This window comes from Ictidomys tridecemlineatus, chromosome 7 (genome assembly GCF_052094955.1).
Source record: "Ictidomys tridecemlineatus isolate mIctTri1 chromosome 7, mIctTri1.hap1, whole genome shotgun sequence".
NCBI lineage: Eukaryota > Metazoa > Chordata > Mammalia > Rodentia > Sciuridae > Ictidomys > Ictidomys tridecemlineatus.
In genome coordinates, this window is record NC_135483.1 from 155,933,664 (window position 1) to 156,077,842 (window position 144,179).

Below are 144,179 nucleotides of genomic sequence, written 5' to 3' on the forward strand. Positions count from 1 at the left end.
GGCATAGAGGCAACTGAGAGACCAGGGAGGATGCTGGAAAAATGTATAGAGAAAAAAAGGAAAAAAAAACTTATAGGAAAAAAAACAGCCTACAGCTGGTTCTGTATCAAGACTCTTAGATGTCTTGGGCTACAGAAAGTGTTAAAGAATCAGTAAACCATTTCTGCTTCTTAAATTTTGAAGTTTTACACCCTAAAACTCTAGTCTAGAGTCTGACACAAAAATGTGTCTGTTGCCTACTCAGAGAAGATATCTGGGTCTCTTAGCCAAATCTAAATAAAATCTTAGCACATGTAACATAAGTTCACTATTTTAAAGAAACCATTGTAGCCAAAATACATTTTTTTAAAAAACACACATAAAACCTGTATCAGTGAGAAACGTAGAAGTAGCCTTGTTTTTCAATAACCACTAAGTTTTCCCCTTAACCACTATTATATGAGAAAAGAGATCGTAGAATCTCAAAATGTGTTTTCTCATAGATCATCCTTAATTCTATCAGGGTTTATATCCCAAAATGGTATGTTTTCTGTCTCTGCAATAAATTTTGTGAGCATTTAAGTTTTCTTCTACCTGCCCAGTTGACTTTGGCCTCTTTTTCATAACCTGAGATGTTTTCTGGTAGGAGGGGGGGGCAGTAACAGTCATCTATTCTTTATAAATCTTTTCTGTGATTTTCATATCTCTCATGAACAAACATATATGTTCTAATCTCCAAGTGATGAGAGCTATTCCATCTACCTAACCTGTCCTCATCTCTTCACTTCATTATCAGAAAACAAATTGTGACATTTGACTCTCTGATAGGTAGTAAAAGCACCATGATGGAGGGGTGAGCCCAGAGTGCAGATCTCTCCTGATAGGGACAGGGTCACATCATTTCACTATTTAGAGTTCTTTTAGTGAGGAGGTTTTTTGCTTCCCCCTGAGGAACAAGCTCTGATTGGTCTTCCTGAAGCAAAAAATGGAAATTAAAGGTGCTCTTGTCTAAGTAGGGATGAGAATGGAAGCAGTCTGCCGCATACCTCTCTGTGATCCATCTGTCTCTGAAGTACAAATGGAAGTTTTATGGGACTTGGGGGTGAAATTGGAGTTCTTTAAGGGAAAAGTGTATGGGGATCCCTTGATTTGATTCTATTAATTGAAGGCTACTACTTGGCATGCAGTCCAAATCCAGCTCAAAACTTCTTCCTTATTGACAACATATTCAAATATCAGTATTTTGATACTTAAAATTTTTATTTTCCATGGCCTTCTCCCCAAAAGAAAACCCACAAGAAATTTGTTATTCTCCAAGAACTGTCATCTTAACCACACTGATATCAGGCCCTATCTGTGGCCCTTCCTCTTCTCATGTTTTAAAAGGTACTCTCTTTCAAACTTGTACAGTTTCTGTCACCACCAGTTTGAGGAGCTCTGAGTTCTCACCTCCTCTACTCTTGTTCAAGCCAGGCTGAGAGGAAGGTAGGAGGGCAGGAATGCTAGGCCCTGACTTCCAGTTCCAGACTGGGGTAGCTGTGAGGAAAGCCAATCTTTCCAAATCCCAGCAGCAGGTGGGCACCACATTCTCCCTAAGCACTCCCCTCTGGGGATTACCATGGCACCATCTTCACCAGAAGCACAGCCTGCAGTCCTGAGGAGAGAGACCAAGGCTCTCCCCACCCCCTACTCCCACCCACTACTCAGAATTGGGATTCTGAGCCAGTCTTCATGGGTGATAGTGGGAGGTCCTGCAGAGAGGAAGAGGATCTGAAGAAGGGGTGTCATGTACCTAGGGTCCTTTTCTGGACCAGAGACTGATTCTTCACCCACTTTTTCCTTCTACCCTGACAACTGGGAAGCAAAAATTACAAATTACTGTTTATCTTCTTGTCTAGAGCACATCAAGGACTGACACCCATCTCTCAATGTGGAAGCCAGAGGTTGTCTAAGGATGATTTCAGCACTAGGTTGACAGAGTCTTAAAACTAGGGAAGGGAGAAGGCAAGCAAATGACATCAGTGAAGAATTAGGCAAGGTGGAACCTTGCATTTGATCATAATTATCTAGCATGTGTGCCTGAAACTTGTAGAACTAAATATTTTATCTAAGTATAATCAATTTGTATATATTAAAAATTGATACTTATCAGATGCATCAATATAAGTGTATTGATGCTCTATGATTGCTAGAATGTAGTAATTTCAATTCTGTTAGTCATTTAGCATAATGAAAATTACATTTCTGTAATATATAAGTAACCTTAACTAATTTAGGCATAGTAAAAAAATAAGAATGCTTGGGCTGTGGATGTGGCTCAAACGGTAACGTGCTTACCTGGCATGCACAGGGTGCTGGGTTCCATCCTCAGCACCACATAAAAATAAAAAAAATAACGATGTTGTGTCCACCGAAAACTAAAAAATAAATATTAAAAAAACTCTCTCTCTCCCTTTTAAAAAAAATAAGAATGTTTGATTCATTCACAGTCTCAAAGAAGCCAGTCACAGTGGCGTATGCCTGTAATCTCAGTGACTGAGGAGGCTGAGGCAGAAGAATCAAGTGTCCAAGGCCAGCATTAGCAACTTAGTGAGCCTCTCAAAATAAAAAATAAAAAGGGCAGGAGATGTAGCTCAGTGGTAAAGCATCCCTGGGTTCAATAACTAGAGACCCCTCTCCTCTACAAAAAAGTCTCAAAGATTCTAAACAAGGTTTTCTCTATGTTTCTCAGTTCCTTTGCTAAGTTTACTCTTTATATGTTGTAGTTTCAAAGAGTTAAATCTCATGTAAGTTTTCAGACTGCAGACTTTAAGCTCCAGTCTTTTCCCACTTTCTGGGTCTCAGCATCCTCATCTGTAATGTGAAGTAGTCAAGTGAAATGATCACTAAGGTCCCTTCAGGCATGAATTTTGCATTGACTAATTCATTGTAGAACACGATGAAAATAATGGTTCTTTTGTAGTTCTCTTGGGGCTGTTATTATTGCTGGGAATCATGCTGGACAGATGCAGGCATCACATGGAATGTGCAGAGAAGTGTAACTGAATAGTGGCCGTGTTTTGAGGTAGTGGCGGTTCAGTTCTTCAGAGTGAGAAAATGGCTTTTCGAGACATTTTATTAAGGAGAAACACGCCTGAAAAATGCAAAACGGATGCATCCTGTAAATTTTTAAGTACGTGTGCTCTGCATACTTACAGTGCAAACTAGCTAGGAAGGGCAGTCCTGGCCTAGGCCTATTGTGGGCCTGGGGTCAAAGCAGGTTTGGCTTGTAGCCTGAACCAGGGAGCCAGAATCTTTGGCTTAGAAAGGAAGGCTGCAGCGAGGCTGCTGAGCTCACCTGAACAGCGCCATGGCCGAGCACCTACCTGTTCGCCCCAAGGGCCCCCTGACTTCGAAGGGGCCTTGGGAACAGCGACTGTTCTAAACCAGTGCAGAGAGTAAGTGAAATCATAGCTCAGGTGGCTCCAAAAAGGGAACAGGGTAGTGAAGTGACTTGCTCTCTCAGCTTTCATCATTTCTTGGGCGGTCTAGCTCCTGCTGGGGAAGTGGCAGCAGTACAGATAGTGTGTTGAGGGTGGGTGTGAGCGCGGTGGCTGGGACCCACTGTCCCGCGTGCTCTGACCTAGTGCGTGCGGACTTCACCACGGCACCCCGCCGCCTCCCGGAACTCGCGTGCCGCCCGCAGAGGGCGTACGGGGGAGCGCGCGCCCCTCGGCTGCCACCTGCGGGGCCGGCCGGGAGCGGGGCGCGAACTGGTGACGAGCGCGCGGCGGGTGCGGCGGCGGCGGCGGCAGTAGCAGGAGGAGGGGCCGGGAGCGCGACCGAAGGACGCCCCGTCCTCCAAACGCTGCCACTTGACTGAGCCCGGCGTTTGTGGGAAGGCGGCGCCACTGCCCGGCCACAGACTGCACTTTGCCCCTGCTCGGCCTCAGCGTCCGCTCGCCCTGACGCCAGCAAGCCCCCTCCCAAGAGCTGCGCCCGCTCGGGAGCTCGGGCACCGACTCCGGCATGCAGCCCTCCGAGCGCCGGATGCCTCCAGGGCCCCCAGGGCGGTGCACACCTGCGATGGCCGCGCAGCTGCCCTGGTGATGTGTGGTGTAAGTGAACATCTGGGAGGTGGGTCCCCGGGGCGCGCGCCTGTCTGTCGGTCTGTGCTCGTCAGCTGTACCCTATTGCTTTATCAATGGCAGAAACCCATGAGTTACAGGAGGCTTTAATTAAATCAGATATTTCTCGGCCAACTGTGTTGGATTGAGCCTCACATCTCAGTTCCCGAACTGCGGAGAGTTAGCCCCCACCCCTTCCATCTTGTTCTAAGCCCCCAATTAGAGGGATTTCTTTATGAGCTACAGTTTCACCTTCCTTCCCAACTGAAGAGTGAAGATTTTCGGGTAAAAGGTTTTTGTCCGTCAACATTTTATTCGTATGTCAAGCTGTCAGGCTTGTGCTCTGAGTGGCATATGATAAACAAAGTCTTAGCTCTTGTGCTCTTAGGAGCTGTGGGAGGCTGACTCTAGAGAAGAAATAATGCCAATGAGAAAGCAAGCCGGTAAACTGGTTAGATCTTCAGCCATGAGCAAAGGAACTGAGGAGCAAAGCAGAGCAATGGGAGTCGTTTCCCTTGTCTCTGTTCCGACACCCTTCTCCCCATTCTTTATGGAAGTATCTTAACATAAAATTGTAAACTAGTAATACTCATATCAAACAGACTCCATCTTTGGGGGATTTGATGTATATAATATTTCTCTTAGGGAGATTGTTAAATAAGAATTCATAGGAATACGGAATCTATTTTGTTATGACAAAGTATAAATCAAACCAAGATGAACAGTTGGATAATCCTTTTTTTCCTTTGGGTGAAATTGCTTTCTATTACCTGATATAGCTATCATATATAAATGGGAAATTACATTGTTTAGGTATGGCAGAATGGTCTGGAAAAATAGTAACTTGAGTTTTTAACTTTGCCATCAAGCAAAATTACTTAGGCCCACAATCTTACAGCAAAAGAATACTTTAAAATCATACACTATCCTCCAATCCATTTTAATCTCCCTTTTGCAGCATTCCTGACAGACCAGCCACACTCCACTTCAGTGCCAGGGAGTTAAATAAAATTTGAGGTATCTCTCCTGAAGGTTAGTATTAGCAAGGCCTTGTTCACACCCAACAACTGCTTACTTGGACTTGTTTTTCATTAGTCTGACTTTTGCCAATAATCTTCCAACTTTTGAAATTATCTGAAGGCCTTTTTTTTTTTTTTTTGCAAAGATCTAAAATTTTCACCTAGCGTCCGAAAAGGGTCCACAACCAAAAATAGTTAAGAAATAAAAGGTCTAAAGTAAGATTTTTGTCTATTTGACAGCCTTTCAAATCTCTGGGTCTTGGATCTCTTATCTGCTAAATGGGAATGGTAATATACTCCATCTGCTCAGAGGGTGGTTGTGAAGATGAAATTAAAGATCTTCATAAAGTATGTAGATTAGGTGCCAAGAAGTCAGAAAATGTTATCTTTAATAGATGATCATTGTTTCCTTCCTTACCTAAGACCCTTCTTGTGCTAAAGATCCTTAGACCACAATGAAGTAAATAAGTCATTTTTCAGAGTATAATGAATTCCCATCTTCAAACAAATACTCCAAAGTTGACTAAAAATCGAACCCCCACACTTGGCTGTTAAGGTAGGCTTTGTTAATTTTTAAACTGTGCAATTGAACATTTCTCAAATCTGAAATTTTTGTTCTGTCGACTTATATTACTTTGAAACTCTCTCCAATCTCCACTCTGTTAGATATTTTTTAGCCATGGTTGTGACATTCATCATTAATTTTGGACATTCAGTGAGTTTATTCAGCAGACATTCAAGTCACTGATAACATATTGTTATGAAGGTGGCTCATCTAGAAGCCTACAGCATAGTAGAAATGGCCCTGGATTTTTGGAACCTGGTTTTGGAGTTTGTTCCTGAAATCTACTAGATTGATATACATGAGAAGTTTCTTTTCCATATCAGTAAAACGAAGTTAGTAACATATTGCCTTTCAGAGTGGTTGTGAAAATTCAGCATACTGAAAATGCCAAATATAGTACTGATTGGAGATATAGTTGCTTTTAAGTAGATATTGTTGAAATTAATGAATCATCTGAACTCAGCATTTTGACTTATTTTAATAAGTCAGTCAGTTATAGTTCATAAACTGTTCTAGTCCACAGACTGGTCTTGTCCATAAAGATATCATGAGAAAAATTTGAATCAAACGTCTTGCTAACAATAAAGACCTTGGGTATTCCCTAATCTATAACAAAAACTTAATGATGTTAGTTTTAAAATGATTCTTAGTGAACTGCTAATTCTTGGATATCTCTAATCTCCATCCCCCCCCCAAAAAAGTATTGCCTATTTATCATTAAGTCTTGGAGTTTGCCAGAGATTGATGTCAGACTACTGGCATATAATGCTTAGGAATTCTCTTTTCTTCAATTCTGAGTATTACAAAATAAAAACACTTGGGATGAGAGGTTGTGTGTGTGACTCCAGCCTCTGGAGACCTTCTTCCTTCTCCAGGTTAGCTTTATCCTTGTGCTCACACCTGCAGGTTCTCTTGCAACCTTGGAAATGAGTCACTAGAAGTCACCTGTTGTCTTTAAAGTGGCTGCTTCTGCTTGAACCTTAGTTCTCACTTAATGAGGTTTCTATCTTTTTCAGTTTGAAGCTCATTTGCTTTTAAGGCAGCAAAACAGCTGCTAAACAGTTCTGTTTTCTTTCTCTAATTAACTAATATACCATCTGCCTTTGGATTTGAGAATTCTTTAATGGGGGCCTGTTTTCCATAGCAAGAGTACAATGAACAATATGGACCAAATTGGTGGTAGAGAAAACCACTCAGGGTCTTATGATGTTTAAAGTTTTGATAGTAGTAAATAACTCTAATCATCTAATACGGGAAGAGCCTTGTATTTTAAGAATTAATTTATTCCTTAGGAGTGTTTCACAAGGGGCTGAAGGTAACAAATTAGTGAAGCTGGATTGGTAATGTGCACAAGGGTGCAACAGAGGCCTGTGACTAGAGAGTGAAATGCCCAGCTCAGAGGAATCCTAATTCAGAGCACTTTAAACATTGCACTAGCCACACAAAACACTGGTCCAAGCATTATTGCAAGTTTATGGCTTTTCCATGTGAGCGCTCTGGGAAAGGTAGAGCTGTGTGAAGTCGAGTGTTTTATTCCCACTGCATGCTCATGGATATTTGATAAATGGCCAAACAGTAATAAGTATTCATTAAGTGCCTTAATGTAGAGAACTGTTCTGTGCAAAATAAGAAAAAGCAACTCCTACTTGTGAGGAATATTTAATCTCATTTGGGAAGACAATATTTATAAAGTAATTGGTCTAGACATCAGTTCAAGAAGAGGATTCTAAGAAAGGCTACTAGAATTCTAGGAAGTTTGCATGGAGGAGATGGGGGTGTCCATATCTTTGAAGCTTGCTACTTTGGTTTAAGTAGGGAAGAAGGGAAAGGTGCTGGGTGGAGATAAGGGGGAGGTGGTGTTTCAGCTTAAGAAAAGGCTAGAAGGAGGAAATGAGCCTGAGTGTGGCAGGATTAGGGTGATTCGAGAGGACATTTCCTTGGATTAATGAGAAATCCAGTGGTAAAAGAATTTTTAAACATGTTTAAATTAACTGAAACTTTCCTCCCCTGAAATACCGAACCATCAGCCATGGGCATAAAAACTGTAATACTCCCTAGGAAAAAAGTATAGTATTATATGCATCATAAAGAAATTATTAAATTTTAAATAGCAAAATTTTCTGAATTCTTGGTTCTTTGACCAAGTGTCTTTGAATACTATGCTCTCGCATGTCTCCACATCAGAGTGGGTTCTTCTTGGTGTTCAAAATTAAACACACTGCTGTCTGAAATTTAATTTAGTACATAGCACTTAATACTCTTCTATTATTTATGCCTCCTACTGTTCTGAAGTATTTGAATTGGTTTCACTACATAACATAAAGACTACAATTTAATTTAAAGTGGAGGGAAAAAAAACCTCTTCTACTCTGCTTGGTTGAGTGACTCAGGCCTATGAATCAAACTGATAAAAGCTGGAGAGTATGATTAAAACACAGATTTAATTATGTATGTATGCACAGGAGTTCACAAAAGAAATATGACTCAAGAAGATAGTAAGAATATGGGGCTTATGCACCATCTTAACCATCTTAATGGACAAAATGTGTGCAAAGGTACTAGATCAGATTTCCTTTTCTCTTTTCGTAACTGAATTCAGAGCCACATCCCCAGTCCTTTTTATTTTTTTATTTTGAGACAGGGCCTCTCTAAATTGCTAAGGCTGGCTTTGAACTTGTGATCCTCCTGCCTTAGGCTCCAGAGCCACTGGGATTACAGGCATGAGCCACTGTGCCTGGCTTAGATCAGATTTTCCTAACAAGTTGGTCAGGAGCTACTTTTCATTTTCCTGTGAGGATTAATATTACAATACTGTGGGAACTGCTACAGTTTAAGTTCAATATTTGTCATCATAAATAGGAGTGGTCAGGTAAGGCCATATGGTATGCAGTGGTCAGGTAAAGCCCAGAGAGTCTGAGAGAAATGCCAACTTGGTTCTTTTCTCCACCTGGAGAACCTGCTAAGTGAGACGAAGTATTCACCCCTGGTTTAGGACATGTATCACCTGATTCTAATCTCAGAATGACTGTTGGCATTCTTAGATTATATTTCCTTCCTTAATTATAATCTTAAAATATAAACAAAGCACTATAATTTGATGTTAGTAGATTTAGGGGACAATCTTGAGAGACAAGGAAGGCAAACAACATGGAAAACCTTCTCTGTTCCTAGGGAGTTCTAGATACTGTACACATTGGATCTCAATTTTTATGACCATCTGAGGTGGAGCCCAGCTTAAAACATATAAAACCATACACCCAACCTCCACTTAGGTTTATCAGAATCTCAAACATTGTCCTTTCACTTAACCATGTTATTTTTTCTGCCCCTCCACTTGGGTTCTTTAGCCCAAGTGTGACACATGAAGAGCTCTCTCACAGAGACTGCCTGTGGGTGAGCAGCTGCACACAGCATGTGCCCAATAAGCCAGAGGAGGAAACCAGCTACTTGATTTCCAAAGACTTTCCTGTGATGTTCTTTTGGTGACCTCCAAATTGATTGAAATCATATGCATATTTTCTAGCTTTTGCATTTTTTGGTGAAAAAGAACATTAAATTTAAATTGAGTCCATATCTATTTGACCATGTTGTGAATTTATAGTCCCCAAGCCAGTGATTCTCAATATCCCCAGTACAGAGTCCTCCATTTAATGTCCAATTTTCATGAACCCCTTCAAGAAAGAAAATATACTCTTAGTACCCATTATTAGAGAATAATGACAAACATGCTGTTTGAAACTCAGTTCTGTTTCTTAAGGAACCAAGGTATGTTTTTATTGAATTTAAACAACTGCCTCAGTCACAAGCTAATGGAATTGCTTGTCATAGAAACAAACATATTTGCCTATTTCATCTATTAGTTAGAGATGGCAAACATAAATTAGTACACTAAAGTGGTGAAAAACTGAAGAACAGTAGTCTTCTATCCTTTTTGCATTATAGCAAAACTAGCTGAAGGTTGACAATGCATTTTACTATGTAGGTACTATGCCTTATAAACAATCCAGAAATGTGATCCAACTAAAGAATATAGTAATAGGTCAAATCTTACGGACCTTACTAATCTAGTTCTTTGTATGAGATTCTATATTCCTCTTCCCACTCCACCCCACCCCATGCCCACACTCTTTAGCTGCAAGTTCAGGAACAGCACTGTTTAGGATAAAGGACTTTCAAATCCGATTTTCAAATTGGTTTCTCTTTTATTGCCATCATTCTAAACCAAAGCAATAATGTTCCCAAAGGAAGTGAAAAAATCCTTACACTGGTAACTGGAGGTAAGAGTAGACTCCTACCAGAATATCACTGCTGAGTTTTGGGATGGATTTAGGCCAGTGGGAAGGAAACAACAGGCCTTGTCTTAGAGGCATATGGCACCATGAGTTGGTCTGTGCTCTGGATTCTGCCCCATCACTTTAAGAACTGGAACTTCAGACAGATTTTAACACTTGGTATGACCAATTCAGGCAAACAGTCTTTTTGAGGTATAAATATATATCAATCCCCTGGATTTGGTTATCCCAGAATGTTCTCAAAAATTGATCCTACATTTTATTAAAATAAAAATTACAACGAAATAACAGATGTCAAGGGTATTATCATTTGGTAAGTTTTAACAAATGTATACACCCATGTAATCAGTTGCCCAATCAAAATATAGAACATTTCTATCACCCAGAAAGTTCTTTTCATTCCCCCTTTCAGGTAGCCCCTACTACCTCTCACCCAAAGGAAACCACTGCTGTCATTTCTCTTCAAGCAGTTAGTGTCGTCCAATCTTGCAATACGTAGAAATATAATCAGTCTTCTGTACCAGCTTGATGTGTTTCTGAGACATCCATGTTGTGGCATATGTCAATAATTCATTCTCTAGTAACTGTCAAGTAGCATTCCATTTTAAGGATAGCCCCAATTTGTTCATCCATCTACCTACTGAGGCAAATCTGGATCATTTCCAGCTTTGACTATTTGTGTATAAAGATGCCATGAATACTGGTATACAGACATATTCCATTTATCTTAGACAAATACCTAGAAATGAAATGGCTGGTTCACGGGTTAAAGAGCATGGATAATTTTGTTAAGAAACAGCCAAATAGTTATTAAAAGTAGATATAAAATTTTACACCCACCAGCAATAAATGCATTCCATGTTCACCAACATGAAGCACTCCGGTTTTTCAATTTTAGCAATCTTAGTGTGAATACTATTGTGGTTTTGGAAAATACCTTTTAAAATGTATATACAGTAAAAGTAACTTTGGTGAACAAATCTAAGAGTTTTAGTACATGTGTAGATTTGTTATAACCACCATCACAGTTGGGAAAAAGAGCAGTTCCTTTACCCCTCAAAAGCTCCTTCCTGCTGCCTCTATAGTTGCAATCTACCCTAGCCCCTGCTGGGCCCAGATCTGATGTCTGTCCCTAGAGGTGTGTCTTCCCCAGAATGTCCTACACATAGAATCATACAGTAAGTAACCTACCAAGACTGGCCTCTCCAGTTAGCATGACTTTAAGACTTATATTGATGTGTGTCACTGTCTTTATTGCTTCCACCTTTTGGCAATAAAGCCGTGACAGACATTTGTACAAAAGTTTTATACAAACACTGATTTTTATCTCTCTAGGATGAATATCTACAAGTGAGATTGCTGGGCCATATGGTAAATGGTTGTTTGAACTTTATAATATGAAACTGGCAAACTGTTTTCAAGAGTTTCAAATGTTTCAAAATGGCCATGCCATTTTGCATTCCTACCAGCAATGTGTGAGTTCCAGTTGTACTGGTACTCAGTATGCTTGGTATTATACATGTTTTACTTTACCTATTCTATTAGGTGGCATTTTATCGTGGCTTTAATTTGCATTTCCCTTATGGCTTAACTATTTGATTATTAGAATCCTGATATTAAGCATCTTTCATGCTACTTGCCATCTGTAGTTGGTCTTGGGTGAAATGTTCATCTACATCTTTTTTTTTTTTTCATCTACATCTTTTGTTCATTTTAAAAACCTGGTTGTTTTCTTGCTGTTGAGTTTCAGTGTTTATATAGTCTAGATTCAAGTCATTTTTGGAATAGATTTGCAAACTTTTTAAATATTTGCTGGCCTTTTCATTTTCTAAACTGCATTTGTCTTCAGAGCAAAAGTTTTCAGTTTTTTAAAACATATATATATTTTAGTTGTCAATGGACCTTTATTTTATTTATTTATATATGGTGCTGAGGATCAAACCCAGTGCCTCACACATGCTAGGGAAGTGCTCTACCACTGAGCTACAACCCCAGCCAAAAGTTTTCAGTTTTGACGTAGTCCTGTTTATCAATATTTTCTTTGATGGTTCATACTTTTAGTGTTCTGTCTAGAAACTGTCTAACCCAAGATCACATTTTTTTTCTCTTAAATCTTACAGTTTTACATTTTACACTTAATTTAATGATCCCTACATTTATTTATTTATTTATTTAGGTACCAGAGATTGAACTCAGGTGCTTATCCACTGAGCCATATCCCCAGCCCTTTTTTTATTTTTCAGTGAGTCAGTATCTTGCTAAGTTTCTTAGGGCCTTGCTAAGTTGCCGAGGCTTGGGATCCTCCTGCCTCAGCCTCTTGATCCACTGGGATCACAGGTGTGTGCCACCACTCCCAGTCCTACAGTTAGCCCTACAGTTTCTAGACGGAGCACCAAAAGTATGAACCATGAAAGAAAACATTGATAAACAGGACTACATCAAAACTGAAAATTTTGGGGCTGGAGTTGTGGCTTAGACTATATAGTCTGAACTATATAGTCAGTACTCTGTATTTGCAAGTGTCATGCCCATAGATTTTCAGATATTTGCAAGAAAATTTGCATCTGTGATGAACAAATGCAAGTTTTTTCTTATCATTATTCCCCAAACAATACAGTATTTACATAGCACTTACATTTGTATTAAGTACTACAAGTAACCTAGTGATGATTTAGAGTATGAGAGGATGTATGTAATAAATATTATCATTTTTATATAAGGGGCTTGAGGATTTTGGTATACTCAGGGGGTCCTGGAGCCAATATCCTATAGATGCAATGGATGACTGTACAATGGATGAGGTAGACTTTTTTTTTTGGCAGGGGTTGGGGATATACAAATGTCTAATTATTTCATTTGTTGTAAAGATTATCTTTTGTATTAATTTTACACAATTGTCAAAAATCAATTGACTGTATTTGTGTAGGTCTGTTTATTTTTGGGGGGTGGGGAGTACAGGGAATTGAACTCATGGCACTTGACCTCTGAGTTAGATCCCCAGCCCGATTCTGAATTTTATTTAGAGACAGGGTCTCACTGAGTTGCTTAGCGCTTCACTTTTGCTGAGACTGGCTTTGAACTCATGATCCTCCTGCCTCAGCCTCCCAACCTGCTGGGATTAGAGGCATGTGCCACTGTGTCCGGCCTATTTCTTGACTCTGTTCTATTCCACAGATTTGTGTCTAGCCTTTTATTCGTGTAACATTGTCTTGATTTCTGAAGCTTTATAGTCATTCTTAAAAGTAGATAATATGGCTCCTCTAACTTCTTTCTCAAAATTGTCTCAGCTTTTATACTTTTCTTTGTATTTACATATACAGTTTAGCATTAGTATGTCTATATGTAGAGCAAATTTTGCAGGAATTTTGATAGAAATTTGAGAATCAGTCTGTCAATATCCACAAAAAGGTGTGCTGGAATTGCACTGAATATATACATCAATTTGGGGGGAAAACTGACATCTTAACAATATTAAGTTTTCCAGATCACAAACAGTATTTACCTGTTTACATTCTTTATTTTTCCTTGGTAAAAAATAATATATTTTTCATATCCAATATACACAATGTGCAGTATAGTTTTCTTCATATGCTTTGTTAAATTTATGCCTGTGATCATATTTTTAGACTATTGCAATGGCATTAATTTTATCTTTCAAATACTAAGCAGACAGAAATATAGCTAATTTTTTAATATAAATTTTACATCTTCAGACCTTGATGAAATTACCCATTAATCTTAGTAATTTAAGGGGAATTAATCTGTAAGATATTTTATATATACAATCATGTCCTCTGCAGTTATTTCTTTTCTCCCTCCTTCCTTCTTATATAGGACTTCTTTCTCATAGGACTGCTAGTAGAATTTTAAGTAGAAATGAGAATGAACAGTATTACCTTTTTATGATTGGGAAAAGCATTCAGTCATTCCTTTTGTTTGATGTTAGTTTGAAGACACCCCTCCTATTGCTACTTAGCTGAGAATTTTTATCATGAAATGGTTATTTTTGGAGATGTGCTCTGCTTCTGTTGAGAATCTGATCTTTTGTTAATATGGTGAAAAGTTTGACTTTTCAACATTAGACTGCATTTCTTGACTTGCTGGTATAAATCTCATATTTCATAACCATTTCATATATACTAGATTTAATCTGTCACTTAAAACACCTGGTTCTGTGTTAATGGGAAATATTGGTTCATAAAGTTGAGTTTTCTTGTACTATCTTTGGTTTTGGGTACAGTCATCTTGGCCTTATATAGAATGAATTTGGGTAAGATTGATATTAGTTCTTCCTGAATATTTGATAGAATATATATTCTATATATTCTAGTATAGCCATTTGAGAAGGTCTTTTGAGGAAAGATTTAAATTACAAATGCAATTTCTTTAACTGATATTGGGCTATGGAATTTTCTTTTCTTGTGCTAGTTTTGGCAATTTGGTACTAGCATGAAATTGTTCATATTATTTCTTATACTTCTAATGTACACAGGATCTGTAGCAATGTCTTTTTCACTACACAATCTTAGAAAACAACTTCTCTTATTTTTGTTGAACAGTTTATGAATAGAGATTTGTGTATTTTACTGATATTTTTAAATAAATACTATTGATTCCATTGCTTCACTGACTTCTTCTGCTCTTGTTATTGGGCTATTAGATTTTCTATTATTTTTCTCACCCCAATTCTTTCCTTTCTTATGCTTACTTTGAGTTTAATTTACTTTTTTTTTTTTAGCTGAAGGTAAAAGCGTAGATAACTGGTTTAAACCTTTTCTATTTCAAGCATTTAAGTCTATACATTTTCATCTGAGTTTTAATGATGCATTTCAAAACTTCATTGTATTGTGGCTATGATATAGTTGAAATGATTTTAATTTTCCTTGTGATTTCTTATTTACCCCATTAATTATTTTAAAATGTTTAATTTTTAAATATTTGGGGCCTTTCTGACTATTTTACTATCATTTATTTTTAATTTAATTCTAGGGTGGTTGGGAAATATACTCTTAAAATTTCAAATCTTTGAAATCTGTTGAGACCATTATATACTCAGTCTGTCTTGATGAATGCTCCATAAGCACTTGATAGGGATATGTATTAGTTGTTGAGATACTGTTAATATAACTGTTAAGTTAATGTCAGTTAACTCACATTGGATCACAATGTTCAAACCTTTATTCTTTGGATACTCTGTATCATTTGCTGACTGAGCAATGTTTAAATCCAATTATGCTGGGGTTTCTACATTAATTCTATCAGTTTTTAGTTCTTCATGTATTTTGAAGCTATTAGTTCTGTACATATTTATATTTAAAGTACACCTCTTATAGAGAGCACATGGTTTGTTTTTAAAGTTGACTTAAAAAAATTTTTTTTGGTAGTTGTAGATAAACAGCATGTCTTTATTTTATTTATTTTTATGTGGTGCTGAGGATTGAACCATGTGCCTCACACATGCTAGGCAAGTGCTCTATCACTGAGCCCTAGCCCCCAGAAGCTGATTTTTTTTTTTTAAGAGCAGTTTTAGGCCCTCGGAGAAACTGAACTTTATGTATCCGCCAAGTGCACACCATTAGCATCCCACATCAGAGCGGTACATTTAATTGATGAACCTACATTGACACATCACATTCACCCTAAGTCATACTTTATTAAGGTTCACTTTTGGTTTTGCAGAGTATGAACTCTTTGTATTTTGACAAACATATAACAGCATGTATCCATCATTATAGTATCATGTAGAATAGTTTCTCTGCCCCAGAAATCATCTACACTGAATCTATCCATTCCACCCTCCTCATAACCCCTGGTCTCTTTACTGTCTGTAGTTTTGCCTTATTTCTCATATAGTTGGAATCATTATGTAGTTCTTTCAGTGTGGCCTTTTAAACCTTGTAATATGTATTTACGGTTCCTTCTTTTCATGACTTAATTATTTATCCCTTTTTAAAGCTGAATATTTTTCATTATCTAAATACACCACAGTTTATTCATTCACCAACTGAAGGATGTCTTGGTTGCTCTTAAGTTTTGGAAATTTGAATAAAGAAATCTGCATGTAGATGGAGGACACAAGTTTTCATCTCCTTTGGTAAATACCAAGAAGAGCAATTGCTAGATCATGTAGTAAGAGTATGTTTAATTATGTGAGAAACTGATGAACTATCTTCCAAAGTGACTGTACCATTTTTGCCTTCTTACCAGCAATGAATGTGAGCTCTGTTGTTCCACATCATCACTAGCATTTGGTGTGTTGGATTTTCTTCATTCTAACAGGTTGTAGTAGTGTATCACTCTGTTTTAATTCGAAATTCCCTAGTGGCATATGATGTTGAATGTTTTTTTTCTTGTTTACTTTTCATGTCTTCCTCAGATCTTTTGCCCAATTTAAATTAGGTTGTTCATATTCTTGTTGGGTTATTCTGTATAACAGTTCTTTATCAAATATAATTTTACAATGTTTTCTCTGTCTGTGGCTTGTCTTCATATTTTCTTGACAATGTATTATGAAGAGCAGAGGTCATATTCTAGCAAAGTCAAACTTATTATATAACCCAAGGTTATATATAGGTTTCCCCCTATGTTGTTTTCTAGGAGTGTTACAGTTTACATTTTGTATTTTGGTCTAGGAAACATTTTGAGTTAATTTTTGTGAAGGCTATAATATCTTAATATTTTATTTTTTAATGTGATGCTCAGTTCTCACATTATTTGATCAGAAGACTATGCTTTCTTCAATGTATGGCCTTGGATCTGTTGACCATATCTGAATGGTCTGGATCCTGTTTAACGTGATCACATCTGCTTTTTAATTGGAATTTTTAGTCTATTCTCCTTTCAAACAGTATATTTTTTGTGGAAGTTAGTCACCTTGTTTTTTAATTGCTCCATTTTCTTCTAATGTTCCCCCCTTTCCTGTCTTCTTCTGGGTTAAACATACTCATTCTCCACTGCTTTAAGGTCATACTTGCATTATCTTTTTAGTGCGTTATCTTTTTTGCTCGGTTCAGTTTTAAAATCCACACCCCCAGTTTTCAGATTGTCTATATATGTGTGTATACACATTTATATGTCACTAATCTCTTGCAACATCCAATAGCCCATACAATGAATTTTTCACTTCAGATATTGTATATTTTAGGTTTTGAGTTTCTACTTTCTTTCCTTCATGTCCTTGAATACTTATATATTTAAGTTTCTAGTAAGTTCTATGAAGCTCTATTAATTATAAAATTCTGGGCCATTTGGGGGGTCTGTTTCTAACAGCTTTTTTTTTATTGTGGGTTACATTTTCCTGCTTTTTTGCATTTAATTATTTACATCGCAAATAATACTTTGTCAGAGTCTGGATTATGTCATCTTTCTATAAATATTTTTATTCTTTGTTAGAGTGAGACTATTTCTGTTGAATTTACTCTGACATGGCCTATGGTTAGCTATTTTTGCAAATGAAGTTTTATCGCATACCCATTTATATATTTCTGTGGCTGCTTTTGTGCAGTAGTAGAGATGAGTCCTTGTGATATACATTGTCTTGATCTGTTCATGCTGCTATAACAAAATACCATAGACTGGGTGGTTAGAAACAACAAACTTTTTTTCTCATAGTTCTGGAGACTGGGAAGTATACTCAGATTTTGTCTGTTGAAGGCTGGCTTCCTGGTTCACAGATGGTGCCTTTTTTCTTCACAGTGAAGGCAAGGAAGCTCCTGGGGCCTCTTTTATAAGGGCACTGATGCCCTAATATTAATTCCCAGAGACACCACTTCCAAATACCATCACTTTGAGGATTAGGTTTCAGCATATAAATGGGGGAGGATATTCAGATGATAGCAATATAGCTCACAAGCCCGTCATATACTATCTATCTCTTTACAAAAACCTTTGCCAACCCCTGTTCCTAGGGTATACCCCTGATTCCTAAGGCATCACATTTCCTGGGCAGTAATTAAAGCCTCAAATGTTCCATGGGGTCTCTGCACTTTGGGTGCTCTGCAACTCCAAGGATTCCCAGTACTGTAGAACTTCTGGTATCAATGTTCAACTCTGAAGACCCAGAGCAGGCAATCTCTTAATAGGCCCTGCAGATCATTATCCTGCATATGCACATCCCAGCCCTTATCCTTGATGAGTCCTTTAGCAAATTTCTGCCTTTCCTAGGGTTCTTATAAACTCTGTCTTATAAATTTGATGCTTCAGTAACCCAAACCTCTGCTTCCTCAGCTCAGTAGAATTAACACTGTCTGTCTTTGGGCTCAACTTCTCTGTGATAATTCTAAGGAAGATACTCCCAAGTAAAACCCTAGGATATTCAATTATGGGATTAAATGTCTTGTGTCCTCCTTCCTCAAAGAATCACAGTACTGAGCGGCTTTTCCTTCATTGTCTGAAAATACCTGCTCACGTATTTTGTCCAGGTGAGAGGGCAAATCTGGTACTAGTTACTGTGTATTGGTAAGAAAAAGCTGCTTATACAAAACCAAAGATCCTAGAATATACAGGATAATCTGATGATTCTACGCACAGCCTTTTATTTATGACACCCATTGAGTTTTCTAAGTAATCTTTTTCATGTTAACCATGTCTGGGTCCCTGAACTGTTCCTCAAAGTACAAAATAGATACATGCTGGAGATGAAGAACCAAGACAGTTCTCTTCAAGCAGTTCAGTCCAGTAAACAAAGCAGATATCACACATGTTCTTTCTTCCCCATTGAAATACATCTCTGAAATTGAGCAGGAAGAAGGGTATAATATAGAACTAAAGGTAATTAAAATCAGAAGGACCCTTTACCAGTATATCATCCTTATCAGGAACAGATATAATGAGAAAATTGGGTAGAATTCATAGAAAGCCAAAAAAGTATATAGCAATAAACATGGTAAAGGTTATTTTTTATACACTTAGTTAGAAAAGCAAATTAGGCATATGCTAGCTTTTGCCTTTTAGGGATCACTGGTATCAGAAACACTCAACTGAACTGTCTTTGAGTCCTAAAATTAAAAAGAACTGGGAACAGTTAACCTCATCCATAGAGACTTTCTTGTGCTCTCACGTGTCTGGTTCTCTCTGCAGTGAAGCTGTTCAGTGTTGTTTTAGTTTTCATGAAGTTCTAGCTTAAGAGAAGTTATCCAGTGACAGCACCTACTTGGGGAGCACAGAAGCATTGTTGCCTACTTACTGTCCAAACATCAGGTAAGGGTAGGATACTTAGGAGAAACCTTTACACCTATTTTAAATAAATATAAGCTTTACATATAATCTCATAGAGACATTTAATTCATTTTTTTAAAAAATTGGCTTTGCTGTGTCTAACCTGTGTTGTTTGATTGGCCCTAGTATAAGGACCACTGAGTTGTGAATATCTGACCAGGGAACAAAGCCTGACTAATAGTGGTCCAAGATATGGAGTTGTAAGTTCACAACAAAATCAGACTCTGATATGTTTATTTCCCTTGACAAAGAAAGATCAGAGGTTGGCACACACTTTCTGTAAAGGGCTAGGTAATAAATATTTTAGGCTTTGCAGGCCACACTCTGTCACAAGTATTCAATCCTGCCATCGTAGCATGAAATCAAGCAGCAATAATACATAAAACAAATGAGCAGGGCTGCATTCTGATAATAGGTGTCTAGAATTTGATCCAGGAGCTATATTGCTCTTATAAAACCAAAAGTATTTAAACTCATTTATAAAATTTTCAAAAGCTTGAAAAAACGTTTTCCTGTTTTATAAATTGCCATTTTTGTTGATTTCTTTTCCCTTCAGTTGATAAGATAAAGCTATTTGTTGTTATTTCACATTTCCTCCAAGGGACCAAATTGGTGAAAAGAATTTTTACAGGGTACCAATACATCAATGAATCTTACATTATTTTGCATTCTATGAATTAAAAATGAAAACTCCCTTCTCTTGGGGCTGGGGCTCAGTGGTAGAGCACTTGCCTAGCATGTGTGAGGCACTGGGTTCAATCCTCAGCACTACTATAAATAAATAAATTAAAATCCATCAACAACTGAAAACTCCCTTCTCTTGACAGATAAACACTACGAGTGAAGAGTGGTGAAAGGGAGCACCAAGTGGCCTGGCGAGAGAAAGCACTAGTCCACATCTTGTGGTGGAGAGACCTTCACTGTCTTCCCAAAATGCTTCTGAAGTAGTCTTGCTGATGCTCTCCTTCACTCAGTCATAACACCTCTACAACATGGGCTGCATGAAATCAAAGCAAACTTTTCCATTTCCTACCACATTTGCACCAGAGAAGCAAGATGAGAATGAAGAAACCTTTATGCCAGAACAGGAATTTCTACCTAGGATGCCTTCTCCAGTTCATGTCAATGAGGAAGTGAAGAAACCCCCAGTGCCCAACATTGTGGTGCTTGAATATGCACACCGTCTATCCCAGGAAATTTTGCATGATGCCCTGCAGCAGTGGGCACGCAATAACATCAAGTACTATGACATCCCATACATTGAGAGTGACAGCGAGGGCCTTGATGCTGTAGGATGACAACTTTGTTGACCTGTGGATATAGTTGGTGCTAGTTTAAATACATGAAACAGAAGCAAACGCTGGTGTGCATATAAGTACAAATAACTCCATCTGGATGTAGAAACTTGTCTACGATAATGTCACTGGTGTAGGAAAACCTAAGATGAAATGTGTTTTAAGCAGTTCTGTGTTAACAGTAATTTCTACCTGCTGGTTTTTGGAGTTTGGTTATGGAAGGGCCAAACGAGGTCCTGTGGCACCCAGTAATCATCTGGAGGTCACACCACTTTCTTCCTGAGGCATAATGGCACCACCAAAGAAAATGCTAAAAGTATCCCAGGTTCTAAATGGTTAAAGTCACTTCTTTAAAATAACCATGTTAATTTATACCAAAAAAAAAAAAAAAAAAAAAAGCCCAGATGTGAAATGGTTTTTCCCCATAATGCCTTGGCAAGGGAGTGGCACTCAGATCATAGTGATTCATTGTGGATCGTTTGCCAAAACCATTTGTCAAGGATCCCCACTTCTCAACACCTATGACCTAAGATTAGAATAATACCTGTGTAGAAAAGTTCCATCTTGAACCCTGTTCTTAATATATTTTTGTAGATGAAAAGCATAACTACCACCTTGAACCTCAGGGCCCTAACTATAACTGTTATTGAATGAGTCAGACTATGTGTAAAGCCATCTTTAAAGATATAATTTATAGAAGCCATGACATTAATGTTTATTGCATTGTATTAAGAAGTCCTAGGTTCCTTTTACAAACAACAATCCAGTAAATCTTTAAAATAACAGAAGCCAAGTCAGTAAGGTAGAAAGCAAAACCTGGTATTAATTGTGTGTTAACCTTTGTTTCAGAGATGCAGATGTGGGTACAGGTGGCACTTATTCCCAGACTTTTACTGACCAGTAGAGCAATTCCATTCAGTTTACATGGGACCAAATAATGCATGAGGATTTACAGTTGTGTTACAGAACAAAGTAACACATTCCTCTAAGAAGCAGTACTTGTTTTTTAGTAGTAATATGTGCCCATTGGGCATTTTTAGCCATACAGTATGCGATTTTCATAAATTAGGCTTTTTTTCTTTTTACTGTTATCACGTACACACTTTAGAGAAAAAAAATTACATAACTGAAGATCAATGGTAACATGATTTGGGAGAGGGGAGGAAGATACTGAGAAGACAAAACTTTTAGGAAAAAATGGGACTGAGTCTGTAGAATTATCTCTATTAATATTTGCTACATAGTTTAATTAAATTAGAAAGAAAATCCTTTTATTAAGATACGCCAATGTTACTGAAATCTAAAGGAGGTAGAAGAAGGCTTGTGACTTCAAGATCAATATATATTTGGCTTTGTATGCAGGCAGAAAACTACACCTCTAACTTAAAGCAATACTTTGAAACCAACAATCGAATCAGTGAATTCTCCAAGTTACATGAGCACAGGAAGGGATATGAAGTGATGTCCCAAATTTCAGTGGTTTGGGGATGCCTGATTAATCAACTTGTAATCTTGCAATTTGTATAATAGAAAAGCAACCAATACTCCTCATAGAAAGACCTGAAGTCGTAGTCCAACAGAAAGTTTTTAAGTACAAAGTACATTTGTAGCTCATGAAAATTTTGAGGTTTTTCGATTTTATACTAATGACACAGACAAAAACCTTGATGAGGATGTTTTCTGTTTTATATATTACTAAGGATGCTTTTGCTGCAAGGTCATTTGCTATTGGAAAGATATAAATTAAATCTATACTATAATACTGTGGTAAGAACACAAAGCCATACAAAGCATATGTCACTAAATTTTTCAGTATACATAGGGGACATAGACTAGTGGGGTTTGGGTCTAACTAAATATTTTAACTTCAGGTTCCTTCTTTGCCCTCTGCCCCTGTTTCCCAGAGTGTAATAGGAATCTCTGAAAGATTCATATCTAGCTAGAAGTCTGATTTCTGTTGTCACCCTCTCTCAGCACTATGGTGGTAAAATTTTATCATTGAGCACCACCTCTGCCCTGAATTTTATTTCCATAGAGTATGATGTAAATATCATCAAAGAGTTATCTAAAAGCTGCTATATTATATGTCAACCTATGAACAAGGAGCCACAGGCTTACATAATCAGTGAGTTAGTGGATAAACCAGATGGGAAGATAGCTAGCTAAGTAAACAATTTATAGTGCATGTGACAATTACTAAGAGTTTGGCCTTGATGACAAGAACAGTTTTGGTAAAATTTTGCCTTCTTCATACATTCATATTGAAACATGGGCTTTACTTCATTTTTTCATAAAAAATAGGGCAACTGAGAAAGAAGGAGATCTATAAAATAGAATACTGAAGAGAATTATTAGCTACTGAAAAAGGACATATTTGGAGCATTAGTGGTGTAAGGGCCCATGCATACTTACCAGCACAACAAAGACCCTCCAGGTGGCAACTGTGGAGGCTGATCATTAGAAAACAAGCACACCAATCCCTTATTTACAGAGTCACACAACCCCACAATGTGCCCCACTGCTGCTTTCCCAATTGTCTCTCTTACATACCATTAACTTTCATGCCTTTGGACCTAGAATTTTCCACTTTGAGTTGCTTCATCAGTTTGTTGCAAACTGCCTGTGGTTATCAGCACTTAAGGCATATTGAAGGCGACAAAAATGATTATCATGCCGACAAAAATGATTATCATCTTAATCCCAAAGGAATAATTTATATCAAACCGCCTTAATACTATAGTATGATAACAGTAGCATGGTACTCATACATCCTACTCAAAAATCATTGGTATTCTGAGATGGTGTGGAAATGTACATTTGCAATACACATTATAGAAATCAAAAGTTACAGATGCATTTAAGTAATGTCAAGAAACAGTAAAAATAAATAAATTTTGCTGGCTGTGGTGTTACACACCTATAATTCCAGTCACATGGAATACGGAGGCAGGAAGACCTCAAGTTTGAAGCTAGTCTGGGAACCTAGTGAGATTCTGTCTTAAAAGAAAATAAAATGGCTGGGAATGTAGCTCAGTGGTTGAGCAACATGACTCGAATGCACAAGCCCCTGAGTTCAACCCTCAGCACCTCCCCAAACAAAGAAAAGTTCTAACAAATACCTGGTTTAATCATAATGCCCTCATCCTGTCTTTACATGAACAAATAAGCCATGCCTTCCTTGGAGCCAGGAGCACTGGTTCAGGAGTACTACCTGCACTTTAATTTACAAAACCCAAGTTTTGTTAACAAATTCTCTTCCCTGTAAGAATTAGTTATAAAGTGGTATATTTTTTTCCAAATACTTTTGTGAAAATTTTTTTTTTGGTAACTATACAATAAAAGTTCAGTTGCAATTATATAGCTATAAGTTCTTATTTAATTGAAGGAAAATCTTTTCAATGCTGTATACTTTGACATTTTTTAACATAAAAGACAACATTTTCTGTATTGCTAACAAGTGTAAAGTGAATAAAAATCCACTTATACAAAATTTCTTGAATCATTTGGGTTCAATTTAGAAGCTTTAAAGATATGAATATAAATATCCAATATCATGACATTTTTATTTCAGATCTGTTCCTGAATTTTTTGGAAGAGATTAAGAATTGAGCAATACCTTCTGGGCTTCAATCTCATCCATAAGAAGGGTATAATCCATAATCTTTGATGTCTTTCTATGTTTTTGTTCTTACACACCTGAAATTTTTTTAGTTTCTGATGGATGTGGAATTAAGGAAAAACTAGAACAAGTTACCAAATAAATGATAAACTGACCTTTAATTTAAAAATTATTCTTAACTAGAACTTTAAAGCCTTACATACCTTAAAAACACTTATTTTGTCAATAGTACCAATTATTGAAGATACTTATATTTTAAACTACTTTTAACTATTATCACACAAAAGTTTAAATAATAAAAAGTAGAGCACCTCTGTCTTAGAGACTGGGGGTCCTTATTCTGCCAAATTAGAAAATATCGTAAGTAAAAAATAATGCCCTCACTTTCACCCATGGGAAGATATTCTAATTATTTTAGGGAAGATCAAAGCTGAGTTAACATACTGGAGAGAGAACCTCATGAGAACTTTTTCTTTTTGACCAAGATTTCTAATATATACAAAAGGAACTCTTATGCTATAGTAACCCAGTTACTGCAAAATACACTCATAAAAAAGGAAATTCTATGATGCATTACCACAGAATCCTCAAAAAAATATCAGGGTCTTTATAATCCACACCTAAGTTTGTTTAGCCAAATCATAAATCACTACTTACTGAAAGCCAAATTTCCCATTTCAAATAGATATAATAACTTGAGAATCTCAAGAGATCTTTGAATTGTCCCATCCTCAGAAAAACGGATCAGAGAGTGAATAGTTTAGGCTTTGCAAGCCATACAATCTCTGCTGCAACTACTCACATCAAAGCAGCCATGGATGATACATGCAGATGAACACAGTGATATTCCAATCAAACTTTATTTGTAGACACTCATGAACTTCATGTAATTTTCAGAAGTCATGAAATAGTAATTTTTTATTTCCTTTTCCAACCCTTCAAAAATTAAGATACCACTTCTAGTTTGTAGACTACATAAAATGAGGCAGCAGGCCAGACTGGGCTTCTGTGTTTAGTTGTCAACCTCTGCTACAAAATAAATTTTAAAAGTAACAGTCACCTCAAAATTTCAAATCATTGCTTCCCAGAGATTTAAAATAATTGTCCAAATCTTCATCAGTAACTTCTTTTAGATTAGCTGGTTTCCATTTTGGACTCTGGTCTTTATCAACTAAAACTGGCAAAAGAAGACATAGATATTAGGATATTTCTATTTAATTACTTATAGAAGCTGTTTTGTAGTAGGCATATTTTGCTATAGTACATTGTTTCCTTTCAGTATATATTTTTGTACATTTTTCTTCTAAATTAAACCCTCAGAGAATATGGAAGGACAGCAATATACCTTTGATGACTGGTGTGGGTATATTCTCACCTACTAAACTTCATGTCTGCAGATTTAATAAAGCCACCTGAACTAATTCAGTGATTCAAACATTCATTTTCCTCTTTCAAGAAAATAATTATAAGATAAAACTAGTGTTGGTATGGTTGAAAGGGAAGAAAAGGGAGAGCAAATGACTCAGATCTGCCACCTCACCTCCAACCACACTTAGTTTTGGGAGGAAAATTACTTAAGGTTGAGAGAAAAGAACTTTATGCATAATTAAATGTGGACATTGCTATTCTGCCAAATCCTCTAGCTCAGATAGCCCTGAATTAAAAAAAAAAAATCAGACTATCATGAAGCCTTGTTCTTCTCTTGTTTCAGTGTGGTCATCACTTAGTGTAGCCACATAATATCCCCACAGGACTGTAAGGATGAGGCAATCTATAACCTCTTCTTAAAAAATAAGAAGAGCCATGCTTACTTCCTGGTTGTGACAACACATTACAGTTACACATGTTTTCGTTTTGGAAACTGGGTAGAGGGTATACAGGATCTCTACATTATTTCTTACAACTAGATGTGAATCTACAAAAAAAAATTTTTTTTTTAAATGTTATGGTTGGGGTAGTAAATTTCAACTATGCTTAAAATGTTCATATTTAGGGTTGGGGCTGGGGTTCAGTAGTAGGGCGCTCAACTGGCACGCATGAGGCACTGGGTTCGATCCTTAGTACCACATAAAAATAAATATACTGTGCCCATCTACAATTAAAGAAAAAGTATTTCAAAAAATGTTCATAATTCTGGTGAATAATAGAAATATTTAAATATACAAACTGTACAAAGACTGGAAAAAACTAATTTTTTAAGCTAATGAAAGAAGCAGTCTGGGAACCAAGGAAGAAGCTTCTCTTGGTAGGTGGAGAAAAGGAAGCTTTATATACAATTAAATGTGGACACTGGAAGCCTTGTTAGAATCTTTTGTTTTTGGAGGTTTGTTTTGTTTGTTTTAGGATGGAGTGTGTCTGTGTTGCCCAGGCTGATTTCAAACCAGCCTTCTGAGTAGCTGGGACTACAGACAGGCATGCACCATCACACCCAGTTTGTGCTGGAGGCTGTTAGGTATGGCTGTCTGGGATTCTGCAATTAGATCAGTGGTGATGTTAAACACTGATGTTCTGATGCCTACTTTTGAGTCTTCTGACCAATACTATCTACCTTCCTTGAAGTTCCACTGAAGGACAAAAGAAAAGAGAATACTAATCAGATCTGAGTGTTATTTCAAATTAACAAAAATTTTTGCCTAGGATAGAAAGAAATTCTTGCCATGTAGGCAATTGTTTTTTTCAGAAGGTCTCCTAAGATACTGTTTAAATTCCATTTGGTAGCTACTTAGCTCTACTAAGATAACCCATTTTTATTTCCTTCTATAACTAGACAGAAGTTTATTCTAGATGTTAAGAGTAAGAATTTTTGCAACTTTTCTTAATTTGCTAACTCATTTCTTATAATTTGCTAACACATTTTTGTAGTTAGAAAATTGTAGCAAGAACATGAAATAGTTTTAGCCAGAATAAATACTGCTTTCTGAATAAAGAAGCTGTGCTAAAGAAGAGGCAGGCAACACACCTTCTCTCATTTGAAAAGTAGCTTGATAATCACTTGCTTTATGAATCAGAACTCTAGATAACACTGCTAGACTTCCAACTTTTTTCTTAAAATAACTGCAAGTATTTATCTAAAAATAATACCTCCATTTTTGAAGAAGAACTATCATAATATATCATGACTACTTTAGCAACACAATCCAAGGTAGTACACAGGTCCTCCTAAAATCAGAGATGTAGGCACTAATCGCATGCAGTGAGAACTGGCAAGGAATTAGTGTGAAAAACGCATATCGTACTTGATTTCTATAAAACATAGCCATTTGCTCTGACTCAACTCCATTGTCTTCCAAACAGATTCGTACTTGGTGCTTATTTCTAATAATGTTATATCATGCCAGAAAAGAAGAGAATTCTACAATAGTCACTGGTTTTTACCAAAGCTTTGAGTTCAGAGAACATAACCTTTTATTCAGATAAAAATGTATATCTAGAGTATATATATCAAAATGATTAATAAAAACATAAGAAAATTAGATATACAAAATATATGCAGAGAAAAATCCATTTTATATAATAAACAAAAACTCCTTAGAAAGATGAGGGCTATTCATAAAAGGAACTGTGGCAAGTTTGTTGGGAAAAAAATATCACTTTACTTGCTTTTTCTAAAAATGCTGACGTTAGAGGTGAGAAGTAAAAATGGAAAGTATAACGTCAAATGCTTTTTCTCCAGCAATGTTTAACTGCTCAGATACAGGCAAGGAAAGTAGATGGTAGGATTCAACCACTGCCCAATTTAACCAGGCCAGTAACAAAAGAGGAAGAAGGGAAGGAGAATTGAGGGCTTTTGCAAGGAGTCAGCAGCAGGATGAGTCTACAAGCTCATAAGGCAGTCCACGTGACTGTAAAAGCAGGATTACTACTTGTATGTAAATTAGGGAGCAGTAACCAAGTTAGGTGAACTTTAAGAGCAATATTAGTTTCAAGACTGAACTTCCCTTTATATCCAGTATATTTAAAAACACATAACTTGCCAATTTTTACAAAAGTTTAATTTTCACTAATAAAACAACTACCAACTTTAAGTAACATTGTATGCTCACAAATCCTATTTCCCTGATATCTAAGAAGGAAACACAGCTATTTGTTACTTACCAGCTCTAACGCCTTCATGGAAGTCATGACCTCTCTGAAAGAAAATTGAGGTTAATGTAGGAGATTTCTAGGCATCCTAATCCTGGGTTATGTCTCTCTTTCAGCTGCCGCAACCTCCCTCTCCCATGACCATAACCTGAACCAATGACATTTAGAGCCTGACAACTTTCTGATCATCTCCAAATTTTATTTGTGAAACTTTGTTCACTGCTGTGATGCTCTTGGTCTTCCTCAGGTCCCTTGATTCCATAACTTTTCCCCCTACACTGGCTTCCTATTGCTCTTCCTACAGTCCAGTTCCCCCAGTCCATTCATAGGTCACTTTTCCTGGAAAATGCCTCATCTTCCTCAAACGTCCTCTCTTTTATACTATTCTAGCAAAATCCCTGCACCAGCAAAACCCGACCACTTATCTCTGCCTGCATTTGAGCAATTTAATCTAGATGAACAAAAATCATATAACTGTAAGTGGTTTTATTTAAAATTCATGATCACAACTCTCAAACAGGCACAGAAAACTATCCAATCTCTTCCCTGTTCCCCAAAATAATAATTTAAACTTTCTTGCTTTCTCTGCCTCTTCCCCTAGAGAACCCTCTTATAGTACTCTCTAATGATCTAACCTCCTACTTTATTAAAAATAGAGAAGCCCTCATGAATGAACATTCTTATGTTCTCACCACTGAAACATGTATTGCCAACTGCAGCCATCTGAACCTGCCTTCTTTTTCATGACTATGGAGGAAGGGACCATTCTCCTAGCAAGGCCAGTCCTTCCCTACACTCCAGTTCACATCTCCTTTGCCTTCTCAAAGAGTCTGCTTGAGAAAGTCATCTACTCCTCTGCCTGTTTGTTTTCATGGAGTAGATTTATAGGCAGTTTTTATTTTCTTATTTATCTTTTTCTGTATTTTACATTGCCAGTGCAACTGCATAACTGAGTGGGTGAGTGTATGCAGTTCAAGTCACTTCCTAGTTCCACTACACAGTGACCATGTTACCTTGCCTAGAAATTTCTCTAAACCCCAGTTTCCTTATATGAAATGGCAATACCAATATATCCATCACAGGATTCTTTTAATCCATATTCCAGTAGGGCCTGATACATACTAAGTGTTCATAAGTTATTATTAGTATCATCAATATAACCATTTTCCTCAACTGGATCATTCCCAATTTACAAACATGTTCCATGTTACAAAATGAACCTCACAGTCCTAGCTTCTACCTATTTCTATTTCAATAACAAAACAACAAAAAAAGTTGTATACACATATTGTATCTACTTTCACATCTCATTTGCTCATTTCCTCTCCAACTTTCTGTACTCTAACTTCTTCTTCCACCACTACTCTGAAGATTTGACAAAATCACCCATGGTTTCAGGGTCACCAAATTCAAAGAATACTTACTTCTAAGCTCATCTGCCAGATGTTTTGACAGTACCACTGCACTCTCTCTACCCCACCTTAAAATGGTGGGGGTTCCCTAGGGCTCAGTTTTGGGATCTCTTGATTTCTAGATGATCTTATCACTCACTGCCTTAATGCATCAGCCTGAGTGATGAGCTCTATTAAAGATCATGGCACTCCTCTGCTTAAAAACCATCTAGTGGCTTCCATTTTAATCAGAACAAAAGTCAAAGATCTTACAGCTTGAAGCCCCTGTATGCTCCACCAGGCCCTTCCCCACAATATTGCCTCTGACCTCATTTTTCACTCACCACTACATTACCCCTCCCTCCCACATGGCCTCCTTGTTCTTCCTAGCACAGGGAGGTACACTCTCCTCAGAGCTTTGTATGTGCAGTTCCCTCTGCCTGAGAAGCTCTCCCTCCAGAAATCTACATGGCTCACTACTTTTAGGGTCTTCATTCAAAGAGCAATTCTCTGGTTAACCTATCTATAATTTAACCCCCACTATGGCTCTGTATTCTGTATCCTATTTTCTGAGGGGTTTTTTTCTCCTTAGTATTTACACTCAATAGATTTTAGCTACCATTGCCTCCTCAAGAAGTAACTTTAAGACATGGTCAAAAAGAGCTTTATTTCTGATTAGATTAACAAATTTGATGTCTTAATAGCTATTTCAAGACATTAAAATCCATTAGGCATGTCTGCTTTCTGTAATTAAACTAAATATTCTCTTGACCATAAGTTCATATTAATCTAAATAATATGATACTTAAGGGCCCTCTGAACATAAGGACCAATTCTGCCTTTATAAAGTTTATTATATGGAAAAAAAATCTGACTGAAATATTTCACGATATTCACACTGCCTTTGATTGCTGTCTATATTTACAATAGTACTTTCAATGTTAATCTACCAACTAAAACATGTCACAAAACTAATATTTTCCATTTATGCATATATCAGCTTATAAGTAATATTCCTCATTTTTGCAGAGAAAGAATTCAGATTTAGAACATTTATGCTCATTGCCCAAGGTAACAGAGACCTTGCCTAAGAAATGGACAGTTTTCATTTTTAATTCCACATGAGGTCAGAGGCCTTTTTATACACATGCAAATGCAACTGCTATGTCATAAAGGCTTCATGATAATCTGGGTAGCAATACCTCCACAACCCTAAAATTAATTGGCCTGTTTGTTTTCATGGAGTAGATTTATAGGCAGTTTTGATTTTCTTATTTATCTTTTTCTGTATTTTACATGTTCTACACAATGAGCATATATTACTTTCCTAACTAGAAAACCATATATTTTTTTTTTTTTGGTGTCCTGGGTTCAACTTTTATTTTTTTTAATTGGTTGTTCAAAACATTACAAAGCTCATGACATATCATCTTTCATACATTTGATTCAAGTGAGTTATGAACTCCCATTTTTACCCCAAATACAAATTGCAGAATCACATCAGTTACACATTCACATTTTTACATAATGCCATATTAGTGACTTTTGTATTCTGCTACCTTTCCTATGCCCTACTATCCCCTCCCATCTTCCCTCTCTACCTAATCTGTTGTTGTTCATTTCTCTCCCTTGTTTCTTTTCCCCCCCTTTCCCCTCACAACCTCTTATATGTGATTTCATATAACGTTGAGGGTTTCCTCCTGTTTCCATGCAATTTCCCTTCTCTCTCCCTTTCCCTCCCACAACTCGCCTCTGAGAAAACCATATTTTAAAAAAAATTCTTACCATACATGCTTGACTCATACGATATTCCTCAGTTAATACATCCTTCAAGGTCTGGGAAGACCCCTTTATGAGGTGTCTTAGAGTGATCTTTAGAGATGTTGGAGACATTTGATTAATTACCTTTTGGGGAAAAAAATAGTTGTTAGTTGTAGCCAAATAGTTCCTTTATTGTCTATAATAAGCCAGAAGAATTTCCATGCAAGTCATATTAAAATATGCCCGTTAATTCATATGCCAAAGACTCAAAAATGGCTATGCCTTAGCCTAATCCTGCCAAAACACCAAAAAAAAAAAAAAAAAAGAGTTCTGTCATTCCACATGTGGAGTAAATTCTATACTTACAACTTAATGTATCTTTGGGGTTTGCCTGGCATAAATTATGATCCCAACTAAGCAACCAGTGATTATATTTAAATAAAATTAATGTGCATATCACAAAGTAGTAATATTTTCAGTGGACACTTTCTCTTACAATGTAAAGAAAGTGAAGGAGTTAAGAAAGGTAGTAGCTTTTCCTTCCCACTGTGTGACTCTAGAAGTGTCTTATCTGAACTCTTCACCTGTAAATAAACCTACTTACCTTGGAAGAGAGAAGAATGATCCAAGTTACTATGAGGCACTCTTCTATAGTATTTAAATAATAAAATAAGAATTATAGACTGACTTCTTACTACAATGCTATGCCATTTGTTCTGAATTTAGAGATGCTATTACCAGTGTTCCAATGCATGAGCATAATCGTAACTACCTGGCTGATGAAAGAGTCCATTCCTTGTCAGAGATACCCGATGCCTACATTTTCCTTTATAATTGTAATATATAGTTTCCAGCTTATTGTTCAATGATTGCTCAAAGGTTTAAACTTTATTTTGTGAATTCAAAGAATTCCCCACTTCAAGAGCCTATGTTCTCTGTATTATCCTTAAGTCTGGTGAACAGATTCAAAGAACAGGTTGAGTGGCTAGGACAGCATCTTACCGAGCAGTTGGCAGAGCTTAAGTAGATGACTACCATACAGGAAAAGTCTAGGAAAGATCAGGGACCTACACACAACCACAGTGCTGCTGAAGAGAAGACAAGAGAGCTATTACCTAGTTGACACTTCCTGGAAGAGAAGAGAATTGAGGAGGGGAGGGGAGAAAAGAGTAGAAGAGAAGAAAAGTGGATAGGACAGAAATAAAAATGATTAAGGGATTTTAAGAAACTGGTTCTTCAAGGGAACTCACCCTTCTGAGCTAGGTGCTTTGTGGACATCATCCCACTTACTCCTACTGCCTGTTCCTGCCTTTCTAGTCACAGGGCATAAGGATAATACCTCACAGCAGTCTGTATGCTGTGCCAGGAGGCCTCTCCTTTGGCAAGCAGACAATGGGTCCATCTTGTTGACAAATCTACTAGTTTTTTTTTTTTTTTTTTTTTTTTTAGTAGGAGCAATACCCATATTGTTGTGAAGGGAAAAGCCACCTTCTGGCTTTTTTGTCTACAAGGTCAGTGAAACCACAATTCCTTCATCAACAACATTGTAGTGTGTGAGCCCACAATTATTCCTCAACAAAACTGTAAGAGCTAACTGCTTATGGTTTCCATTTTGATTTTGCAAATTATAAAAGTCTGTCTTTTGTTATACTTCCTCAGTTGGCTGAGGAAGTATATTCCATAAGAAAGGCACTAAGGGCCCCATTTATTTGTCACCCACACATGAAAAAATGAGGGGAAATGCTTCATCCAAAAAGCTGTTAGACATTTTATGAAATATTGACTATTGAAAAATATTTCTGTAATACTGATACTGCATAAGAAAAAACTGGCATACTGACAACCTAAGGGTTTAACTATTCTTAGTATGCTAGCAATTTAACATTGAGGCTTGGGGTTAGGCTCTAGGACCATAGAGCTCTGAGTTGGAATCCCAGCTCTACCACTTCCTAGATGACTGACCTTAGTCTCCTCATTTGTAAAAATCAGGCTAATACTACCACTTGTCTTGTAAATGGCATGGCAATAAGGGTACTGCAACGCATCAGAAACACAGTAGAATAAGGATGTACTGAGAACATCCCCATAGCTCTTAGGGAAGTTTGTTGATATGTTTCATTACACTTTGGGAAAGGAGATGGGAAAGATGAGGAGTAAGGAAACCAAACCCTGATATGAATCTGTCCAAGGTGACATAGAAAATGAGTTAGGAACCAAACCTAAAGGTACTAACTCCAATTCCTACTATACAAGGCTATAAAAGTTGTCAAGATTGTCAAAAGCTGCAGAGAATTCAAAAAGAAAAAGGATATCACATCAGGTAATGAACAGAAACAACTAAAAACTCATGTAATTTTGATAGTGGAAGACAAAGTAAGGAAGACAATGTCAAAGGAAGGCATTTAAACTTGTTTAAGGGTAGAAAAGCTTTGAAAATAATGGCATAAGAAAATGTGCCAATAACTCAAGATGGTAAACTTGAAGATACTGAAAGGAGGAAATGACTGATACGATTAGTTCCTACACAGGAAGGAAAAGATGGAATGAGCACACAGATGGGGACTTTTCCCTTGGCAGAGAAGTGAGAAATGTATTAGAATCAAAGAAAGATGAAGAGAGTCAAAGCAGCCATGGATTTGTTAGTACAGACTATTCTGAAAAATTTGATGAACAATTAGGACTTGCATCTTTGGCTATGCCAGAAATGTGTATTGATGCAATTCTGTACCCACACAACCTAGTGAACATGTTTCTACTCATTGTAAAATACTGGTCAGTGTTCTAATCAATTTATCTGACCCATTAAAGATTATCTCCTATACATCAAGGAACCAACTTCTTTTTTCCTTTACTTTTATCAAAATTATTCACATTTTAATTGCAGATCATTAGGGTCTACTCTGAGGAGTAGAAGTGTCTACTTCTGAGGAGACAATAATAAACAGGACATGGTCCTTGCTCTCGAAGAGCATTGTATCACTATAACCACTGCCTGCTGGATGAGAACCCTTCTTTCAAGACTTATCAAAATTCAACAATAGAAAAACTCAAGATATTGTCTTTCCTCCTCCCCCCGTCTTAGAAAACCCAATAACACATCTTGTGACATGCACTTTCAATAGAAAAATAATATGCAATAGGGCTGATATAAAACTAGAATATTCAGTACATCTATTAACACAATTAAAACATTTTATCAAGTAGGTCTTGGGGTTGACTGAAGAGGTATATAGGTATGCCCCTATTTTTTCTTTCACTATGTGAACTTAGAAAATGTTCAGGTTTTTCCATTAATAAATAAGGATGCCATTTATAACATTCTCTAAAAGTCTAGAGTTAATCCTCAAAGAAAGAATCTGTTATAGTTAATTTTAAATGTCAACTCGACTGTCTCAAGGGATGACCAGATTTTGGATTAAACATAAATTCCTGGGAATGTCTGTGAGAATGTTTCTGGATGAGATGAGCATTTGAATTGGTAGACTGAGCAAAGCAGAAGACCCTTCCTAATATGAGTGGATAAATCCAATCCACTCAGAAACTGAAGAAAAGAAAAAAGGTAGAGGAAGATGGGTTAGGCTTCTCTCTCTGCCTGATTCCTTATGCTGGGATATTAATCTTCTCAGGCTCTTTAAATTTAGACTCTTCTCCTTTCCGGCTTTCAAACTCTAGCACTGGCTCTCCTGGGTATTCAGTTTGCAGACAACAAGACATGGAACTTCTCATCCTCCATAAATGCTTGAGTCTAATATCTTATAAAACAACTCTTTTATATATACGGATTACACACACACACACACACACACACACACGTAAACACCTATCTCCTTTTGTTTCCTTGGAGAATCCTAACACAGAATTCTAAACTTTGGAATTTATGTATATTTCGATCATTTTACTTTTTAAAATGCATTTAAAATAGTTCAATCCCCAGCACCATTAAGAAAAAGAATAATTACTTTTAACATACCATATTACAGACAAAATTTTTAAAAATCATCTGATCATCCCAATAGCTGCAAAAAAGTATTAATGATAAAATCCAACCTTTATTCAAACCAATAATCACCAAAAAACCTTTTAGCTGATTAAGACTAGAAAGATCTTCCTTATATTGATTTAAAGAAAAATTCCATAGAAAACCTATAGTAGTCAACGATTTTAATGTTCTTAAAGATTTTTTTTCCAGAGACTGGGAATAAGACAAAGATGACTATCATCTCATCACTTCTACTGAATATTTTGCTAGAGGTGTTGAAGCAGTGTAGGAAGCTGGGGCAGTGTGTGGGGACAGGCAGTCAGAATAAGGAAAGGAGAGAGTGACAGGAAGAGAAAAAAGAACTAAAGGAGGAGAAAGGGAAAAAAAGTAAAGAAGGAAAGTATATGTACAAATAATTCAAACTAATCTGCAAACTATAAATGACTCAATGAGTTTAGACAAGTCACTGGATATAAGGTCAACATATAAAATTTAATTTCAATTTTACGTCTACATATCAACAAAAAATGAATTTTTAAAATGATATCATTTACATTGAAACCATTTAAATATCTAGGAATAAATTCACTGCATGATGTAAATGCAAGTCCTCTACAAAGAAAGTTACATCATCACTAAGAGAAATTAATGCACCTGAATACCACACCTTATCTATGGAATTGAAAACTCAACATTCTGCTTTCCCCTTGGAAGTCTGGAATTTTGGTGTGTGCTCGGCACAGTGCCTACAGATCTAGTCCCTAGTGAAAGCCTTGTACACCAAGTCTGTAAAGTCCTTCACAAGTCTTGTCTCAACCAGGTGCTAGAGGAATTATGTAAGTCCTGTGTCACTCCAGTGAAAGAGGACTCTTGGAAGCTTGCTCCTGGTTTCTTCCAGATTTCATCCCATGTGCCTTTCCCTTTCCCTTTGCAGATTTTGCTTTGTATATTATCATAACATGAGTACAACTACATGGAAGTCTCCAGAATCCTTCTAGCAGATATCCAAACTTGGGGGTGTTCTTGGGAACCCTTGATATAGAAGACAATGACCTATATTGCCTTTTAGATTCCAATGTTCTTGAGGATCCTGAAGCCTTAGTAACACATCTATTAATATAAAAGCTTACAGAGATGGCCATGATTTCTTAAACAGGAAATAAAAGAAAACCTATAGTAATCAACAATTTTAATGTTCTTAAAGATTTTTTTCTTTAAGAAATGTTCTTAAAGATTTTTATCTTTAAGGATAAGTTGGATTAATACTAAAATTAACAGTTTCTGTTCATCATATGGCACTATTTAAGAGAGAGAGAGGGTTGGGGTTATAGCTCAGTGGTAGAGCGCTTGCCTTGCATGTGTGAAGCAATGGGTTCAATCCTCAGCACCACATAAAAATAAGTAAAGATATTGTATCCATCTACAGCTAAAAAAATTATAAGAAGTAAAAAATAAAAGAGAGAGAGAAAGAGAAAGGGCAAGTCACAGAGAATGACTAAATGAAAAAGAAATAATATCATAAGTTGATAATGCTGTAGAACCAACCAATGCTCAAAAGTAAATGTACAATCATATTAGGAAATTATTTGACAGTAATAAAAATGTATGCATATTTGATGACTTTGCTACCAAAAGACATACAAAAACATTCACAGAAGCTGTTTATATTCTTATCTTTATATAGTGAATTAAAGTCCATTCCACAGAAATGTATGTTGAAATTATGTTCATTTTATTGACAGTATCTTCTAAAGAGCAAAAGTATTTAATTATATTAAAGATCATCTTACTAGGGGTGGGGATGTAACTCAGTGATAAAGCATTTATCTAGATGTGTAAGGCCTTGAGTTCAATCTCCAGTACAGCAAAAAATAAATTAAGGATCATCTTACCAACTTATTTATTTTTTCTGTTCATTCTTTTTCTGATATGTGTATATATATCTTGGCTAAGCCAAATTCACAACAGAATTCATTTCTGCTTTCTTTTTTAAGTGGTGAGCCATAGCATTTACATTCAGATGTATACTCCATTTTGAAATGCATGTGGTGCAAGGTAAGAGTCAAGTTCTTTTTTCCCTTGCATATGGATATCTAATCATTACAGAACCATTTGTTGAAAAGACCATCTTTCCCTCACTGAATTACCTGAGGACTTTAGAGTAGCCTTCGCCCTAGTGTTAAATCAGGTGTGAGCCATCTGCCTGATAGGAAAGTGATTTCAACCCAGACCTGAATGAGCATTGTTCCTTATTCAGACCACTGCTTTTCTGTGACTCTTCCCTTGGTCTTGTGGAGTTTTACCTAAAACACATACAGATGAATATTCTGGAAATTCCTCCACAAAGAAAGCCAATAAAACCTTTTTCCCCTTCCCTCAGGGACACAGGTAGTTGTTTCATATATTTTGTCCAGTTTTCTACTTGTTTACAGCAGAAGAAAAGTTCCTTTCACAGTTAATTCTTCATGAATGAAAGCCTACCACTTTATGTTGAAACAGTATATTTTATGAATAATTCTCAAAGTTTATAAAAAGATGAATGAAATCTTCAGGATGAATTTCTCTTTTTAGTATTTTGCTCTTTTTAAAAATCCATGTTTGGGTTATCACTCTTAGTTTTCCTATCCCTTCTCCTTTTTTTGGTGCATAAATCTGTATGTTAACTTCTTTGGGAACGAAATTGTGTATCATTTACTCTTCACAAAATGGGTATTTTTAAACAAATACATAATCTCACATTGCTAACTAGAAAAAAGAATCACAGTTATCTTGTTTTTAAAATTTGTTCTAATTAGTTACACATGACAGCAGAATGCATTTCGATTCATTGTACACAAATGGAAGGTAACTTTTCATTTCTCTTGGTTGTACATGATGTAGATTCACACCATATGTGAAGTCAAGAAGAACTTATATGCCCTCTCTCTAAGCCTTCACACAATAGGCCATCCCCTATCAACAACAGAGAATACAATTAAATGAGTTAAAGATAACTGGTTTCCTTGGCCATTCACTCAGGACCATCTTCCTGGATATAAACAGAATCTATTGTTCCCTGTTCTTGTTTCTCTGACTCTCTGGCCATGGACTTCATAGAGCCTAGCTCTCCTAAGGATTGGTTGTCCATTTAGATCTCCTTCCTTGGCTTAGTGTTCTTACCAAGGGCTTAAGGGTAGGAAGAAAAACTTCGATTTTCTTCTTTGTGTGCTCCTTTGTTTACACTGCAAATGGATACTTGAAGAACCTTCTTTATTTCGGAGAGCCTGGTAGTCTCATCATCAGAAATGAGAGATTCAAAAAGAAGAGGGAGTTTCGAGCTGGGGATTTAGCTCAGTGGTAGAGTGCTTGGCCAAAAGAGGCGGGAGGGTGGGGCAAGGAGCTCTTTCAATAAGTCAACATAAAAAACTCTGAAAACACAATTTAAAAATTGGCAGAAGACTTGAAATTTATCCAAAGAAAACATATATTTGTATATCAACAAATATATGGAAAGACATTTAAGAACACTAATCATTAGGAAAATTCAAATCAAAACTACAATGAGTGGTCTGGGGTTGTGGCTCAGCAGTAGAGCACTCGCCTAGCACGAGTAAGGCCCTGGGTTCGATCCTCAGCACCACATATAAATAAATAAAATAAAGGGTATTGTATCCAATTACAACTTAAAAGAAAAAAATTTCAATGAGCTATCATCTTATAAATATTAAGATTGGTAGCCATTGGGATGTCAAAAATAACAAGTGTTGGTGAGGATCTGGAGAAAATGGAGCTCTTATACTGTTGGTAGCAACATAAAATGAAACAGCTATATGGAAAATAGTACAGTTACTCCCTGAAACATTAAAAACAGAATTACCCTATAATCCATATGGGTACATATCCAAAAGATTAAAAACATGGCCTCAAAGAGAGACACCCATGTTCACAAGAGTATTGTTCACAATAGCCAAAAAATGTAAACAAAATGTAATATATCCATGCAATGCAGTGATATTCAGCCTTCAAAAAGAAGGAAATTCTGGCACCTGTCACAATATGGATGAAGCTTGAGGACAAAATTCCAAGTGATAAGGAATTCCAAAGGAAAAGTTCTATGTGATTTCAATTTCATGAGCACTAAAATTCACAGAAGCTCAGAGTAGAGTGGGATTATTGCCAGCAACCATAGGGAGAGTGAAAGTCAGAGTTGTTTAATTCATCTAATAGAGATTCAGTGGAGAAGTGCCTGACCCCAGCCCCTAAAGACCCAATCATCTCACCTGACCTTGGGACACTGCCCCCCTTCATTGTATGGGAGGCAGAATTTTTTGTTCCCCAATAAAAGTGCACTCCCTCGCGTGTTCTCTCTCTCTTGCTAGCCTCTTCAGTAAACCTTGCTACTTTAATGGGTAGCTAGAGGCCAGCGGTCCTGGAGCTGGTTTAAAGGTAATTAGAGTCTGTCTCTTTAATTCAACCTCCCTTAGGATTTCTCACAAAGCCGAACCTTCACATATAAAGTCTGTGCTGGCTGCTGGCTAAACTCAGTTGTGTACACATTTATATAAAAATAGCTTTTCTTCTATTATCAGTTATTGTATAGAAAAATCAGAGTCCTTAACTCAGAAATACTACTTAAGATTTAGCTATTATAAATAAATGTAATCTCTTACTAGTTTAAATAGGATCACATTTCCATTAAACCTCTTGCTTAAAAAAATACTTCATATTAAACAGAATTCATCAATTAATATCATAATTTCAAAATATCATCAGGTGACTATTCATCAGTGACCCAAACTTTATGATAAAAATCTTCCTAAAAACTCCCATAGGACAAAGGGGACTTCTTGGAAATGAAACAGGGTTACAAAAATCCCTATCTGTTACATTCAAAGGATATAATCCCAGCTTGACTTTGCCCTCAAGAGCAGGCCAATGTTTACTAGAACTGCTTCCCAGGCCTTAGGTTACGACCACCACAGACCACTGACACCCCTCAGAGAGACTTCCGCACTCTAAGACTTCACCATATCAGAGAAGAAAGAATCCATAGATTACCTTCAACTGCTCCAGAGCAAAAGGTGAACCATCTTGCTGTAAATTTTCAATAATCTGTTCCACAGTGTTGGCTGAAAAACATCTAAAAAAAGGAAACATGTTTTCACCAATGTGCAAGTGATTTCCCATTTCCAGAATAACCAAGAATATGAAAACAAGCTTCCCCCAGACCCACTGCAATAATGAAGAATTTCTTAACCTATTTTATAGGATAACGAAACAGAATTATTACTCCTCTGGGTAAGGGTTTCACAGTCTACCATCATTAGTGCAAAACAAAACCTAAATCTTCTCTTTTCATTTGCTTTCTTACATCCATAGTACTTATATGTAAATAAATATTTCAACTAAAGAAAACCTGAAGCTTGTGAAATGAAGAGATGGATTTATTATTTTCCAATAGTTTTCTTCTTATTTCCTTAGGCCAGTTTGTCAATTTCTCAAATCTTTCAGACAGATTTCTCCTATAAAACCTTTTGCTGGATGCTTTAATAAGACCTTCAGAGAAGATGATTTTACAAAGATAAAAGATAAGTTAGTTCAATTATTATTTTCTAGCCTTTCTTCCCCATTTCTTTTTTTTTTAAAAAAGGAATTTGAATTAAACTAAACTAGCATGGAAGATTAGTTAATTATAAATGATTATTATTTCCCTCTAAAAGAGATGGGCAAGAAGTTACTTTCAAATTTAAGTGAAAATAAAAGCACACACTATGCTATATGATCATAGAATTAAGTATACTGCCAAATACAACATAATTACAATGTTAGCAAATTCAATTTAATAGTTTTTCCAAAGGAATAAATATAATAAAGATGTCTTTTAAAGTACCTGTTTATTTTGTCCAGGTGTTCCTCAAGAATAAAAGACTTGTCTTGATCAATCTTGGACTGTTTGAAAAGAAATAATTTGAATTCAAAAATTTTTTAAATCCATAAAAATTACATTTTAATGATATACTTTGTTTTTTTTTTTAGAGAGAATTTTTAATATTTATTTTATTTTTTAGTTATCGGCGGACACAACATCTTTGTTGGTATGTGGTGCTGAGGATGGAACCCGGGCCGCATGCATGCCAGCCAAGTGCGCTACCTCTTGAGCCACATCCCCAGCCCTTAATGATATACTTTGTGACAAATAATTACATTCAGTCAAATTATATCTAACAATCTCAAATACCTACCATTAAGTGCTCAAAATGCAGATGATATGTTGTACTCTAGTTCTTGCTAGTGTTAAGGCAAAATGTTCTTATATTTTTACTTTTATGTGATACATTTCCATTTAAATGTATCTGTGAGTTTAAGGATTTCAAGGGATCTGAGAGATCATCCTGCCAACTTTCTATCCGATCTGGAAATTCCTACTATATTACTGGTGTCCCTGCAGCTCTGACCTCCAGAAAAAGAAAACAGTACTTATAAATTTTGTATTTTGGGTGGTTCTCACGTATGTTCATTAAATTTCAATAGTTACTATTAAATAGATTCCTCTAAATTCAAAGTATTTTTACATTCATGTACTTTTACCTAACTTATTTTCTTAGTTTCAAATCAATTTGGTCAAAATTCTGTCAACATTCTCACCTAAATCACTGACAAAAAAAAGTACTGAATAAATCCAAGATGACTTTCCTACAGACTAATACTTACACATTCAACAGAACTCTTTGGTAAGACTTTTCAATCTCCACATACCATAATCCAATTCATGTTTATCCAATTTGATAAAGTGAAAGACTGTTAAGTGCTCTGACAAAAATGGATAGAATCCTCATAAGCTCTATAGCCACATTATTACATCAAGTACTCAGTGACCCTGTCAATCTGCACTTGAGTTCTTTATTTCTCGGTTACTTTTTGTACAGTTTCTCTCAATATTTCATCCTTTGTCTTCTCTGTAATAAATTCCTAATAATTACACATTGGCCTTCCCTTCTCTTCCTTTTCCATCTCATTATCCTTTTCTTCCTCTTATCCTGGAGTTTTCTTCAATGTCAATTTTAATCTATCTGTTGTAGGGTTTTTCCATTTTTGCTATTGTATTTAAATTTCTTACTCTTGCCCTAGCAATACTTGTTTTTCTGTGAAGATCTGAAGTTAGGAAACTGTATGTATATGCTGGTTCTCTAAGCCAATTGCAGCTATGGGTCTTCCCATTTAGTTACATTCCACCTCTTAAGAATACAGGGGGATCTCAACCACACCTGTCCTCGGAGTAAGATTCTACTCTGCTGCCATGCTATGTGAAGACAGTTGCTCTGGGTTATACAGAAGGAAGACTTCTAGAGTTCTGCTTTTAAAAACTTACAATTTAGCTGGACATGGTGGTATATGCCTGTAACTCCAGCTCCTGGTAGTTGAGGCAGGAGAATTGGTAGTTTAAGCCCAGAGCCTGGGCAATATAGTGAAACATTTTATCTCAAAAACGAAAGAACAACAAAAACAAACAAAAAAACTTCTTGTTTTTCTTCCCCATTCCATGCTTTAATCTATTTTCTCTTTTTGGTGCTGGGGATTGAACTCAGGACCTTGAGCATGTTAAGCAAAAACTTTTCCACTGAATCATAGCCCTAGCCCTATAACCCAGTTTTCAGAGGGCCCTGACTCCTTAGAAAGGGTCTATACCAGGAATCAGCTGATTTCTTATTGTCTTTCCCACATTGAAGGATGATTTTAGCATTCTCAGGTATAACTACCTGAGCCTGCCGATTTCAAGCTCCCAGAATGTTGGGCCGGGGGTGTAGCTCAGTGGTAGAATATTTGCCTCGCATGTGTATGTCCCTGGTTCAATTCCCACCAACACACACACACACACACACACGCACGCACACACGCACGCACGCACGCATGCACGCACACACAAAAATCCTAGAATTCAAGCTCCTAGTACGTTGACATGTCTTCCATTGTCTCCTGTTCCATTCGACTTTGTGGTTTTATGCCTTTTTTATTCCCCAATTATAATTTTAGTGGTTTTTTGGAAGAAGTATGTATTCAATAACATGTGTAATTAGAGTTGTATAGTGCTTTTATACTTGGCTTTTACAAGAAAAATCAAGTTAGATAACTTAAGAATTAAACCAAACACTGCAATATATTATTATAGATAGATATTTAGCAGCTCCATAAAACAGTGTGAACACTGAATCTCCATTACAGAAATGCCACACTGTGTTGTGAAAAGCCCTCGGAAGACATTGTGCTGAGGTTCTCCAGCAGTGATGAGAGGAGCTGTGCACAGTAAGAAGTCATCTTATCAGATGACTACTCTAACAACAAAGCACTGGTCCTCTCCCCAAGATTTAAAGTAAAACAATCCCCAGTATATTTATTTACACCTACAAACTATACTATTTATCAACTGATAAGTTTTTAATCACTTCACTTTCCCCATAAATTAAAACCTAGGGTAAAAGCATTGACAAGATCACCTGTGTATGGTAGGTTTCTAAGACATCTGCGACATTTTCCTTTGAAGGAGATTTCAAAGCTACCAAATCTTCCTCTAACATGCTCACCTACGGGGGAAATAAAAAGATTAACATTTGAAACCCATAGAAACAGAAAGGTTTTTTTAAATTAACTTTCATTTTTTTAAAAATCTCTCTTTCTTTTATTAGAATCTTATCTTAAAATGCTCTCTTAAACTGAGTCATTCCCACAAAGCAAATTGCCTTAGCAGGAACAGATAAGAGATGGAAGATACTAAGGAGCACTTGAAATGTGGTGCAAGTTGAGTATCCCTAATCCAAAATCGAAAACAATTCTAATCTCAAGCATTTCAGATAAAAGATACTCAACCTGTATTATAATCAAAGATTTGATTTATAAATTTTATTTTAAATTAATTCTAAGTAAAATTACCACACTTAACTAGGGGCTACTGTCATCACTGCCACTTACTTCTCCATCTAGTCATTCACATATCTATTCTACAACTAAATGCGACTTTTCACTATTTCCAAAACATAGCTAATGTTTTCCTGGCCATGAGGTTGATTTATTTTATTTATGTTTATATACTCTATTTGCCTTTTTCTGATGATACTCACAGGAAGGCCATCTAATCCTTTCGTACAGGTATGCTCTTTCTTTCAATCCTTTGAGTACTTTCTTAGCATGTATCCTGTTTTTATATGTGTCATGCTTTACACTGCCAGATGAGACATGTTTATCTACCTTTTGTACCTACTTCTAAACCCATCTTCACTGGGTATTACTCATTTCTGTATTTCCTATAGGTCCTAAGAATGGCTGTTTATCTGCTATAGGTATTATTATTGGGCAAGATGACAGAGAAAAGCATTGCACATCAGTTTTCCCTCTTCTATCCTTAGCTAAGTTCTACTATAATCAAGAATATCCTTCCAGAGTGGACAATGGAATGTCCATGGCTCAAGGGAAGGATGAAACAGCTGCTTACTCAATGTGACTGAAGATACCCACAACAGGAAGATCTGCAACTTCAACCAGATGGGATGGAAGGCCCTCATAACAGTGTACAGGAACAACTTCAATTTCTTACACTTCACATACCTCATAGGATCCGTAATGGATCAAGATCAAGGTTTACTAACATAAAAAATGGCACAGCCAATTTATAAAGTTAATAAAGGGAATTCTATTAGCAAGCAAATGATACATTTTTATGCTATCCAACTGGTTTATGTTAATGGCTGGTAAGAGGATGCATGACATTAAAGAATTATATTTTTTAACAGTCCTTAGGCATTTGTAAAATAATCCAATGATTAATGCAATCTCTGGTATCAGTGCCCCAAATAGAATGTTATAAAGTAGACACATGGGTACATGTGGGACATCCTGTGTAACACAAGAAATTCTCAGTGAAAATTCTGGTTAACCCTTAAAAAAAAAAATACACAGAGAAAGTTGTGTTAAAATACTAACAGTTAAAATCTGAATGCTTACTGTATGTCAGTCATACAGCCAAGCATGAAACACAAATTTTCTAATTTAACTTTTATAACATTCCTTCCTCTAACTCCAAACACCTTTTCCTCAAGATCAGATATTCATTGAAGACCACATGCTTCCTGAGAAGTGGACTTTACTCTCTGGTTCCAAAGATGAAGTGCATTACCCAGAACAGATGGGGCAGTCAGTGTATTCCACCCACCCATATGGTTCAAATATATATAAGTCAGGGTGAACTAAGCAAGGTGAAGTAGAATAAATCACAGGCCTTTTATTGAGAATTCTGGGACAAAATCACTTCAAATTAATTTGTTTAGGTTTGTTACATGTAACACAACGAGTTTTGATTATTATGGAAATATTATCATCTCCCTTTTGCAGACGGAAAACCAGGAAACCAGAGAGGCTAAATTCAGGGTAGGTTTTAAACTCAGTCTATTTGTATACTCTTTGCTATCCTAAGAAAATTGGCCATACTACTAGAAAAAAAAAATTAAGATAAGTAACATGTATTCCTTGCACAAGACAGATATGTTTAAGAAAAGTCAAGACCAAGGGCTGGGGATGTAGCTCAGTGGTAGAGCAGTTGACTAGCATGTGTGAAGCCTTGGATTCAATTCCCAATACATAATAAATAAATAAATAAATAGATAGAAGTCAAGATAATATTTTACAAATGCAATTATTTTAAATACACTAGGGAAACTTACCATAACAGAATCTTTCAGAAATGTCTTCATAAAAGCCTATCTTTAAATTTAGATATTATATAATTAGATTTTCTTAACATAGGTTTTTTTTTTTAACATTCTATTTATTCATTAAAAAATATTCACTAAAGATGCCAGGCAAAACAGCCCTGAATCCAAGTATTATCATCTCCATTTTGCATGAGGAAACAGAATTGGAAACCTTAAGCACCTTCTCCAAGGTTGATGTTATGGTTTAGATATGAGGTGTCTCCAAAAGCTAAGACAATTCAAGAATGTTCAGAGGTGAAATATTTGGATTATGAGAGTTAATCTTATGGAGTAACTGTAGGGAGCTGCGGTATGGCTGGAGGAGGTAGGTCATTGGAGATGTGCCTTTGGGGTTGTCCCTGGTGAGCAAAGACCTCTCTTTGCTTCCTGGTTGCCATGTCTTGAGCTGGTTTCCTCTGCCATGCCCTTCTGCCGCAATGTTCTGCCACTTCAGGTCCAGAGGAATGGAGTTGGCTGACTATAGATGGAACTCCTGAAACTGTGAGCCAAAATAAACCTTTCATTCTCTAAGTTCTTTTCAGGTCTTTTGGTCACAACAAAAAATCTAACTAAAACAGTTGCACAGCTAAAAGCAATAAATCAAAATTCACACCCATGTCTACCAAAAACCTGTTATTTCAACCATTTATAGTTCCTCCACATTCCATGTCAACAGCCAATTACCTTTTCAGAATCTACAAAGTGTGTAGCAATTCCTACTCTGTACACATCTCTTCCTTTTAGTCTGAATCCTGTCAATGCCAGAAAGTAACCCAGTTTTCCTTGAAGTCTTGGCAAGAAATAACCTCCACCCACATCAGGGAACAGTCCTGGAATTAAACATAACAAAGAGAAATAACAATGACTCAAATAAGAAGTGAATAAAACCTCCTTCCTTTAAGTCACATAGCCATTTCTCTCTGGAGTATAAATACTTCCAGCTGCCAGTAAAATCTATACTACAAATATTATTAAACTAAATACTAAATTTAATCAATGTCACAAAGAACTCACTACAAGTTGTGATAATTGGGGTATTTTCAAAATCTTCATGTCTCATTTCTATAGAAGGCAGAAAGTATCAGATGATACTTGTTTTGTGTACTTGAAGTACTCAATAATTCTACCTAAATTTTCCTGTCATCAATTTACTTTCCTAAGAATCTCTGAAATAGATAAAAATTGGAAAAAATATTCTTTCCAAATGATAAGCATAGGGGAAAAATACATAATCCAAGGGTTATTATGGGAAAATTAATCACCAACATTTAAATCATCTCTGAAACTTAATCAATTATCTAATATTCTAGATATTTAAAGACTAGTGCAATACCATTCATTCTATTAAACCATCAGTAAGTAACTGATACTAATCACATGCATTTACTCTTTCCTTAGCCATCAGTATTTTTAAAATTCCCTCTCTACTTACAACAATTGGATACTTTACAATTAGTTACCAGTATACTATTTTTTGGTGTTTAAGAACTTCTTTAAACAACAGTGATGCCCTAGCTGTTTAATTCATACAGCTATTTTAAGATTACTTAATGTAATGAAGTTGAGATAAAAACAAAACCTCAAAAATTCTTTCTAGTTCTACTTGACAAAGATTCCTACAATTAAGAGAATAAGCAGCATGCTACTGTACATAAAAATAAACTGAATCCTGACCTTCCCCACTCCTGTCATTACCCACCTCAGTAAAGGAAACAACCATCCACCTTGATACCTTCTCTTAGCCAGGGTGATCTTTCTAAAACACGAATTTTGATCAGAGTATTGCACTCCTTAAAACCCTCTCACAGTTTCCTGATCGTCTTGGATAAGAATAATCATCTTTATCAAAATCCTTCAGGGCCCTTGACCACTTTTTGTATCTCTTACTAGCCACTAAATTCCAGCCACTGTGGCCTTCTTACATTTGCCCAACATTCTGCTCTTCTTCTTGCCCAGAGACTCAATGGTATTTTGCCCAAGTGAAAGCACCCTCCCATCCTTAAACACATTCTTCCCTCCAGGACAACACACGTACACACACATTCTCCCACTGTCCCCAGTGGCTGCATCTTTCCAGTCTCCCTTGCTGGCTCTACTTCCTCTGCCTGACCTCTAAGTATTGCAAAGCCTAGACCTGAAACTAGGCTACCTCCTCCTTACACAAGAATCCCTCAGAGCTCCAGAGTTCTCTCTGCAACTCTCTCCTCTGTGGTCCTCTCTTCTGGGAATTCTAGATGCCTTGGTCTCCTTGGCCTCTTAGCTTAACTTTCCAAAATGAAGGACCACACCAAGGCTGGAAACTCAAGGTATAAACCTGGAGTTACTGTGAGGTTTTTCTTGCTTGCTTTCCTTTATAAATTTGTTCATAATATTTCCAACCTTTCTTTGTTATATCTCACACAAGATTCCATTACTTCATTCCTTCAACAACAGTATAAGCTTAAGTGTTTCAAAGGAAGATGATTCTGAAAGTAATCATAAAAAATGATTTTTTACCTATTGCTGTTTCTGGCATTGAAAAAACAGACTTCTCAGTAGCCACTCGGAATTGTCCATGAACTGAGATACCAACTCCCTAGGGAAATAAGAAAAAATTTTTGGTTAAAAAACACCGTAAAAATTGAAAGCATAAAAATAAATAATACAAAGCAAGTGAATTATATTCATAGGAATTTGTTCCAGAAAATGGGTTGGAGAGAAGACCCAAACCACACAATTTCAGATGAACTTACCAGACCAAAAAAAAGGGAATCCCTGAAATCTGAAACTAATTTGTTTTAACTTAGATGTTTTCAATCAGTAGTGTTTCATGTTCTCTTCCCCACTTCCCTCTCATTTTAAAACAAATGTGGCAAAGATGTAGTATTAAAGAATACTGACTTTTCTCAGAACCACCAAGTGTTGCTTATTAGTGGCACCATAATCCAAAAAGCACAACCAAGCTATTCTATCAAATTTCAATGATTTTAAAAAGAATATTTAACACATTCTACTTACTTACTTATTTCATCAAATAAAATGAGCAACATCATTTTTCTCAGATAAACATTTAATGAGGACCAATTCAGATCTCAGATTTTTCAACCCAGACTCTCAAAGCCAGGAGATCCTGGAACAACATATACCAACCTCTAAAAGATAATGGATGCTAACCAAGAATCTTATATCCAGCAAAATTAAGCTTCAAATTTGGCAATGAAATAAAAACCTTCCATGATAAACAAAATTTAAAAGAAATTACAGCAAGAAAGCCTGCCCTACAGAATACAGAAGATTCTTGGCAAAATATTCCACAAGAAGGAAATGAAAAACAATAATGAAAATCTGCAAAGGCAAGAACTACAATAAAAGAAAAGCCAACCAAAGGAGAAACCAAGTCAAGCTAAATATCAAAAATAAACAAAATGACCGGTAATATAAATCATATCTCAATAATAACCCTAAATGTTAGTGGCTTAAACTCCCCAGTCAAAAGACATAGGCTGGTAGATTGGATTAAAAAAAAAAAGACCCAACAATATGTTGCCTTCAGGAGACTCATCTCATAGGAAAAGACACCCCAGAGTAAAGGTAAAAGGTTGGGATAAAATATACCATTCACATGGTCTACGTAAGCAAGCAGGGGATTCCATCTTCATAAAAAATAGAATTCAAGCCAAAGTTAATCAAAAAGGATAAAGATGGTCATTTCATGCTGCTTCAGGGAACCATACATCAACAAGACATAACAGTTATAAATATATATGCCCTAAACAATGGAACACCTATGTTCATCAATCAAACTCTTTTCAAGTTCAAGAGTCAATACATCACAACACAATAACTCTGGGAGACTTTAACACACCTCTTTCACCAATAGGTAGTCTTCCAAACAAAAGCTAAACAAAGAAACTACAAAACTCAACAATATAATCAATAACTTAGACTTAACTGACATACATAGAGCATATTATCCATCAATGAGCAAATACATTTTCTTCTCAGCAGCTATGGATCCTTCTCTAAAACAAACCATATGGTATGCCACAAAGCAAATCTTAGTAAATACAAAAAAGTAGAGATACTACCCTGCATTCTATCAGACAATAATGGAATGAAATTAGAAATCAATGATAAAATAAAAAATAATTACTCCAACACCTGGAGACTAAAGAATATGATATTGAATGAATGGGTTACAAAAGATATCAAGGAGAAGATTTAAAAATTTTTGGAGGTAAATGAGAACACTGATACAACATATTCAAATCTCTGGGACACTATGAAAGCAGTTCTAGGAGGAAAGTTCATTGCATAAAGTTCATTCCTTAAAAGCAGAAAAAGTCACCAAATAAATGACCTAACATTACATCTGAAAGCCCTAGAAAGAGAAGAAGAAATCAACCCCAAAAGCAGTAGGAGACAGAAAATAATTAAAATCAGAGCTGAAATCAATGAAATTGAAACAAAAGAAACAATTTTTAAAAATTGACAAAACACAAATTTGTTCTTTGAAAAAATAAGTAAAACTGATAAAACATTAGCCATGCTAACAAAGAGAAGGAGAGAGAAAACTCAAATTACTAACATCCATGATGAAAAAAGGAAATATTACAATGGCCACTACAGAAATAAAGAAGATAATTAGAAATTATTTCAGAAATTTGTACTCCAATAAAATAGAAAATATCAAAGTCATCAACAAATTTCTAGAGGCATATGATATACCCAAACTCCATGATATACACAATTTAAACAGATCAATTTCAAGTAAGGAAATAGAGGATGCCATCAGAAGCCTACCAACCAAGAAAAGCCCAGGACCAGATGGATACAAAACTGAGTTCTACAAGACCTTTAAAGAAGAACTAATACCAATACTTCTCAAACTATTTCATGAAATAGAAAAAGAGGGAACACTTCCAAACATATTCTATGAGGCCAAAATATCATCCTGATTGCAAAACCAGAAAAAGACATCAAAGAAAGAAAACTTCAGACCAATATCTCTAATGAATATAGATGCAAAAATTCTCAATAAAATTCTGGCAAATCGAATTAAAAAAAAAAAAAACCCAAAACCTATTGCATCATGATCAAGTAGGATTCATCTCAGGAATGCAAGGTTGGTTAAACATATAGAAATCAATAAATGCAATTCATCACATCAATAGACTCAAAGATAAGAAATAATATGATCATCTTAATAGACACTGAGAAAGCATTTGGTAAAATACAGCATCCCTTCATGTTCAAAATGCTAGAAAAACTAGGGATAACAGGAACATACCTCAACATTGTAAAGGTTATCTATGCTAAGCCCCAGACCAACATCATTCTAAATGGAGAAAAATTGAAAGCATTCCCTCTAAAAATCTTAACACCAAAAAAGCAAATAACCCAATCAATAACTGGGCCAAGAAACTGAAACAACACTTATCAGAAGAGGATATACAATCAATCAACAAACATGAAAAAATGTTAAACATCCTAGCAATTAGAGAAATGCAAATCAAAACTACTCTAAGATTTTGTCTCACTTCAGTCAGAATGGCAGCTATCAAGAATACAAACAACAATAAGTGTTGGCGAGGATATGGGGGAAAAGGCACACTCATACATTGCTGGTGGGACTGCCAATTGGTGCAGCCAATCTGGAAAGCAGTATGGAGATTCCTTGGAAAACTTGGAATGGAAACACCATTTGATCCAGCTATCCCACTCCTTGGTTTATACCTAAAGGACTTAAAAACTTAAATACTTGGGCGGGGAATGTGGCTCAAGCAGTAGCGTGCTCGCCTGGCATGCACGGGGCGCTGGGTTTGATCCTCAGCACCACATAAAAAATAGAATAAAGATGTTGTGTCCACTGAAAACTAAAAAATAAATATTAAAAAATTCTCTCTCTCTCTCTCTCTCTCTCTCTCTCTCTCTCTCTCTCTCTCTCTCTCTTAACAAAAAAAAGCATACTAGGGCTGGGGTTTTGGGGTTTTGGTTCAGTGGTAGTGCGCTTGCCTAGCATGCATGATGCACCAGGTTTCATTCTCAGCACCACATACAAATAAATAAAATAAGGTCCATCAACAACTATAAATTATTAAAAAAAAAAAAACCCAGCATACTACAGGGAAACAGCCATATGGATATTTATAGCAGCACAATTCACAATAGCTAAATTACGGAACCAACCTAGATGCCCTTCAATAGATGAATGAATTGGGAAACTTTGGTAAATATACACAATGGAATGGAACATTACTCAGCATTAAAAGAGAATAAAATCATGGCATTTGCAGGTAAATGGATAAAGTTGGAGAATATAATGCTACGTGAAACAAGCCAATCTCAAAAAACTAAAAGCTGAATGTTTTCTTTGATATGAGGATGCTGACTCATAATGGTGATGGGGGGAACATGGGAGGAATAGAAGAACTTTAGATAGGGCAAAGGGGAAGGAGGGGAAAGGAGCAGTCAAAGGGTAGGGATGATGGTGGAATGAGTTAGACATCATTACCCTAAGTACATGTATGAAGACACAAATGGTATGAAAATACTTTACTAAAATCAGTTACTTGAAAAATTGTGCTCTATATATGTAATATGAATTGAACTACATTCTGCCATCATGTGTAACAAATTAGAACAATTTAAAAAAACATTTAATGAGGCCAATTACAAAACTCTTAAAAATTTATTACTAAAAGATTCTACTGAAAGTATTTCAAACCTACTAAATGTCATAGAAAAAGGCAATATGACAGATATTTGAATACCAAGCATATTTGAAACATGAAGTACACATGATAACAAAGCATCCAAGTTTATGTTAGTTCCCATCATGGTAATTTCCTGTGGTACATACACTCTTTTCACATTATTTAGAACTTCTTTTATTGTTATACTTCTCAATTCTTTTTAATCAGTGTATCTTTGAAAATTGAAAGGGACTCATTTCTTTGATTCTTTTAATTTTTCATCAAATTTTTCTTATCTCCTTTGTTTTCAAATTCATTTCAGCCATTTTTAAGTTCTTAAAAACTTTCTTTCATTATAAAATACTTAGAAACGCACACAATTTCTTATAAACTTCATGTACCATATTCCAAGCTTAAAATTGAATAGATCATGTCCATAAATATGGAAATGAATAAAATTCTTTATTTGCTACCTACAACGACCTTGGCTATTAACATTTCTAGGTTATATCTATAATGTTAGATTATGATTGTGATTATTTATATTATAGGTACTGCATTAGGACATAGTCAACTGACAAGATAAGCCCATATTAGATTGTATATACTTCAAAACTATAATAAAATCTTACGATTCTGGTAAAAAAATGTTACACTAATAATCTCCTTTACTATTTTAAGGGCCTTTGCCTTATATTCTATTGTCTACTTCTATCATATTATAACTGAAATTTTATACCTATTGAGGAACATGCTGCTAAGAACTTTAAAAAGAGACTGAATTAACAGTTTCAGATTATGTTCTATTGAGCTTCAGGACCCACAAGAGCTTCCTAGAAGGCAGACCTCCAGTTCTCACCTGGCTGACCTCTCCTTTTTTTAATTAACTTTGAATTTCACACATTACAGTTCTCAGTCCTAGTCTTGCCAGGCTTCCCTAGAGACACACAGCTATTATCAATTTGGTAAGTAACCTTTTAGACTTTTCTCCATGTATCTTGTATATTTGAATAAATGTGATATATCTGAATAAATCAGATATATATTTTACATATAATAATATATATCGTATGCAGAAGTGTGTATTACAAACTCTATTCCACAGCCTGCAAGGCTCTACATAATCTGGCCCAAGCTACCTCTCTGACTTTAGCTTCTACAGCTCTTCCGTGCTCTCATTCCACTAGCCACAGGGGTTCATGCCATTTCTCCACAATTTTAAGCTTTTACAATTTCAATAAATCATATAATTTTAAAGCAACAAAGACATACAAGAGAAGGCCACTGCGTGCCCAATTACTGCCTTTTCTCTATGGAAATTGGCTCTGCCTAGAAACTTTTTTTCCCTTTCCTCAGCATGGGCTATACAGAAGATGAACAATGGATTCAAGGGCAGCCAATGTAGACTTTTTTTAGAATTTGGAGGCCTGGGGAGAAAAGAGAGGGAAGTGAATTAGACAAGGTTCTTACTCTTAGGTATTTAAAAAGAAACACAGTGGGCAGTTGTCAGTTGATGACAGGCAAATATGCTAAAAGGTCTTTTGAAATTTGAGTTACAGAAGATATGAGAGCCAAATAAAAGTTGAAATTATATGGTGTTGGAAACCAAAAATCTGAGAAGGCTGAGGCTGTACAACACAGAAAACAAAGCAAACATATAAAAAGAAGCAGAGATGGTCACTATTTCTGTCATTTCTATGTATAATCTTTTGTACTGACAAATTTTCAATATAAGACATCTCTACTGTAACATGATGAGTTTCTTAAAACAAATCCCAATGTTCTATAAAACTGCACAGAGACTACAGGAAAAAGAGTTGGGGCAGTCTGTTCAGAACCTAAACAACTTAATAATTTTAGTGCTAATTAAAACTATAAATGCTCCTGGAAATGTGATTTAGACAAATCAGTCAGGCAGTTCCATGGCAACAAGGACTACCACAGCAGACATTTAAAATACACAGAAATAAAGTAGAAATAAGGGCAATACTTCAATCAGAATAGGACTATCAAGTGCTAACACAATGCAGGTAGAAGTGCAGCTATGTGTTAGAGGGTTTGCCAAGACCTGGAGATTTACCTGATGGTGGAAGATGCCCTAGGAACAGGCTTTTGTTTTCTTTTACTTTTTAAAAATACAGACCAAAGAATTCCTGTTCATAGTACAACTGAGCCAAGCACATTTTCCTGCTTAGCTAAAAATTATATATTTATTCCCAACACCCTACCTCCGCATCCCCAGAAAACAAACAAACAAAAGCTCCAGACTTCTGCATTAAAATCATTTCCCCAGTTAACCAATCACTTATGAGTTAATTTATAGTATGAAACATCTACTCTAAAGCTCACTATACCTACATGAATCCCAAAGTTAACACTCCTTGCCCAGAAAGCAACCAGATTTCAGATTTATATAATCAATAAAGCACTTTTGTTCAAAATAACTACTCCCACTGAATTTCCCACAGGCATCTATCACTTAACAAACCCCAAATTAAATTCATTTCCCTTCACCATCACCAGCTCACTCCATGGCATTCCTCCTCCCAAATTTTAGTAGACAGTGCCCTCTTTATCTGTCAATACAATCTATCATCAAATTCCACCAAATTGCCTCCTGAATATCTGTCTTAAATATATCCCATTTTCTGCCCCTTTATTACCTCTACTCCAGCTCAAATCATGATAATGTCTCACCTGGATTTCTGCAATAGCTTCCTAAGTAACTTCTTCATCTCAATCCTATCCCCTTCCAGTTCATTGTTCCCACAAGGAAGTTATCTTTCTAAAATGGAAATCTGTTCTATTCAATGGCTCTGCTAAAAGTCTTAAACTCTTCTCCAAGTTGCTATCAGGATATATTACTTAACATGTCTTATACTAGAAGTCTGATGTGACTCCTTGCTTACCTCTCTAGACTCACAACTGAATCCCTATCACCTTGACACTTCAAAATTTTTTTTTATTGGTTGTTCAAAACATTACAAAGCTCTTGACATATCATATTTCATATATTAGATTCAAGTGGATTATGAACTCCCATTTTTACTCCAAATACAGACTGCAGAATCACATCGGTTACACACCCACATTTTAACATAATGCCATATTAGTAACTGTTGTATTCTGCTACCTTTCCTATCCTCTACTATCGCCCTTCCCCTCCCCTCCCATCTTCTCTCTCTACCCCATCTGCTGTAAGAACCAACTTTTAGTTTTATCAATTTTTCCAATCTTTTTTTTGTTTCAATTTCGTTGATTTCCGCTCTGATTTTAATTATTTCTTGCCTTCTACTACATTTGCTGTTGTTTTGCTCTTCCTTTTCTAGGGTTTTGAGATGAAGTGTGAGTTCATTTATTTGTTTTTTTCTTTTTTGAGGAATGAACTCCAGGCAATGAATTTCCCTCTCAACAATGCTTTCATTGTGTCCCATAGATTCCGATATGTTGTGTCTGTATTTTCATTTATCTCTAAGAATTTTTTGATTTCCTCCTTTATGTCTTCTGTAACCCATTGATCATTCAGTAACATATTGTTCATTTTCCAGGTGATGCAGAATTTTTCCTTCCTTCTTTTATCATTGATTTCCAGTTTCATTCCATTATGATCAGATAAGATGCATGGTATTATCTCCACACCTTTATATTTACTAAGAGTTGCCCTATGGCATAATATATGGTCTATCTTTGAGAAGGATTTATGTGCTGCTGAGAAGAACGTGTATCCACTTAATGATGGTTGATATATTCTATATATGTCGGTTACGTCTAGGTTATTGATTGTGTTATTGAGTTCTATAGATTCTTTATTCAGCTTTTGTCTGGAGGATCTGTCCAATGGAGAGAGCGGTGTGTTGAAGTCACCCATAATTATTGTGTTGTGGTCTATTTGACTCTTGACCTTGAGGAGAGTTTGTTTTATGAACACTGCAGCACCATTGTTTTGTGCATACATATTGATAATTGTTATGTCTTGTTGGTGGATGGTTCCTTTTAACAATATATAGTGTCCTTCTTTATCCCTTTTGATTAACTTAGGTTTGAAGTTGATTTTATTCGATATGAGTATGGCCACTCCTGCTTGCTTCCGAGGACCATGTGAGTGGTATAATTTTTTCCCAACCTTTCACCTTCAGGCTGTGTATGTCTTTTCCTATCATATGAGTCTCCTGAAGGCAGCATATTCTTGGATTTGTTTTTTTTAATCCAGGTTACTAGCCTATGTCTCTTCATTGGTGAATTTAAGCCATTAACATTTAGGGTTACTATTGATATATGGTTTGTACTTCCAGTCATGCTTATTTATTTATTTATTTTAATATGGCTAGTTTTTCCTCTTGGGTTATTTTTCCCCCCTTTACTGAGTTACCTCCCACTGTTAGTTTTGGGTGTTGTTTTTCCATTCCTCTTCTTGTAGTGTTTTGCTCAAAATGCCTTCCATTGCTGGCTTTCTGGCTGCAAATTCTTTTAACTTTTGTTTATCGTGAAATATTTTAATTTCATTGTCAAATCTGAAGCTTAATTTTGCTGGATACAGTATTCTTGGTTGGAATCCATTATTTTTCAGCGTTTGAAAAACGTTGTTCCAGGATCTTCTTGCTTTCAATGTCTGTGATGAAAAATCAGCTGTTAACCTAATTGGTTTACCCCTGAATGCAATCTGCCTCCTTTCTCTCGTAGCTTTTAATATTCTCTCCTTGTTCTGTATGTTGGATATCTTCATAATTATGTGTCTTGGAGTTGGTCTATTATGGTTTTGTATGTTTGGGGTCCTGTAGGCTTCCAGGATTTGACAATCCATTCCATCTTTCATATCTGGGAAGTTTTCTAAAATTATTTCATTCAATAGATTGTTCATTCCTTTGGTTTGAACGTCTATACCTTCTTCTATCCCAATGACTCTCAAGTTTGGTTTTTTTATGACATCCCATATCTCTTGGATGGACTGCTCGTGATTTCTTAGCATCCTTTCTGTGTTGACTATATTCTTTTCAAGTTGATAAACTTAGTCTTCATTATCTGATGTTCTGACTTCTATTTGATCTAGTCTATTTGTAATATTCTCGTTTGAGTTTTTAATTTGGTTTATGGTTTCCTGAATTTCTAGGATTACTGTTTGATTTGTTTTTTAAAATCTCTATCTCCTGGTAGAGATCGTTCTTTGCCATTTGAATTTGCTTATGTAATTCATTTTCAAAGTATACTTTCATTGTTTGGACTTGCTGTCTAATGTCTTCTCTAAGATTCCATTCCATCTGAGTTAGGTATGCCTTGAGTTCTTTCTCTGTCCATTTTTCTGATGCCTCTAGGTTCTCCTGTGAATTTAAGTTGTCTTGCATTGTTTGCAATCCTTTTTTCCCTTGTTTTTATATGGTGCTCACGTTACTTTCCAACTCTGACTGCTGTGTTTCTGTTTTCTCCTTTAAATTTGTTTTGGTTTTTATAGTTCCAATATCTCTCCTTTGTGTTGGGAGACAATGTTTAGAGATGTAGGATTTAATTGTGATTTAAGGTAAATTCATTAGTTTCATTAAAGTCCTACAGATTTTGATGGCATATAAGAACTGAGGTTTGAACTTAGGATTTTATGTTAAGGTTGGGCGATTTGATGGTATGGAGGTTAGTATATGTTAGCTTCTTTGGGGGGTTGCTCAAATGCAGGCGGATATTAACAAGAGAATAGACGGGAATACGTGGGGGTAGTTAAGGGCTTAGGTGGACTATAGACCATAGTATTCATCTATTTGCATTTAGTAAATTATATGTAATCTGTGTGGTCTTGCTTAAGAGTAAAGATGGGGAAAAGGTAAGGAAGCAAACCAAGAAAGAGAGAGGGAGAGAAGAGAGGGAGAGAATAGAAAAGAAAAAGAAATGATAAAAAAATGAGTAAAATAAAAATTACAATTAAAAACAATAATTAAAAAAAGAAAAAAATTTAAATTTAAAAATTTTTTAAAAAGGCACTGTTAGGCTTCTATTTTCTTCACTTCCAGTAGGTGGTGCTGCGCCTTCCGGGCCAAGATTTTGCCCTCCGGCTGTAGGAAAACATTCATGTGAGACTGCTCCCTCCTCCCCGCCCCGCCCCGTGTCGTGTCTCTCAAAACCTGTTAGCTTAGGTTTATTCCTGGACTCTAGTCTCCTGGCTTCTCCTGCCAGACAGGCCTTCCCCAGTGTGATACCTCTCTGCAGTTCAAGCTACACTCTGGGCCTACAGTTTCCTGGATGAGGAGTGAGGCTATTGTGAACCGGCCCCTTATTGTTTTTTTTTTTTTTTTTTTTTTTAGAGAGAGTGAGAGAGAGAGGGACACAGAGAGAGAGAGAATTCTAACATTTATTTATTTTTTCTTAGTTCTCGGCAGACACAACATCTTCATTTGTATGTGGTGCTGAGGATCGAACCTGGGCCGCATGCATGCCAGGCGAGCGCGATACCGCTTGAGCCACATCCCCAGCCCCCCTTATTGTTTTGATTCCCTCCAATAGCCCCTCCTCCGAGAGCTGGCGAGACAGGTTTCCTTTCCACCGCTGGTGGGAGGGGGAATTGGAGGTCAGGTGCCTTTACCTTTCCCCACGCATCTATTCAAGTTCACTCTGATATTCACGCCCCCGGAAAGCCAGGGAGAGATTTTATGCGATTTCCCCGCTGTATGTGAGGAGGGCTAAATGCCACACACCTGTTCTATTACTGAACTTGTTTCGATCTGTCGGAAACTGGTGATGGTGACATCAGCTCTCCAAGATGGTGGCCGCTGGCTTCCTCGGTGGGTTGTCCAGTGTGGAGGACAGACCTGGACTGTTTCTCTCCCCTGTTTCAAACCCAGAACTCAGCCTGGAGCACAATGAGGGCACAGTTGGCAGGACCCCACAGAATCCACAGCACCGTTTCTCTGTGTTGCTGGCACGCCATTTCTCGGCGCGCCGCAGTTTCTGGCTGCGGGCCGCCGATCAATCAGCCTGAATCTCCGGGCGCACGGTTCACTCGTGATGTAGCCCCAGTAATTGATCCTCGGGTGCTGGAAATCCTTCCTCTAGGTTTCGGTGCACCCCAATTTTGCTGGAAATTCCTAACAAGATAGCTTTTGGCAGTTCTAACTCGTTATTCACCTGCACAGTGACGCGGTACACGGGGGTGATGCACTCTATTCGCCACCATCTTCCCAAAAAAGACACTTCATAATTTGAGTACACTAAACTTTCCCAAAATTAGCATTCTCCAATCTCATTTCCACATACAATATTATCTCTCACTTGTACATTTTCCTTCTACACTGTATCAAACCCTTGCACACTGGCACCAATTATACTCTGTCTTCTACTCTGAACTTCTTCCCAGGCTAACCCCTCCTTCATTAGGTCCCAGCTTAAATATAACTTCCTCCACAATTCTTGCCCTACCTCATGCCCATCACTAAACCACTCACACTGGCATACATGCTGAGGCTGGCACTCTCATGTTTTCCCAGACCATCCCGTATCTGTCTATTTAGACAGAAAGCTCCATGATAAAAGAAAACACATCTGTCTTGCCCACTATTTTATCCCCAGGTTAACCAGTACCAAATATATAGTACACACCTAAAAAGTTTTGCTACTTTGGTAAAATACTTGAGAACAATCTCAAATAATGGCTAAAGTCATAATAAGCCCTAGTTAGTTTCAAAACTAATATAATATACCCTTAGAAGAATGAGCTTATTTACAGACAAAGGTGCTCTCCTCCCCCTTTCTTTTCTGTGAAATAGTTTGATGCTCCATAAGGAATAGAACTCTCTAGACCAATTCAACATGTTGGGTTGAGATTCAGAAAAAGTGAAAATGGCAAAAGAAATGCCAGCCACATGACCTAGAACATAGGGCACTTTCACAACCAAAAACATAATGAACCAAAAACCTGACCAATATGGACAAGTGAAAGAATTCCCTGTCAATTGACAACTTGCAAATATGTGAACATTGTCAAGAATATTTATACTTCTAGAAAGTCAAAGTTCTATTTCCAAGAATTCAATACTTTAAAATGGGGAGTAAAGGCAGTGAAGCCAAGTTCTTGGTATGAAAATGAGAACATGCCCCAATTCTATACTTAGACTAAAATGGGTTGGGGAAATAGATGAAGGTAGAGAATAAAGAGTTCTATCTAATAAGACAAACAAGTGATGAGATAAAGTTAAACAGATCACCTGAGGTGGCTGCCAATCAGCATAAGGCATGTTAGAGGATGAGAATAGAAAAGGAAAGGGAAGAAAAGATGAAACTAAATGACCTTAAAAATTCACTTTGAGATGGGCTAGAGTTGCAGTTCAATGGTAGGGCGCTTGCCTAACACATATGAGATACTGGGTTCAATCCTCAGCATCACATTAAAATAAAATAAAATATAGGTATTGTGTCCATCTATAACTAAAAAAAAAAATTAGAAAAATTCACTTTGAGAAATTCTGCAACTAAAGGCAATCCTTCTTTCCTAATAAGACAGAAGCAAATTTTAAATAAGGAGAATCCTAGTGGGGGATTTCTCTCTGTAAAGAAAAAGAAGATATCCAGCCACAACTTGGAGAAAGTTCAACAGTGAACACAAATCGAATACCTAGAAACACACCCTAAACACTTAGAAATCCAAGGGAAATTTCACTTTTCCCTATCACATCTCCTCCTGTATTACTAACATTTCTGTCTTAAACAAGGCTCTATTCAGATCTTAAAGAGCTTTTAAATGATTTTTTAAAAGACATGGGAGTGAGCAGAAGGAAAGTATACACATAAATTTTTCTAATCCACTAATCCTAGGACAGTCTGCAGACAGATAAGGACTCTGAAGAATATAATAACAAAGGAACTGGAGAGGGAAAACAGTCCTCTTCCCTGATCTCCAATCTTCAGGTGAGAAACAAAGCAGAGTGACTTTGGTTCTAAAGTAAAATAATGTTCACATAAAACATCTCAATAAATCCAACTGTGCAGTGAACATGCAACCCACTCCATACATTCCTCCAGCTCGTAGATGCAGTGTAGTGCTCCACTGTATCCCAGCTGCCACCACTGAAGAGTGTAAGAGAAATAAAATATCCAAAACCTTTTCACCAAGTCTTCAAGTTCTTTCTTTGGGATCAGTAAGCAATGTTCTTGGGGTATTTATAGCCCTGAGGTTCAATATTAGTGCATAAAATTATTTTCTCTTTTCTTTCAGGTTTCATTAAGATCTCAGTTTCCACTAAATTGTGTTAAGAAAAACTCAGCACTTCACAATACTATAAAAAGGTTTCTTAAAATGTCTCCTTTTCAAGTGTCACTAACAGCAGCAAAAACAGAATACCTTTTCAAACTGAAAAAAGTATCTATTGTATCTAACAGATCTTTGTAATATATTAACATAATTTAATTTTTGAGGACTGTTCATTCTTTTCATCACAAGGACATGTCTCAAGTGACATTAATCAGTAGCTAAATATAATCTGATTCAATAGCTCCCATCTAACTGAGCACTAGTCAACATTCTATTTGGATGGCCTCTGTCCTAATAAAATCATATGAGTTATGTATGTATCTTATTATTTCCATTCCAATTCCCACTTCCCAATTAATCAGAACATATCCTTCTAAAATATGCTTAAAACTCATTTTTCCATTACTGATCATGAAATGGAAGGAAAATAGAAATTTCTCTGGACCCTTCCGAGTTCTTAGCTAAGGCTCCTAAAACAAAGGACAAATCAACAAGAGAATAACAAATATGTGCACACACACGGAAAATGTTCTCCAAGAAGTGGTCTTAAACTCTAGCTTATACAGGGTCTTCAAAGAAAGAAATATGTAGGGGAGGCAAATGATAGGAAGGTGACCAGAAAAAGCATGGAAAACAAGAATACAGTTTGTTTTAAAGACTTGAGTTGCCTTCTTCACTGATAGGAATCATTCTCTAATGATTTAGTCCTCCTTCTCTTCCTGTTTCAACCAGTAAGACACCCTTACAAATGGATATTTCCACCTCTGTGTAAATTTTCTTACAAATGGGAAATTTGTGTTTTTTCAGGGCTTCACCATGTCTGCTATTTCTCAAAATAATACTTCTTATAATAAAGCAGCTTATTTGGGACAGCATACTCTGGTCTCCTATAATCACAAAACCCTTCTGCTAGCAGCATCTTAAAAATACCTTGAGAAACACAAAACAATACTATATTCCACTCACTTTAGTTGGCTTGAAGGAGCTTGTAGTTGTTTCTACTACAAAACGAATGTGGGGTGAGAAAGAGGAGGAGGAAAGGAAAGGAAGAAACAAACTTAGCCATTCTTCAAATCCACTTCAACTGGGAAGGAAAACAGAAATGCTACTTCATGTATGGAATAAAAATTTAAGGATTCCCCTTTTTTATTAGAGCATTATTGTTCTACATAGTAGTAGAGTTCATCTCCATGAATTTGCATATGCGTGGAATTCTATTTCAGTTGATATTCCCTTTTTCTTCCCTTCCTCCTTCCCCCGATTCTTCTTCCTCTACTATACAGATCTTTTTACTCATCTATTTATTATTTTTTTTACTTACACATAAAAGTGAAATTTCCTATGGTATATGTACAAATAGCACGATATTTAAAAATTCATTCTGTACTTAATCTCCATTCCCATACTTGTTCTCTCCCTCTCTCCTCCTCTTACTCATCTTCCCCATATTTTTATAATATCCAATCCTCCTCTTCTCCTTTTTCTCTAGCTTCCATGAGAGAAAACATCCAACCCTTGATTTTCTGAGACTTCTTATTTCACTTAGCATGATGTTCTTCATTTCTATCCATTGGCCAACAAATGGCATATTTTTTTTCTTCTTTATGGCTGAAACTCCCACAATTTCCTAATGCATTTAACTATTTACAGGCATCAGCACTGATTTCATAATTTGACTATTGTGAATTGTGCTTCTATAAACATTGAGGTGCTACAATATGCTGATCTTAGTTCTTTTTGATAGGTACTACGGATTGGGATAGCTGGGTCATATGATGGTTCCATTCCTGGTTTTTTGAGCAATTTCCATGCTTCTTTCCAGAGTGGTTGTACTATTCTGCAAGCCCACTAGCAACACATGAGTGAAACTTACCCCCACATCATCAAAAACATTTATTATTGTTTGTGTTCTTGATAATTTGGCATTCTAACAGGAGTGAGATAAATCTTAATGTTAGTTTTGATTTGCACTTCCCTGATTGTTGGAGATGTCATTTTTTTTCATTTATTTGTGGGTCATTTCTAATTCTTATTTTCAGAAATAAATGTTTAGATCTTTTGTCCATCTATTGATTGAGTTATTTGGGTTCTGGGTGTTGATTTTGAGTTCTGTATATATTCTGGATACTAATCCCCCATCAGAAAAGTAGCTGGCAAAGATTTTCTCTCCTTCTGTAGGCTCTCTTTTCACTTGTTTCCTTTGCTGTGTAGAAACTTTTCAATTTGATAGCATTCCACTTGGTTTTACTTCTTCAGCTTTAAAAGTCTTGTTAAAGGTCAGTGGCAACACTGATATAATGGAGTGTTGACACTATCTTGTCTTCTAGCAGTTGCAGAGGTTTCTAATCTAATTCTTAGTCTTTGGTCCATTTTGATTTGACTTTTGTGCAGTGAGAGAGATGTCTAATTTCATTCTTACAATATGGCTACCCAGTTTTCCCAGCATCATTTATTTAAAAGACATTTTCTCCAAGTATTTTTGGCACCTTTTGTCAAGTATCACATGGCCTTAAGAATGTAGGTTTGTCCCTATGTCTTCTATTCTGTTCTATTGGTTTTCATGCCTATTTTGTTGATAAAATCATGCTGTTTTGTTACTATAGTTCTGCAGTATAATTTCAGGTCAGGTATTGGGACATCACTCCTACATCACTCCTCTTGCTCAGGATTGCTTTGGCTATTCTGGGTCTCTCAATCTTGTAAATAAATTTAAGGATTTTTTTCTAATTCTGTGAAGAATGTCACTGGTATTTTGATGAGGATTACATTAAATCTGTGTACTATTTTTGGTAGTATGGCCATTTGGACAATATTCTGCCTACTCAAGAACATGGGAGGTCTTTCTATCTTCTAAGTTCTTTGATGTTTTTCAGTGTTTTATAAATTTTCTTGTAGAGATCTTTCACTTCCTTGGATAAATTCTCAAGAGTTTTTTGTTTTGTTTTTTGAGGTTGTTGTGGATGGAATGGTTTTCCTAATTTCTTCCTCAGCAGTGAGGTATAGGAAAGCTATTGGTGTATGGGTTTTTATCTTGTATCATGCTACTTTGCTAAATTTACTTATCAACTCTAGAAGGCTTCTGGTGGAGTTTTTGGGGGGGTCTTCTACATATAGGATCATGTCTTTAGCAAACAGAGATGACTTGATAACTTCCTATGTAGATCCCTTTAATTTCCCTCTCTTGCTTGACTAGTGGTTCTAGAAGTATATTGAACAGAAATGGTGACAGTGGACATCCTTGTCTTGTTCCTGATTTTAGAGAAAAAGTATTCAGTTGCTGTCCATATAATATGATGTTGGCTTTGGGTTTGTCATGGACAGCCTTTGTAATGTTGAGGTAATCCTCAGCTTCTCTTAGTACTTTTAGCATGAATGAGTGCAGGATTTTATCCAAGGCCTTTTCTGAATCTATTGAGATAATCATGTGATTCTTGTCCTTAATTCTAATTAAGTGGTAAATTACCTTTACTGATTTACATATGTTGAAACAATCTTTATCCCTGGGGTGAAATTCACTTGATCATGATGTATTATCTTCTTGATGTGTCTTTGAATGAAGTTTGCTTATATTTTACTAAGGATTTTTGCATCTTTAGTAATCAGGGATACTGGTCGGTAGTTTTCTTTCCTTGATGTGTCTTATTTGGGTATGAGGGTTATACTAGCTTCAGAGAATGTATTTGAGAGTGTTCCTTCCCTTTCAACTTCATGGAATAATTTGAGAAAGACTGGTATTAATTCTTCTTTAAATGTCTGGTAGAATTCAGTAAGAATCCATCTGGTTCTGGGCTTGCTTTGTTGAAGGCTTTTAATTGCTCTTTCAATTTCATTACTTGATATTGGTCTGTTTAGATTTTCTATATCCTCCTGGTTCAATTTGAAAAGGTCATGTGTGTCTATAAATTTGTCAATGACTTCTAGAGTTTGCATTAATTGAAGTATAAATTTTCAAAACAGTTTCTGATCCTCTGTATTTTAGAAGTATCTGTAGTGAGATCTCTTTCTTCATCTCTAATTTTATTGATTTGGATCTTCTCTTCTTTTTGTTAATTTGGTTAGGGGTTCATCAATCTTATTTTTTATTTTTGAAGAACAAATTCTTCATTGCATTGATCCTGTGTGTTGTATTTTTATTCTCAATTTCACTAATTTTGCCTCTAATCTTTATTATTTCCTGTCTTCTCCTCTGATTTGAAATCGTTTGTCCTTCCTTTTCTAAGACATTGAAATATAAGCTTATTTGTGATCTTTTCTTTTAATGTAGACTCTAAATGCTATAAATTTTCCTTTTATAACTGCTTTCATACAGTCCCAGAGATTTTGATGTTTTATCTGTTTCCATTTGCTACTGAAAATTTGATTTCTGGGGCTGGGGTTATAGTTCAGTGGTAGCGCACTTGCCTGGCAAGCGTGAGGTGCTGGATTTGATTCTCGGCACCACATACAAATAAATAAACGTCCATCAACAATTTTAAAATATTTTTTTAAAAAAGAATTTGATTTCTTCGATTCACTCTTCATTTAAAGGAATATCATTTAATCTACATGTATTTATGTGGTTTCTATTGTTTTTTGTGTGCTATTGATTTCTAGTTTCATTCTATTATGCTCCCATAGCATGCATAGGATTATATCAATTTTGTATTCACCAAGACTTACAATGTGATCCAAAATATGGTCTATTTTAAAAGGTTCCATAAGCTGGTGAAAAGAATGTAAATTCAGCTGTTTGGGGTGAAATACTCTGTAGATGTCTATTAAGTCCATTTGATTTAGAGTATTAGATTGGAAATCCTTACTGATCTTATATTTTGACGATCTTATGATGATCTTATGCTTTGATTGGTGATAAGGGTGTATTAACACCACCCAGTATTATTATATTGGGGTGTACCTGAGATTTAATGGCAAGGAGTACTTTTTTAATTTTCATTTTTTAGTTATAGACAGACACAATATTTATTTTTATGTGGTGCAGAGGATCGAGCCCAGTGCCTCACACGTGGAAGGCAACTCTACACACACTCTACCAACTGAGGTGCAGCCTCAGCCCCAAGGAGTACTTTTTTTTTTTTTTAATATAACTGGGTGTGTTAACATTTGGGGCATATATATTTACTATCATTATATCTTCTTGTTAGATTTTTTTTTTCTTTTGCCAGGATGTAGTGGCCTTGTCTCTTCTAATTTTGACTTGAAATCTGCTTTGTCAGCTATTACAAAAAGCAAGCTCCTCTGGCTTGTTTTCAGATTCCATTCACATGGAAAAATTTTCTATCCTTTTACCGTCAGCCTGTCTCTTTGCCTATGAGAGGAGTCTCTTGCAAAGAGCATATAGTTGAATCTTGGTTTTTTTTTTTTTTTTAAATCCATTCTGCTAACCTATTTCTTTTATCTAGGGAGTTGAGACCCTTTACATTCAGTGTTAGTATGAATATGTGTTTATGGTTTCCTGCCATTTTAATTTTTTTGCAGTTTATTTTTCAGTAGTCTTTATTGTGCTGGCTTGGTGGTCATGAAGTCTTATAGTTTATCCTTGTCGTGGATAGTTTTTATTTTCCCACTGAATTTGAAAGAGAGCTTTGCTGGGTATACAGATCTTATTTGGCAATTATTTTTTCTTTTTTTCAGAGTTTGGAATATCTCTTTCCAGGGTCTGAATTGAGAAGTTAGAAGTGAGCATTATTAGTTTGCCTCTAAATATGATCTGCTTCTAAATGTGATCTGATGATTTTCTATTACATCTTTTAATATTCTTTGTTTTCTGTTAGGCATTTTGACTAAGATGTGTCTTCAGGAGCTTCTTGTCCGGTTTGGTCTATTTGCTGTACTGTATACCTCCTGTGTGAATGTCTATTTTATTTCTAATATGGGAAGATCTATCTCATTTCTGTGACTACCTCATTAAAAATGTTCTTTATGCCTACAGTTTGTATCACCATGTATTCTTTAATCCCAATGATTCTCAGGTTTGGTCTTATATATTTTGATCATGTTGTCATTTTCCCCCTTTGTTGCATATTCAAGTTAATGTACCCTATCTTCAAGGCCTGAAGCTCTACCTTCAAGGGCTTAAGTTCAATTTTGTATGCAATCTAATCTGCTGATGGTTTCAACTGAATTTTTAAATTGTGCCTTTCATTTCCAAAAATTCTGACTGATGTCTTTTCAATATATCTATTTCTTTATTGAAATGATTTTTCATCTCCTGTACTTGTTCTTAATTCATGCCTTAGTTTTGTTTTTTTTTTAAATTCAACTGAACATTTTAATAATCACTTTTTTAGAATCTTTCTCTGGAATTCTATCCCCTTCCACATCTTTGGAATCCTTAGAGGATTGAGAATTGGGGGGGGGGAATATTTGTTTGCCTGTTTCCTCATGTTTTCAGAGGTCTTAGACTTGTACATCTATTTAAATGGATTCCCCTTTCTTTTTTCTATGTGTGTCCTCTTGAGTACAGTTATCTTTTTTGTTCTAGGACTTCTCTGATTTTGATATATAAGTAGATGTTAAAGGGTGGGATATGAAGTCCACCTCTGATTCTCCTCCCTGGAGCCTGGTTTTTGCTACCCCAGTTCTATGAGTTGAAGCTCAAGTGGGGCTAGATCATGTGTGGAATCATGTGTGGATTCATTGTTGCTTGGCTGAGTTGTATTTTTCAGCAGCAATATCTCTACCCTGTGCTCTTGATATGTCTTAATCACTCTATAGCCCCTTTTAAAGGGAGGAGAAATCAAAGATGGCACAAATGTCAGCAACAGAATACAGTCTTAGGATGAAGGTCAGGTTGTCTATTTTGACATCTATAATACTACCTGCCACCTATATAGGAATAGGTAGATAGATAGATAGAGGTATAGGTATAAATAAGGAATCAGCAATTAACATCAGTACCAACAATAAAAATCTGTGAACTAGATCAGACATTTGACAGCAAGTGTCTATGATATTATCCATCATGTTAATAATCACAACATGAACGGGGTAGGAATTAAATAAACTATATAAAACTAGTGAGATTATTGTTTCTTAAGTAAGAGAAAAATTGGGTAGGAAGTTTGAAATAGATTTTTTAAAAAGTGATCAGAAGGGAGGCAGGAAGCAGATGTCAACTGTACAGAAGAAATAAAAAACTGAAAGCAATGAAAAACAAGAGAGGATGAGGGAAAAGGGAATTTTGGCTATTAATGGAGGAACAGAGTGAAGAAAGGGAGATAGAAGGGCCAAGAACCAGTGCTGCATCCTGCACAGCCAAACTTGCAGTACCAGCGAGGAGTGATGGGGAATTAGAAGAGACTCACACATGCAGCTTATGAAGATAAATAGCTGGGATCAGATGGAGGGCTGCTCTCTGATGGCACATCAGATGTTCTCTGATGGAGAAGCAGATCTAAAGAGTTACAACGGCAATCTTTATATATGTCTCATTATCAGGTTAAAGACTATGTAAGCATTATTCTTTGTACTCAGAAAAGTTAAAGAACTAGAAACATCTAAGCAGCTTTTCCACAGTTGCAATGTGCAATGTTAGGAGTTTGTATAGTGCTCAAGGAGGCCCATTCTTTAAAGTTATTGTTAAACGGGCAGGCTCTGAAGTAGCAGAGCAGGTGAAACATTGTGATTGTCTTGCATGAGAATTCCTCTATACCTGGGATTTAAGTATCTGAGATCAAGGTCAAAGCTGGTAAGACTCTTGCACAGAGCCTCCTCAGGTGGAGCATTACCATAGCAGCTAAGCATCCTGTGCCCTTGCACAGAAACATTCTCAGGGTATGCCCCAGCCATGAAGTCAACAGAGACCCCCAATCTCAGTCACTGCTTTCCTATTCTCTGTCACCACTCAAGGTACAAACAAACTCACAAATATAAGATCAAGACAATTCAAATCTTCATATAATTATATCCCACCAAATTCAAATCAAGGCTAAATAATAGGTGCAGAAGAAAGCTATTAAGGTGAACATGAAATTATATATTTTATCGAATCTATTGGCACAACAAAGACACACACAAAAAAATTATATATAATGGAAAAAAGCAAAAATACACAATATGAAATGATGTTTGAAAAAAGGTTAAAGATTTTTAAATTTTATATAATTATATAAATGGGAATAGGAAAAATAAGAAGAAAAAAAGAAGAGAAAGAAAATTTAATGAAAAATAAAGGGTCTGTTTCCACTACAGTGGTCAAAACTATTGGCAGGAATGAATTTTCATTTTTTATATTTATTTTTGGCTCTGTACCCCTTAGGTCAAGGGTTGTTAAGTCCAATGTCTGTGTTTCTCACCAAGCTGCCAGCCAAGAGTACTAATTCTTAGTTTCTAGTCTCCCAGTGACATCCTGGGTAAGACTGGGGAGTTCTGATGAATTGTGGCATCCTATAGCAGGGATGATACAGAGCTCTAAATAGGAAGTTTCAGTAGTTGCAGTTTTGTCTTGGGTGAATTGTGGAACTCTGTTGGTTGGTGGTATTTGGGATTTGATCCATGCCTCCTATTGCTGGGGAAAAGCCAATCTCTGCTAGGTGGCTGGATTTCTGGGGGCCCTCGTAAAATCCATTTTTAGGTAATAGGAACTAACCCTCCACAGGTTTTACCTACAGTGTTATGAATGTGAATTACCAGGTATCGACCCTGGAGTGCAGACACTCCTGGGTGGTAGCTATAGGTATCTTCCTGAAAGCTCTTGTGGGATACCAGCAACAGAAAGATTTCTCTCCTTGGTAGGGGAGCCTATATGAGCCAGATATAATTTTCTTTGTTGTTATTTCAGTCGCTTTGTTTCAGCACACTCTGCAGGTCATAAAATATGAGAATATTTTAAAGACTCCCAAATGGTACTAAAGTGCAGTCAAAGTTGAGAGTCATTGATCTAGATAATTATATTTAAAAGCTAGAGTTCATGAAAAGTTTTAGGTTAACTAGTTTGTAAATGAAACATAAAAATTTAGCTTTCAAAACCAAGCTACATAAAAAATTTCCATTACAAAAAAAGCCAGTTCACTCTAATCTGTTCATTTTACTCTTTCAAAAGGCTATATAAGACATTATCAGAACAGGATTTTTAATAAACAATGTATTTTTTATACACATGCACACATTGGCATGTTCTTATGAGAACATTGCCTTTACAAATCACCTGATATTCCTAGAGAAACAAGCCCTATCATAAAATAACAATGAGGTACAAACACCAAATTCTGAGCTCAGATCAATATTGGTCTGGGATTATGGCTCAGCGGTAGAGCACTCGCCTAGTACAGGCGGGACCCAGATTCAATGGCAGTGTGTTGTGTCCATCTACAAAAAAAGATTCTCTTTCAAAAAAAAAAAAAAAACACCAAATTTTGAGTTCAAATGAATATACTGACTCAAATGAAGGAAGAAATCACATCTAATTGTAATAGTTTTTATGACTGTCAAAAAAAAAAAGAAGAAAAATTAGAACTTAAGTTTTTAAGAATATGATAGGCAGACCTGCTGGGAGAAAAGACACATAAGTTTTTTGTTTGTTTGTCTTAGGGGAGCAGATAAAATGTAATGTAAAACAAAATTTCTCTCCTAAGGGTTCTTCATCTCAACCATGGGTTGTTGTAATGACATGACTATTTTCTCAATTCTCTTAAGGATGGAACAGAGTACCATTCTAAAAAGCACAGGACAAAAATGGGATAGAAGTTAATTCATTACACACAGTGGCTGCTTTAGGGCAATGATTCTCAATCCCTGGAATCACCTGGAAGGCCTGTTTAAACAGACTGTGGCATCTAAGATCTTGGTTTGACCCTGGTGTGGGATAGAAAAATATGCGTTTCTAATAAGTTCCCAAACACTGCTACTGCTGCTACTGCAGAGATAACACCTGGAAAGCCATGGCCTTCAGATACTAACACTTAATTGGTGTAATTCTAGTTTAAAAAGGCTGCTACAAAAGGAACAACCAGTGCGTTCAGATAAGGTGTAGTGCAAAGATTCTTCCCAGGTTTCTGTAAAGAGGAGGACATTCTGCCTGTTGATATCACTACAGGACACTTCACCAATCTTTTCATATTAAAATTAGTCCATTTTTTTGGCTCTGGGGATTGAAGCCAGGGCCTCTAGCATGTTAAACTCACACTCTAAAACAGAGCTATATTCCATCCCCAATCCTCATCATTTTTATCCTTTTTTTTTTTTTTTGAACATTTTTGTTTTGAGAGAATTTCTCAAGTTTATTCTCCACAGATACAACTTCACTATTTGTAATACTCAATTCTTTCTCACCTATTGCTTTCAAAATGAAATGTCAGTTCTGCTATTGTATTTTAGTTCTTCATCATCCTTCCTTATATTACTTGTTCCCCTTTTCAACTGGAAGCCCTTTCATCTGAGTTTGCTATCTCCTTATGGGGTTATCTCCTGTTTCATTAGGGCCACATTTTCTTCTATGCTACTGGGTATGCCTATTGCTTTTCTTTTCACTTTTTCTTGGTTCTCTATATTCACAGAGTGGCTCTCCCTCAATACATCAGATTATTTGACTTTTCCCTTATTTGACAAGTTTTTTTATTTTTATTTTTTAAGAGATTTTATTTTCCCCAGGTTAACACTTCCATGACAAAGAAAGTAAACTAAACTATGTCCTATATCACCCAACAAAAAGAGACTGTCCTTGATTCTGCTTTCTAACCACAGAGCTACTAGTGGAACCAGCCCCCCAAAAATGATGTACAGGATCTAAGCAATTCCTGATACCCAAGAGGCCTAATTTATGGTGGCTCCACAAGAATAAGAAAGGAGAGGGAAATCTGTATTCCAAATTGGGATTAAACCAGACAAGCATTCTACCATTGGCTACATCCCCATACCTTTTTCAATTTTTAAAAAAATTTCTGAGAGAGGGTCTCACCAAGTTGCGCAGGCTGGCCTCAAACTTGCAATTCTTCTGCCTCAGTCTCCAAAGTCATTGGGATCACAGGCATGGCACTACAATCTACAGCCAGCAGGTAGAATTTTTGAAATTCTACTCTTTAGCCTTAGATAGGCTAAGTGCTATCTGTTATTAGGGTTTGGATCACACGTCCCAAAGGGCCATATTTTCAAGGTCTTTCTGCAATAGCTAGCAATAAAGGAATTCTCTGAGCAACCTCTCCTAAAAGTATATCATTAGACTGTCAAGTGAAGAGCATCCTGCATTATGGCTAGAGGAAGGAATGCTATCAGGGAGGCCAAGAAGAACCTGAGCAACAGGCCTTGTTAAGTCCCCCAGTCTAGCACTGCTGTTTTGTACTCCTTTTCTGCAATCATTCTCTCCAAACCATCCAGTCTGCATCAAACCCTTATAAAATACAGTATTCCCTGGTCTTTGGGTTTTTAATATTCCTGCATCTTGTAAAACTTTGATTAAATAAATGTTAAGCTTCTCTCTTGTTAATCTTTTGTTCTAGTGTGTCAGCCATGACCCTTGCAATTGGATAAACAAAAGATATTACTTTTTCTCCCCATACTATCTTTCTAAGCTGAGTTAAATTCACCATCTTTTCCATGAAGCAAGCCCCTTTTCTACCATAAAGATCCATTCTGAACCCTCACTTCTTTAAAGGCTTGTCTTTGTTATAGTCATGACCATATAATTTACTATTTTTGTTCTGTAATTATTTCACATTCATCCCAATTCCAAATCAAGTAATTAAAAGTCAGTTACATTTCAGAATTCTTTATAATAGCAGAGGCAAAATAAATGTGTCAACTGATAAAAATGCAGTTTTAGAGAATTTCCTAAAGATTACAAGCACTTCCACCAAGGTGAAATTATATACAATAGATAAAATTTAGTCAACATTTCCATCACTAATAGTTTAAGGGAAAAACTTTACATTCTGTTTCTCTTCTGAAGCTGTTGAAAGCAAGAAATTGATTTGTAAGTAGAATAAAAGGCTCTACATATGAACAAAAAAAATGCAGTTTTTGTTGCTTGGTGATGCACACATGTAATCTCAGCAACTCAGGAGGATTTAAAGTTCAAGGCCAGCCTCAGCAACAGATCCTAAGCAACTTAGCAAGACCTTGGGGCTAGTGGTTAAGTACTCCAGGTTCAATATCTGATTCAAAAAGAAAGGGGCGGGGAGAGAGGAGGAGGAGGGGGAGAGAGGGGGATAGAGGGAGAAAGAGGGGGAGGGGGGAGGGGGAGAGAGAGAGAGAAAAGAAATTTTGCTAATTCAAAAAATAATTAATATATAACATAATTAAGAACATAAAATAGTCTTGTGGGTTGAGATAAGTCTAAAACTGCTATAAGCAAATTCAAAATCTAATCCACATATGATTTTGTTTCAGAGAGTTCTATTATTTTCATCACCTCACTTCCATTTAATAATTAGTAACTTATTTTTAATACAACTCACTCATCAATGGAGAGAGCAAAAAGACTACTTACCCCACCCATTGTAATTCCATCAATAAGTGCAATGTATGGTTTCTGGAGAGAAGCTAAAAGAAACAGACCTATAATTTTAGATGCAATATTTATAATATATTCACTTTTTCAAAAATCATGTTATACAGACTCTATAATTCTTAGGAAGTTTTTGTAAGAAATATCAAAGAGGACTATTGTAAAGCTTATAAATATTTTTTAAATGTCAATCCATACACAATCCTGATTAGCTATTCATTAACAACTCAAACTTCAATTTGAAACAAATTATCATGTAACTCAGCTATTAAGAAATATAATATTTATTTTATAAGTCACTGATATTTATATTCACAGTTGTATTTTAAAGAACATATTTGTTTTTCATATAACTAAAGTATCTGGATACATACAACAAAGTACAGCATACAAGAAAAAGCATGGACTGAGAATTAGAAGACCCAGATTCTAGCTTCAGCTTTATCATTAATTGGCAATTCAACTAGGTATTAAATGATAAATACATAGATATAAATTATATATAATATATATGCATGACAGATAAGAGTGTGTGTATGTGTATATGTATGTATGTATGTATGTGTGTGTGTGTATCCTCATCTAAAAGATGATGAGACTTAACATATGGCCTCAGATGTCCTTTCCCAGTTGAAAATTTTGGTAATCATATGAACTTTTATTGTCATCCATCCATTCCCTCTTTTGTTTTTCCTGTGAGAGGGAAAGTTGGCCAGAATATAACAAAAATATAAATCATTGAGTTTCAACTATAGTTTTTTGCTAACATTACCTCCTTATCAAATGGCAATATAAAACTTCAATGTTTTGATCCACTTAGCAATTCTGGAAGATGAAAAATCCAAGGGTAGTCATGATAAAAGATGTATAGAAAAAAACATTTGGGGAAGAATTTGGAAAAAAAGATGTATTAATTCTATGAGCCGTCCATTCCACATAATTATTTCTAAAGAAATTTTAACACATGGACATCATAAGGTTATAGTCACCTACATTAGTAAAAACTAGAAATAACTTAAGATATCCATAAATGTAGAATAAATAATATGGGCATATAGTCATAATTATTATATAGTTACACTCACGTTATTAAAAACAACTTATGAGAACAGCATATAGATTCTCCTTGACTTACAATGAATTTTCATCCAATAAAACCACTATTAAATTGTAACTATTGCAAGTAAAATAACATTTTAAGATATCTAATTTAGCAAACATCACAGTAGCTGTTCACCTTGTGAACTCATGGCTGACTGGGAGCCTTACTGCTCTGCCCAATATCGTGAGAGAGTACTGAACTACGTATCACAAGCCCAAGAAAGATCAAAATTCTAAATTTGAATACAGTTTCTACAGAACACGGACTAGAATACGTACTGCTTTCACACCATTGTAAATGTGAATGATTAAAGTAAACCACTCTAAGTCAGGGAACATCTATACACAGTAAGAGTTTTTATGTATATTTCAAAACACTAACAAGTTTATAAGCATTTAGTAAAGTTAAGTTATGGTTGCATCACTACACACAACCAATGGTTGCTTCCGCTTAGATAAAGGAATGACATAAAGGAAAACCACAAAATGGGCTGAATTATGACTTTAAAAATTAAAATACTTTATTTCTTTTAAATAAAATTTAATAGCAAGCAAAAATAATATATTGATATCTGTTATTGCTGGACTGGTGGGTACATAAGTATCTACTGTTATTCTCTATAACTTCACTTTTGAAAACACATGTTTGATAAAAGTAAATACTGCTTTGCTTCCAGTGAAACTAGAACTTTGACTATAAAAAAATTTTCATTTCAGAGTTCCTTGAGAATTAGGAAATGATACATTTTATATAGAAAGCTGAGACCCAAGTTTTTTGTTCAATAAGAAAGCTAACTGTATGATTAGAAATCCATGTTTTCAAATTGATTTCATGAGACAGTAGTGAAGTATAGCCTACAAATATTAAGATATAATTGTTCTGTAATAAGCAGTCCAAATACTTAAATCAACTTTATTTAGGTCCAACACATAGTATATGAAAGTTTCAATAAGTTAGGCAAGGTGGCACATGCCTATAATCCCAGCAACTTGGGAGGCTGAGGCAGTAGGATCATTAAATTCAAGGTCAGTCTTAGCTCTTAGTGAATCCCAAAACAACTTAATGAGATCTTGCCTCAAAATAAAAATAAAAAGGGCTGAGGATGTGACTCAGTGATAAAGCACCCCTAGGTTCAATCCCCAGTACCAAAAAAAAAAGTGTCTACTGATGACATCTTAGCAAATCATACTGCCCACCCCATTTCTTGATTCCATTTTCAAAGCTTTCTAGAGCACACACATACCAATGGCATTGTTCAGTATATATTCTTCTTTGAAGAAAAGTTCAGCAAGTTTCTGTTTTGCCTTTATAGCATCTGATATTGCTAAGAAAGGAAAAAATTAGAAATTGAAAGAAAAAGGAAGAACAATTATAAATCAAAAAATGTATTTTCTAGTTGACATATTAAAAATACTGTGATAATTAAGTACTGGATGGGGGACTCTAAATGGCTTGGTAAAATTAAAGCTGATCATACCATAGAAATATTATATTTAGAGATCTATAGTCCGATATCAAAGTTTCAAGATAAAATTCTTATTTGACTTACTTTGGTTTTTATCCCCAGTTCCAGGCCCCTTAACTCCCTCTCCAAAACAGACCAGAGAAACTAGAACCTCTCTTTCTCAAAGCAAACCTTTCCCTATATTTCTATCTTGGAGCTGGTCATGAAGTTGCTCTTTGACCCACTTTGTCTGACAGCAGATCACAGACCCCATTTGAGAAGTCTTAGCTCAGATGTGGGAGGGAGGAATGCTGCACAGGGAGGCCACAAAGCACCAGAACAGATAAGCCCTGCCACTTGGTGTACAAGCATTAGATCACACCCTTTTTAATCCATGGTTCTCTATGCTTCAACAATGCTTTAAAAAAATGAAGTATCCAAGAAAACACAAAAGCAAAGGGTTTGGAGAGCTTCCAGACAGGTGAACATGTAGAGGTTTTTAGGAGTGGTGTGCCCAATAAGGGCATGGAAGTACCACAACTCTATCCTTGTCCTATGCATCAATCCATATGTATTAATTATAATATTCTCTATAATAAATTAGTAAATGTGTTACTCTGAGTTCCATGAGTTGATGAGTAAATCAACAACTTGAGGAGTGAGTTGTGGGAACCTGATTTATCAAAGTGCAGGTTAGAGTGCAGATAAACCCAGGGCTTACAACTACTATCTAAAGTGGGAGGTTCTATAGATAGCAAAAATAAGAATGGGGTGCTATGGGAATGGGAGCAAGGAGGGATGTGATTAAAAGATGGCTTTCCAGAAGAGGCAAGTCTGAACCAAGGAAGAAAAGACAGGTAGGAAGTTCCTAAGAAATGTCAGGAGGAAAGTTTTAAATGGAGGAAGCAGTACCTGCAAAAGCAGAAAAGCAAGGATGCAAAGGTAAAATCAAGAATAAATTTGTTTTAAAATACTAAAGGGAAATGATAAAAGGTGAGGCTAGAAAGGTAAATAAGACAGTAACATTCTTATTTGTCAGTAACAACAATGGAAATATAACTTCTCAAAGACATTGCTGTAGCATTCTGCTGCCTGACTTAAACAAGCACTCAGTAGATATTTGCTGAGTAATGAACACTATCAAATAGTTTCATTTCTATTGCAATTTTCTCCTATGCAGATTTCACATCTCCTGTGCTCCTACTGCAATCAATCTCTATAGTTTTTCTTCTATAAACTGCAAACTCATATGCCTTTCCTGTACTTAAATTCTAAGAATAATCTAAAATATAAATTAAATGTACTTGTATGATATATACATGTTTTTTGTTTGTTTTGTTTTGGCTGTGTTGGGGATTGAATTCAGGGCTTCGCACATTCTAGGCAAGCCTACCACTGAACTACATCCCCAGCACCATTTTATATGAGATTTGAGCATCTGTGGATTTGGGGATCTTGGGTGAAAGGAATCAATCCTTCAGGAGGCGGATACTGAAGGATGACTATATATCAGAACTCTAGAGGTTGTCTCAAAATCCAATCAATAATTCTTAGATAATACTTTCCCATAAAAGGGGATACATGAACATGCATGGTGGTGCATACCTGTTGTCCCAACTGCTCAGAAGGCTTTAAGAGGATCACAGGTTTGAGATCAGCCTGGGCAATTTAGTGAGATAATATCTCAAAATAAAAAGGGCTAGGGATATAGCTCAATAGTAGAGAGCTTGCACAGTATACACAAGGCCCTGGGTTTGCTGCCTAGCAACACACACATACACACACATACACACATGATAAAACAAAAGCAAGAGAATCACAGCCTTTGGGACAGAATCTCCTGTGTTTCTACTTGGCTAGCAAAACAATAAACCTCCTTTTCCTTTTTCTCAAAATCATGTCCTCATCAGGGACAAGTACTGAGCTTTCAGCAACAAACTTGGTATCCCAGGTGGGGCCCAAGAGCAGACTCTGCTCCAAGGAAATAAAAGACACTGTCAAAAGCTTACCAACCAAAAAAAAGCCCAGGACCAGATGGATTATCAGCCAAGTTCTACAAGACCTTCAAAGAAGAAGTAATACTAATACTCCTCAAATTATCCCAAGAAATAAAAAGGAGGGAACCCTACTAAACTCATTCTATGAGGCAAGTATCACCCCGATTCTAAAACCAAACACAGTCACATCAAGGAAAGAAAACTTCCAACCAATATGAACACAGACGCAAAAATTCCCAGTAAAATTCTGGCAAATCACATACAAAAACATATTAAAAAGACAGTGCACCACAATCAAATGGGTTTCATCCCAGGGATGCAAGGTTGGTTCAACATACAGAAATCAATAAACTTAATTCTTCACATCAATAGACTTAAAACAAAAATCACACGATTACCTCAATAGATGCTGACAAAGCATTTGACAAAACACACCTCTTCATGTTCAAAACACTAGAAAAACAAGGGATAGTAGGAACATACCTCAACATTGTAAAAGCTATATATGCTAAACCCAAGGCCAACATCATTCTAAATGGAGAAAAATTTTGAAAGCACTACCTCTAAAAACTGGAACAAGACAGAAATATCCTCTTTCACCACTTGTATTCAACATAGTTCCTGAAACTCTAGCTAGAACAATCAGACAGATGAAAGAAATTAAAGGGATATGAATAGGAAAAGAAGAACTAAAACTATCACTATTTGCTGATTACAATTATATATCAAAAAATTCCACCAGATAACTTCTAGAACTAATAAATGAATTCAGCAAAGTATCAGAATATAAAATTAATACCCATAAATCAAATGCACTCTATGAATATTCTGCAAGAGAAATTAGAATTACCCTACTCACCATAGCCTCAAAAAAAAAAAAAAAATACTTGGGAATCAATCTAACAAAAGAGGTGAAAGACCTCTACAATGAAAACCACAGAACACTACAGAAAGAAATTGAATAAGACCTCAGAAAATGGAAAGATCTCCCATGCTCTTGGATAGGCAGAATTAATATAATCAAAATGTCATACTACCAAAACTGTTATACAGATTTAAAGCAATTTCTATAAAAATCTCAATGACATTCTTCATAGAAATAGAAAAAGCAATCATGAAATTCATTTGGAAAAAGAAGAGACCCAGAATAGCCAAGGTATCCTTAGCAAGAGTGAAGCAGGAGGCATCACAATACCAGACCTTAAACCATATTATAGAGCAATCGAAACAAAAACGGCATGGAATTGGTACCAAAATAGACATGTAGACCAATGGTACAAAATAGAAGACACACAGACAAACCCACATAAATATGGTTATCTCATAATAGACAAAGGTGCCAAAAAACAGTCATTAGAGGAAAGATAGCCTCTTCAACAAATATTGCTAGGAAAACTGGAAGTACATATGTAGCAGAATGAAATTTAACCTCTATCTCTCACCCTGCACAAAAATCAACTCAAAGTGGATCAAAGACTTAGACACTAGAACAGAGACTCTGCACCTAGTAGAAGAAAAAGTAGGCCCAATTTTTCATCATGTTGGCTTAGGACCTACCCGACTTCCTGAACAAGACTCCTAAAGTACAAGTAGGAAAAGCAAGAATCAATAAATGGGATGAATTCAAACTCAAAAGCTTCTTCTCAGCAAAGGAAACAACAATGTGAAGAGAGAGCCTACAGAATGGGAAAAAATCTTTACCACACACACCTCAGACAAAGCACTAATCTCCAAGATATACAAAGAACTAAAAAAAAAAAAAAAAAAAACTTAACACTAAAAAAAACCCAAATAACTCAATAATGGGCTAAGGAACTGAACAGACACAGAAGAAGAAACACAATCGATCAATAACTATATGAAAAAATACTCATCTTCTTCAGCAATTAGAGAAATGCAAATCAAAAGTACTCTAAGCTTTCCTAGCATGGGTGAGGCACTGGGTTCAATCCTCAGCACCACATAAAAAATAAATAAATAAATAAATAAAGTATATATGTATTTTATATTTATATATTTATTTATTTTACAAGCAATAATAAGTGTTGACAAAGATGTGGGGGGAAATGGTTTAGGACCTGACTTCCTAACAAGAAGCGATACAAATTGGAAAAGACGAACTAAAAATATCATTATTTGCTGATGACATGATTCTATATGTAGAAGATCCAAAAAAAATTCTACCAGAAAACTTCCAGAACTAATAAATTTATACATTGCTGGTGAGACTGGAAAGTGGCGCAACCATTATTGAAAGCAGTATGGAGATTCCTCAGAAAACTTGGAACAGAACCACCATTTGACCCAGCTATCCCACTCCTTGGTTTATACCCAAAGGATGGGCTGGGGATGTGGCTCAAGTGGCAGCACACTCGCCTGGCATGCGTGTGGCCTGGGTTCGATCCTCAGCACCACATACAAACAAAGATGTTGTGTCTGCCAAGAATGAAAATAAATAAATAAATCCAGATTATTTCTTCCTATTCTTAATGACTTACATTAACTTGTAAATTTGATGAACAAATCAACCCCAATATTATCATCTTATTACAATACGAAAAAAACAATATGCAAAACAAGAATACTAGGAGAAAATGTCCCTGGATCCTGCCCACTCCATAAGAAAATAAATATAAATTGTAAAAACAGTTTTCTATATGTATATATAATACATGGACAATGAATAGTGGTAACAGTAAGTACATGACTTTGATCCTAAGAAATATTTCTTCTCTCTTAAACAGCTAAACAGGTACAGATTGACCCAAACAATTTGAAAAGTAACTTTTATTTATCTCTGTGTTTATACACATGTAAATAAAAAATACACACAATATATATAAAGTAGAAATAAGCCTGGAACAGTGGTACATGCCTATAATCCCAGGATCTTGGGATTTAAGTCTGAATTAAAGTCTTACATTTTTTGAAGAAGGAGGATTTTCAGTTCAAAGCCAGCCTCAACAATTTAGCAAGGCCCTAAGCAATTTGGTCAGACTTTGTCTCTAAATAAAATACAAAAAGGCTGGGGATGTGGCTTAATGGTAAAGTGCCCCTGGATTCAATCCCTGGTACCAAAAAAAGAAAAAAATCCATTAAGAATATAGAAAGTGTTTGCTTTAGATCATAAATAGTAGGAAAATGTGAAAGTTATGGGAATATATAACAGTAGGTCATATTCAGAGATTGGGAAGTCACTCAACATGATCAGATTGCCAGATTACATAACAAACAGAAATGCTTAATATCAGCTATTCTAAAATATAAAGAGGATTCACATACCACTATGGATACCTTGTTTAGGATAATTTAAGGAGAGATACAATATCCAAGTTTCCAAAGGGCAAATGTGTAGTGAAGAAAAAAAACTATTCTCCTCATTTTCTACTACTACCAGCAAAAGGCAAGTCTCTAAATTTTTCTGCATTTTTAAGATTAACTTGTAGCCAAAAAAAATTCTAAAAAAGTATATCATATTACAAATTGCCACAAAAACTTGCCAACACTTTATCAGTTCTAGTGGGGAGGAAGCATTTACATGAGGGGTAGGGAGAGTTTTTACCTCTGATATCACCCCCAGCGCAGAAAGCCTTTCCTCCAGCTCCCTTTATAATAATCAGGGAAGTTTCGGAATCTTGCTCCCACTTCTATCCAAATGTAAAAGAAGATGGTATAAGCATACTGTAATACAAACTCAAAGGTACACATTCATATCTATACATGTACATATATAAATACAACCTTTTATAATGCATATCCAGAGGAATGGATCTCATTCATTCCATTTAATCATGGAATGAACTTCATTTTCTTTTCTAATAAGAAAGTAGAGGCTATTTCAACAAGGATGCTAAATGAATACATTCTGTGATCCAAATTTCATGATAGCATCTGAAATATAAACCATAACTTTAAGACCAAGGTGAGTAAATATGGACTTAAAGGTAATATGTTACATAAACTTATAAATCTGGTAAACAAAATCAACCCAAAGATTGTTAACAGAGGAATAACTTTTTTTTAGTTGTAGATGGACACAATACCTTTATTTTATTAGTTTATTTTTATGTGGTGCTAGGGATCAAACTCAGTGCCTCACACATGCTAGGCAAGCACTCTACCACAGAGCCACAAGTCCTGCCCAAGGAATAACCTTTCTACTATAGTATAATATGACACTTTCTACTGAAACATTTAGAAGTAATAAAACAAAACCACTTATGATATTAATCAAATGTACAAGTTCTGGGGGTTGGTAAGAACCACTAACAAATAAGCAGGATCTGGGGCTGGGGATGTTGTTCAGTGGTACAGAACTTAGCATATGAGCAAGGACCTAGGTTTCATTCTTACCACCACCTATAAATAGAATAATTGCATCAAGTGCCAATGGAAATTCAAAAGGTTAGAATAGTCCAATGAAAAATTAACAGGAATTCTATAAACTCTATTTTACAGAATAAAATGATAAGTGCACAAGAAAGAGAAATAGCCAGACAGATGACTTTCGAAAGAGTAATGCAATTCTGAACTACAATAATAAAAATATGCTATTCTGACATGGAAGTTTCTACTTTCTTCCACTCTAGTCCAACTCTGACCTGTAATACTTGGATAATTTCTGTGGTAGCAATTTAGGACATACTATGTCTCAAACAAAACACAAGAATGAAAGAGACCATGAAGTGAAGAATAAGAAATTAAAGGCCAGGAGAGAACTAACATTTTTTCAACACCTACATGGCAAGCCATATTAGGTACTTCCACATACTATTTCGTTTAATCTTTGTGATCATTCTATAAAAGATCACCATCCCCATTTCATAGCTGAAAAAAGGGAGAAATAAGGAAATCAATTTTCCAATGTACACAGTCAACAAGTAGAAATCCAAGTTTGAAACATAAGTAATCTGACTTTAAGTGCTACATTTCTCTATCACCCTATGTAATGTACTTAGAAAGGTTTATAGCCTTCTTTAAGAAAAAGCAGGCCTGGCTCTGCTCTCTGCCCTCTTCCTCTTCTTTCTTTCCTCCTCCTGTTTTCTTCCCTCTTCCTCTCTGCTCTCTTTCTTTCTGCCCTTCTCCACTCCTTTCTCTGCTCTCTGCCTCTCCTTTTCTTCCCCTTCCGGGAGCCCCCTCAATAAAATCTGTTGGTTTAAAAAAAAAAAAAAAAATTCAGGTCAGGCAGATAAAAACAGCTGTTTTTTAGCCAAAAGGATATCATATGCAGACAAAGTAGATTCGTACACTCATGTTCTATGAGGCAGAGCTGTATCATTGGCTCAAAGATCAGAGAAACAAAGAATGACAGAATACAAAAAGGACTTGTTAAAAATCAGAGCTATATAAAAGTGAAAGGTGGGGCTGGGGCTGTAGGTCATTGGTAGAGCACCCGCTTTGGGCGGTTGACACGCTGGGTTCGATCCTCAGCACCACATAAAAATAAATAAGGATATTACATTCAACTACAACTAGAAAAATATTTTTTTAAAAAAGTGGAAGGGGGGACTAGGCTTGTGGCTCAGCAATAGAGCGCTCACCTAGCACATGTGAGGTGCTGGGTTCAATCCTCAGCACCACATTAAATAAATAAATAAATAAACAATTTGCTAAGCCATAAGTCCAACTACAACTAAAAAAATATTAAAAAAAAAAAAAAAAAGTGGAAGGGGCTGTCCTGTAAGGGAGTAGACTTCTTATCACAGAGGTCCTAGAGATAATCACACAGGAAAGCACCAAGGACTCAAGAATCATTGGGGCTTGGGTACATAATCAAAAGAGTCCTATGACTAAATGGGATAGAATCTTTACAACCAAACTGTAAAAGATTCTGTGGGATAAAATATTTTATTATGATACATTTTTAAAATGATCCATATAAATGCTTTCAGAAATTACAGACCTTTAACTGTGAGTAAATCTTCTGAGTCATATTAAGATTCAGTGCATTGAGTAACTTCGGTCTATTAAGTGTAATCACTCCTGCGCAACCTTTTTTTTCCAGAAGTACATCCTCTGCAGCTTCTGTGTGCTTGGACATTCTCTGTGTAGGCAAAGAAAAATTTCATGATAAAATTCACTTTTTGTTGCAAGTCCACATCAAAACACACACAAAAACCTTTCATGTTAACAATTACCAAAGGAATGAATCAATAGGTATATCTGGCAAATATTTCTAAAGTTATTTAGTCTGTATAGATGGACAAATTCCAAAGCAAACTATACATATCTCCTGAATTTTTTATGAATCAACTGATTTATAATAAAGCTTAATACTAGAATTTCCTGGACCATAAAAATACTCTTAAATCTCTTAACTTACTATTTTTCAAGCTCTATGTTAGGCAATGAGAAAGTAATAAACTGATAAACTAAGGCCATTTACGTTTGCAAAGTATCAGTACAATAATTACTAACTTATAAATTGACTACATGCCATGTACTATGCTAGATTTTTAAATTTATTATCTTATTTATCATTTATAAACACTCTTTAGATAATATTATCTTGATTTTATTTATTCATATATAAATATATGTATGTGTCAGATATATTATATATATTTTATATATGAAATGCATATTAAACATATATAATTAAGTAATCTAAGATGAAGAAGTAGACCCATTATTTAAACTCAAACACTCATGCTTCTCCATGCTTTTTATCATAACCTTATGTCACCTATCATAACCTTATGATAGGAGGTGACATAAGATTATGAGGACTCATTGTTCTCAATGAGTCCCAGCACTCATTGAGAACAATGGTATACCAAGGTCAAGGAAACCTGCCATGCCAGTATTTTTCTACTTGTCTAAAAATGACATTTTAAGTAACATATCACAAAACAATAAGGCCAGCTAAACAAAGGCCAAACTTACCAAATGTTGTAAAATGATATTGGCTCTTCTGAATGAGTTAAACCTGAAACAAATGTAGAATACAATGAGCATAGTAATGTGGACCGTCATATCTCAATCTACAAATACTATATTGCCTTTTGCTTAAGCCTCTTCTAGAAATTATTAGAACAAAAAGTTAAAGAAAAAAGATTTAACTTATTCACTGCTGATAAGTTTAGCAATCAAACAGTAGAGCCCTTTTGAAAAAGTTTAGCAATTTCTTACAAAACTGAAAAACTAAATATATTCTTACCATATGATCTAGCAATCCCACTCCTTGACTCCTTTTTTTTCCCTTCTCCAATACTGGCGATAGAATCCAGGGGCATTTTACTCCTGAGTTATATCCCCAACCCTTTTTATTTGAGACAGAGTCTCACTAAGTTGCTGAGGCTGTTCTTGAACTTGTTATCCTCTCTGCCTCAGTCTCCTGAGTCGCTGGGATTATAGGTGTGTGCCACTGTGCCCAGCTTCCACTCCTTGTGTCTTACCAAATAAGTTGAAAACTTATATGTCTATAATAAAATCTGCACATGAATGTTATGTTAGCTTCATTTATAATTGCTCAAAATGTGGAAGTAACCAAAATGTCCTTTAAGGAGCAAAGTACAATCCAACTTTGGAACATCTATAAAATAGACTATTATTCAGCAATAATAAAGAGAGATTATTATGTCACACACCCAAAGGGGGGGAGAGTGTGTACTTTTGTGTGAACGTCATCAACTTGAAAAGACTAATACTGCATGATTTCAAGTGTATGATATTCTGAAAAAGGCAAAACTATGGAATAGGAAGATCATTAGTTGCCAGAGGTCTGGGAGCAGAAGGGAAAGATGAATAGGTGGAGACAGGAAACATTTAGGGCAGTGAAAATGATCATGTTATACTGTTAAAATAGGTACAAGGCATTATACATTTATCAAAATTTTCTACTCAATTTTTCTACAAACCTAAAATGCTCTAAAAAATAAAGTGTATTAATTTTTCAAGTTTGGTATGGAAGCAATAAAATAGGCATTTTCAGACACTGCTGAGAGAAATATAAATTGGTACTAGAAGTAGGAGTTATGTAAATATAGATCCACAATCTTTAAAAAGATTATCTGGGCATGCTGGCACTTGCGTACAGTCCCAGCACACAAGAGGTTGAGGCAGAAGGATCACTTGAGCCCAAGAATTCATGGCCAGCCTGGAAAACATACAGAGATCCTGAAATATTAATAAGCAAAAAAAAACATTCTGAGGGGCTGGAGATGTGACTCATGGTAGAGTGTTTGCCTAGCATGTATAAAGCACTGGGTTTGATCCTCAGCACCACATAAAAATCAATAAATAAAGGCACTGTGTCCATCTATAACTGAAAATATTTTTAAAAAATTCTCTTCCACCTAGTAATTCCACCAACATTTGCAAGGTTTGATTTATAAAGATGTTCACAACAATTATTTACAAAAATGAAAAACTAGAAGCAATGTAAAAAGTAAATAGAGTAATTTTTTTAATTGTGTCATTTATATACAACAATTACATGAACACTAAAAATACTTATTTAAAAATATTTAAATAATATAACATGGAAAGTATGACAGAAATTACATAAAGGAAGCAAGCTACAAAACAATAACAAGACATTCTAATTTTTTAATTCTAAAAATATTAGTATAGGAATACAAAGTTAATATACACCTTGGAAAAGGTGATCAATAACAAATTTCAGAATGGCAGAAGGTGGGGGAAGCTGGAAAGGTGCCCGAAGAAACATGTAATGTTGAAAACTATATCCAGAGGATGATTAGAGAACGACCTACACACATAAAAGTTCACCAAGCTATAAACTTCAGAATGGTGCATTTAAGCGCCTTATTTAAATCATGATTAAGAAAATATAAAGCAACATGGGGGGAAGGTAGTGACTAGAAGGGCCATGAGACGGGCTTCCAGGATGATGTTGTTAACTTGTCTCCTGATCCCCAGTGATTTTTAGAAATGTTTAGTTTGTGAAGATCTCATCAAACTGTATCTTTATCCTTTGGGCCCTTTAAAAAAGTTTCCCCAAAATCACATCTCTTGCCCTTGAAAAACTCATAATGTAGTGACAGTACATATAAAAATACTGAAGTTAGAATGTATTGAGATACATGCTTCTTGTTTAATAAGTCAAATTTAAGATATATGGAGAGAAGTCAAAGCTGGAATCAGCCACATCACACTAAGAAGGGCATACGTGCAGATACATACACTATCTAGTGGAACTAATAATTTTCCAGTTTAGTTTTTCAAGGATACTTCGAGATTATAGGAGGAGCAATAGCAATAGCCTGAGACTTTAAAAAAAAAAGATAATATGATAATTGTTTCCACCTATAACCACATCTGAAGATGCCTGAATTTATAAAAAATATTTATAATCCAAATGACTATTCAAAATTTATATTTACTTTCCCTTTATATTATATTCAATTCAATCAAACCAAAAGAGGGGAAACTGCCTATTCAAATCAGTTACACTTCATACTCCTGGAGTAGCATATTTTGAATTTGCCTTATTACAAATATTCTTATCCTAGTCCAGTGACTCCAGTCTGCTTTCACATTAGAATTTACCCAAAGACTCTTATTCAAAAAAAAAAAAAAAAAGTCACACCAAAAACCACTTAATGAAACTTGAGAGGTGGGTTATAGGTATAGATATGACAACAACATGCAGACAAATTATCATTAAAATGAACACTTGAGAAAAATTAAACTGAAGTGACAGATCCTAGCTTATTTTTTAAATAGGGTTTTCATACAGACTTAAAATCTGAACCACACTTAGACTAACATAAGCTTTTTTAAACTTGAATCAATTTTATCTTTTTGGAAGTTTTAAATACTAAAAAGTTTAAGAGCTGAATGTACCTAAGCATGCTCAAGGCCTTAGGTTCAATTCCCAGAATCAAAGGAAAACAAAGAGCTATTTTTTTTTCAATGCAGAATGACCTTGAATTCCTTAAAGAGGTCAGCACCCAAAGTCAGCTCAAAGTTAAAGAAGGAGTTTCCATAGCAAATCTAAGTAACAGTTTAAATATTACCTGTGACAAAAGAAGAAATAGGTAAACACAGGCCCATCTTCAAGTCTCAGTTTTATTTGAGATAGAATCTTATTTCACTCATAGAAAAGTTAATCTAAACCTACCAAATCCAAGTGCAAAAGCACTCTGTACAGCATTTATGGGTCACAAAAATCCCTGGACCAATTATTACAGGAAATCAACAAAAAACCAAGTATTACTAAATTCCATGCCAGATTATTTTTAATCATATTGCTTCCATCTAGTCCAATTTATATTCAAAATACTTAAAATCTGGTTTTGGGGCTGGGGATGTAGTTCAGTGGTACAGCACCTGCCTAGATGAGTGAGACCTTGGGTTCAATCCCCAGCGCTGTAAAAACATAAAATAAAATTTGGTATTAGCTTTTATACCTCAAAGTAAGTACTTGAAAAGTTAGAGTCTCCAAGTAATTCTGAATTTATGGTTTTCTCTTTTCCTTCTATTGGTTCCCAAACTGCCATCTGGTGGACAGGAAGAAGCCATGCACATCTCAGAGACTGCTAATTTAATTCTATGAACAGGTGTATTTCAATTCTTTCAGGTGATGTCAAATTGTGTCACTCTACACTGGTAATTTATTAGAAATGCAAAGTATCTGTCCCAATACAGACCTATTGAATAAGAAATTGTGGGAGTGGGACTCAGAAATCTGCTTAATAAACTCTCCAGGTGATTATGTTGCATGCTGAAGTATAAAAACAATTGTCTTAAAAGTACGGGAACTTAATCATTCACATGATTAAGCCAATGAATCAAAAATAGGCTTACAAAATTAAACAACACCACATGAAACTATCCAAGCAAGAAGATAATATAATTATATAAGTAATTACACCAGAATTAAGGTTATTACACCAGAAGTAGGCAAGATGTAAATAGGGCAGAAAGTCAGGTCCAGAAGACCAAGTAATTCAAGTAGGAGCTGATGAAGGAGAGCAGCTGTAGAAATAGAAAGGAATGATTTATTGAGTTACGAAGTAAAAACACAGTGAAAAATAAAAGACTTATTTCAGAAATGACTCCAAGATTTCAAATAAAGATAGTTAGAAGAATATACTGAAAAGATTGGAAAGGAAAACAACTGGTTTGTAGGATAAAATGTGAACTTGATTATTTTATTTCAATTTGTACTGATAATAAGGAGAAACATTCAAAAACAAATGGAGAAAAGAGAAAGAGACTGGAGCCTCAAAGAAAAGTTAAGACTAGAGGCAGGAACTCACATATACAGACAATTGTGGAGGCATCAAGTTTTGGTAAGAAATAAAAAGAAAGCTGCAATTGGAAATTAGTGGCCAGAAGTTGCTATCTAGGTCTGAAAATGTGCTTCTTGGTCATTATCATTGTTGTTGTTTTTTTCATTCAGCAGAGATTCAAAATTATACATATTTAAAAACCAAAAGATTTCACATAAACATGCAGTTTCCAGCTTTTCCAGAAAAACCAAAAGTAGATATAGAAACACTGTATTTAAATTCTGGAATGACAACAATGTTGGGGGCTAAGGAAAAGAAGCAGCCAAAGAGCAAGAACCCAAACAATTTAGTTAAGCAGAGCAGATGAAAAAAAAACAATGAGTTCTATTAACAACTTAAAGATCAATCCATTTAGGAGATTGACTTTGACTTCCTCTATCTAAATCTGGCTCTCTCATATCTGAGCCTTTCCTTTAAGATGCTTATCAGATTTGGTAACTAAATACTACTTTTGTCCAATTATCTGTCTCATATATGCTATTCTTACAGACTTTAAGGGACTTGGATAAGGAACAGTAAGAATACCAAGTAGTCCAGATAACTATAGGATAATAGAATTGCCTAGAACAGTATCTCCTGCAGCTGGAATGACTGTAAAATGGTGTATTCATGAAATAAATTGAAGCCAAATCCTTGCAATCCAGGCCAGAAAATTTTATTCAAGTCCATGAACACAAGAGTACCTCTGAGAGCTTTTGAGCAGAAGAATGGCAGGCACTAAAGTAAAATTTAGTAAGATGAATCTAACAGTCTTGTATGAACCTACTCAAACTGGGATGAGGGTAAATTCATCAATCAACTCTTTGCAAAATTAGCAAGTGATAATTAAATTTGAGTCAGCAGGAAAAAGTAAGGTTTGGAAGTATGGGAGAACTTACATAATTTTAGATATCTAGAAGACTGATAGTGCCAAGAAAAACGAATGAGTTGTAAAGGTTGCAATTATGAGCAAACTTATATTCGAAGGGCAATCAAAACATTCAGATAGTTGTAACTAGCACAAGAGCTCAGGATAAATCAGGTTAAACAAATGTAAGTTATCCTTAAAGATGATTTGGGGACAAAAAAATGTACAAGGACTGAAATGACACTGAATCAAGACAAGTAGTGGAAGAATGGTAGCAGGAACATAAGACAATGCTAGAGAAGCCAAAGGAGGCCATAATTCAAGAAGGATTGCCCAACAATATCAACCATGGCACACAGGCCTTTTTACCTCTCAAAAACACTCTGGGGCATCCTATTTCCTTATACATTTGTGGATTAGACAAACAGACTGGATGACCCAGCCTCAGGTCCTGTTTTGTTAGTATAATACCCACTTCAGGGCTGGATCTGGAAAATGCATATCTAAACAAAATCTCCAAACTAGTCCTGGCTTCACCTAATCCAGCCTGCATCTTGAAATGTGGGGGGAATAAACTCAAGATGAACAGTGGGAACATATTCTTACCCAACTAAGTTAAGGTCAATAAACATGTCTTGTTTATCAAATAATTTCGTATTTGCTTACATCAAAAAAGCAGAGGCAATGAAATATGTACTGATATTCTTAGTATTTACTAAGTTTCTCCATGAGGTGATTAGAAGTACAGGAGGAATTTTAAGATACCAAGAAAACAAAATGTAACTCTTCAAAGCCTAACAAACACTTGAGAATCAGGTCAATGGATACAATGTCAGACCAAAAGACACTTTTTACTGAAACAATAACTATTCTTCAAAGAAACGCTATGAATCCCTTTGCAGAAAATCCCTAAAGCAAATTCTTAAGCAGAAATAACTTGTGGAGGAAATAATAAATCCCCCTTCAAGGAGGCACAGCTGCTACCTGGTATTATTTAAGGGCAGGCAGTAGGCCTTAAAACTGATGCAGCCTAATTTCCTATCATTAAAATGATTGCTACCACAGTTGCTGTGCTGAGCCCAACCTGCAGTGAAGAGCACTTTTAAAAAGTTAACGTCTTCACACATTCCCCACTAAGTCACGTCAAATATCCTCAACACTATTCCCTAAGTTCCAGACCCCTGTAACAACGCTGGAATTATCTAATAAAGCCAACCAAGGCACACACCACCAGCACAGGTGCAACAACTAGCAAAGCACGTCTGTTAGCTGCATAAAACGTGACACACGTTAATTTACTCTAACATGAATCCCTACATGACCCAAAACTGTACCCCACCTTTAATAAATGAAAAGAAATAGAGGCCAAAAGGAAAAAACGCCGTGGCTTATGATTTAGGAGCCAGTGACAGAAAATGGAGGTAATGCTGCAAAGATGTTGCTGAAGGAAGAGAAGCGGAAAGCTGGGCAGAGGGCGTGGGGGCATCAGAGCATGCAAGCCGGGTTTGAAGGCTGTGCTACAAGTGGGACTCGAAACTTGGAAGCCAAACAGTCGGCCACCCATGACCCTTTTCTCACCTGGGCGAGAGTAGGTGATGAGCCTGCCCTTGGCACTTACCTCGACATTAGCCTCCACACGTTCTGCTGTCGCATCGCCAAAAAAATCCGGAGCTAAAGCAGCTAGAAAAATGCACGGGATTTGCGCCTCACGACAGACCTGAACAGTCCCACGCCGCCCGACACAGAGGACAAGTCCTCCAAGGTGCCAGAGCGGCCCACGGCGTCTTTTCCTCTACGCTACGCTAAGGGGCGGGGCAAGAGCAACCACACGAGGAAATGGATCGAGCGACGGGCTGGGGCGGGGCCAGGGTCGTGGGCGGGGCCAAAGCGAAAGCAGAGAGAAAGAGCTGAGGCTCGGCCGTGGGAGAGAGGCTAGAGTTGACTCTGTCGGATTAGCAGGAAAGAAGATTGCCCTCCAGAGGCGGTCTTGGGAAAAGCCCGAACAGTCTTGGCCAGCTGGGATTGATGTCAATGACTTTTCTGAAATTTTAATGATTTTAAATTAAAAATGTTATTTAATATTCTTTGAGAATAAAGCAGATGAAATATCGATGTAGTTTATTCGTAACCCAATATAGTTGAAATCCTTTCATGCTAGAATTGGAACATTTGCAATTTTCTTGGGATAAATTATACATCCCCCAATCTTTCTCAATGACAGACAAGAATATCTGATTCAGAGGTGATAGGTCAGGAGCGGTGGCACGCCCCTGTAACCCCAGCGGCTGGGAAGGCTGAGTCTGGAGGATAAAGAGTTCAAAGCCAGACTCAGCAACTTAATGAGGCCCTAAGCAACTTTGAAAGGCGAGGGACGCGAGGGACGCTATGGATGTGTCTCGGTGGTTAAGAGCCTCTGGGTTCAATACCTGGTACAAAAAAAAAAAAAAAGGATATTTTTGATGTCCTCATTAACTAAACTAAAAATTACTTTATCAGCGAAAGAGTAATTATATTCAAAAAGTAACTTAAAACAAGATTTAACTAAACCACTAGAATACACTGTAGAGTTGCTCTCAGATCCACCCAAAAGTCTAGCAGCCAACATTTCATCACCAATCAAGTATTTGTATTTATGAGAAATAAAACATTCAGTGAAGAGTTTAAGAGGGGAAATTAAAGGAGTTTTGTTTCTTCAGTGCTGGGGATTGAAGCCTCGGCAAACTCTACTACTCCCACGTTCTCCACAAACTCTACTACTGAGCAGTACCCCGTAGCCCTAAAGGAGTTATTTTTAGCTCCTCTGTATTTAAGGAGATACACTATCAAATCTTTAATCAAAAATTACCTTCTGATCTATGTCAAATATAATAACTAAATTCCCACTAAACAAAGGAAAAACAACAGACAACAAATTCCTGAACTGCGATTCAGTCTCTAGCTACAGGCAATCACCATCATCTTGCTTCCTTACTTGGTCACAAAAATGAATGGGTCATCTTATCCAGCATAGTATACTAGCAAGACATGGATTTCCTGTTATGACCTGAGATTCAAAGTTTTCTTGTCCCTCTAGCTTTTGTGTCTCACAATGCTACCTGTGTCTCACAAGGTCCCTTGCTTGGTTTAATGTTCTACCGTTAATTTTTTAATAAAGGACCCCACATTTTCATTTTGCACTAGGCCAGCAAATTATGTAATCAGTCCTGGCTCTAGCATCACTATGAATTTCAAAATATTTTTATTATTCCACAAAGAAAGTCTGTAATTTTAGCTGTCACCCTCTAGTCCTCCATTTCCTGGGCAACCCCTGGTGTGCTTTCTGTCTACATATTTGCTTATATAGACACTCATAAATGGAATTATATAACATGTGGTCTTTGTGACCAGCTTCTTCCACTCAGCATAACTCATTCATGTGGTAACACGTATCAGTACTTCATTTCTTTTTCTTGTTCAATAATACTTCATTGTATGGATGTACAACTTTTTAAAAAATATCTCTTTGTCAGTGCGTGGAAAAGATTGTTTCCACTTTCTGGCTATTAAAAATAGTGATGCTGTGATTAACCATGTACAAGTTTTTATGTGGGCTCTGTTTTCCTTTCTCTTAGGCATATGCCTATGAGTGGCATTGTTGGGCCAGATGGAAACTGTTTTACCATTTGAGAAAGTGTGCTAGTGATGGGACTGATTACACTTAATAGTATACTTTAAATGGATGAATTATATGGTATGTTAATTATATCTGCCTTTAAAAAAATAATTCAGGTTTCTCCATATACTCATCATCATTTTGTGATTTTTTTTTAGTTGTAGGTGGAAAGAATACCTTTATTTTGTTTATTTTTATATGGATCAAACCCAGTGCCTCACACATGCCAGGCAAGTGCTCTACCACTGAGCCACAACCCCAGCCCCTTTGAAATCTTTTTAATTTTAGTCGTGCTAGTATATGTAGAGTGTTGTCAAATTATGGTTTTCATTTCATTTTCCTAGTGTCTAAGATGTTGAGCACTTTTTCATGTTTACTACTTTCTTTTGTAAAAGTACCTATTCAATTTTATTGCCTATTTTTAGGTTTGATTTTCTTTTTATTATTGTTTGATATGCAATCATCAATTACTGTAACACATTACCTCCAAATTTATAAATCAATAAACATTATTTCCACAGGTTGTCTAAGCCAAGGAGAGGCTTAGCCAGGTGTTCTGGCTCAGCTTCTCATGAGGCTGCAAAGTGGTAGCTGGGATTGCAGTTATCTAAATATTCACCTGGGAAGGGAGGGACCACTTCCAAACTCATGACACTGGCAAGCCTCAAGTCCTTGCCACCTGGGCCTTTCCAGAGAACTGCTTACAGTTTAACTCCTGGCTTCCTCCAGGGCTAGGGATCCTAGAGAGAGAACCACCAATGCAGAAGCCACAGTGTCTTTTTTTTTTTTTTTTTTTTTTTTTTTTTTTTTTTAGAGATTAGAAATTTATTAAAGGACAGAAGAAAAGACTTCTCCAGGAGGAAGAAGGGGACCCAAAAGGTGGAATCCCGCCACAGTGTCTTTTATAACCTAATCTTGGAAGTATCGTGCCATAACTACTGCTTATTTCATTAAAAAAATCACCCCTGGGTTAGCATGGAAGGGAATGAATACCAGGAGGCAAAGATCTTTAAGGATTGTTTGAGGCTGGCTATCAACTTGATTCCTTTTTAATTGCCAAATAGTCATCAAAGTATATCTATTTTTTCTTTGACATATTTCTCAGATTTGCCCTATTCTTTCAACTCCCCACTGCTACCATTCTAGTACCCATGTTGAACCCATTCCAACTTATCTTCTCCTCCAATCATGACACCCTTAAATTCATTCTTATATAACTGACAACAAATCTTCCTAAGGTACCATTTTTTATTATTCTGAAAATAAACAATCTCACATTTATCTATAGCTATGCTGTTCAATGCTTACACAAGGCTATTGAGCTATTGAAATGCAGCTATTGAAGAACTGAAGTTCTTAAAATTTAAATTAAAACACTAAAGTAGTCTAAAATTTTATGTTTAATATATGATAAAATTACAGTATTTTGGATACTCTGAATTAGAGAAACTACATTGTTAAAAATTAACTTCACCTGTTTCTTTGCACATTTTTAATGTGGCCACTGGAAATTTTTAAATTATACACATGACTTACATTGCATCTATATTAGACAACAGTTGTCTATAATATTCAGTTCAAACTGACTGAATTTTGAGGTAACAAAACTGTGATCCACCTTACAACTTTCCAACCTTTTTTTCCTGTTTACTTGCTCCAATTACAGTCACACATATGCTGTATGTCACTGAGCACATGATATTAATGTTCTGCCTTTGTGCCTTAACTCATGTGGTTCTTCATACCACAAAGCCATTCATTCTCTTTTTATCTTCTTCTAAACTTTCTTCATTCCAAAGGCTTAAGTCTAATCTTCCTGCAATAATCTTTTATTCAACTTGTACTGAACTTGCTTTTCCTGAATTCAAACTACACTTCAAATCAATACCACAATTCATCACTTATTTCTTCCCTAATTCTTTGCTGAATGCTAATTTTTGCATACAAGCAAACTGCATTCCTTGAGGATAGGAACTCTTAATATTTTGTCTGAATCTTTTAAAAACCTATCACTGGGATATGGTAAGTAGTCTTGCAAATTTGGTATTCTAATTATCCACAAAGGAAATTTTAGGTATAAATAACTCTAATATTTTGTATGGTATGGAAATAACTCTCATAGGCTGGCCTTGGTATTAAAAATAATTAGGTTGCAAATTTTATTTGTCAAAATGCAAGTACTCCTTGAATTAATTCTACAACATGTCAAATATTATCCAGAACCAACTCCAGGACTGAAGGTCAGAAAAGGGGTTCTCTCCTACTTTCCCTCATTGGAAATCAGTGATTGGAAACCAGTGAAGAGCCCTGGAGAGCCTGCCAGTCACCATCATTGAATTAGGCATCCTCAACACACCCATCCCTGCCCTTTCCCTCAAGCTCCTCTGCAGATCAAGGATGTCTGCCAAAGCCAGAAATGAGATGCTTATTCTGTCATAAAAACCCACTCTTTTTAAAAATTTTTTTCGTTATAAACAGATACAACTCCTTCATTTTTTTATTTATTTGTTTTTATGTGGTGCTGAGGATCAAACCCAATGCCTCACACATGCTAGGCAGGCACTCTACCACTAAGCTACAACCGCAGCCCCACCAAAACCCACTTCTGAAAGAAGCTTCAGGGCCTACCCTTTCTTAACTGTAACCTGCCTGGGGTTGTCTTACCTGCTCAGCTCTATTTTGATTTCTTACTCAAACTTTAAGTAGGAAGTCTCAAATGTTAACCTTCTACCCCTTTCTAAAAAACTTTTGAAAATGTACTGAAACCTGATTTTTCCCCTTTCTTTTCACTGTTTCCCAAAATTTGCAAAGTGGTCATTTGGGAAAACAGCATTTTTTTTTTTTTTTTGCGTGGATGGAGGTGGGGTGCTAGGGATTAAACTCAGGGGCACTTGACCACTGAGCCACACCCCCAGCCCTATTTTATATTTTATTTAGAGACAGAGTCTCATTGAGTTACTTAGCACCAGCATTGCTGATGCTGGCTTTGAAGTCACTATCCTCCTCCCTCTGCCTCCCCAGTCACTGAAATTACAGGCATATGCCAGCACACCTGGCTGGAAACAGCATTTTTTATTACAATGTTCTTTGCCAAGCCACAGGGCCTATAATGATCATTAATTCTAACTCAAGGCTATGAGTGTGATGGTCTCAGTGTACCTCTTAGGCCAAGGCTGACCACAGGATGCCCAGATGGGAATACCTGCATGAAATTTCATGTGTCTTTAAACAAGGGGATCTGGGTCATTTGATTAGAGTCCAAGAAGTAAGGACATTTCACATCTCTTAAAGACAAGAATTATAGAAAAGATACCTTGTTTCAGTGACTAGACAACAATGTTGATCTCAATTTATTGATATAACCCTCTTATATGTCACAGGATGGGTGGTATGGAATACTGTGGTACCTGTGACACAATACCACTCCTCTTGAGGTATCTGTCATTTTCTGTCTTATACCATTGGTATGGATTGACACTTTATGGATTCCAAGGTTTTAGTGCTAAGTGAGGTTGAGTAAGGAAATCTTCTGATCTCTTTCCTCTTGCTCAGTATCCAAAGAAAGTTAAATATGCCTTTCTGCAGGGCTCATATTTACCAAGTAAGCATCAGTATAGCCATATGATTATCAATACATTGAAATGCTTTTCAAATTGATTAATAAAGAGTTAGTGCCAACTGCCAGGCAATTCATTCACCCTGGTTCCAAGAAGCCTCAAAGTGGACATGGCTGAAGAAATCATGTGGCATCTGCTAGCTGGCCAGATACAACTGTCTATTCTCGATCCCATCTCTGTGTACTCAAAGTAGACCCAGATTCTTTGGGGGGAAGTGGCACCCCTGGCAGTGGTACATGGTGTACCAGAAGGCCTGGGCATGTGCTCATCTTTCCAAGGCTGAGACTGCCTGCTGCAGGCCAGCATGCACAGAGTTGTTGTCAAGGCAATAACTTGAATATTTTGAAGATCACTCTGGCTCTTATATATGCCCTTTTATTTTGCATAACACAAAGACCAGGACCAGATCATACGCACTATGGTGGAGCTATTGAAAGGATCACATAGACCAAAACTGTATGAAAACTTTAGAAGGAGTGCCACATCTGGAGGGCCTCTGATCTATACTTCCTTTTCCCCTTGGCAGTGCAGGTTCTTATCCAAACTTGTGGAATGTTTCTCTTTTAATGCTCTGTCTAGTCATAAAAGGACTATTACAATCCAGCTGTTATGTTAGGAGCTGGTCCCTGGAGTTTACATGGTGCTATGGAAGCACATAGTAGGCTTACTTGTCATAAGCTAAGAATCAGAGAAAACTTCCCAGAACAAGTGAGTGTTTTACATAGAGAAACTCTTTACTACTGGAGCATAACAGGTAACTCCAACATTCTGACAGGGACACTGGAGATATTTCCTTTGGGGAGGAGAAATAAAGAGATGGAGTAGGTCACCAAGGATCTGTGAGCCACCATAAGAGAATTTGAGCAGAAATATGACACAACCAGATTTTAATTCTGTTCTATCAGTATCACTTTGAAGCATGTCCAGTGGATCAGAGGAAACACATCTGGCTCTCCAAACTCCTCCCTGTATGTTTTCTTTACCTTCATATGAATTTGACTTGCAAAGGATTTGACTTGCTTTGCTTTGTCTCATTTTAACTCTACCTTATTACATCATCCCATAAATTACTTTTAAATAGCTACTCATTTACATATTTTTGTCACACCTGATAACTGGCCAATCTGTTTCCCATTTTTGGGACTTAGCAAAATGATCTTAAAATTTTTTGAGCTATGAATGGGCCACATTGGGTCAAGAGGCCTTGAGATTTCATTGTCTGTTTGGATCATGGTTTCCAAGATTATGGGAGTGCAACAGGCAATGATGGCTTATTTCTCAGGTCATCAATCAATATTCATGCTCATAACAGCGATTCAAATAGCAGCTATAAGATAGAGACATTAATAAAGTGGGAAGTTTTTTTAAAAAATAAGATTGTTTCTATTAGGTGAAATGTGTATGTAAGTATGCAGAAATATTCTAGAGGAATGCATACTTGAAATGTCAACAGTAGTTATTGTTGGGTGGTGGTGGAAATATGCATGACTCACTTCTTATCTTGAGTCATTTCTATTTCCTATTGTTTTACATGAGAATAGATAGCTGTTTTGTAACAAAAATAAATGTGATTTTTTTAAAGGATATAGGGTGATTACATGTAATATGCTGTATTTTTCATTATGGGTAATTCCCCAAATAACTTTGGGTACATTTTTTTTTCTTTCCTATATGTACTTGATTGCCACTGAGTTGCTGGCAAGTGGTAAATATGTCAAATAAAAGAAGACTGAAATGCTTGTCTTTTTCCCTGCAAGATAGTCCCTCCAAATCAGATTTCTTAGGAAAAAAACATTAATACTTCACTTGATTTTGATATATGACATTCCAGGTACGGTGGCTGATAACTGTAATTCCAGTGGCTCAGTAGGCTGAAACTGGAAGATGGCAAATTCAAGGCCAGCCTCAGCAATTTAGTGAGGCCCTCTACAACTTTTATGTCTCAAAATACAAAATAAAAACAATTTTTAAAGTGTCTGGAATGTTGCTCAATGGTTAAGCATCCCTGGGTTCAAGACAATTTGATTATATGACATGCCATATTATTCCCCTTATAATTAAAACTAAAACATACATAATACATTTACAACATAAGATTAATACTGAAACTTGCATTGTAATATTAAAGAACATAAGCCTTGGTATACAATAACAGTACAAAATCTGTTTGTAGATTTTTAATAATTTGCATGTTATGTCAACTCATCTTCAATATTACAAATATATATTATACGGATACAATTTTGAGAATTTCAGTTTAGCAAAAAAATTTAAAATTACCACTAAGACATACTCAAGTAAGTAAATAAACTGACTTGTTCTACAAGTTTGTTAAGTTTGTTTACAAATTCTATAATGTTAGCAGGTCCCACAGGGAACTGGGAAAATAAGAAGATCCTCTGTAATAATTATGGCACTAAGATCTTCTGATTCCCTAGACTTATTTGTAGGTGTGTATACACAACAATAGTACATAAGTAGCATAATATATTTTTATAGTATGCATATACTTCCCTCAGATAAATATTAGATTTCTAAATATTTGATATTTCTTTTGGGGAGGAGAAATGACATCAAATGAGTGTTGAAACAATATGCTTTTCCACTCATGAGACAGTTTCAAGTTCTTTTCAAAGTGTCTTTTATTTTGTTCTGCTACTGGGTATTTGAAGACCTTCTACTACTCATAATAATACTTTTTCTTCTTCCCTATTAAAAATAAAGAGGCAAGCAAAGAGAAAATTGTTAATATTAATATTATGTTTCTGATATTCAGCTACTGTGCTCAGAAACTCTCGATTGAAACTCTTCAAATCCTAAGTTAAAACATAAAAATTGACTAAACCCACAATACTAATGGTAAATTTTATTTAAATGTATATAGATACATACAGATATCCATGTACATGTATATGTAATTTCTGCCTGTGTTTAGGAAAAAAAGAGTCACTGAGAGAAAAAAATGAAAGGCAGGACAGCTATGTTTGGTATGTATTTTTAAGATTCAGAATGGAGGGCTGGAGTTGTGGCTCAGTGGTAGAGCACTTGCCTAGCATGCATGAGGCACTGAATTCAATCCCTGGCATCACATCAAAATAAACAAATAAAATAAAGGTATTGTGTCCATCTACATCTAAAAGAATTTTTAAAAATTCAGAATGGATGGAGTAGAAAATAATTTGCAACTAATAAGAGATTTATGGTAAACGATAACATCAAAGTTTTTCTTCAAGTTTTGGGTTTTGACTTTGATAATTATGACAAGGTGGAGACGGCTATTTCTGTACACAGATCTCCTTCTATAGTATATTGAGGTAAAAACTCATCTAAAGGGATGGGGATTAGGACCCCAGAGATGGCAACAGAGAAGTAAGTGGTGGCTGGGTATCAGCATTTTCTTTTTCTTTTTTTCTTTTTTTAGATCATATGGTAGTTTTATTTTTCATTTTTTGAGAAACCTCCACACTGCTTTCCATATGACTATACTGTTATCTCTTTTCTTTTTTATTTATTTTTATTATTAGTCGTTCAAAACATTACATAGCTTTTTCTGATTATGGTGTCAAGAAATGATCTGCAACTTTCATTTAATCCACTGGTCCTCACAGAAACATCTAATGACTGTATTTGTTGTTATTTCCAAGACAAAATTTACTGCACATAACAAGTAATATATTTAATTTTTCTTTACAAGTTTGTGGAAAGAGTAAAGGAAGGAAAAAATATGAAGAGGAGGAAAAATGTTTATGAAAAAAGGAACTATGTGAAGTAAGTTCAAAAATAACTTTGAATTATTTAAATTTGAAGTCGAATGTGTGTTCTTTCTGATTTTCCAATGTTTTCTTTCTATTTATAACAGTTCATTTGTGGAAACACTAGGTTAATCACACTGAGCAAACATTTCAGCGTCAGTACTATTGAAAGACTTGCAAAAAAAGCATTTAGTTTCAAATAGTCAATATGTGTGAAAGCATTTTGAAAATTAAAATTATTTTTAAGTTGTGAGGTGTTAGAAGTAATAGTGCAGGACCCAGATATTTATTATTTCTTCAACAATGATCTAAATAATGAGGCACTTCAGATCACAGAAGGAGTTATTACAAACACATTTAAGAGTACAATTAGCATATAATTCTTGTCTCCTCTTACCTTTCCAGTTTCTTCTTGGCTTAGGTTTTTACCAGAATGATTTGGTAACAAGAGGTGTGGAGGAGATATGATGGTGTGGTATAGGAAAAGAATTTGACTATATGCACTAGACTTTTTAAAGAAGTTTCTTAAAGTTTTGTTTTTAATGCTTAAGAAATGTAATTATTTTAATGCATTCTTCTCTATGAAGTAAATTTATATTCAGACTTCCCACAAAATATCAAAAGATAGGTTACCAAATTACTTACAGTTCTAAAAATAAAATCAAGCAAACCTGTTCAAAGCCAAATGCACAAAGAGATAACCAGTGAGGATGTAAATATTCAAGATAACAAAGTATGCAATAAACTGATTTTATGAACTAAAGTGCATTAGGAAGGATAGAACAATGAGTTCATCTTAGAGTCATTTGTGGAAAGCCAAAGTAAACTAGAAAATATCCAGGGAAATTTAAGAATTGAAGGAAATGACTGGCCGATATGTGTGTGCTCCAGAGGATAACCTTTGTACTGGATAGCAGAGAACTCTTCACCTAATCAGCAGAGGCTGGGCTTGGCGGTTGAGTAAGCATGTTCAGATGGAGCACAAGGAAAGGAAATACAATGTCCCTTCCCTGAGTTTTTACTCTCAGGTTCCAGCCATTAATTCCCTGAGAAAGGAAGAAACTCAAATCCTAAGGATCCATATACTTCAAAGTTTTAGCATGTACTGTATTTTACATCTGGGGATTCAGTAAGCAACTCTTCTGTGAAAGATAAGTGGTGGGGAAAAAAAGAGTTTTTATTAAATAACTTCCTTCTGTGATCTAATGTGCTTCATTATTTAGGTAATAATTGTAGGCATAGTAAATATATTTGGGCACTATACTATTATTTTGAACCTCACAATTTTAAAAAATAAATACTCAAGGCCCAGTGAAACATTGCTAGATAGAGGCCTATATTCCTGTGCATTGAAAAGTAACTGTAAATAAATCTACCATGACTTATTCTAAAAATTTATTCTGTTTTTGATATCTTGGCTACTTGTAGCTTAATATCATGTTTGATTCCCTGTGGTTTATATAGTTTAGCAAACTTGCACTGTATTTGAAAAAACAACTCAGACTTTTAAGTATTCTATCACAAATGTTAAAGGTAACTCTGAAATCTTTTAACAATCATAGATATACTTTGCTTTCATGAGAGTTAGTCAGTCTTTCCTAAGAATTTGAGAGTTATTTAATCTCTTCTAAGGTTGAATAACTAAAATATTGATTTATATTAGTTAATGATTTAAAGGGAACACAAAAATAAGATTGTGCAATATGAAGTTAAGGATATCTTACAACCAAATAAATTCTAGCCTGTTCCTTGTTGTAACTCACATTTTATTAGCTACCTAACATCCTGTGATTGAGTCTCTTTGACATAAAAGAGATGCAGGTGACAAATGCTGCAAAACTCATTATGATACAGTAAACTACAGCCAAAAACCAATTTCAAGTTTACAGCAGCTGATTTCAAGTTATGAGGTGCAGCAATGGCAAGCACACAATGCTGATCTGTGTAACAACAATTGGTAACATCAGTGCTAGTTCAAGTAAAAGCGATGACTGAGTCCAGAAAGGCTAAGAGTTGTACTGACACTGCTGCTATTGACTCTTATCAAAATTGGCTAATATGCCATTGAAAATCATATTTCAAAAGAATATTTAATGACATGGTGGAAATGCTTGTATGTGATTAAAGAACCATTTATAAAAAAACATTTAGTAATATTTGTAAAAATAATATATACCTACATGCACAGAGGACTAGAAAGTTCTACTCTAAAATGTCAATAGTTATAGGGAAGTGGGGTTTTTGGTTTCCTTTACTCTTTCACGTTTTCCCACAAACTTTTCTTCATAATGCATTACTTCTATAACAGAGAAAGTCATTCAAAACAATAAACAAGTTTCACCTGAAATATAAATATTAAGAATATTTTTTTAAAAAATGAATTATAGCATAATTACCTTATCACTATTACAAAGCTATGCCATGAGCACAATATTCCAAAGGAGGAAGGATGAAGCAAAATAGAACAAAATTTTGCATAAAAGAACAATATTTTGTTCATCATGATTGAATGAAAAGGGGATGTTTATCCAATAACAATGTTAGGAAACTTGGTGAACTATTTGGGGGCAAGGGATCAGTTTGAGTTCCTAAAAAACAAAAAATTCAAGATTATTAAAAACTTAAACTTTAATGATAAAATGGTATAAAAATTAGAGGAAATATAAATGAACACCGATCTGATCTTTGGTTTAAAGTGAATTCTAATCGTATAAACAAAGAAAATATTCATAAATTCAGTAAATTTTTTTGGCATTGTGTATTTATTGATAGAAGCAGTTTTGAGAGAGGGAACATTATTCACTGTGACTAGCATCTTAAAGGGTAATTGGTAAAATCCTATTGTTGATCAGGTAATACTAGGAATTTAATCAAAAGAAATACAATAGACACTTGACATTTATAAATCATTTATCTTCTGGTACTAGCTTCTGGAACTCTCCAAATCTGTTTTCAAATTGTGTTATAAGGTCCCCTGAGGTTTTCCAGAGGTTCCCAAGGTGTGCTTCAAAGGTAGGGAGAATGTTACTCCCAACCCTGTTTCCTGGAGCAATTCAATTTTTATCTAATCTGTATGTTAGACCTGCAAAGGAAATTTTTTTTCTTGTTGTAACTCACATTTTATTAGCTACCTAACATCCTGTGATTTGAGTCACTTTGACATAAAAGAGATGCAGGTGGCAAATGCTGCAATGAAAATATCAAAATGTGAATACCACCATACTTAGTATATGATTTCTTCACTGAAATGCAAGTGTTACTTTTCAAAAACTACTGGAGAAGTGAGGAATGATAGTGTTACATTCACACACACTGGCCTCACAGTAGTGATTCAAATTCCTGCTCAGGAAACATATAAATCATTCTATAATTACCTTGGATGTAAAATCTGAGAATTTCCAGGGCTTGTTGCAATAAAGAATAAAAGATTTGTGTTCTGTGATGATCAACAGAGTTCCTTAATATACATCAGCCTGTCATAACAGGAACTGACTTCCACTCAGATGTTTCAACCAAAGAGATTTTATTGTACAGACTATTTACAGAAGTTATATTAGATTTAGGGTTAGTGTTGGGGAAAAGGAAACAAGGGTCACAGAGAACTCAGGCACTTGCAAGAGTAAGAAGCTGTTAGGCTTGGCCCGAGGGTCTAGGGGTAGGAAATCACATTGGCAGAGCCCAGTGGAAGCTGGGAATTTGGGGAAGGGAGATATAAAGAAGGTATAAATCTAGTCCATTTCTTACTAGGAGGGGGTTCTGCCTTTGTGGGAGCCTTAGAATTTCAAAGGCTTGCAGAACCTCTCCAGAAGCAGGAAAAGAGATGAGAAGCAATACCCCCAATGTTTCTCCTTTTCTGTACTTTAATCTACGTGGTATCTCATTGCTGTCACCCATCAGTGAATACCAGCTGGTAAGAGAGCCCAGAGGAAATAGTTAATGAAAGTTTGTCTTTAGAAGCACAGAGTCCAGCAGAGAGAGGTAAGTGGACCAGGCACAGAGCAAGTGGGAGAATCATCAGCATACTTAAAAATAGAAGAGTATTTGGAACTCCAATGCCTAAGAACAGAGAAAAGCTTAACCAGATGATGGTATTAACCATTCTGCAATTAAGTAAATAATGGTGCTCAAAAGACCATTATGTAATCAAGGAACATAGAGCAACCAGCTTCATCTGGAGGAGTGGATTTGGGAAAGTTGTTCTCAAATTGAAACCTGAGATGCTTTGTTGTCCCACAAGCAAACTTTCTTATAGTTTGTTTACTATAAAACAGTACACATTCACTAGGGGAAACAGACTCACAAAACAAAAAACTAGCTGGGCTCAGTGGCATATGCCTGGTATCCCAGCAGCTTGGGAGGCTGAGGTAGGAGGATCACAAGTTGAAAGCTAGCCTCAGCAAAAGTGAGGTGCTAAGCAATTCAGCAATACCCTGTCCCTAAATAAAATACAAAATAGGGCTGGAAATGTGTTTCAATGGTCAAGTGCCCCGAGTTCAATCCCTCTAACCCCCCAAAAAGCCTAAATAGTATATATATACAATTCCATCCTTCCTCTCAGACCACTGCGAACATATTAATGTGTTTCTATCTTTCCAGATCTTTTTCCATGCAAATATATACATATGATTATTTTGTATTGGGATACATATTCTTTTGTATACTATAATTTCCACTTAAATCATAAATACTATTTCACACAATAGATACCATTTTGCAACATTTTAAACTTGTAAAACCTTGTCCAAATTGTCTGTTTATATCTGATTATAACAACTACATAAATATTCACAGACATTTAGTTTGGTTTCTCTTGTGGCTGTTACCAAATACACATGACAAACTTTCCTGTAGGTTACTTTTTTCACATACTACTTTTCTCATGGTGATTTCAAGCCACTACTGGTTTTTCTACAACTCTCAAACTAATAGCTTGTACATTTTTAGATTTTTTTTAGAAGCATGTGTGTGAAAGAAAAATAATGGAGGCAAATGCAGCCTTCAAAGTTTGAAGAACTTACAATCTGACCTTTTACAGAAAATGTTTGCAAACCTCCGTCCGTTATAGAGTATTTCTTTATTAGAAATTCCCAGAAATGTAATTTTGTAGTCAAAGGGTGTGAACATTTTGAGGCTTTTTAACTACATTCTGCCAAACTACCCTCAGAATGTTTGAGGTGATTCCCGTACTTCTTTTCAGAAATTCATGAGCTTGGTCATTTGCCACCCATTCTGCCCCAAGGGTTGCTGGCTCAAATCAATAGCTATGAGTATTATTTTATTCTCAGCCAAGTTGACGGTGCATCGTTTTAAGTTTTCAATTTCCTTAAAAATGTTTCACCATTATTTATATTTTTCTTTCACAATTTAACTGATTTGCATATTTGTGCATTTTTCTTGGAATAGGATGTTTTTATTTTGCTTATAAGACATCTTTGTTTAATAAAAGATGCTATTTCCTTATTGTTCACATATATTACATATTTTGATAATTTTTATTTGTCTTTTAATTTTATTCTATGGATATTTTAGATGAAAGAAATTAAAGTTCAGCAGTCAACTCTGTCACTTTACCTTTGTAATTTCAATATTTGCTCCATACTTACTTTGAGATTAAAGCAATTCACTCATATATTCTCCTTGCCCTTTTAAGACTTTTTAAATCTTTCAATCCTGCCCAAATTTAGTACCTAAAAAACAGTTTTAAAGGGATAAGTAGGTAATATTATGTGAATCCTAGAGTCAAATTGCTGGGTTCAGATTTAGCTTCAACGTATACCACATATTTTAGTAAATTACTTAACCTCTCTAAGTCTCAGTTTTCTTGTTTATAAAATGGAGATAACAACAATACCTACCATAGGACTGATGCAAAAATTAACAGCTATAAAACATGTCAAGCACTTAGCACAGTGTCATTAGTACTTATTGTAGCAGCAAGAGAATGCTTTAAGGTAAAAGCAATAACATGTATAAATGTGCATAGGTATGGAATCAATTTGTGGGTTTAGGAAACTAGATGAGTTATGGTAAAATAGGGCATGAAATGTGAGGGGCAGGATGGACAGATGAGAGGAGAAAATGGGCCTTGAATGCCATGTCCACAGAAGCTTTTTGTTTGTTTGTTTGTTTGGTTGGTTGGTTTTTGAGATGGTGATTCTTACTTAAGTGGTGCATTCTGGCCTGGAACTTACTATCCTCCTGTGTCAGCCTGCTGATTAGCTGAGATTACAGCAATGTGTCACTGTGCCTGGGAAGAAGTTTGATACAACCAGAGATGGGGAGGAGGGCAATGAAAGCTTTTAAAGAAGGCAAGAAACTGCATTGAGATGTGTGGTATAAAATGCAGTAGCCAGGGGAGAAATGGACTAGATTTATGTCCCTCCTCTGCTCTCTCCTGCCCAAATCCTACTCCCTAGAGGTAAATTCTTTCCACTTCTAACTACTTCTTCAGGTACTTATCTCTTTACTTCTAAATATGGTGCTTAAACTATTTCTTGATTTTTGCCATCAGGGATATAATGAATAAACAGTAGCAGCAGGGATGGATCCAGGGATCCCTAAGAGATGCATCTGAGAAAGTAAAATCAACTGAATCTGCTAGTTAGTGAAAGCGTTATGGGCCACACAAATAAAAATTATCAAAACAGACTCCATTTTGCCCTGAGATTCCATGTCATGTAAGAAATGCTTCTCCAGGAGAAAGCCCACCTCTGTAACCATCAACAGTTGCTTAACATAGCATGTTTGCCAACACAAAATGGCAATTCTTTTACAATGTAAAAATGTCCTCTCTTTGGTTCCATTTTTTTGGACATTGTACCCTGTCAGAGATTGATTGCCTAGATGTTAGTAACCATTCTTTAACTTGTATAAAACTAGGGATGTTTTGGCCCACTCCCTTTTCTGTTTTTAGATATGATGACGTTTGTTTATGGTTTTGAATCATAGCAACAGACACTTATGCTTTAATATGGTTTTGGGCTATAAAAGATGTACTCAAACCTCAGGAGGGGGTCGAAGGGTGTAGACTTGCAGCCTACCCCTTGGCCTGCTGGCTGGTGGATCCAGACCACCAGCTGGTGAATCAAGATTCCATCTCCTGCTTTAAGATTGATTCAGTGATTTATTGCAATCTCACCTTTATAAAAGTTGGGGAGTGGATGGATGAGAGAGAAGCTGTTTCACAGACTACAGGAGCAGAGAAATGAGTTATTTGAGAGATGTATAAGTTTTAAGCACCATTTTCTGGAGTATGTCAGCATTGCCCCAGGCTCTTGTCTGGTTGTTCCTGACTGTTCTGAGGACCAAGTGGTGACAACTTAGTGAGGTAGTCTTGAGTGGCTGGGAAAATGTAGGAAAGAAACCATGCTAGCTACAACTTTAAAACAGAGCTTCCCCAATTTTTGCTATGGACTGAGTTACAGGTATATGGAGGCTGATCTTCTCAGCCCTCTAGGTGGAAGGGCCTAGGCACCTCCTGCAAGAGCAACCTCTTCTAATGACCCATTTGGGACTTTGTAATATTATCCTTTCCTAGTTGTCTCATGAAGTATAAGCACTGCTTTAGGAAGCTCAGTGCACTCAGAAACATCAGCCTCTGTGAGGCCCCTTATACTCAAAAGTGTTATGTTGCCCTTTTAAAATTTCTACCCTGGTCTCCCTCTGCCACCCATTCCTATTCCAACCTACCATTCAAAAAAGCCTTCCTTAAGGTACACTAACTACCACAGTTTACAGGATTGAAGGTGAGTTCTCTGCCCATGATACTTTTGGCGCAGGTGGCCCTGGGCTCAAACCTCAAGAGGTATGCGCCCACAACAGACTGCTATGGCTTCAAGAACATCCAGATCATCCTGACATTACTATTAGAAGAATGAGACCTGAATACCACGGGCAGGAAGTCCATCTTTCCAGCTGCTAACCCATCTGTCAAAACCGTCATCCCCCAAGAGAATGAATGAATGAAAGGGGAAGATTTTTAAAGTGAATTTGTGGGCGGTTACAAGGAAACAACAAAAACAGCCAAGGAGGTGACCCCGGGGAGTCCTTTTCTTCCTGGCCCTCCGATTCGAATCATCGCGCTCCACTTGTGTGACGTGGTGGACGCCTGGCTCAGGCAGGCATGGATGCCCTAGCCCTCGGCAGAAGCCCGCAGGCGTCACCGCGCCTTTCCACGCCACAGTTCCAGGGGAAACGAGGGGGCGGCGACCTGGCGGATGCTGAGCACTGCAATCCGAGGCCAAGCTAGGCAGCGCGTCGGCCTGGCTTCACCCTCCCTTCCCGTGACCTCCGCCGTCCTCCCCGCCCCTCGTCCTCCAGCTGAGCCTGCGGCCGGACGCCCGCGCCCCTCTCCTAGCCTCGGACACCCGGGCCACCTCCTCTTCCCCCGGATCATTTCCCTCCTCCTCCTTTTCTCCTCCCCCGCCTCTTCCGTTTCTCAAGAGAAAGGCTGTAGCCTCCTCCTCGGCTCCTCATCCCCGGCTTAGGTAACACGTTTTCCTCTTTACGCCAGCCACCGGCTCCCCCGCCACCATCTCCCTCCTCCTCGGATCTGGGGCTGGGGCTGGCTGAGCGGCGCGCGTTCCATCGCCTCTGCGGAGGGTAGGTGAGTCAATCTGGGCCGGGAGGACTCCTTGCCTATGCGCCCCGGCCTGTGAGGTCCTCCGTCCCTGCAGCGAGGCTGCCCCCGGCCTGGCGCTGCCCACCCAGCAACGCCGCTGCAGCCAGCAGAGCAGAGGAGCTCGCGGGTCTCGCGGCGGGCGCCCTGGGTTCTGCTGTAGCGACCCGAAAGTAATCAGAGACGGGAAGGCAGAGCAGCAAGCAACTTTCTTATTATTTTTAATCCAACCATTAGCATTTCTAGGTCGAATAAGCTGATTTAGCCCATTTGACAGTCGTGGAGAGCAGTAGCCCAGGTTCAACAGGTAGATGGCATAACTGTCATGCGCCCCTTGGTCGCAGCGTGTACATTTGAGAGATGCTTCTAAGTGCTGATAGCTGTTGGCTGCCTCTCGTGACCTACTTGATGAGTGTAAAGTGAACATGATGGAACTATATTTAGAAAAAAATATTCACCTCCTTGCTTTACATTTTCTCTGCATTTTGAGAGGCGGTTTTGTGAGACGCGCAGTTAGTTGGTATAGACAGAGCATAGGTGGAAAAAAATTAAACCCATCTTGGCCTAATCATGTAGAAGGTAAGACACAAAGTGTGGAAGAAAATCTCTACATTATTTAGTACATCCACGAAAACAGTTATAAACGAACACATGTGTTTCTTGGAGACTTCCAGTTTTAAAGCTAGTTCTCAAGTGTGTTGAATAAAGAGATGTGTTCCCACTGGGTGGATGGTGTTTACTTGAAAAGCATAGTCGATTATGGCCTTGTGGACAGACCACTTAAATGCATACCATATGATGAATAAAACATATTTTGGCCCTTTCCCCTTAATTCCTGGGTTTGAAACCAAAGTAGATAAGAATTGGCTTTGCCCAGCTTGATAATAATATAAAAGGTGAAAATAATCCACTCAACTACTATTGACTAATGAATTAGCTAAGTGATCTCATTCTGGACTTTAAAAATATCCCTATGAGGAGAAAAATAAAGGCAATAGAAGAAACATTTTTCCCCATACAAGTATTTTTTGTAGTCTTATTCAGAACATACTTTAAGTTTTTGAGAATTTTTATGCTACTTTTGAAGTTAACTCTTAGTCATATGGTTTACATAAGATGCATATAAGTTACACTTTACTTTTTGCACAGAATAAACTACCTCTTCAAGCTTTTGAACTAAACCACCACCTGCGTATTACAAATTTAAATTATGACTATATTTGTTGTAACACTTTTTAAAAAATGTAATTTCTTACTGGGCGTAGAAGGCAGGTGAAACAAGTTATAAATGGCAATTTATCCTACAGGTATTTCCCTTTTTATTTCTCTCTCTAAAAACAATTAGAAGATGTCTTATTCTATTTTGTGTTTTACAGACATTGCTTAAAAGATAATTATATAAAGTGATCAATAAAAACAAACATCTTCATTTTTAAAGGTGGGGATGGTGTATATGAGAACTTTTTCCAGATGTAAGTCCTTATTAATGTCCTTGTTAAAATACCTTGAATTTAATTAATGCAAATACCTTGAATTCATTATAAGTAATGAAGCTAATGGAACTCCTCTCTCTCTTCCTGTTGATATTCCTGTTTGGCTCAGAGTTTGGAAATAAATGCTTTGCTTCCCATCTCCCGCAATTAGTGTAGTGTTTCACAAATGTGTCTGATTTTTAAAATTACCTAGGACTATGGGCAAGTGAGGGGGAGGGGTTTAAAAAGATTCCCAGGTTGCAACTTGGTGCTTCCTGACTCAGAATTTCTAAGGGAGAGGGAATACTTAAACTAGGCAAAGATGATAAAATTTTAAGTTTTTCTTTTTTTAAGATAGATTTGGAAAACAGGTAAGAAATGACTGTTGCTGGAATGAAAACCTATTAAGATTCCTTTACATAAAATATTCTTAAATGAAAGATGATTCTATTAATATGATGATATCACTAATTTAGGAAACCTCAAACTTTTATATCCTTTTGTAGTCAAGCCTTTGGTGGTTGAGTTTGGTAAACATATTTTCATATAAATTTAGTTTCCTTTACGTGGTATGCAGGGTTAATTCAAGTTCTGTCATGTTCTAAGAACATTGTATTAATGAATATTTAATGCAGATTACTGTGACTTGTAATCCACAGGAAAATAAAGTGTTGTGCCTGATAATTTCTTCCATGTAGCAGATTTACTTGTCAGATTTACTTGTGCTCCTGATTAAATAAAGGGAAGGAAAGCATGCAACTTTAAGTAACTTAATTGTAGTTTTTATTAAAATGACTTCCCAATCCATTAAAAAAAAAACTTGATCATAAGAAAATAGTAGTTGTACATAAAAACAAATTGACAACATAGAGGTTTAAACATATTTTCCTTTTTTCTTTCTCTTTGCCTTTCTTTATTTTTTATTTCCTTTTTCCCTTTTAGGGGAATGTAGTTATTAGCTTGTTTTAATCTTAATCAACTAAATATTTAAAATCTCCTAAATTATCCAAGTTTAAATTAATTTAAATATTTGCTAACTTTACCAACAGATATTTAAACGTGTACCTTTCTTAGGTGACAATGGTAAATTTCCCTCAATGCAAATGAGAGCAACAATTAACACCAAAGGAGTTAAATTCAAGTGAACACAGGAAATTGTTCTTTTGATATTGCTCAAGGAAAACAGATCAAAGTTAAAGTGATGCCCTAAGTTTTCATTATTAGTGTTTTTTAAGTGAAGATTTGATCTTCAAAATTCCAGAAAACCCCTCTAGTTAATTCCTCCCGGGAATTTGCAAGAATCTGTATAATCCCAGTTTGATCTGGGAATAATTAAAAGTCTGCATTTAAAATCTGTATTTGTAAGCCTTATGAATATCAAAGAGTGGGGGATATAAAAATAAGATTAAGAAAATTAAATATTAACCCGCTTATATATTTATTTAGGTTGCAGAATCAGCAAGAATGCACAAGCAATTAGTATATTTATATATTACTGTGGCTTTAGTGAGCTATTCATATCTTTTTAGTACTTTGAACTTTTCCAATAAAAGGTTCTACAATTTTTTTAATCAGTTCATGTTCCTTTAAAAGCAAATATCACATTTAGTATTCTGTACTGCTCTAATCAACATTTTGTAAACATCTGTTAAAGATAAACATTTTCTTCCACAAAATGAAAAAGTAAATAGAATGCTAGGAGAGATATGAAGCATATAAAGGATACATAATCTGTGATCTCTGCTTGGAACTTTAACATTCTGGGGATTTTTAGGTCCAGTTATTTATCATTGCAGATGTAAGTAATAATATCTTCTAGAAAGTTCTACAAAAAAAATATTTGGACTCATGTTTTCTAATAGTTGTAATACTAAATTTGCATAATGAATAATCCTTTATAGATTAGTTTTGGTTTGAGAAAATCCTTTTAAATATGTTTAATGAAATGAAAATCAGACAATTGATAGAACTCCCACTGTGTGTCGTGGAGAGATGGAATGTGTACCTACTCTGAAGGCACTCACAGCAGTAGATTGTGCCATGGAACCCCAATTGGTAACTTGGTGGGAGCATGAGACCCTCTCACTATGTTTATTAACTGCTTCATCCATACCCAAACCACTATGTATAAACATACAGTATAAATATTAAAAACATTGTGATTATGATGCAAAATCAGCATCAAGAGTAATAGCGCCTTTCTTTCAACCTAATTTTCATACTTTAACCCCAACCTTTTTTTTCATTCAATTAACGTATATTTATTATGCTCATTATTTAGATGATAAATGTCAAATGCTTTTGAAAACATGCATTTCCTTTAACCTGTAATTTTTCTGTAAAATCTGTATTATATTAAATTTACCATTTTAACATTTTTTTTTCTTGTGGTGCAGGGGATTGAACCTAGGGCCTTGCACATGCTCTACCACTGAGCCACATCCCCAGCCCTTAACCATTTACTAGTGCACAATTCAGCAGCACTAATTATATGCACATTGTTATGCAACCATCACCAGTGTCCATCTCTAAAACTTGTTCATTATTCCAAACTAAAACAGTATACTCATTAAACAGCAGCTCTCCATTACCTTCTCCTCCCAGACAGGTAACTACTATTGTACTTTCTGTCTTTGTGAATGTGACTATTCTGAGTACCTCATATGTAACTGGAATCATTAAATATTTGTATTTTTGAGGCTGCTTTATTTTACTTAGCATGGTATCTTTTATAGGAAAAGTAGATATAAAAAACAGAGAAGTTTTTAAGTGGAACAGACCATTGAAATCATCCTATCCAACTGTTTTCTCTTTCTTTTTTATATTTGTAAAATCTAAAACAATCATTAAAAGTTGATAAAAATGAATGCTAAATTAATATTAAATAATAAACAATAATGTAATAAACAAATTAATTAATATATTTTATTAGTTTTTATGTATAACTGACCATTTTCTTATGGCCAAGTTTCATTTTTATGGGGGGGTGTTGGGGAATCATTTTAGTAAAATTTATAAATAAGTTACTCAAGTTTGCAAGCTTTCATATGTTTAATCAGGAACACAGAAGAGGTGACAAATAAATTTGTTATATAAAATTGTCAGGCACAATACTATATTTTTCTGTGGATTACAAGTCACAGTATAACCTGAATTAATCATTCATTAATATGATGTTCTTAGAATGTGACAGAACTTGAATAAACATTTCATACAAGTTCCCCAAAGCTAAGTCACATGGCTAAGGTTAAACACTCAGTAGGTGAAGGACAAAGCAGAGCCTAAGAACCAGCTCTCCTGCAGCCTAAGCAAGAGTTTTTTTTTTCCTTACCACACATTCCTCTGGCCTTATAGACAATAAAAAGCAAATGTTAAATGAGTTGGTATATCCAGTAAATGTTGCAAGAGTTTAGAAGGAAAGGTAAATTGACCTGGGAATCCTTTGAAGACCTAGAAAGTTACATTCAGAAAGAAACAGTCAAATTGACTCAAAGATTGGTCAAAACTATAAATTATATTTTACTGGAAGAGGTTCTTTCTATAAGGAATACTTCTTGTCTTTTTTTCCCCCTCTCATTGCCTTGAGTTGTCTTTAAAAAGTCTTTTCTTTCCTATAGTTAACAAAGTTATCCTGAATCTACTTTTATTTTTCATATTCCATCCTATTTCAGATTTCATTTATAACACCATAGTTGTTCTAAAAACATCTGTTAGCATACAAAAGTTTAAGGATATAGCTGAAATACAGCAGATAGAAAAAAACCCAAATCAATAAAGGTTCTAGGCAGAAAATGTTTCAAACTATGGAAAAGAAGGGAAAAAATGGATCACTATCAGTTTAAAACTATTTCTAAATGGAATACTTTTTGATAATTTTCAAATGAAGTCTGAAATGCCTGCTTTTCCCAAGTGTTTTGCTAATGTAGAAGAGTTATTATGTAGACCAACTTGTTCCCCTGCCACCCAGCATTTAATTTTTGTTACAAAAAGCAGGGTAAGTCAACTTAGCCTGAGGACAAGGCTGTCCTCATTGCAGTAGCCATCAGAGTCCCTGTTCTGCATCTAAGTAACCAGTGATGGACAGGGTGAACTCACTGTCATACCTGGAGTTTCTTTTAGTTGTCGTATAAAAATCAGCTGAGGGACTTTTTTCAACCCAGATTTATTGAAACAATGCCTACTGAAGAAAATGCAAAAATCTGTATTTTTAATGTGTCCCAATTACTTCTCAATCTCACTTATTTGGAAAATACTACTTTAGCACAAGCTCTCATTTAGAAGCTACCAGAACAATATTTGAGAACATCAGTCATCTCTGTGTAGCTTATTGCTTTGAGCAGCATCAGTGAGCAAAAATGTTGACTAATGTAGTTCATTAGTAACCTCAACAAAGCTAGAGTGAGTTAAAACTAACCACATTAGAAATGGTATGTGTCTTCTTTTGAAGGTTAAGGAGGAGAGAGTGAGAAATGTTAAGTAAATGTCTGTTCTAACAAACCAAACTCAATCTTTTTCATGATTTAATTAACAAAAATTGGTTTTGTCAAGGATAAATCACCTTTAGCTGAGACGGTATAATTTCAGAATCTGATTCAGTGCTCAAAAAATGCAGTTCTGTTGCTAGTCATCCAGATACAGTTGTGGATTTTTTTAAATGAATTTAGAATATACAGACTTTTATGTAACAAATATAGGCCCATGTGCCAAATAGCATTTGGGTAATGCTGATAAAATCCAAGTATAGTAAACATTATGACAAAAATTCTGTATTTACAAAGCTAAGAGAAAATATTATCAGCTGGCATTTATTGAACACTTCTGAAATATGTGTTAAGAGTCCTAAGAAACCACACATTTGAATCTCTTGCTAGACAGAGAATAGCCACGTAAACCAGTGTATAGTGTTATGGAGAGCTGGGATCGAGATTTGGCCTGCTTCTGGTCTCCTGTGGTCCAGGAGCCCAAGATGGAGGGATCTGGAATGGCATTCCTGCAGGAGCCAACAATTGAACTGATTCTCATCCTTCTACACATATACTAAACATACACGTGTGCACACATAGGCACACAAACACATGTGTTGAGTTAGAAATACATACTTGAAAGTATAGAATTTCTCAAAATACGCTTAATTAATTCACTCAAAGTCAGTGCACCCACTCAGATCCAGAACATTACCAGGACCTGAAAGTCTCTTTACATCCCCCCACCAATAATCCCTCCTTATTTTCCAACGGTAACCACCATAGTGACATCTAACACCATGAACTAATTTTGCCTGTTTTTTAACTGTGAATAAATTAAACAGCACAGTGTATATCTTTCATATCTGAATTCTTTGAGAACAGTGTGCCTTTGTGAGATGCATCCATGTTGTTTCCTAATTGCAGTGGTTCATTAATTAATGCAGTGCTGTATGAATGTGTTTATGCTATAGTTTCACTTGTTATTTATGGTTACTTGGGTTATTATCAGTGCTAGATTATTAGACTAATGCTGCTAATAAATACCCTTGAATGTATCTCTTGATACCCATTTGCATGAACTTCTGTTGGGTATATGTGTCCAGAAGAAATTGCTGGCTCATAGGTTTACTTGCATTCAACAAATTACAAATGGTTTTCCAAAATGGTTATGCCAATTTCATGCCAGCACTGTGTAAGAGTTCCCATTGCTCTGTATATCACCAAACCTTAAAAATTTTAGACTTTTTAATTTTAACTATTCCATTGGTTAAGTGGGGGTATCCTGTTGAAATTTTAAGTAGCATTTTCTTCATTACTAATAAAGTAGGCTCCCTGTTCATATGTTCTTTGCCTTTTTGGCAGTGTCTATTTAAAGTTTCTTGCCCCTGAACTGATTCTGAGAGGGTAAGTGACCATTAAGTAGACAAAACAAGAGGAAAGTCCCATCAACCAGCGGGAACAGCAAGTGCAAATATATAATATCCTCAGAGCAGGAGAGTAAGTGGGTAGAAAATGGGAAATCAGCTGTTAAAAGATAAAACTTAATCAGCCCTAGGGTGCAATAATGGCAATTCCACCCACATTAAAGTAATACAACACCAAAAAAATACAGGTGGTCCCATACTAGAAGATTCACTGGCTTCTGAGAAACATTAGATAGTCAAGTACCTAAAAGTTAAACAAAGCTTGTACACTGGAAAGACAGTTTAGTTTCCAATGAACTCAAGAGTTGCATTGAATGTTTGTAGTCCACTTTCCCCTGGCCGAGGTAACCGGGTGGGTAGATGAGCAGTCACGGGGCTGTCGGAGGAGGTGACTGTTAGTGAGCTGTACAACAAATTGAGGCCTATGCTGTCTTTGGGGTCTGCTTCTGTTCCCTTCCCTTTTGCCATGATGGCCTCTAGTCTTTACTCCCTGAAGGTAAAGTATGGAACAAAGGAGAGATGGAATGAAGTCTGCTTCCCCTACTTACTTGCGTGACTTTGTTAGGGTTAGGTGTACAAGAAAAATTTCTGGATCATAGCAATTCAAACTAAATAGAGCGCTAATCACAACTTCACATGTGTCCATCTAGGAGACTCCTAGACAGCTGAGCTTCTTTGAGAGAGGTCAGGACAAGCACCTTCTTATAAGACACGCATGTACTTTGTGGAAGCCAGGCCTTTTGCCCCAGCAGCCATGGCTGTCAGGCAGGGCCATGCATAATGCCTGCCGATTGCCATTGCTGAGAGAGGATGAGTGAAAGACTGAATGGGGATAGGAATGGGCAGTGGGGCAAAAGTGTGGGCTCTGTAGAAAGAAGTGTTGGATCATCTGCTGGAAGAAGGGAATGTCAACAAAATACTTTGATTCACTTGCCATTTGTTAGAGAGCAGTTCATTTTGTTGAGGGCCTTTATCTCTGTGTCACATTTCTATCACTGTGGACAACAAAAAGGCACAGACAGTGCACAGACAGTGCCCTGGGAATCCTCACAAATTCCCCTGACAAAATAGCCCCCTGACAGAAAAGTGTCTCCCCGCAGATGGTCTGCCATGAAGCTAGAGCAATCCCCGAGCCTCCAAGAGCCAGAGTTTTCACCCAGATGCCCAGAAGGCAAAGCAATCAGGTCTGGCCTACCTAAGAACCTCATTCAGGGTTATTCAGAGAATTACAAGCAGTTCCCAGGCTTTTGATTTAATGGACTAGTACATTTTCAGAAAAGATTTCAGTGACCCACATAAACTTGCCAACCTCTTATTTTTTTTCAAGTAAGGACATGTGACTATGGTTTTTGTGAGGTTGTGTTTAATTGTCATAGATGTCTTTGATTATTATCTTCAATAGCTCATGAGATCTTCATTGCGTCACTGCATGGTATTATCTTCATATTATGATGAAGAGAGGCTCAGAGAAACTAAGTAAATTTCCTGAAAAATCATCTCAAAGATAATTTCCAAGTAAGGGCAGGTAGGGGCAGAACTAGGTCTTGAGTCAGGTCCACTTGAAACCTTTATCCTTCCCACTACGTTAATTATCACCTCTGAAATATGCATCAACTATTCAGATAAGATATATTCTCTCTCTGTTTTTTTCTCTATCCCCCATCTCCCTCCCCCTCTCCCTTCTTCCCTCTCCCTGTCCCCTCACCATCTTTCTCCCTCTCTCCTTTTTTTCCTCTCATGTTGCTAGGGATCCACCCTAGGACCTGTGCATGGTAGACCAGCACTCTACCACTGAGTTACTCTCCTAGTCCCAGATATGATTTTTTTTTTGGCAGTACTGGGGATTGAACCCAGAATTCATGCATGCTGGGCAAGCATCTACCTATGACTGAGCTTTATTATTATTTTTTGAGATTAAAGTCTCACTTAGTTGCCCAGTTGGCCTTGAACTTGTGATCCTCCTGCCTCAGCTTTCCAAGTAACTAACTGAGGTTAGAGGTGTACACCAAAGTGTCCAGCCCCAGATGTGACTTTTAAACCTCTGCTGTTCCAATGAGATGATAGAATGGCTACAAATTAAAGCTGAATTTTATCTTTGTAGAGATATTTTGATTTTTTTTGAAATGCTTTAAGTTTTTCAATATTTCTCCAACTACTTTCGTGACAAGAACACAAAAACTAGAGACCAACCCTGACATTATGACACAATTTAATATTAACATATAGATATACATTGAGTGTGAGATGGTGAAGAATGAAATTTCTTTAAGCCTATTTTGCTGAAATGTGACTGAAAATAGGATGTTACAAATCATGGCTTATGAGAGAATTCGTTTCAATGCTCACTGCATCGTGTGGTATTTTGCTGTTAAAGTGAAGAGCTCTGGGAAGAAAGTTTATCTCACAAAATTAAACTGTTGACCACTACAAAAACTCTAATTTTTATTATTTGACCAGAACACAAAAGAGAAAGACATAGATTGTGTTGGCATTGGCTAAAATCATTGAGGCCTCTCTATCAGGAGAGGTATTGTAAGCTGAATTGTGTTCCTCTGACATTCTTACATTGAAGCCCTGAAAGCATACAGGAGGACGTGCATAGATTATATGCAAATAAATATTATGCCATTTTTATTTAAGGGACTTGAACATGCACATATTTTAGTACCTAAAGGGATCCCAGACGTAGTCCACCAAGGCTACCAGGAAATAAGTATATTTGGAGAAAGAACGTTTAAAGGCTACATGAGATCAGATGGATGGGCCCTAATCTAATCTGACTGGGATCCTTATAAGAGGGAGTGACCAGAGATTTGTGCCCAGAGAAGAAAGACTGGGAGAGGCCATAATGAGAAGGAACTGTCTGCAAGCCAAGGAAAACCTCAGGAACTAATCATGTTAACATCTTGATCTTGGACTTGTAGTCTCCAGAACTATGAGAAAATAAATCTGTTCCTTAAATTCCTCTTAGGCCCCTACCACTACTTATATGAAGATGGTTAAGGGAGACATCAGTGGAACTGATGGATGAACTTTTATTACTCAGTAGGGTACTTTACAGGGAGTCTGAGGATCAGCTGAAGAAAGGGTTTTTCTGAGAGTAAAAGGGAAGTAAAGTGTCAATTAGTGAGCTATAATGCTCTGACTGGTGATGGACATTAGCTATGTGCATTTTTTGCTGTATATTGTACATCATAATAATGTGCCTAGGATTATTATATAATAATCATTAATTTCTTTAACAATTGACAATTTGTGGAGAACAATTTCATTGGCTAGAGTAATGCTTAACAGCATAGGCTTTGTCAGCTTGCAGGGCTTGAATCCTGTCCTGCTGCTTCCTAGCTGTGTGATTTGGGGGCAAATTCCTTAACCTCCTTATACCTCAGTTTTTTAATCTGTAAAGTGGAGATAATACATATTTCATAGGGTTGTGTGAGAATTAAGTGTGCTAATATATTTGAAGTGCTTAGAAGATGCCTGACATATATTAAGCACCTAGTAAATGTTTCAACTTTGGCCTATCCATGCACGTGAATAGCTACTAATAGAACCACAAGCATCTATTATACCTACAACTAATAATAGAACTTTAGGTTTCCACCAGGATACCTGCCACTCTTGAAATGACAGCCAAAATAAGTGTGTAAAGTGAAAACCTTTCTTTTTAAAAATAATCTCAAAGATAATTTCCATGTAAAGCTGGAGAAATCCTGTATTGGATGTAGCCCTCAATTTCTCTATAGAGAAATCCTTAACATCTTCATCCTTTTAAGATAAAAAGTTAATTGAATACTGTTTTTCTCAAGTATTCAAGGTCAGGATGAATTGTTCAATGTTCCCTTCTTCCCTTTTCTTTCTTTTCTTTTTTTTCCCCTTCAGGGCTCCCTTCTTGCTTGCATGAACTGAATTGAGAATAGATGGAGAGAGCTATGAGGAAACAGCTTACAGAGAAGTATAGTATGATGATTTGATTGGAAGAAATGATTTTTTTAATCAGAAAGTAGTAGGTCAGCTGTGCAAATTAATTAGGAAGTCTTTTTTTTTTTTTTAATGTTTTGGGACAGGGTCTTGTTATGTCATCTATCTGGTCTCAAATGCCTGTGCTCAAGTGATCCTCATGCTTCAGGCTCCCAAGTAGGGAGAGTGGGGACTACAAGCATGCATCACTGTATTGGTTACCTGGAAAGTTTTGTGTTAGGGCTGTAGGATTTATATATAATTTTTTAAAAGAGATTTGGGGAACTAGAGAAGGAAAAATATCTGAAGAAGGTCTAGGTTGGTTCAGATGACTGGAGAAAGTGTAGTGTCAACCTAAAACTGGGTAGTTCCTCTTGGAGCTTGACAAAATATAGTGATCCCTCAGTTCGGAATAAACAGTGGTTAAGGTTGAACTTTGGGATATCTTTGGACTTGAAAAACATGATCATTATGCTAAGAATTTATAAAATATGTAATCTATTCGTTACAAGACTATAGTCTGTGGCTGATAGTTCTCCCCCACTGGTCAAGTGGCCGGGCTTGTTAAGCAGCAACCGCTCAGGTGGGAACAACAGTCACTGAGGAAATAAAGGTCGGGTCCAAAGAGGAAGAACTCAATTCCTGGGGGCAGGAAATGTGTCAGAGGCTATCTAACAGCATAGGTGGTACAGTGCATCTTTTCAGAAAAATATTAATTGGTTTTAACAAAGTTGAGTATAATAGCTGATTATATATCAGTTCTGATATTGTTTATCTTGAAAGCTTGCAAATTTGACTCCTTAACATCTTCATCCTTTTAAGATAAAAAGTTAATTGGATACTGTTGATTCTTTGGTTCTTGTTCCTTAACTTATATAACTGCAAAATATTTATTAAGAAATTATAATTTATCTCTCAGGGCTTATGATATACTGGGAATATGTATGCATATTTCCATGTGTTTATTATACATCATTTTAATTTGTGCCATATACATGTCATATATGCCATAAAATTATTTCTCAAAAGTGCCTTAGCTTACTAATGAAACTCTTTTTCTCAATGTGTAGGATCAAGTCAATTGAAGTGAATCTTCCAACATATCATTCATTCCTGAAAGAAAAACCATTTAAAGTAGGAAGATGTTTTTTAGTTTTAAGTACACCTCTCTACTTCCCAGGAGCTTTTTGTGTTGCTACCACAAAGTGTTGTTGTGTTTTATTTGGACAGTTACCTTAAGATACTTTAAATGTCATTATTTATTATAAAAGCATTATATGTTTACTATAGAATATTTGAAAATTATAGAAAAGCCTAATGAAAAAAAAGTCATATGCAATTCACTACTCGGCAAAAACTATCATTCAACCACCACCTACTATTCTCTTTTCTTTCTCACTCTTTCAGTGTAAACAAATATTGATAATATACTGTGACTCTACATATGATCATAGGTGATTTTCCATTTGACACTGTAGCATTAGCACATTTCCATATTATTCAATATTCCTCATAAACATGATTTTTCTGACCTCATAGTATTTTATCTGATATTTTACCAAGGTTTGAGATTATTTTCAACTTTTTCTTACTGTAAATAATATTAACTCACTGTGTGTAGAAATACTTTAACTCAACTCATTTCCTTAACCCAAATTAAGGAAAGATTGGAGTTACAGACTAAAAATGTGCTGTCTTCTGTAGGGACCTTGATACCCTTCTGTCGATTTCCCTCTGGACACTTGCTTGTTTGTGAGCATGCGTGCATCAGTGCCTCCTCCAAGGGTGAATGTTAACTTTAAAACACATAAAACCAGAAAGAAGATGTCTCATTTTTTTATCCACTGTCCTTTTATTACTGTCTAGGTTGGATACATTTTCTCATGCTGGTTAACCCATAATCATACAACGAGGAGAACATATTTTGTTTGCAAACTTAAGATGAACTAACTGTGACAATTCACAGTTAACCCTGTTGCATTAGTATCTTTATATTTGTTCTAATTTTCAGTCTCTGGGAGTCCATTCAGGAAACTTCTTTCTATGAAGGAAACTGTCTCCTATGATGATAAAGAGCTCAAGTGTCGGTATGACCACTGCGGAGCCCTGTACAGTTAGTCTTTTGTAACCCTGAAGAAGTGACTTCACCTCCCGAAGCTTCCGTTTCTCAAACTGTAGAACAGGGAAGGAAATCCTCATAGTCATTCCCGCAACAAGAAACTGGGACTTATTCAAGCTTTTAATATGAGGTAGCTACTATTAAGGGGTGAAAAATTTTCTCTAATTGCAAGATAGGCCCAAGAGATAGATCAAGGCGTGGTAGCCTGAAACTTTAGAAGCCAGGACTTTTCAAGTTCCAACAAGTTGCAAGTCTCAATGTTTTGCTGTTTAGACTTTCAGTTGGTAGGAGGAGTCTATAGATAATAGGATTTTTTTTCTTTCTTTTTTTAATGGGGCAGGGATAAGTTGGCTAGGAGATGGCTTGTGCTGCTAGCCCAGCAGTGGCCTTAGAGTCTTGCAGGACACAACAATGCTTGTTGCCTTGCTACTTAATACTTGAGAAAGTTGCCCTGGAACTGAGAGCATAAGTCTGTCCCACTTCTCTCTTCTTCCTTCAGGGTGAGAAAAAGAACACTGCTTTAGTCCTACTGCTGAGTCTCTGTGATCAGACTAGGGTCATTGCAAGAATCTGGCTTTCCTTTAACACTGTGCTCTGTCTACCTGTCTGTGTGGGACTCTGTAAAGATAATATAGATTCTCATTCAAGGATTTTTCTCAGACTGATAATTCAGTTCTTTGTATAATGTATTTTTGAGAATGCAATCATTTTTTTCAAGATTTTAAACACTAAGTTTTAAATTTCAGCTTATAGGTACAGCCTTCCACTCTGAGGCTGTGATTATGTTATATACGAGCTGTTCAGCAATGCTGACCAGGTTGACTGCCTGCCAAGTGGCTGGTAGTGTGAGGCACCCTGACATCACTCTCTGAACTGCTTTCTCTTTCACATTCTTGCACTTTACAGCTGACAGCCCAGAGAGTGGGAGCCGATTCCACCAGAAGCTGCCACTGAAAACCAGAGTTCAGAAATGTCAGAGATCCTCCAGGAACTGCTCCGTGTCTCAGAGAAAGCTGCCAACATCGCCCGGGCATGCAGGCAGCAGGAAGCTCTCTTCCAGCTGCTCATTGAAGAAAAGAAGGAGGGAGAAAAGAACAAGAAATTCACAGTTGATTTCAAGACCCTGGCTGATGTACTGGTGCAGGAAGTTATAAAACAGAATATGGAGAACAAGGTAAGAAAGGTCATGGCCAAGGTAATTGTAAAATACTTGCTTCTGTGGCTCCCCCCACAACCATGACTTTTATTCCTTTTCAGAATATTAGCATCTTGGATTCAATAAATATCTTGGGTTCCCCTGTCCCTTGATAGGATTATAATGCTGAAAAAAAATGTTCACTGCAGAAAATCTTTAAAGTACAGAAAAGAAAATAATAACCACAAAACCCTTTCTTTTATTAATGAGTTTCTTCTTAGTGAATAATATATGTTCTCTGAAACACAAACAAAATTGAGCTCTCTTAACCCTGTAACTAGAAAAAACAACAACTATGTTTTGCTAAATATTATTAGAATCTTTCCTTTCTTTGTGTATGTGTGCGCATGACGCCTATCATTCATCTCATCAGAAATGAAAGCACATTGTTTTGTAGCCGGTGGTTTGGTTTATTTTTTAAACTTGGTATAGTAAGTCTCATCTTTTGGACTTACTCATGTATCTAATATTTGCCTTGCTTATGGGGTTTGTAGCTGAATGAAGTCTCCCTTTGTTCTACTACTAGGAAAACGTTGTCATAACTAACAGTGATTATGATTCTGGGTATCTTGAGCTGAATCACAAAACAGTATTCATAACTAGAAGTGGTAATAGTAGTAGTGGTAGCAGTAATAGTAATAATAGTAGTAGAGATAATACTAATGATGATAACAGACACTTATAAATGCTAAGTGTGTGACAGGCATTGTTTTAAGGGCTTTGAAAAGGGTAACTTATTTAGTTCTTGTAACAATTTTATGGCTTAAGAGCAATTATCCCAATGTAGTGAATGAAAAAAGGGACCACAGAGAGCTTAAGTAGCTTGCCTAAGGTTACACAGAAAATGAATGGCAAGTCAAGTTTTTGAACACAGGCAAACTGGCTCCAGAGTCTACATCTTTTTTCTTTTTTGTTTTTCTGGTAACAGAGATTGAACTCAGGGGACACTTAACCACTGAGCCACATCCCCACCCTTTTTAATATTTTATTTGGGGCCTCACTAAGTAGGTGAGGCTCACTTTGAACTCATGATCCTCCTGCCACAGCCTCTGGAGCCACTGTGATTACAGGTGTGTGCCACTGCACCCAACTTCCAATGTCAATGTTCAAAAGTAATATTGCCTTTTAAATGATAATCTAATAATTCTGTTTAGCTTGGGAGGATAGAATTTTGTGACATAAAACATTTTAAATTATTGGAATATTTTCTAAGAAATGCTTAAAATATGGGGCATCATTTAAGTGAAATCTTAACCACAGGCAGTTGATGAGAATCAATGACCCCATGAAATTTCTGCCAACTTTGATTTTCTTATACCCTGTAATATCTGTTATATCTGGCTTAGATAAAATAAATGAAGCAAACTCATTTTTGTTTATTACTGCTCAAGATAATTGAGTACAAATGATGGTTGAGCAACTGGATTAGATATGTATGGACATTGATTAATTTATGGACTAATATTTGCCACAGAGCATTATAACAAGTTCAGGCAGTCATTCATTCATGAAGTAAATGTCAGAACTTATGAACAAATAGTTTTCCTTTTCAATTATATGAAATATTTTTATTTCATGACCCTTATGCCTAGGTCCCTCAGAAACAGATGTTTAAGCAGGCTTGGAGACTGTGCTTCCATCCTTGAAGTATAGAATGGTTGCCAGCCTTCATTGGCTTGTACCATCTTGCAAAACAGAAAAAAATAAAACAACAACAACAAAAAGCAAAAACAAAATAAACCAAAAAGTAAACCTCCAAGTGGTTCTGGGCATTATTAAAGCTTTTGGCCATCTGCAGATGACTGGGCTTAAGTATTTAAAGCATTTCCTTACTTTTGTTCCCTAAGAATATCATGAATATCACAAGGCAATTTTTATTTTTTAATTTTAATTTTTTTATACTGGGGATTGAGCCTAGAGCTCTCTACCAGTGAACCACATCAGAGTCAGAGTTCTTTTTCTTTTTCTTTTTTTTTTTTTTTGTGAGACAAGGTCTTGCTAAGTTGCTTTGGGTCTCACTAAGTTGCTGAGGCTGACTTTGAACTTGCCATCCTCCTGCCTCAGCCTCCTGAGGATTATAGGCATGCTTCAGCAAATATTTTGAGAAAAGTTATTCTCACTACTGAGGGTCAGAAGAAAAATATATTTGAAAGTTTCCTAAGCATACAGAGATGAGAGAAGATTCTTACTTGACTCCATTTATTCACTTTATATTGATGCACAAATTATCAGCCAATAAAGTTCTATCCCCCCCCTTCCTTCCTATATCTTCCTAGCCTGAAAACTAACAGTATTTCTAACAGGAGCAGAAACATACTTGAAAATGAAAAACAAAATCTAACATTACCCTCCTATCTCTTCTATCTAGTCTCAATAATTTCAGTCACTTGATCAATAATATTAACTTTTATAAGGTACTAGAGTGCTGTTTAAGATGATAGTTACAGTATCTCCTTTGCAAGCATCCTAGCTCTAGGGCCTTTCTACAGTAGGATAACAAGACATAAGAAAACCAGACTTCAACCACTATTTGGATTTAGAGAGGCAAAGAGACAGGAAAATATTAGAGAACTAAGCACCTGACAAAACTGGTGTCATTTTTTATACCTGATTTGGTTGTACATTTGGAAATTTCTGAAATTCAGATGTAGTTGTGTTTAACTTGAAATGTAAGATGGAAATCTATTGGGAATTGAACATGTGTGTAGGTTTTAGTTATTGTTTTGCTTTTTATCATATTCTGAATCATTCAGTTTCCAGGCTTGGAAAAAAATATTTTTGGAGAAGAATCCAATGAATTTACTAATGATTTGGGTAAGTATGAGAATCTTAATGTATTTTTGTAACTTAGTTATCATATGGTATTCTGATCCCCAACTTACACCATGAAATAAGTGGATGTTTGGAAACCTTTCAATGTCATCAGTATTATATATTTGAATGTAAAGCTTCATTCAGTCTCTACCTCATAATATCATGCTATTTAAATTAAGAGAGAGATGTGATCTCTTAGAATAATTTAGCATGTCCATGCATCATTTTAAATATAAATCTGTAGCATTTAAATAATTAATAAAATTACCTTTTGGGAAAATTCTATGGTCCATTGGGAACTTAGTGGAGGTTATCAATGCCCCTAAAGCTGGGCGTGGTAATGTATGCCTATAATAGCTCAGGAAGCTTACACAGGAGGATCTCAGATTCAAAGCCAGCCTCAGCAAGGCGAGGCGCTAAACAACTCAGTGAGACCCTGTCTCTAAATAAAATACAAAATAGGGTGGGAGATGTGGCTCAATAGTTGAGTTCCCCTGAGTTTAATCCCTGGTGTCCAAAAAAAAAAATGATGCCCCCAGAAAGATGCACAGCTACAGGTATGTACAGAAAATTTCAGGTCCAAGTCCAATTTCAGGTTTAAGTCCCAAGGGCTCCCTGGGAGCCCTTGACCCTGAAATCCTGGGTGATCTTGAGCCATCATTTCTCAAGGTCTCAGAACCTCTGTAAAGTTATTCGAAGTAACATAGTTCCACCCTGGTTTTTTTTTTGTTTGTTTGTTTGTTTGTTTTTATTTTGCTTGAGACAGAATCTCAGAGTCCTGTCTTGATATGTTGTCCAGACTGGTCTGGAACCCCTGGGTTTAAGTGAGCCTTCTGCTTCAGACTCCAGAATTGCTGGAGATACCAGAGCAGGCCAATGCCAAGATTTTAGTCTTATTTACATAGTTTCCTATGGGCAGATTCCCCTTCAGTGACCTCCACGTTCTATGGCAGTTTAGGGGAAAATATCATAATCTCTGATTATTTTCAGAGAAATTTTTCATTTTTAGTTTGTTTGGGATTGTTGTTTGTTTAATATTAGGAGACTAAAATAGTGAATCTTAAACGTTGATCATGGGACAGATAGTCAAATATTGAGAAACACATTTATTAAAGGAAGAACGTGAGTTTCTGGATTAGCATCTGATAATCTTTTTAAGTCCCCTACATGAGCAATATATTAAAATGTCCTTGGTTCTATAATACTGTTTTAGTCAGCATTTTTTTGTCACTGTGATCAAAAGACATGGCAAGAACAAGGTAGAGTAGGAAGTTTATTTTGGCTTACGGTTTCAGAAGCCTTGCTCCATAGACGGCCGACTCCACAGCTCTGGGACCCAGGTGAGGCAAAACATCATGGCAGAAGGCCCCCAGTGACCTACTTCCTCCAGCCACACCCTACCTGCCCACCATTACCACCCAGTGTATTTTTATCAGTGGATTAATCCAGTGACATAGGTTATATCTCTCACAATCTGTTCCTTTTGCCTCTGAAAATTCTTGCATTATCTCACACATGAGCTTTCAGGGGACACCGCCTATCTAAACCATAATAGACATTCAGTAGGAAGAGAGAACTAGCTGAAGGTTAAAAATAACTCCTGTGATTAACTCATAAGAATTCCTCATTAAAAATCCTACATTTGACTACTTTACAAAGTTATTTCAGTACATGATTTATCCAGAATTATAGAAACACAAAAAACCATTCCACATTTACTTTCCTGATTGTTGAAAGGGCAAAGAAATGTAAAGCAGGGAAGAGGAGAGACTCTGGTGGATAGTGTGATTTCAGGCAGGAGGCAATCTTGGTGAATTCAGGTTGCCCTCCAAGTGTGATGGGGATTCACTAGCCTGTTTTAAGCAAAGGAGTGATATGGTATAATTTACTCATTTGAATGATCCTGTAACTTTTAGTAAGCCCAAAGTAGTGTTCAGTGTGTGGCACTTATTAGCACTGTTATTCATCAACTTTAATCGTTTAATTGAATTGGAATTTAAATTTAAGTGTTTCTTGCTGATGCAAAGTCATCATCATGGGCTAGGGTATAGGTGGGGGTAGAGTGCTTACCTAGCATGTGTGAGTCCTTGTGTTCAATCACCACCACCACCAAAAAAAAAAAAAAGTCATCATTGTAAATACATTCATACTGTGTTTCCCCAACTTTACTGATTATATCATCAAATGAGGATCTTGTTCAAATCCAGTAGGGCTGGTCTGGTGGAAGGCCTCAGGTTCTGTTTTTTTTTTTTCTTTCTTTCTTTTTTTTTTTTCATGGTATTCAGTATTGAACCCAAGGGTGCTCTACCACTGAGCTACACTCCCAGCCCTTTTTATTTTTTTATTTTGAGACAGGATCTTGCTCAATTGCTGAGGCTAGCATTGAATTTGTAATCCTTCTGTCTCAGCCTCCACACCCAGAGAGGTTCTGAATTTCTGACAAGCTCCTGGGTAATAACAGAATCTGCTGGTCCTTAAATCAGATAGGGTTTTGAGTTTCTTGTTTTCTCCATTGAGGTCTCTTCTTATACTATTAAATTGCCTTTGTAAAAAAATTAAATTTAAAAAAGACAAAAAAAGATTAATTATCAAGGATTAAAGGATTTTTAACTGGTCTGTGAACCATCTTAAAATTGACACAAAATTGTGTCCATGTGGATGTTTTCCTGGGGAGCCAGTCTTTTAATTCCTGTATCCTACCCTGAGATTAAGGACATGAGGCCACTGGGCATTATGACTTTGTGAAGCTCCCTACGTGATTCTGGTGGTCATCAGACTTAGGAACCACGGGCATGGATATGTTGACCTTACCTAATACAGTTGCACAGCTTTTGCAGCCTCCTCCCTCCTTCTTTCTCTTCCCCCTACCTCTCTGTTCTTTCTCCACCAAAACTCTCAAGATATAATGGTTTTAGTTTGTCCTTTCTAGGGGAAAAGATTATCATAAAGCTGTGTTCGACAGAGGAAGAAACAGCCCAGCTTCTTAGCAAAGTCCTTAATGGTAACAAATCAGCATCTGAAGCACTAGCCAAGGTTGTTCATCAGGATGTCACCTTTGCTGATGCAGCTCTGGATTCCATAGTGATCAACATTCCACAGGACCTTATGGGAATTTGGGTGGATCCCATAGGTAAGTATAGGAGAGTACGTTTGCTCTGTTACCTGTGTATTTGTTCTTGTGCATAATCCTCTTTCTTTCTTTCTTTCTTTCTTTCTTTCTTTCTTTCTTTCTTTCTTTCTTTCTTTTTTTTTTTTGGCTTGGAAAATAAGAATTATTGAAAGTATAGTTTAATTCTCCTAGAAGATTTAAAATTTTTAAGTTTCAAAATGCTAAGTGAAGAAGTTGAGGTATATTATGATGTGTTATGTTGTAGATATGTGTATATATACATATAGCTATGTACATATGTACCTTTATACACAAGTCTGTAACAGGTGTGTGTATGTACTACACAGGCCCACAGAAGGGCCAGACTGGTAAATAAGTGAGAACATGGAGTGATAGCAGTTATAACAATTGGGAACACATGCTACTTAAAGAGTGCTTAGCTCCAACCGATTGTGGCCGTATGGGAGTACAGGCCAGACCTTCAGATTTTTCGGTGGGAGCAGAATAAGCAAAATCCAAGGTCTTAAATAAAAGTTTCCAATTCTTAACTATTGATTACTAATTTAGTTAAACAAATCAACAATCAAAAACAGTATTGATCAAACATAACAGTCAATGTGTCTCATGAACCGTCAGTTTATTGTGGTAGGAAGATGATCTATATAGCTCATTGTTTTAAAAATGTGGTCTTTCTCTTCAGTGATGCCACTAATACCAAGCCCCAGGTATTGTGCCCCCCTATCCCATTTTTTCCCCACCTCCCTGTGATATTCCACCCAATACATTTTGCTAAGCAGACAAACTCCTCCACCCTTTCCAGTGTTATAAAAATGGATTTAATTGTCTGGGCTTGGTGGTGCATGCCTTAGTCCTAACCATCGGGGAGACTGAAGCAAGAGGATGACTTGATCCAAGGAGTTCTAGACCAGCCTGGACTACACTGTGTGACCTCATCAAGGAAGAAGAGAGGGGAGGGGAGGGAGAGAGGGAGAAGAGAGAAATGAGAGAGAGAGATAGTGGTTTAATCAGAGAATTACATAACATTCAGTCAATGGATTGTATGTGGAAATGAAGTCTTTCCCAAAATCTTTGATTACTTAAGGATAAACTACATCAATTATGATTTCTGAAGGACAAGGATCTCCTGTTTCTTGGTTTTGTTATGGTTTTGGTACCAGGAATTCAACCCAGGGGCACCTAACTGAGCCACATCCCCAGCCCTTTTTAAAATTTTTTATTTTGAGACGGGGTCTCACTAAGTTGCTTAGGGGCTTGCTGAGTTACTGAGGCTGGCTATGAATTTGCGATCCTTCTGCCTCAGCCTCCTGAATCCCTGGGGTTACAGCCATGCACCATCACACCTGGTTACTTCTTGGTTCTTGATTCTATTCTCTAGCTCTCTGCATCTTCTGCCAGTCTCACCCTTAGCTGGGTGCTAACCCCCCAAATGCTGGCAGGCAGCTCTCATATCTCCGAAGAGGAAACAGCTCTTCCACTTCTTTTTCACAGAAACATCATTAATTTCTTCCTTTTTTATGCCACCATCATTGTCTTTCCTCCTTGGAACTTGAGGAACCAAATAATATTAACAATAATAGATAATTCTGCCTCTGGCATATTGCTGGAAGAAGACTTTTCCATCTCTCATTGTACTAGTCCTCTGATTCATAACAATTCTAAAATAACCTCAACATTATTCTGAGTTGTTAACTTTTAAATGCTTTTCACCTGTGACAAATACTTGCAAAGTGCTATACTAGATGCTGCAGGAATTATAGACAGGTGCTCTCCTTCATTCTCTCTAGCCAGGAGAATGAAACATAAGCAGCTTAAGAATGAAATGTAGGAGGCCAAGTAACAATTTGATACAGGTGACATCCAAAAGTTAAAACCTGCTACAGCCAATTAGAAGAAAAGAGAAATTATATAGAGCAAAATTTATAGATGTATTCAGCATTATCTTCTAAATAATCTTAATGTGAACCTTAACACACTTACTTAATTTTCCAGATTCAACTTATCAGTATATTAAAGGTTCTGCTGACATTCAATCCAACCAAGGAATATTCCCGTCTGGACTTCAGTGTGTCACTATTTTAATTGGTGTCTATGACATACACACAGGAGTGCCTCTCATGGGAGTCATCAATCAACCTTTTGTGTCACAAGACCTAAACACTCTCAGGTAAAAAGATGAACATTTTTGGTCTAGTACAGTCTTTGGAATATATTCCCTCAGCTTTGCTTACAGTTGGGATTATCCTTACACGATATTCCCATAATACATTTTGGTATTTCCACTAAAAGTATGCAAGTTTGAATTAAAAGTTCTTTCTATTTGGGCTGGGGCTGTAGCTTAGTGGCAGAGCACTTACCTAGCACGTGTGAGGCCCTGGGTTCAATCCTTAGCTCCACATAGACAACATGCCTTTGTTTTATTTGTTTATCTACAACTACAAAAAAAATTAAAACAAAGACAGTTCTTTCTACTTTTAGTCCTGCATTTGGCATGATTTTATTTGATCCAAGTACAAGGTAGAAATTTTAAAAGAAATATTATCTTAGAAATATCATAGGTCTACATTTGGGATATTGCAGCCCTATTCTCCATTTCTAGAATGTACTCAGAACCAGAATAATAGCATAGTGCTGCTAGCTAGGCACAGTGGCATGCACCTGTCACCTTAGTTACTAGGGGGGCTGAGACAGGAGGGTCACAAGTTTGAACTCAGCAAGACACTGCCACAAAATAAAAAATTTTTAAAGGGCCAAGGATATAGATCAGTAGTATAGCACTTACCTAGCCTGTGTGAAGTCCTGGATTCAATCCCCAGTACCACAAAGTAAATAAATTAGAATGTTGCTAAAATTGTCTTCTAATACTTTTGGACCAAGATATATGTCATCTGTTGTAACTATATAGCCAGTTGAACTTTTGTATAATTTTAGAAGAAATTTAAAATAAAACGTGAAAAAAGTCCAATAACAATATTGACAGTTATGGCCAGGCTTAGAACCTACCTCTGGGGCATCTCTCCTTATAAATTCTGTCAGCATCATTTCTTTTTCTGCCGTTTCCATTGACTCCCCAGCAGAGCATAGAGGGTGGCCAGGACATGAGTTGTCTCTGACTCATGGTCTGTGCTTTTGGTTCACTCCAGGGCAGGCAGAGTTCAAATACAAGCAGTTTAAGGCTTTTTAAAATTTTTTTCTTCTTTTTTAATTGAAATAGATCATATTTTTTTGTTTATATAGGACTACCTATTTTTATTGAATTTTGAGTCACTTCAGATAAGAATAGTTTGCTCTTTACAACTCTGGAATTTTGATATTTTGACTTTCCCTTCACTTTCTTCCAAACCCAAAGTATGTTTGTGTCATCTTTAAAAGGTCATTAGGAAATTAAAAAGAATTGGGGCAGAATGAGACATACTCATGGCCTAGAAATGGAGGCAGTCAACAAAGTACTTTGTGTTGCAGATTCTGGAGTGAGACCACCTGGGTTTGAAAGCAGATTGTACCACTTACAATCTGGGTGGGCCACAGCAAGTTATTTATTTTCCCAAGCCTCTATTTCCTAGTCTGTAAACAGTGAATTTTTCAACATAGAATATATGTTAAGAACGAATGAATGGAAGGTACTGTCCTTGTTGTTGTTGACCCAAATAGTAACATTTTGAGCCCCATCTTTCTGGTGTTAGAAGCCAAAGTGGAGCTGATAAATCAAAAAATAAAAAGGAGTAACCAAAAGACCAAAAGCTTGTTATAAAGATTGTAAGAGATTTGAAGATTGATTTACCTGTTCATCTTTTCCCCTACTGAACTTTAAATGCCAAAAGTGGTCATAAAAGTTTGCAGAGTTTCTGGAGGGTGGAATTCAAACAGATAATTTGGTGTTGTCCTAGATGGATGTGATAAAGCCATAAAAGTGAAAACATTCCTAATTCTACAACAACAGCAGGCAGATGCATGCATAAGAGTAACTTTTAAAAATGAATTGGCTACTTAAGATCTATTTCTAAGCTTAGGGGAGGTAAAACTCATGATGCTAGGATGAACTGGGTTTTTGTTTGTTTTCATTTTCTTAAAACAATAAAAGGCAATACGAATCATGAAAAACAAATGTGCAAATCGCCTCTATCAACTGAACTTTTTCTTCCACAGGTGGAAAGGACAGTGCTACTGGGGCCTTTCTTACATGGGGACCAACATCCATTCACTTGAGCGGGCCATCTCCAAAAGAAATGGCAGTGAAAATCGAACTGAGAACTCCAACCCTGAGTCAGAGTCCTCCTCGGCTTTTTCAGCAGTCATCAGCACTAGTGAGAAGGAGACCATCAAGGCCGCGTTAGCCCGAGTGTGCGGAGAGAGGATCTTCCCGGCAGCAGGGGCTGGTTACAAGAGCCTCTGTGTTGTCCAAGGCCTCGTTGACATTTACATCTTTTCAGAAGACACCACGTTCAAGTGGGACTCTTGTGCTGCTCATGCCATCCTGAGGGCAATGGGCGGGGGAATAGTGGACATGAAAGAATGCTTAGAAAGGCATCCAGACTCTGGGCTGGATTGGCCCCAGCTGCTGTACCACCTGGAAAATGAAGGTGCCACTGGGGTGGATCGCTGGGCCAACAAGGGAGGACTCATTGCTTACAGATCCAGGAAGCGGCTGGAGACGTTCCTGAGCCTCCTTGTCCAAAACCTAGCTCCTCTGGAGACACAGGCATAGAGGTCTCTGGCCTCGAAGTACATATAAGCCAAACTGCAACTGTTATTTCTATCTTTTGAAGATAGTTTTGTCCTATTGTTGGCTAACATTCGCCTTCCTCTTTTGAGGAATATTTTTCCATTATGTGTTCATAATGTTCATTTCAGTAAATTAATGACATTCGTGCAGTAAATTGATGTATGATATTCTTACAGTGAATATGGTGTTAATGTTGCTTGAAACTTATTCAATAAAATATTGAAGAAAGAGGAAAAATCCTATTCAATTCACAGAACTACTCTAAACCTCTAAGTTATAGAAGAACGGTCACTGAAATATTAGGGAGAATACAGGAGGGGTTTGCATGGGTTCTGTTTCCTTTCCTGAAGGGAAAAATCTGCCTATGTGGAACATTCAGAACTGTAAATTTCCATAAATGTAGCAAAATCCAAGTGCTTTCAATAGTATTGTTTCTCTTGAGAAGGAAAGGCTGGGAGCACTTGGACCCCCGCCCACCTGCTCAGAGACAGTGAGGTAATTAGAGAAAAGGAATTAGATAGAAATCCTCACAGTGAGTGGGAGAGATGCAAGGTGGCAGGATGCAGAGGAAGGAAGTGCCATTGAGAGAGAAGGGCAAGGACCAAAGATGCACAGAGACTCAAGAGAGACATTTCTGCATAAGGAATGGAGTAGAGATTTCTATGACTTTTGTATATTTACTACACAAGAGGTAGCTTTGTGTGTACCAGTTCTCATATTGATTATTCTCTGATATGAACATGAACCATGGTTATTAGGTTTTTGTTTTTGTCTTTGTTAGCTGCCCTGTCGACGCTGTAGTGCCTACCAAAGGGAATCAGTCAATCAATTGGCGCTGTTCACTGTGCACCCTCTGGGGGCCAAAGGATGTTCCTCCAAAGTTGTTTTTTTTTTTTTTTCTTCTGTCCTTAAATTAAAAAAAAAAAATTGACACTAATAGTTGCATATGTTTAATATTGTACAAAATAATGCTTTGGAATATGCGTACATGAAATGTCTACATCAAACTATTAATATTTGCATTGTCATTATTTTTGTGCGTATGTTGAGAACACTTAAAATATCCTCCATTAGCAATTTTCAAATATACAATTCATATTTAACTATCTCTTTGAAATTTTTTATCTTTTGACCAATGACCCACCCCAACTATTCTTAACCCTGTAACCACCATCCTACTATCTGCTTCTATGAGTTGCCTTTTTAAATTCCGTATTATAAGTGAGATTATTGGGCTTTTGTGTGTGTGTGTGTGTGAGTGTGTGTGTGTGTGTGTGTGTGTGTGTGTCTGGCTTATTTTTCTTTATACTATCTTTCAAGTTCATCCCCGCTGTTTCAAGTGATAGTATTTCCTTCTTTTTAAAGTCCAAATAGTATTCCATTGTATATATAAGCACCACATTTTCTTTATCTGTCCGTCCAGGGCAGGAATTGATTCCATATCATAAACATTGTGAACATGGGAGTGCAGGTATCCCTTTGACATAAATGAAATTACATTTCCTTAGTAAAACACCTTTTTTTCATATAAAAGATTAAAGGATTTATTTAATGATTGGTTTTTAGAAGTTGACATTGTGCCCTATGGTTGTGGGCTGTCAAGTTTTATCTTGTCACTGACAGTCTAACTTTAAAGGTTAATTTGAAGTCAAAGTCAGTTGATTCTTCACAAAACTCAATAGAAATAAAAACCCTCACTCCCAAATGCAATCGGCATGGAAACAGAAAATGGTGACGTGTCAGCATATGCTGACTCCAACATCACTGGCAGAGCATGTAAATAATCAGAAACACACAGCAGAATAGCCATCTTCAGTGAGATCCAGACAGTTCCTCAATGAATTGGAAGGGAAAAAGAGCTGGAGAGAAAAGGGAATCAATACCAGAAAAGGAAATCAATATATTCTGTAAGAACCTACTATATGCAATCAGCCTTCCATATTTGTGGCTTCTGTGTCTAAGATTCACTCAATCTTAGATGGAAAATATTTTAAAAATATTATGTACTGAATATGTCCAGTAATCTTGTCATAGTTCTCTAGATAATATTCAAAAAATATTTTTAATCTGTACTGAATATGTCCGGTATTCTTGCCAACATTCCCTACACAATACAGCATAACAATTATTTAAATATCACTTATATTGAATTTAGCTATTATAAGTAATTTGTATTTATATTGAATTTAGGAAAATATTAAATATATGAAATATTAAGTATATGCTAGGCTATGCATAGATTATTCACAAACACTACATCGTTTTATATATGGGATTTGAGCTTCTGTGGATTTGGGCATCCATAGGGGTTTCTGGAATGAATCCCCTTCTGATACTGAGGGACAACTATATGTTCATTGTCAATCTTTGACGGAAAACCACAGCCCTTCCTTGAGCCTGTGTCTGCTGATAGGTCATTGTTTCTCTTGCATAAACCACACCTAGGTAAGCAGGATTTCTAATTTTAATTTGTTTACAAGAAGAACTTAAAAATATTTGCAAAGCAATCTGAGAACATATTCATTCTGTATTTTTGTAATTTTTCCCTCTATTTTTACAGTTGACTCATAAGGTAATTTGTTAAGTTCCACCTTAGTCAACCCTTACCCAAACCTTCAATTCTTTGCTTTTAAACTCATGTTCCATTATTTTATATTTAATTAACATCTTTAATTGTAAAAAGTAAAATTAGGATATAGAGTTTTGGAAGTCAGCAACTCTTGGTTCAGAGAGAACTCATTTGTTGGGAAGAAGAGTGGTGGGGGGATGGTGGGGTGGTATTGTAGAGAGGAACCCCTTGGCCACAAGGTCAGGTATCTTGGTGATGATCCATGGGTTTTACAGGAAAATGGATGTAGAGATTAATCTGCCAGGTTACTTTGATGAACAGTAGTAAAATGAGAGCTTAAACTGCACATCATATTCAGTCTCTGGGAATTCAACTAAATGTTGTTTCATGTATTGTTCTTAAACTCACAATTGTTCAGGAAATCCTCTTGGTTCCAATTTCAAAATATACCCAGAATTCCACCACTCCGCACCACTCTGCCTACCCCTCACCCTGCTCCAGGCCCCCTTTATGCCTCACTTGGATAAACTGCTGACTTGCCACCATGCACCTTATTTTCAATGCAGAAACCAGAGTGATCTTTTCAAAAGTATCTCTGTTCTGTTCAAAACCCACCAAATGGCTCTTCAACTCTCTCAGGTAACAACAGCTCTCTTTACATAGCCCATAACACCCACCATTCACCCTTCTCACTTACTCACAGAGTAGAAGTCACCTGCTCTTATTCTGCTATGGTCCAAATGCTTGTATCCATTGCCAAATTCATATGTTGACATCCTAACTCCCAAGGTGATGGTATTAGAAGGTGAGGCCTGTGGAAAATGCTCAGATCATGAAGCTGATGCCGTCATGAACGGGGTTAGTGCCCTTGTAAAAGAGGCCTGACAGATACCTCTCACCCTTCCCACCATGTCAGGACACAAGAAGAAGGTGCAGTCTATGAGCCAGAAAGCAGGTGCTCATCCTCCACCGAATCTGCCTTGATCTGGAAATTTTCCAGGCTCCAGAGATGTGAGAAATTAATTTTTGTTGTTTATAGGCTACCCAGTTTATGGTATTTTGTTATAGTAGCCCAAACAGACTAAAAACTCTCCCCCTTGCTCACTTTGTTCCACCTCCCCGACCCCCAATTCTGGGAGTCAAACCCAAGATCTGGCTTTGTGCATATTAAGCAAATACTCTACTTCACTCCAGAACTTTTTTGTCTTCCCAAATTCCATAATAAAACTCCCCATTTCCTCTCACCCCAGTCCCTGATACCCACTGTTCTACATTCTGTCACTATGAATTTGACAACTTTAGGTACTTTTCTCACATAGGTGGAATCCTACATTTGTCCTTTTTGTGAATGGTTTATTTCACATACCGTCTTCAAGGTTCATCTGTGTTGCAGTGGTTTGTGCAGAGGAGGGAAGTGCTACTGGGGCTTTTCTTAAAATAGCTAGTATGTTTTTATTATTCATGTTTAATGTAGTCAACGTAAAATTTATCAGAAACAAAAGCATCATGAAATAAATAGAAATAACACACCTTACTTAGTCAATAATCAGACAAGTTATTAATAGGCTTAATTATTTTATTATAATATAATAACAATATTAATAGCTAACATATGGAGCAGTATATTCCAAATGCTGTTGGATATTCAACTGCATTGTATTATTCAAAATAAGAGTCAAAGTGACGTAATACTATCTCTTTCACCTGACAATATTTTGCCTACATTTTTAAAAGCTCTAACTTAATTAACTTTTAACAATTCACATTTTAAAAGAATACTTTTTAGTTGGCAATGGATCTTTATTTTATTTATTTGTTTATATGTGGTGCTGAGAATTGAACCCACTGCCTCACACATGCTAGGCAAGCGCTCTACGACTAAGCCACAACCCCAAGCCCAACAATTCACTTTTTAATACTTTGTCGTCTACCCATTCCTTTCACCTGTTATTCTTTGCACCAGCTACCTGATTCACTTTACCATCACCTCTAATTCAGCCCAACTCTTCCTAAGCATTGGTTCCTACATAGAGTATGGGACCTGAAGAGCATTATCTTGTAATGTACCTTGTATGTGGCCAATCTTTTGCCCTGACTTCTGACCCCTTTGTTAGAGCCCCCTCCTCTGAGACATCATTGTTGTTGCTACTGCAGTGCTAGGGCCAACCAGGGCCATGTGCATGCTAGGCAAGCACTCTACCCCCGAGCTATACCTATACTGCTGTATGATATTTTGAAGTGCCAACGGATGAGTATTCTGTAAAGGGCTTTCTGCTGTGTTATAAAGTGTTAAAAAAATTTAAAAAAAAACACAGGCCACTGAACCTATGTGTACACTCCATAAGATAGCCCTCATGTCAAGAAGGGAACTTGCCAGAATAACTTTGCAGTAATACTCCATGCAGTAAACATTAGGATTAACAATGAGTGGCAGAAATGCCAAAATAGCAATGGCTTAAGAGAGAAGAAATTTCTATCTTCCAAAAGTGAAGTGAAGAGGTTTATGTTCAACCCTGAAGACCTCAAGCTTTCTTTCATCCCACTACTCCCCCTACCCCCAGACTATAACCTTTTTCTGAGCTACCCAAGTGCATCTATATCTCCCATCAAATAGAAGGAAAGACAAAGAAGGGTAACGAAAGTAATTTTTCATCCCACATAGTCACAGGGACTACTCATAGCTCTAAGGGAAATTGGAAAATCTCTCTTTTCTGGGAGCCATGTACCCAGCCAAAAGCCAGAAGTCTTATCTCTAGAAGATGGGAAACAGGTATAAGAGGACAACTAGCAGGCTCTATCAGTCAGGGCACCAGAGCTGTCTGGGCTCAGCCTGATCTCTGATCATACACCCCCAGGTCTTATGGCTGAGGACTCAAAGCCTTCCAGTAGGGTTATTCCAACCCATAGATAGCCACACTCACTTATCTATGATGCACTTATCCACTTCATCCTCCAAAGACTTAAAGTGCCGTAAATGCATACATCCTTCAAGATGAAAAAGGGCTTCCCGACAACAAACACATCATGGAAATAGAAGGCAAATGCCAGTACAGTTACTCCTCTCCTGAGACCTGTGAGGAATTTCTGAGATTCTTGGCCCTGGCAACTCAACTCTGGGCCTGTTGCCTCCTCTTATCAAGCCATACCCCTGCCTCTGTCTGTCAACTGCTCAGAAGGCAGACAAACTAGCGTCAAATGTGTGCTTTGCATACCTTTTTCAGCCATTCCACTTTAGGAGTCTGTTCACTCAGTCCAGTGCACAGCAGCTGGCCTCACCCCTTCTCCTGCATCTGCAGCCTAGAGGGTGTCACTGTAACCAGCCTCAAACAATGCTTCCTTACCAAAAATGGCAGAAAAGACAAAATTCATCTGCATGTATTTGCTGTTTTCCCAAAAGAAGAAACAAGAAGCAAAAGTTTCTAACAATTCTCTTCTTTGTCCCAAGCTTTGTTTACATTTTTTTCCTCTAAGTACTGTTTAAAAATTTTAAAAAATAAAAATAAAAAATAATTTTTTTTAAAAAAAGCAGGGAGGTGGAGTAGAAACAGTAAATTGTAACCTTTCCCATCTATAGCTGACAGCTCTACTTGTGTCTGGCTTGGTAGTGAGGGTGAAAATCATGAAAACATGCTCATCGACTGCAAATGTCCCTTAAGATTAGCCAGGAACTTGAAGCCTGGTATGCATGCAAATAGATCTGTGAAAATGGTCCAATGAAGTAGCTATTTCGATCCCTGACACCTTTCTTAAAAGGTTTTATTTGCTTATTATTTCTATCTGATACTCAAGCTAGTCAAAATTCTGGTTCCAATAAAATACCTGTAATTCTAAACAAAGTTTTTCTTTTGTAGGCTGTATTTCAGTGTTCCTAACGTGGCCATGATCGTGCCTTTTCTCCCTTTACCTAGTAAAGGAAAAAAGAAAACAAAGCAAACCATCCCTGACCTGGTTTCAAGGGTTTGTGACCTGGGCAGTTTTAGAAGACCACCACGCTTGGTCTAATGTTCTGCTATGGCCATGTTGAAATTCTCAAAAATGTTATCTTCAAACCTGTGTTTTTTAAGTTAAGTCAAAGGTACAATGAATGGAGGTGTTAGGAAGCTTTGAAATGATTTCAAATGTGGCATGAGTGACACATGTTTTGTTGTGATGAGAACACAGAGCATAATCCTCCTTCACCAGAATGTTACATTGTATCTATCAGATCACATATGTGAGTGATTGGCCTCAGCAACTAGACTTCAACACACACATAAACCCAAGATTCTGTCAGATTGAGAGCAGACTGTGGCAGGGTTACTCTGACAGCTATAAAGCTATTTTCTGAGGCCGACTAACATGGCACTGAGCATAAGCATCCAGGGCTCTTGCATGTTGTCAGGGATCTCTGCTGTGTTAGCTAAATCCTGTCTCCTGAGAAGCTTTCATGCAAAGGTATCCTCAAACTTCAACTTGACTTTATATCCAGGGAGACCGGCTTCCATCCTAAGGGAGCAACTAGACTTTAGTCATTGGATTCTAAACCAAATCAGAACTCACAGTGTGGCTAATGCACCTTATCTAGTATGTGTATTACCTGTGAGATTTTTGCTCATTATTTTTCTCATCCTTTGAACAATGTAAAAAGAAAAAGGATTTCTTTTGATGGAGCAATTATGTGATTTGTGAAATTATGCTTTGATTATCTCTGTATTATAACCATACAGAAGAGGAGAGCCTCTCCTTGCAATTCCATTCACGTTGGGCTCAGAGACCCCACCCCCCTACCCCACTCCCCACCCCCCATCCCCGTGCACAGCACCCTGAGGACCTGTGGTGTGTGGGGGTCAATGAAACTCAGAGCAAGTACATTATAAGTGAGTTCTATTTATGACTAAGTGGAGTCACCAAGAGTCTCAAGAACCAGAACTTGCTTGAAACAAATAGAAGTCAATGGCAGGGGCTGGGGTTATGGCTCAGTGTAGAGTGCTTGGCTAGCATGTGTGAGGTACTGGGTTTGATTCTGAGCAGCACAAATAAATAAATAAATGTCCAAGGATAACTAAAACAATAACAAAAGGAAGTCAATGACATCCTAAGAAACATGGACAACCAAGGAACCCTATCACATCCCTTCCTGTTTGTGTTATTTTTCTATAAAGGACAATCATATATGCTAGAAAGGGGAGCACAGAAGGAAAGGGACAGCTAGGACTACTTAGAGCTTCTTTCCTTGTTGGTCCTTGCTTTCCAGTGAACCCAGTGTGGAGAAAGCAGGTGGAAATGAGGGAGGAGTAAAGTGAAAACAGTTGAGTTAGTTTTCTGCAGTGTGTTTCCACTGTTCTGACAACAAAACATGTATACATGCATGAGCTGTGAAAAATGAATTGTGGGACTGGAGTATGGCTCAGCCCAGTACATGTGCAAAGCCCTGGGTTCAATCTCCAGCACCACGAAAAACAAAAATAAAAACAACAATCAAAGAAAAGATTTAAAGGGAGGGGAAAAAGTTGTATATTTTTTTGGTGATTTTATATATAAGTTAAACACTCCTTTATCTGTATTACACATTATAAATATGAGTGATAATAATTTAAATGTTTAATTTCTCTGTGCCCAGAATGACATTAAGTAGTAAAAGCACAAAAACAAAAACAGAAAAATTTTTTAAAAATGGGAAAAA

The 144,179-nt window shown here is 36.4% G+C and overlaps 3 protein-coding genes across 9 annotated transcripts; 2 read left to right on the forward strand and 1 right to left on the reverse strand.

Moving 5' to 3' along the window:
* The first annotated feature begins 3,707 nt into the window (after positions 1-3,707).
* Akap19 (A-kinase anchoring protein 19) lies at positions 3,708-23,962 on the forward strand. Of its 3 annotated transcripts, XM_040294601.2 has the most exons (3): positions 3,708-4,076; positions 19,040-19,159; positions 20,005-23,962. In XM_040294601.2, exon 3 carries the CDS (start codon positions 20,170-20,172, stop codon positions 20,473-20,475), a length of 306 nt encoding a protein of 101 aa, XP_040150535.1. In that variant the 5' UTR covers positions 3,708-4,076; positions 19,040-19,159; positions 20,005-20,169; the 3' UTR covers positions 20,476-23,962. The 3 variants fall into 3 exon arrangements, with proteins under 3 accessions (XP_040150535.1, XP_077873851.1, XP_021581434.1); XM_078017725.1 differs by lacking the exon at positions 19,040-19,159 and having other exon boundaries at positions 3,708-4,095; XM_021725759.3 differs by lacking the exon at positions 19,040-19,159.
* A 970-nt stretch (positions 23,963-24,932) lies between these two features.
* Hibch (3-hydroxyisobutyryl-CoA hydrolase) lies at positions 24,933-92,818 on the reverse strand. 2 transcript variants are annotated; one of them, XM_005324374.4, is made up of 14 exons: positions 92,629-92,817; positions 85,788-85,830; positions 84,805-84,945; positions 82,465-82,549; positions 76,705-76,785; positions 74,342-74,394; positions 48,520-48,598; positions 46,708-46,853; positions 43,777-43,863; positions 41,175-41,233; positions 40,343-40,424; positions 31,351-31,470; positions 28,187-28,220; positions 24,933-25,268 (listed from the first exon to the last, which is right to left on the reverse strand). In XM_005324374.4, exons 1-14 carry the CDS (start codon positions 92,661-92,663, stop codon positions 25,153-25,155), a joined length of 1,161 nt encoding a protein of 386 aa, XP_005324431.2. In that variant the 5' UTR covers positions 92,664-92,817; the 3' UTR covers positions 24,933-25,152. The 2 variants fall into 2 exon arrangements, with proteins under 2 accessions (XP_005324431.2, XP_013213667.2); XM_013358213.3 differs by lacking the exons at positions 74,342-74,394; positions 76,705-76,785; positions 82,465-82,549 and having other exon boundaries at positions 92,629-92,818.
* Positions 92,819-110,108: 17,290 nt separating this feature from the next.
* Positions 110,109-136,962, forward strand: Inpp1 (inositol polyphosphate-1-phosphatase). 4 transcript variants are annotated; one of them, XM_021725757.3, is made up of 6 exons: positions 110,109-110,636; positions 124,996-125,263; positions 128,038-128,098; positions 131,028-131,228; positions 133,218-133,392; positions 135,372-136,962. In XM_021725757.3, the coding sequence occupies exons 2-6, from the start codon at positions 125,060-125,062 to the stop codon at positions 135,928-135,930; spliced, it is 1,200 nt and encodes a 399-aa protein (XP_021581432.2). In that variant the 5' UTR covers positions 110,109-110,636; positions 124,996-125,059; the 3' UTR covers positions 135,931-136,962. The 4 variants fall into 4 exon arrangements, with proteins under 4 accessions (XP_021581432.2, XP_021581433.2, XP_005324430.2 ...); XM_021725758.3 differs by having other exon boundaries at positions 110,109-110,632; XM_005324373.5 differs by having other exon boundaries at positions 110,109-110,517.
* Positions 136,963-144,179: the final 7,217 nt, after the last annotated feature.

Coding starts and splice junctions, on each gene's coding strand:
- Akap19 (XM_078017725.1), top strand. CDS start 20,170: ATGGGCTGCATGAAATCAAAGCAAACTTTTCCATTTCCTACCACATTT.
- Hibch (XM_005324374.4), bottom strand. CDS start 92,663: ATGCGACAGCAGAACGTGTGGAGGCTAATGTCGAG. Junction 84,946..85,787: donor ATATCATTTTACAACATTTG/GTAAGTTTGGCC, acceptor TTGCCTACACAG/AGAATGTCCAAGCACACAGA. Junction 40,425..41,174: donor CACCTGGACAAAATAAACAG/GTACTTTAAAAG, acceptor TCCTTTTTTTAG/ATGTTTTTCAGCCAACACTG.
- Inpp1 (XM_021725757.3), top strand. CDS start 125,060: ATGTCAGAGATCCTCCAGGAACTGCTCCGTGTCTCAGAGAAAGCTGCC. Junction 128,099..131,027: donor TGAATTTACTAATGATTTGG/GTAAGTATGAGA, acceptor TGTCCTTTCTAG/GGGAAAAGATTATCATAAAG. Junction 133,393..135,371: donor CAAGACCTAAACACTCTCAG/GTAAAAAGATGA, acceptor TTTCTTCCACAG/GTGGAAAGGACAGTGCTACT.